The sequence below is a fragment of the Petaurus breviceps genome, unplaced genomic scaffold (assembly GCF_028583685.1).
Source record: "Petaurus breviceps papuanus isolate PSGF00001 unplaced genomic scaffold, PetGlider_PUasm1.0 174, whole genome shotgun sequence".
Taxonomy (NCBI): Eukaryota; Metazoa; Chordata; class Mammalia; order Diprotodontia; family Petauridae; genus Petaurus; species Petaurus breviceps.
The window spans coordinates 32,186,931-32,316,457 of NW_027185761.1; the positions used below are offsets into that span (position 1 = coordinate 32,186,931).

Consider the following 129,527-nt stretch of genomic DNA (forward strand, 5'->3'; position numbering starts at 1 on the left):
CAGAGACTTAGGGACACACATGCTCCTGGTAGCCAAACATTACTTCTACTCTATATTTATGGTGTTCATACTTCGTTCCTGGACTTTCTATTCTCACCATGAACTAATTCTTAAAAAAAAAAAATGCAAAATAGCATGTTGGATAAGCTCTCTAGCGTAGGGAGATGATGTGAAATCCTGAGAATATAACGGCTAAAAGAAAAGCAAAAGCCCTTTTCTCCAGAAAACTACATGTAAAAAGTTATTTTAGCAGATTAGTTTGTTATTGGACTATTACAGAAATTAGAAAAAGAAATGTTTCTCTCAAAGTCTTGCCTTTCTGTATCAGGTGAGTTTCTCTGAGCTATTATACACTGTGGTATAAGCAGATGCACTGGCATCATGAGTGTAGGGCTGCACTGTTAACCCTTGAATGAGATGTAATCTAAGAGTCAGTCTAAGGCACTAAGCTGAGACACCGCCCCCACTTTCTTGGTAATCATAGTCCCTCAAACAGACCCAATGGATGATAACATTTATTGCTGAACTTTTTTTTTTTAACTATGCAGAGACGTTTTTATAGTTAATCCCACCCAGACAAACAGTTCTTTAGAGAAGGAATTGAAGAGAAAAGAAAGGAGGGATGCTCATTTTGCTCTTTGGCATTCTCTCCTATGCACTTCTCTCCGGGCAGTACAAAGGACACTTGCTGGCAAACTTTCCTTACTGACTTCTCTGATGGAGTGAGGTTGGCAGCAGTGTCCATACAGCTCCTCTAGAAGATGCTTCCCTAAAATCACAGGCATCCTTCGACCGTGGGCTCCCCAACTACCCTCTCTAGGTTGAGCTATTAACTAAAGAGAAAAATGCACTCCGACAGACTCAAAATGTTTCCAGGTGTGCCCGTTCCGATCTTGTCTGTTTCGTGGCTCAGAACCTCTCCCCTCCTCATCTCGGCACCTTCTTCCCCCATATCAACCACAGCGGTAATCACGACCTCCCCCTTTTCAAACGCCGGTCTTTCCTCCCCTCAACCTTCCGTCTCTTTCCTTTTCTCATTTCATATTTTTTTTAGTAGTTCTTCCCTCTTCAACTCACTCCCCTCCTCTCCAGCTTTTCCTTTCTTCTACATCCTTTGCTGCCTTCCCCTTCACATCCCATCATCCCCCTTTTCTCCTTATCCCCTGATACTTCCCTCCCCCATTCCTGAAACCCAGTCTTCCTCTTTCCTATTCTCTGCCTCTTTCTTTTCTTCTCTCAGGTTCCGCTCTCGCCCTTTCTCTTCTTTAACTCGCAACGCTCTGCTATTCTTTGCTGGGATCTTTTCTCCTCTCTTCTCACTCCCCCCACCCCATACATTTTCCTTTTCTCTAATCTTATGGGTATTTTCTATCCAGAACCCCTTCTCACCCCTCCCCCGTTCGTTGCCCCATCCCCCCGCCACCCCCGGCGTACCACACTTCTTTTCACCTTCTCTGCTCCCTGTCTAGCCTCCTCTGCAGCCCTTAGCAGGACCCACGTCCTCGAGGCCACAGGACTTCTGCGGTACATCTAGCCAAGTTTACCGTGACTTCCCTCCCCGGGTCCCCAGCCCCAAGGGGACGTCGCACTTACCCAGAGAGGCCCGGCGCGGAGGAGCCTGGCCCGACCCGGCGCCGGGTGTGCGTGGAGAGATGAAGGGGTGGAAGAGTGGTGGGGGAGGACTGGCGGAGGCTGGACTGAGCCGAGCCACCCAGTCCGCAGCAACAGCGCGCACCCGACCCCGGCGCTAGAGGCAGGGAGCCCGGGGGATGCAGGGCTCCGGGGAAGCAGTGACACATTCAACAGCTGCTGCACCGGGACTCCTGGAGTGGAGGGGACAGGGGCTGGGGAGCCAGGACTGGCTGTCTTTGGAGGAGGGGTGCAGGGCTGGAGGGGGTGGGGCTCCGCGGCCACAGCTGCTTCCTTCCCCCAGTTAGGTGACGGCCAAGTCTAGCCGCAGGCTCCTTGGATGGGGCGCCCGCGGTGGCGGGGATATGACTGTCGTATGCTGCTGGTGCTGCTGGCCCCGGGGCGCCCGCCGCTGCCGGCCCCGGGTCCTTATGCCCAGGCTGGCGCTGGTGGTGACGGGGCCGCGGCTGCCGCCTCGGTCTGCCTGCCCACCAGTGCGCTCGCCCGTTCGCTCTCTCCCTCGGCTTTGTGCTGCCCGCAGCCAGCGTGCACCTGGTGTAAGCAAAACAGGTCAGCTGATGGGCTGCGGGCTGATTGGCTGCTCTGCCGCTCCCCCTCCCTCTCTATCCTTGTGCCCCCAATCCCCCGCCCCTTGCCTCCCCCCGTTCCTAGCCTCAGCGCCCCCCTCTTCCCCTTCCCATTCGCTCACATCAGAGACCCGGGCAGGGCACCATCTGTACCGAGGGGCTGGTAACAAAGGGAGCGCGCCGGGTTGGCCCTGCCTGTGCAGGGCTGGCCAAGCTCGGTCGCCTATGGGGTGAGAGCAGTGGGCTACTCTTTTTGTCCCGGGGACTGGCTGCTGGGGAAGGGGCGGCGGGGGGGGGGGGGGGGGGGGGGTGAGCGGGAGGCACTTGGCTCTTTCTTAGCCAGAGATGAGCCAGAAAAGCGAGTGCAAGGAGAGAGGGGGAGAGGGAGAGAGAGCACAGTGGGGCCATATCTGCTGTTCCTAGGGAAGACCTCCTTTTGGCTCAGCGGTCAAGATGCATTGTTTAAACACACACACACACACACACATACACACACACACTCACTTTGAAAAATATAGGATAACATATACATGTATCCAGGAAGAACAAATTGGCAGCAAGGGGCTTGGCAAGTTGGCTTTCAAAACAAACCAACAGACACTTCTCCTATAAACCCTATGTAAACATACTCACACTTATAGGTATATAGATACATAAGTATTAGAGAAGGGGGCACACATAATGTATACATTCTGTGCATTTGTTTTTTGCCTTCTTAGTGATGATTTGAACCCAGATCTCTTGACCTCAAAGCCAATACTGATTTCACCATGCCAAACTACCAGCACTTACTAGGGGACTTTCCAATAGTTATTTTACTGATTTGAAAACTGGACAAGTTGTTTTCAATATACAGAACAGAGTGGCAGATGCTGCTTGCTGAAGTTCGAGATTAAATAAAAGGCTTGGAAGTAGTGATGATGAGGGTGATGATATAAATGCTTTTGGGAAGCTCAGTCTTTGCCCCCCAAACAATCTGAAAGTTAAAACCTTCTGAGGGCAGAGGAAGAGAGGTGGATTTAGAGCTAGAAGATGTGGATCCAAATCCCCATTCTGCCACTTGACTGTGTGTGTGTCCTTGGGAAACTTATTTAACTTCTTTGGGCCTCAGTTTCCTCATCTGCAAAATGAAGAGATTGGGATCTGTGACTGTAGAGATCCCTTTAAGCTCTAAAGCTATGATCCTGTGATCTTAAGTTACTTAATCTTGCCAAAACTCAATTTTCTTATCTACAAAATGGGGCTCCTAAAATCTATAGTGCCTACATGTCTCAGTGGAAGGCAGTTTATGTGGTGGTAGAGAACTGACCTTGAAGTCAGGACAACTGAAATCAAGGTTTTATCTTTGATACATACTAGCTATATGGCCCTGGCCACCTCATTTAATCTTTCAGTGTTCCAAGTTATTCTCTAGGACTATAGTTCTAGAACAAGTGCTGGTCTGTATTGGTAGAGGGAGTTTTATTTTTTGGGAGTTCTGTATACAAATTAAGTTCCAAGTCTGGTTCAAAGTAATAACCAAAGCTAGCATTTATATGGCACTTTAAAGTTTGCAAAGCACTTGATGTGAATTATTTAATCCTCACAAAGATCCTATGAGGTAGAGGTTAATGTTATCCCCATTTTATAGATGAGGAAACTGAGATTGAGGTGAAGCCTAACCAGAGTTAGCAAGGGTCAGAGGTAGGATTCAAGCTCTGGTCTTTCTATGAGTCCAGTGCATTATTTGCTACCTTAAGAAAAAGAGAAGTGTCTACCTCACAGGATGGTTGTGAAGATCAAATGTGATTGTGTATGCAGAATGCTATATGAATGCCTGTAATTATTATTAATAAAGAGTTGTAGACAAGCTGGCAGAAAAGGTGGGGGGTATTAAAGGATTCCATCAATGTAAAGGAACCCACCTGACATCTGGTATGATGGTGGCTAGAAAAGAATAAACAGAGTTAAATTCAATTCTGTTGAGTGAGATGGTTTCAGAACATGTCTTAATCTCCTCCTTTTCCTTTAAGGAATAGAGACAGAAATGTCTAAGAATAAGGATAAGCTCACTGTGAAAGGAGAGGGAAGGCAAATAAGTAAGAGAAAGGAGCTTGGCAGGTTTCTTAGGAGCCTTCCAATTTATGTTCCTGTTATATAAAAGAAAACGGGAGACCTAATTTCTTTAACTCGCCATTCATTAATTTTCCCACTGAGCTGTGCTATGAAGGAAGCTAAAGATTATCAAAGTGAAAGGCAAGAAGGGAGGGCATTCTAGGCATGAGAAAATACAAAGGCTCAGAGGTGGAAGATTCGATGTCCTTTATGTAGAACAGCTGGCAGGCCACTTTGACTGGAATAGAGAATGCATGAAGAGGAAATAACTCTGACAAGGTAGAAATCCTTAAGTGCGAGGCACAGGATTTCCTCTTTTTCTTTAGAAGGATAGTATCATAAGATCCTAGAATTAGAAAAAAAAAACAACAACCCCTCAGACATTATCTAGTTCAAAATCCTCATATTCCAAAATGAGATATAGAGTGTTTAAGGTTGACCAAGATCACCCAGATAATGTTACAGAGCTGGGATTTTAACCCAATTCCTCTGAATCAAGGTGTTCTTTTTACTGTATGACTCTGCTTCCCACCATTCTTTATTATTATTTTTAAATGTTTTAATCTGTATCACTGCTAGGGAGAGGGAAAGGTACCTAAAGGTGAAGATGGGGGTCTGACTTTCTATGTAGATGTATTCTTCAGTTCTTAGGATTATATTATACAACAGCATTATCTGTAGGAATTTCTGTTTTGGGTAGGCTCCTTGGAATTTTCTGTTAAAACTTATAAGGCATCTGAACTGTCGTCTGAGAAATGTTATAATTGTTGGCACTCGATGGCCTTTAAGGGAGTGAGGATGTTGGGAAAATAGTTTGAAACTAATCAGTATTTTGAGGATGTAAATTTATCGTTCCATGAAAAACCATAATCAAAGAAACTGGAAACCTAGTTATTCCTAATTGAAATCTGGATATCAGTATTCTCAAGATACATTGAATGAGCCTTATTACAGATATACACATTTATTTTTTAAAAATCCACAGTAACTCTTAATCGCTTAGCTTGTGATGACTTTATAATTGAAAATCATGTTACAGTTGTGACCGTTGGTAACTTTCACACTAAGCATTTTCTTACCTTGAAAATCCCTCCTAATTTGTGGTGTATTTGACTTTTTAAATGGACACTACCACTGTAATTGAAATACTGTCATCTTGATACCACAAATTAATTTATTATGTGACCTTGCTTGAGGTTTCTGGAATGAGAAATATTGTCCTTTCTATAGAAATCTAAGAATTAGACAAGCAGACAATGTATGGACATATAAATGGGTTAATCTAAAACTTACACCAAATAGATGCCAGGGAAAATGAGTTGAGATGAACAGGAGCCATAGCATTTAGTCCTAGAATGTTAGAGCTAGAAGATATCTTAGTGGTCATTGAGCCCAGTTCTTAACATGGTATCCAACATTTAAAAAAATGATTAATAACTATTTCAATATGGTTTCCTTTGTAATCCTATTTATGAATTATATAATTAAAAGTAGGGGTCCATAGTCTTCCCCAGACGGCCAAAGGGGTCTATGGCACAAAAAGCTTAAGAACCTCTTATTTAGGCCAATCTTTTCATAGTCTGATGAAAGAGGAGGAGGATTAAGAGAAGGAGGGAAAGGAGGAAGAGGAAGAGAAGAAGAAGAAGAAGAAGAAGAAGAAGAAGAAGAAGAAGAAGAAGAAGAAGAAGAAGAAGAAACTACAGCCCTAGTGATCATGCTTTCAGTTAGCTTACCTTATACTCTAATATTTTTATTCAACTATGAAAGTATTTTCATTTTGTTCATTCCTCAGTAGTCTGTAGAACATCACATATAGAACATTAATAGTCGAATAATGATACTCTCAGGACCATTTCTATCTGTAATCCATAAAAATATGAGAATGATGACATAATGATGACAATAATTGATGATGATGATTGTCACCTAAGAGCACATGATAAACAGGACACAGACATACAGAAATACTTTTGGAATGGACATCACTGAGAAATGGGAAAGACTGACATAGGTAGATATCATTAGATTTTAAGAATGTAATAAAAGTGCTTTATATCAGACAGATCCTCTGAAATGGCAAAAAAAATCAAAAGGCCCTTCATGGGAAACATTGACATCCATAAATTCAGATAACTCTGTGTTAACAAAGAAGATTGAACAAATGGTTGAGTCATGCAGATTCATTTGTGCAAATGGAATGGGTTATGATGGAAAGCCAGTGATAAGACTGGGTCATTGGACATTATATGAGTTATTTTCAAGGGGCTGAACTTAGTGTTTGATGAAAGTTTTGCAAGGAAACTCTAGAAATGGTGTGACATATCACTGTAGGCTGTTGTCTAGCAAGACCTGACCTCATGGATGGAATCCTACATCAGAAGTACATTCTATGTCATGAACTGACAGATGACAAATCTTCATACTACAGATGTAGAATTCAAAATATCCTAGTGAGCTCAAACAATAACTATGTCATGGACCAAACTTTTGTCTACAGTATCCTGAACATGACATTGTTTTGCAAAAACTTAATAATAACATTTTTAGTAGATGGTTATTGTTGCTATTCTGTACTCTCACAATATCCAATCTACAAGGAATAAAATGATTTCAAAATATAAAGAGTCAACAAAGGAAGTCAAAATCACATGGGAGCTGGATGTGTCACATATTCTCCATGTTCTCTTTACTGCTCCTGGAGTTGTGTCAAGCATACTTTCACCGAGTTGACAGAGGATCAACTTACATTTTAATGTTATGTATGTGTGTCTGTGTTTTCATTTCAGTTGTGTCTGACTCTGTGCCACCATTTGTGGTTTTCTTGGCAAAGACACTAGAGTGGTTTGCCATGTCATTTTCCAGCTCATTTTATAGATGAGGAAACTGAGGCAAACAGGGTTAAATGACTTGCCCAGTTTCACACAGCTAGTATCTCTCTGAGGTTAGATTTGAACTCACAAAGTTGAGTCTTCCTGACTCCAGTCCTAACACTCTACCTACTCTGCCACCTAGCTGTAATTCGACTACTAAAAGCAGTCATTGTATCAGCCTGGGAAATAATCTGTAGAACATTAAATGCAAAAGAATAGTAGCAGTAGAGTGATTTGTTTCAGGACCATTTCTATCTGAACACTATTAAAAAAGACTGAGATAACAGCAACAACACTAATAACTGGTATATGTGTGTGTAGCTTTAAGGTTATCAATACTTTATATATATATATATACATATATATATATATACATATATAATGGCCTTTGACCTTTAAAATGTATGTAGGTACCATACACATGAATGTTTCCATTTTGCAGGTGTGAAACTTGAGGCACTCAGAGGCTAATTCAGAGCAATATCATGGATGGGGTGATCGGGGTTTTGTTCCATGGTGCCAAACATCTAGGGAGATTGTTTTTTCCTCTCATCTTCCCCATTCCATTATTCACTTACAACTAGTAGCCTTCTGCCAGGGCCATGCCATGACCAAGAATCCCATGGTAACTTTGCTCTATCATCTTGACTTGGGTATCCATCTTGTTGTGTTCCATTTCTTAGGGCCAACTGGCCAGCTGATTGAACCACACATTTCTTCTCAATACAAAAATCTCAAGGTCAAGTGAGCAACTGCCACTGTGCCCACTTTTTGCTTTTTCTCACCTCCTGGGCTTCTACTTGTGCAAGGATCATAGGATGTACCATGGTAATAAAGGCATTTTTGGAGGGAGGCTACACTGTCTTTCCTCCAGCAAGACTTCATCGGACCATGACAAAGACTGACTCAAATGAAAGCTTTATTTTTTTTTGCTTTTTGGAGGGCAATTGGGGTTAAGTCACTTGCCCAAAGTCACATGGCTAGTAAATATGTCAAGTGTCTGAGGCTGGATTTGAACTCAGGTCCTCTTGACTCCGGGGCCAGTGCTTTATTGACTGCACCACCTAGCCACCCCAAAAGAAAGCTTTCAATGGTCCAGTGTGTGATGATAAAGTTTGGAATACCATGTCTTATACTGCATGTAAGCCTCTCTCTATCTGGTCATCAACCTGCTTTCTGTTCAGTAGCAGCCTCTCAGCATAAGGGTGCTCCGGGGGCTCTCCCTCCCCACTTTTTGTGTCCCAAAGCCCATGGTACTTTCTTTAGGTCCCTCCCCCACTCCCCTCCATTTCCAATGATGTTTACCCCAGGTACTAGAATAATTACTAAGTATATAAATCAAGGTGAGGTGAATTGTTCAAGGTAATATAGTAAATTAGATCAACATCATAATGAGAAGCTGGCTTTCTTAATTCCCAATCCAATGCTCCTTCTATGACATTGTGCTTGTACTCAACAATGTTCTTACTTTTTTACCAAGATTTTTTTTTAAAGCAATCGGTGTTAAGTAACTTGCTCAAGGTTACACGGCCAGGTGTTTCTGGGTGGGCACTAAGTGTTGGAGCCCAGATTTGATCCCCAGGTCATCCTGACACTGGAGCCGGTGCTCTTACTCTCTGTGCTACCTGGCCGCCCCCCAAGATTATTTTTAAATGAACATTTATTTTGTTTTTGTTGTTATAGAATGTTACCTTGTCCAACTTGTCCTGTTGTCTGAAGGCTAATCCAAAAAGGATAGTCAAATGACAAATAAAAATGTGGGAAAGGATGGCTTTATTTTCTCTATTGAATGACCATGTTTCATAAGAATTATTCTTGAATGAGAACAAAAAAATCTATTTTCTTGCTATTCCCACTCCACTTCAGCCTGTATGCTATTAAGTATCATTTGTCATAAGGTAAGCTATTCGAATTCTGTTATAGATTCACCCTTGTTATGAACAATGTGTCTATATATGTGGAGGTATACACATACATTACCTCTGGCTTATGGAGAGAGAAAATATTAGTTGATCCCAAAGCATTCATATTTACTGTCTCTATTCTAATGGATTAGTGGTAAACTCTTTTTTTCAGGTTGTTTACAAGTTCCTGGGTAGTGACGATGCAGATACAATGAACAGAACTCCTGAATGGAGTTTGCTTGCAGAAATGCTTTGCCTTCCCCCTCACATTTCATCCAGCCTCTTTTTCTGTCAACTCTGTCTCCATTTTACCTGTACTTCATTTTATTTTGTAATAGAAACCTTCATATTTTTCATCTCTGAGCATCTTAATGGTCCCTTATGGGTAAAACATTACCCATCTTCCATTTCTATGGACAACTAAGTGCTCACCTACCAGTTCCTACCAGACTATATATACATCTCTGGGAATCTATTATCTCTTTTTTTCCTCCACCCGCAGCCCTTCACCCTTCATCTAAAATTAGATGTGTTGAGTACACCAGAAGGAGGATCCCTGATGAGATTGCCCAGGGGCCATGGTTTCAAAAGGGGATTTACCTTAGAATTTTTTTTCCCTATTGGTGTTGCCAAAATTCAAATTGTATAAATAATATATAAATTGGAGATGCATCTGAATGCATGGGCTGGTGCCTAGAAATAAGGACAGGATTTAGTTCCATTCAACAACTATTGAAAGAGCCATTTTCCACCTAGAAAAGGGAATTTCAGAACTGCAAGGTACCCGAGAGATCATCTTATAACCCAACCTAGTCCTTTTAAAGATAAGGAAAGTACCTTGAGATGAGATAATATATGTTAAGTGCTTTGAAAATGCTAAGACTTTATATAAATGCTAGCTACATATCATTATCACCACCACCACCACCATCATCATCATGTAATATAGCTAATTAGGGTAGAGTTAGAGCTAGAATTCAGGTCTCCTAGCTTCCCATCCAGAATTCTTTTCACTATACTGGCTGATTCTCACCAAAGCTAGATAGGGAGGGGCATACAAGAGAAGCGTGCTATCTCAGATGAGAAAATGATAATAATAGATACCATCTCTCTCCATTTATATGTCTCTGTCCATATCTATACACATATTTGTACACATACATGTATAGTTTACAAAATGCTTTACAAATATTATATGCTATTATTATCTTCACAGATTAGGAAATAGGCAGAGGTTGAGAGACTTGCCTAGGGTCACATAACTATGAAGCATCTGAGATTTGAACTCAGGTCTTCCTGAATTTAGATCTGGTACTATGTCTACTGTGCCACCTATAATGTAAATAAAGGTCTTTGCAAACCTTGTTTTTGTTAAGTCATTTCAATCATGTCTAACTCTTTGTGACCCCATTTGGGATTTTCTTGGCCAAGGTGCTGGAGTGACTTGTTATTTCCTTCTCTAGCTGACAGATGAGGACTTGAAGCAAACAGGGTTAAGTGACTTGTCCAGGATTAACTAGCTAGTAAGTGTCTGAGACCAGATTTGAACTCAGGAAGATGAGTCTTTCTGACACCAAACCTGACACTCTCTCCATTGCAAACCTTAAGAAGCACTAAACAAATGTAAACAATGATGATGATGATGTCACTGATGTGTTCTCTGCCCTTGAGGAATTTATAGTTTTATAATCTTTCTTATTTATTATTTACAGTATAAATACCAAGACTGTAGATATTTTGAGAGTCTCTTTTTTTCTTTCTGTGCCCTATCTTTTTTAAATTTAATAATAACATGAAGTATTACAAACATGGAATAAAGAGTTGGAATGGGCATCCCATATGTCTCACTTTAGTCTGTATTGGATAAAGGAAGATTGAACACTTAGAGAGCATGATATAGAAAGACATTAAACTTAATGTAGAAATGAGCAGTGACAGGGATAGGGGAGAGAAAGTTTTAAGGTTTAAAAGGTAGGTTCAAGAGAGGGCAGAATAGGTAAGGTAATAGTCATAAGCAAAATGAGTTCTAATTTTGGAGAAGACAATGTGAAGGGAGGCTTAAAAGGAAAGAGAGAAACTGTAGAAAGCTGAGGTCAGGAGTACAGCATGGAGGAGAGAGGAGGTAAAATGGAACAGAAACATATCTTGCCATTTCACAGACCACAAACATTAGGGAAAACTTCACCACATTTCTTTGTAAAGAAAGGAGAAAGGAGGAGTAGAGGAAAATTCATAATTAACAATCACAGCTGTGATTATAAATGGGGTGAACTTGCTTATAAACAGAAAAGGATAGCAGAATAGATTAGGAAGTAGAACCTTACAACATGTTTATAAAAAATAACACTGAGGCATAAAAATTCATATAGAGCTAAAATGAGAGGTTGGAGAAGAACCTATTATGCTTTAGGTGAATTTTTAAAAAGTAGAAGTAATACACATAATTTCAGACAAAAATGTAGTAAAAGTACACATCATAGAAAGGAGATAAGCAGGAAGATTGCATTGTGCTTAAAGCCATCAAAGATGATGAATCAATGTCAATGACATATATATATATATATTCACTTAATTGAATAACATCTAAGTAATTAAAAGGAAAGTCAATTGAATTGCAGAGAGAGTAAAACTATAATAATGAGAGACTTCATTGTGCCTTTTTCAGACCTGGGGAATATGACAAAAAAGATAAAGAAAAACAAGTTAAGGAACTTAGTAGAATTTTGGAAAAATTAGAGATTATAGATCTCTAGTAATTACAAATAGGAAAAAGAAAGGAAATTACATACTTCTCAGCCATACATAGTACCTTTACAAAGACTGCCCATACAATGGGGTATTACAACATCACAAGCAAATCCAGCAAAGCAGAAGAACTAAAAGCATCCTTTAGGACCTCAATTTAATAAAGATAAGATTCAATAAAGGGTTTTTAAGGGAAAAAAAACTTAGTTGGAAATCAAATAATTTAATCATAAAGAACCTGTAAGTCAAAGAACAAACCTCAGAAACAAAAGAAAATTCCATCAAATAAGTGACAGCAATTAGACAATCTGCAAAGCTTTATGGGATACCATTAAAATAGTCCATGGGAGAAAATTTATGTCTCTAAATACTTCTATTGACAAAAGAGAAAAAAGAGCAAGTCAATGAATTGGGTAAAAAACTAAAAAAACTAGAAAAGTGATAAATCAAAAATCTTCAAACACCAAAGTAGAAATTCTAAAAATCAAAGAAGAGATTCATAAATTTGAAAGCAAAGACAAAAACAAAGACATCATATTTATAAAATTAGGAGATTAAAACATTTACACAATATTATCTATTCTGATAAAAAATAGTGGGAAACCAAGTCATTCATATAAAAATGAAAAGTATTCAAAACAAATGAAGAGAAAACAAAGGAAATTATAAAAAAAATTATTTTGCCCAATTATGTGTCAACAAAACTGATAATTTAGATGAAATGGATGACCACTTACCAAAATGTAAACTGTTCACATTAATAGAATAAGAATGTTATTTTAAAAAACCCAATTTTAGAAAAAAAGAAATTGAAAATTCCACAAATAAATCCCCAAAAGACAAAAAAAAAAGCTTGCAGAAAGACCACATGGATTTTTATTTGAATGTCTATTGAGAATTAAGGACCAATTAGTTCTAGTATTTAAATGTTTAAAAAATAAGAAAAGAGTAGGTCCTTCCAAGTTATTATTATCATGTAAATTTAGTCTTCATACATAAACCCAGAAGAGATGAAGCAAAGAAATAATGCTAAACACCAATATTTCTAATGAACAATAATGCAATATTTTAAATAAAATGTGAGCAAGTAGACTACAGCAATGTAATATAAAGATTATAAACTATAATCATGCTGAACTTTTATTAGTGATGCAAGGTTGGTTCCGTATAAAGAAAACTATTACTATAATAGACAATGTTAATAATAAAATAATAAAAACACACAATTATGTCAATAGATTCTGAAAAGGCTTTCAATGAAATGTAACTTTTTTTTTCTTTTAAAAATAGAAAATCCTGGGGTGGCTAGGTGGTGCAGTGAATAGGACACTGGTCCTGGAGTCAGGAGGTCCTGAATTCAAATCCAGCCTCAGACACAACACTTACTAGCCATGTGACTTTGGGCAAGTCACTTACCCCCAATTGCCTTGCCCTCTCCCCTCAAAAAAAAAAGCAAATAGATAAATAAAAATAGAAAATACAAGAATAAATAGACCTTTCCTTAATAGGGTAATTTGTATCTATCTAAAAAAACAGGAGCAAAAATTATATGTAATGGAGAAAAGTTAGAAGCCTTTCCAATGAGATCAAGATATATAAGGATACTCATTATCAGTGATCACTACTACTTTACACAGTAAAGAAAGAGGAAACAAAACTTCTATTTACTAGATGGAGAACCCTAAAAATTTCAACTAAAATTAATTGCAGCAGTGAATTAATTCACAAGTTTCCAAGGTATAAAATCCCCATTCATTTTGTAGGACTTTTGTATGTTACTGACAAAACCCAGTAGTAAGAGAAATTTATTTCAAAATAACTACAAAATATGTAAAATATTTCTTAGCCTATCCACTGAGGCTCACTCAGGAGCTATACAGATGCATCTGCAAAACACTTTGCTGTAATGAAAATAGCCCTTTATAAATTAGAGAAATATTAATTTCTTGTGGATTGACTGTGCCAATAAAATAAAAATGTCAATACTGCCTAAACAAATGGACTTACTTGATATTAAACCAATCAAACTAACAAAGTACTGTTCTGCAGAGCTAGAAAAATGACAATGAATTGCATCTGTAAGAATAAAGGTAAAAAATCTCAAGTGAAATAATGTTTATGAGTGGGAGAGCAGTAGGCCTGGCAATACCAGATCTCATATCAGGCTAAGAAGCATAAAGTTAAGAAGCAAAAAGTTAACCCAACAATTTTGTGTTGCTTAAAATATAAAGTGGCTGATCAGTGGTACAGATTAGGTATAAAACATTCAGAAACAACAAACACAGTAGCATAGTGTTCTCCAGACCCAATGGATCCAGGTTACCACAGCATAAGGACTCATTATTTGATATAAAGTGCTGGGAAAATTGAAAAACTTTCTGATAGATATTAAGTATAGAGCAATATCTTATACTGTGTACCAAGCTAATCTCCAAATATATACATGATTTAGAGATGTTTAAAAATGACATCACAAACATATTGGAAGAGCAGGGGAGAAATTCTCCCTCATAGCTATGGAAAGGAGAAAAGTTTATAACCAAACAAGAGATAGAGAGGATCACAGAATATATTAATTACATAAAATTAAAGAGTTTTTGTATAACTAAAACCAGTGGGATTCAATTTTAATTCAAGAATTATCTGAATTTAAATGATAAACAGTTGATAGGGGAAAAAATAATCTTTGCAGCAAACTTCTTTGATAAAGTTCTCTTATTCACAATGTAAAAGGAACTGATTCATTCAGAAGACCAAGTTCCCAAAAGGTAAATAGCCAAAGGATGTTAAGAGAAGGTTTTCAAAGAAGACATCTGAGCTATCAAAAACAAAATAGGAAAAAAATTATTCCAAATCACTACACTACTACTGCTGCTGCTGCTAGCTGGCATTATATAGTTCTTTAAGATTTAGAAAGTGCTTTACATGTTAGCTCATTTGAAAAGTAGTGCAATGCAAATGAAAGCAACTGTTTGTTTTTTTGTTTGTTCTGTTTTTTTTTTTAGGGGGGAGAGGGAAGGCAGGGCAATTGGGGTTAAGCGACTTGCCCAAGGTCACACTGCTAGTACATGTTAAGTGTCTGAGGTTAGATTTGAACTCAGATCCTTCTGACTCTAGGACCGGCGCTCTATTCACTGTGCCACCTAGCTGCCCCACAACTATTTGGTTTTGCCTCGCATCCATCAGATTATCAGCCAATCCCCTATAGCTCGACTCACCATCCCTACAACATTCCAGACCAAAAGGCCCCTCCTTTATAAAGGCTTCCCTCATATGTGTATTACATTTCCCTATTAAAATGTAAGTCCTGTGATGGAAGGGATGGTCTTTGTTTTTCAATTTGTATCTCTAGTGCCAAGCACAGTGTTTGGCCTATAGTAAATGCCTAGTAAGTGCATTTTTATTTATTCATTTATTAATTCAAGGGGACAGGGTCCTATTCTGAGTTACCTTTGGGTTTGGGATGTGCCAAGTGCTGGGGATTACTGAGGACAAAACATCTTTGTCATGTAACATTTTTGTGCTCGGAAACCTTTTTACTCTCCTTTGCCTATAAGAAAAAATCTCATCTCCTTACCTTGGTTTTCAAGGTCCTCTACCTTCTGACCCCTGCCTTACTTTGTCATCCTTCCATTGCTAGTGCCTTCTTTCCATGGTAATCTCTGGTTCATCCTCTATATCTTATTTCTATATAGTAGTTGTCACATTGTCTTCTCCATTAGATTTTGAGCGTCTTACAGTGAAGGCGACTTCTTGTTTTCCCTTTCTTTGTATTCCTTGGACATAGCACAGTTTCTGGCACATAATAAATTCTTATGGACTTGACTTGGCAGTCTTCAATTGTTATTCATCCTTTATGTTGCTTTAAATATCCAAGTTGATGTTTTATTTTCCTAACTAGACTATAAACTCCCTGAAGGCAGCAATTGTGTCTTGTACATTTTTGTACACGCTAAATTACTTGGTATAGTATTATGCAAATATTTGACACTTCATTGATAATTATGTTTGAATTCAAGTTGAATAGTAGCTAGTGCTAGATTTCCACAGGTGACTTTCACATCTGAGTCATTAGGTACAGAATGAGATTCCAGCTTAATGGCAGTGTATATATATTATAGAATAAACTCGTAGAGGCAGGGATAGTGAGGTGAGTTTTCCAGGGACTAGTGATGTCCTGTCATCCAGGGTTGGGGAACCTGCAACCTTGAAGCCACACGTGGTCCTCTAGATCCTCAAATGTGGCCCTTTGACTGAATCCAAACTTCCTAGAACAAGTCCCATTAAAAAAAAAGACTTATATGGTATTGTATAAGATCTATGCAATATTGCTGGGGGTTATATCTAAGTTTTGCACCTGACTGTTTCTGCCATCTGCCTTTTCCATTATTATAGAAATATTTCCCTCAGCTGGCTGCATGGAAGAGGTCCATTTGTATTCTGGTATGGTCCTACCTGGACTTTGACCAGACTTTTAGATAGGGGAACGAAAAGCTATTTGCTAGGGCATTCTCCCCCATATTATTCAGTCTTTTGTTCGACAAGTAAAATATGAAACACTCTTCTGTCTGTATTCTAACACATACCACATAGGAAAATAAATTAATCTACTGTTTGAATTTCCATCTACAATGCTGTCCTTTATCCTCTTAGAGTAAAACTGTGATCAAGAAGGAGACTAACATGGAGAAGACTTTGATTATAGTCCTAGCTAAGTTACTAACTTGTTGTGTGACCTTGGCTAAGTCTCCTACCCTCTCCTGTAAAATGAAAGCATTTAACTCAGTGATCCCTTGGGTCTTTCCAATTGTACAAGTCTATGACTAGGTGTAGCTATTATCAGAATTTCACTCAATCACCATTAGGGGCAGTTAAATGATGTGGTGTATAGAGTGCCAGGCTCAGAGTTAGAAAGACTTGAATTCAGATTAGGCTTCAGACTCACTGATATGTGACCCTGGGTAAGCCACTTAACTTGTTTCCTCAGTTTTGTCATCTATGAAATGGGGACCATAATAAGAGCACCTATCTCCTAGGACCAAATAAGATAATAATTGTTAAGGTCTTAGTATGGTACCTGGCATATAGCAAGCTCTATATAAATATTAGCTATTATTATTATTGGACAGCTAAGTGTCACAGTAGAGTGCCAGGCCTGGAGTCAGGAAGACCATGGACAAGTCATTTAACCCTATTTACCTCAGTTTTCTCATCTATAAAATGAGCTGGAGAAGGAAATGGAAAACCACTCCAGCATCTTTGACAAGAAAATGGGATCATGGAGAATTGGACATGATTGAAATGACTGAGTGTTATGATGATTATTATTAATTTAGTCTGTTAATAATGATAGGATTTCACAGACTTTCAGGGTTGGAAAGGACTTCTGAGACAATCTAGTCCAACCCATACCTGAACAAAAATTCTCTCTATATCACGTGGTCATCCAGGCTCCAACTGAAAATGTCCAGTGAGGAGGAACCCACTATCATTATTATCAAGTTTTCTTTGCATGAAGCCAGAATCTACTTTTTTTTTGCAATTCTTACTCTTTCCTCTTATTTCTATCCTCTGGGGATAAAAAAGTAGAATAAGTCTTATCCTTCATGGCAGCCCTTCATTGGGAGACAGGGTTGTATAGTGGAAAGAACTTGAAACTGTGGCATCTGAATTTGAATCCCACCTTAGCTGATTACTATATGTGTGACCATGGACAGGTCCCTTGATTTCCCTGGGCCTCCATTTCTTCCTCTTGTCGAAAGGGAAAAAAAAAGAGAAAAGGTTTGCTTTAGATGATCTCCCTATGGTCCTTTCCAGCTCCAAATCTATGACCTTACATTCTTAATGATGTGTCCTCCCTTTGTCTTTTTCAAATTAAACATCCCCAGTTCCTTCATGTTCTGTACCCAGAACTACCAGAAATTTGGGAATATACCAGGCAGTATCATTTGGATTTAAAGATTAGTGAGCTGCTGAACCTATGTGAGCAGACAGAAGGCCACTCGCCTGCTTCCCAAGTGCTAATAGTGATTTATGCCATGGCAATAAGAAAGTATTTTGAGTTTGTTTATTTTGTTCCCTGATTGTCTAAAGATGAGTAAGAGTGGTCACAATTATTTGTACCAAAAGAGCTCATGTGTTGTAGCAGGTTAAAAATACATGATTAGGAGTCAGGGACCTGGGCTCAAGTCCTGATTTTCTCACTGACTACTAATGTGACCTTGGGAAAGTAAGTCCCTACCCCTTTCTGGGCATCTGTTTCCATCTAGGTAGCATGAAGTCGTTGAACTCAATGTTTTCTCTGTCCCCTTTCAGCTCTTAAACATCTCGAAATCTGTTTATCTTGAAGTTTGGCTAAAAGCAAAAGGATTAAAATATTACTTTTTCCACCTACCTTTCTGTTTATTTGTGATGTTATCAATAACTAACTACAATTCTGAATTTCACACCTGCAGAACATACAATTATATTTCAGTTGAATTCTTTGATGTAGGTATATCAGCCCAAGACCATACAATTCATTTGAAAAGAAAGGAAGAAGAAAAAAAGAAGCAGCATTCAACTAAGCTGATGTATGGAGTTTATTTTCTTTTCAGGAGCATGCATTTTGGGCCCTTCAAGGGAAGGATCTTTAAGTTGAGACTACTTGCAGATGCAGTTAAAGGCAAAATGCTGACTGTATTTGGCAGAGCTTCAGATCTGGAAAACTTGAGCACAAAACTGCAAAACTCCAGCCTTACATCATTAAGAGGTCCATTTACAGTCTTTCTGTTCCCTACTAGAAATAACAATTTCTGCTTTTTGTCAGAGTATCCAATGATATGTGGAGCTAAAGGGGTACCTTATGCTTAGTTGAAAAATATCTACATTGAGAGCTGCCCCGTGGGTACAGCAAATTAGAGCAACCATTCTGGACCCTGCGTTTGGAATCTCTGTCCTCTCGCTCCCCGCTGGTAGGCCATGATTTGTGGAAGCAACCATGCCGGGGTGGGATGAATGAGCTAGCAAAAGCCAACAGATGCTAGGAAGGGCCTGATTCACAGACATAGAGTCAACTCCTCTGCCGTTACCAAGACAATATAAAGAGTGTGCATGATTTCTTTTCCTCTTTTGAGGCTGGATTCCTTTTTCTTTTGATGGCCTCTCAACTTCCTTACTGTTCTAAATCTATAATCCTGCGATCCCATGGATGAAGATATCTATGCCCAGTAAATAAGGAAGGATATAGGGAGGGGCAACAGACTAGATGGACTTTGATTTCTAGCAAAATTATAACACGTGTTATTAAAAGGATGGTCATCTAGAAGAGGAAGCAGTGATCACATAGTCAACGTGAATTGACCTGGACTGTCTGTTGGTAATTCATTGCTTTCATCATGTGACCAGCCCATCTTTTTTTTCTTTTAACAGTCATTCATTTCCTTGACATTGTCGTTTGCTCTGGTTCCTCATAGCTTCTTATTTACTATGTATGGCAGCCTGTTCACACCCGCCATTTTCTTCTCCATTGCTCTCTAGGTGATACTCATGTTAAATTCTGCAGATACTGTGTAAAAGTGCTAAAAATGTTCATTTATATGCTTATCTGCATTTTAAATGACCAGTCTTTCTCCAGTAGTGTTATACCCATATAGATGAATCAAGTAATCTCAGATCATAGCCAACATCCTTCTAAAGCCTCCCAGAAAATCATTGCTTTTTAATCCCTTTATCCCTGTTCTCCTTCCACTGTGTAAATCCAGGGGCAGAAAAAGCTGGCACTGAAGGGGACAGATGTGTAATGTGTAATGCTAAGTAGGCAGAAATGCTTCTGTTTGCATGATCCGGAAAACACATCTGAAATGTCAAACCTAGCTGGATGAGGCCTACAGTGCAGAAACAAAAACAAATCAACCACACAAAACTGGAAATTACTCACATGCATATCAGCCTCTTTACAATTGCTAATTTTGGTTTCCTTAGAAGTAAACACAGGTTAGCCAGTCTGCTCATTCAGGAGATTATAGCATACTTTACAGATATGTATCAGGATAGGAAATGAAAGGATGCATTTCCAACTTGAGTCTTTCCTGTTAATATGTTTACTAATTCCTCCACTTAGGAGGAAGCCCATGTAATTTCAGTAATAGTAATAAAAACAATAACTAGTATTTATGGAATGCTTTAAGGTTTACAAAGCACTTTACAAATATGTCACTTTATCTTTACAATACTTGTTGGCAGGTGCCATTATTATCCCCATTTTACAGATGAAGAAACTGAAGCAGACAGAGGTTAAATTATCTGCCTTACACCACACAGCTGGTAACACTGTCTGAGGCTGGATTTGAACTTGTCTTCTTGACTTCAGGCCCAGCACTCTATCCACTGTGCTACCTAGGTAACTAATTGATGGTAAAAATGCCCCGTAAGCATCTGGAATATGCAGGTGTGTGATGGCTTCCTGGATTCAAGTTTTTCTCCCAATGTTTGAATCAACTAAACGATAGACCCTCATAAATGTACAAATTATCTGAACGATAATTATTGCTCTTTCCTTTGAGTTCGCTCTGCTTGGATATTTGCCTGTATAATTTTGCTAAAATTTACTCACATAGAACTTATTTTGTTGCTAGCTTTAAAAAGAAAACAATCTTTGATTCGATGTTAGATTACTTTAGGATGTTGCATCTTTGGATTATAAACACCTATTCCAAATGTATTTTGTATGTGATTATATCATGACAAAAATCTGAACATAGGCAAAAATCCCAAGCCAAGGAAAAAAAGTAAAAAAAAAGGACCTGGATTGAAGTTTTGTTTTTATTTCATATTGTGGCCTTCTGGCCTACTTCCCCAACTAGGATAACTACCTCAAGTTCAAGGAACATCATTAGATATTCCTCAAACTCCATATGAGCCCCCACCAATTTCTTTATATTGCCACAGACTATCATATGATATAATTAACTTAGAGTAAAGGCATTTATAAGAGCAGCATGATAAGAGGATTTGCATGATAACATCGACCTCCATACAAGGGCACATTATCCTATCAGTGTATATATATATATTATCAGTATAGAGACTGAGCAAATATTTCACTCATGGGGAATCTTCAGTTGATAATACAAGAGGAGAGACAGTGTACATAGGTATACATACACACATATGTATGTGTATATATACACAATCACATATATATAATACATATATATGTGTACATACACACATACATATATATTTTTTTCTTGTGAAATCCTCATGCCGCCCCTAGATGTAATATTTCTGCTAGTCTAGAATCATGGCTCCATTGGCCAGTTACAGTATTTGCTGCTTCCAGTTTTTGGCTCGGATGAAATCCTTGGCCAGGAAACTGACAGGCTCTATCAAGGAGAACCAGAAACCTTATCCCAAGACCAATGAGATACTTCCCTTGAAGTCTTGGTGCTAAGCCCTGTTTCATTCTAGGTAGGCAGATGTTAGCGTTAGGTACCAAGCTCTCACATCTTGGTAAAGCCAACCCTCTCTACATAAAAGGCTGGGAGTCAGGAAATGATGTCCTTGAATTCTTGTCTCAGGCTGTGTGACAACCCATATATCCTCCAGTCATGTACTCCTGCTACAGAGCTCCTAGACCTATCCTCTGGACCAAACAGAATAAATCTAATGCCTCTTTCATATGACAAGGGTCACACAATGTTCAAAGTCAGATATGTCCCCATAAGCCTCATTCCTATAGACTCAACTTTCCTAGTTCCTTCAGCTGAATCTCAAAATAATTTCACAGCACAGTTCCTGGTACATAGTAAGCACTTATATAAATATTAACTATCTTCATCAGCACTACCACCATCATTACCATCATCAAAAGGCATGAACTCAAAGCACAACCATCTTGGTTGTCATCTGGACAGTATCTTACTGATCAACGTCCTTCTTAAAATGTGGAACCTAGAACTGAAGATAATATTCCAGATACAAGGACAGTATTTTGGGACTGTTGCTTACAGCCTTTCTCTCCTAGAAACTCTGTTATAACCCAATATTATATTGATTATTTCTGGCTGTCCAATAACATTTAAACTCATAATAAACTTTCAGTTGAAAAACCCCAGATCTTTTAAAGACGAACTGCTCTCTGGACATGGGTTTCCCTCATTTTGTACTTGTGAAATCAAGTTCTTGAGCCCAAGGAGAAGACTTTCCATCTAATTCAACTTCATGTCATCTTTGATTCAGTCCAGCATTCTGTATTTTCAAGATCTTCTTGGATTCCAACTGTATCATGTTAGATTTTTGTCTAAGCTTTCTATCATCTCCTGACATTCTATACTCCATATGGTCTATATCATATTGGGAAGGAAGAAGGAACAAACATTTATTAAGCACCTGTGTTCCAGACACTCTAAGTACTTTACAATTATTATTTCACTTGATACAATAACTCTGGGAGGTGGGTGCTGTTGTTATCCCCATTTTAGAGTTGAAAGTGAGACAAACAGAGGTTAAATGATTTGCTATATTTATAGTTACTAAGTGTGTGGGGCAGGATTTGAACTCAGGTCTTCCTGACTCCAAGCTCAGTACTCTATTCACTGAGCCAGCCAGCCCTTTCATTCCACAATCAGAGATGAGGTTGAGATGGCCACCATCCCTGGGAGAAGTTTCCCTGGGCCACCTAAGCTATTCTACATCAGGCATCTTCCTGGATCTCATGGTAGATTTCACCAGTTGGATCTCAACTTCTGCCATTTCCCAAGGCCCAGGTTCTGAGGACATAGCTTAATGCAATGATGGTCTCTCTCATTTCTTATATCTTAAAAATAAGGAATGGGAAATTAATGGAAATTTGAATCATTATTACTGAAACATTCAGGCTTCACTATTCAGTAAGGTTTGCTTCTATTTATTTAAGGGAGAAGAGAAATATTTTGGTGGGGGACAGACAGTAAAGCCTAATTCCTTCATCCCAGCAGAGTAGTTTTTGACTTAAGGTTGGAATGAAGCAAATTTGTCAAATGTCTTCATCTGTGTTTCTTAAGTATACTTGTTTGTCCCTCCTTCTTTAAAAGGACCAATGACCTGTGTGGGGTGGGGTGGGAGGGTGGGGATAATGTCTCCACTTGCAAGTGAATTGGATTTAGCAGGGCTGTACAAAGTCACTAGGTTCACTGTCTCCTCTGGAGCCATCGGGGTCCAGGGGAAAGACATATATCAGGATGACTAGAGATGGCCCCATGCAGTGGGAGATCTTTGTCTTTTTAAGCTAAAGTCTCTCTCAGGTCTCAGTTTCTCTGAGGCTATATCCATTTAGTGATTAAGGGTAGGTAAGAAATGTGGTAAAGAATAGCCTAAACTTTAACCTGGTCAAAATAATAAATCAATCCTGAAGGGGAAGACCCTTAGGGTTTCTGGCCAGAGTAGAAACAATTGCTATTTGCACTCATTCTAAGCCATGAGGACCCAAACAATGACCAAATGAAGCTTAGGCTGCAAGATAAGCATTTATATAGTGCTTACTCTGTTCCAGGCCCTGTGTTAAGTGTTTTTTTTTTCATAGTATTGTCTCATTTGATCTTCATAATAACCCTGGGAGATAGGTGCTATTATTACCCCCATTTTACAGATGAGAAAATTGAGACAAGCAGAGGTTAGGTGACTTGACCAGGGTAACACAACTAGGAAGTATTTAAGACTGAATTAGAGCTCAGGTCTCGGTTCTAGAACAGATGGCCTATATCTACACCTCTGTGCCCTAACCTCTGGTCAGCTCTGCTAGTCACCATCAGTTTGCTAAGCGTCTCATTCGATGGGGATCTAATGAAAAGTTCCCGTGAGGTGAAATCATGCTTAGCTCATCTACCATGGTTCTCAGAAGGCGTAAACGAACATGTGAACAAATAGGAAATGCGAGTTGTGGCTACTTTTTATTTTTAAAAAGGGCATTTTGTTGTGCGATGGTGGGTAGGGGGGAGGGTGCTGACTTGTGATTTCATTGGTGTTGGACACTGAGATGTTCAATGACTCATCCACCATCCTACAACTAGTGTGGAGCAGAGGAGGTATTTGAACACAGGGCTTCTTGATTCAAAGGCTGCTCTCTCTACCTACTGAGCCAAGCTTTTTCTGTCTAGCCTTGGCTAAGTGCTTTAGAAAATGGAGTCATTCTGGGATTGCAAAGCCTGTTTTGGAAATGAAATAAGAGATGACATTTCTAGAGGGTTTTTAGGTTTACAAAGTGCTTCCCTCACACATACCCTGTGGAGTATTATCATCTCCAGATAACAGATGAGGAAACTGAGGTCTCATAAAGGTCTGAGTGAGCTGCCCAAGGCCACAGAGCTACATTTGCCAGATGGGAACTCAAAGCCAGGTCTTCTGACACCAACCTCCCCCCTGCCCATGTTTGTAGCAGGGAAATGACCTAGCAATAAAACAAAGGGGAAAATGGACCCTCATCAAGCAGTTCAAAGGAGAAAGAACTAGAGCCAGAAGCCATCTGTTCTAGAGCATTGTTTTATAGGTAAGGAAATTGAAGTCCAGGTTAAGAGGCATTCCAAATGTCACACAGGTAAAAATAGCAAGGTCCTACCTAGGTCCTTTGACTCCAGATCAATGTACTTGAGTTCTGTCTTGAGGTTCTTCCACCTCCTTCCCCCTGCTCTTTGACCCACACAGTGACTGACAATCAGCACTGGATGACCCAAACACTCGCCTCCTTCCTTGCAAAGGTTCTACGAGGCTAGCTGGGGACCAACAAGGAGATCCACAGCTTAAAGGAAGAAATATTATCTCCATGTCCTTGCTAGAGGGAACCAGAAAGCCTACAGGTTCCCCATTCCCCCATGACTCTTCCCCCAACCAGCTTTCCTCTATGGTTTGTACCCAGAAGAGCAGTGAACATCCCCTTTGCCTTACCCTATATACTGGCTTGGGGACTCTTGAGAGCTTCTGTCAAGTTGATCTCTGGGTCTTCTATATCTCTGCCTCCTCCCCATGCCCCTTCCCTGAATGATTTTTCCCCCCAGCTGCTATAACTCCTCATTTTAGCTTAGATGGAATCAGTGTTAGGACTGATCTTATCTGACATATTTATAAATTATCTGAGAGTAGGCATTCCTAGGGAAATTGTCCAGGTTTACAATTCACAATCTCATAGAGCTGGAGGGGACATGATGACAGGTCATCTGATGTAACCCTCTTATAAAAAAGAAGAGGCTCAGGAAAAGAAAATAAAAGAGTGAAGGTCATCTGGCTAGTTCATGTTAAAGCTCGGACTAGCACCCAGATCACTTGCTTGTCAGACCAGTGTGTATCTATACCTGTCTGCTCCTTAATGACATCTGAGCTTTCTTAGGGGGTAAAATGAATAAGTTGAGAATGAATCGAGGGATGATCTCATGAGTCTGGGTGAGTGGGCAGAAAAGTCAGAGAAGAGCTTGAAATATGGGCATGTATCAGGCAGTATGTCTAGTGGAAAATAGTCCACCAGATACTTACAGGAGAGAAGCAGGAATAGGTCTGTTTCCTAAAGACAGTCATCAAAAAGGCTAACCAGACTCTAGATACCAGGTCGGAAGGCCTGGGCTAAAATCCAAGCACTGTCATTTACTGCCTATGAGACACAATGAATTATAAACTGTCAGAATGTTAGTTTTCTCATCTGCAAAATGAGAACAATCATATTTGAACTTCCCAACTCACATTGGTGTTAGGAGGAAAAGTACTTTATAAACCATCATAGAAATGTGTTCTAAGAATCACATGCTGGTGTGAAGCATTATCAATGATTTATTGTGTTATGGCATCATAATAGAATATAGAGTTATTGTAAGAAGCAGTATAGCATAATTGATAGCAAGTCCTCCATATATTCAGAATGTTGTTTTTGGTCATGTCTGACTCTTCATGACCTCATTTGGGGTTTTCTTGGCAGCGATACTGGAGTGGTTTGCCATTTCCTTCTCTAGATCATTTTACAAATGAGGAAACAGAGGCAAACAGGGTTAAATGACTTGCCCAGGGTCACACAACTAGTAAGTGTTTCAGGTCAGATTTGAACTCAGGAAAATGAGTCTTCCTGATTCCAGCCTTGACACTCTATCCACTGAATGATCCAAGTTCAAATCCAGGTGCTACCACATATTGAATGTGTGATGCTGGACAATCAATCAGCCAGCAAGCATTTATTAAGGGCCTACCATGTGTTATGCACTGTGCAAGTCACTTAAACTTCCCAGGCCACTTTCCAGGATTATAAATTGTCAAGCAGGTACTACTCTTCATTGGTAGAGGGGGTTTATTCATTGAGAGTTCCCTATGCCCACGGAATGCCAGATCTTGCATAAAAATGCTTATAACCTTGCCATTATCTAATATTACTTTACGATAATATAACATGATGTCTCATTATAATAACCCTCTGCTATTTAATATTTTTAATCAATGACATTGACATAGCATGGATAGCTGTGATTGTCCAATTTGTGGGTCATAGAGGTGGGAGGGATAGCTGACATAGTAAAGCCTGGATCACAAATATTTCAGCAGAATAGAAAGATGGGTCAAATCTAAGAAGATGAAATTAAATTGATAAAATGGAAGGCAGCATGGTGCAATGGAAAGAACATTGAAAGTGGAACCGCTGGGCTGGCGTGTCAAGCCTGGCTCTGCCATTTACTACCTGTGTGACCCTCAGCTAGTTTTGGTTTCTTTGGGCCTTAGTTTTTGTTTTGTTTTGTTTTGCTTTGCTTTTTTGGAGGGGGAAGGCAGGACAGTTGGGGTTAAGTGACTTGCCTAAGGTCACATGGCTGGCAAGTGTTAAGTGACTGAAATTGGATTTGAACTCAGGTCCTCCTGACTCCAGGGCCAGTGGGCCTTAGTTTTTTTGACGTATAAAATAAGGAAGTTGAAATAGATGACTTCTAAGGCCCCTTCCTATTCTAGATTTGTGATTTTATCAATGAATAAGCATTTGTTAAATGCCTACTGTGTATCAGGCACTGTGATAGATATTCAGTATACTGAACAAACAAAACAAAACAAAAAACAGTGCTTGCCTTCAGGGAGCTTATAGTCTATGAATCCTTAGGCTCAAAAAACCAATTGTACAAATATAAGAAAGTCTGGCTCATAATAGTTCCTATGAAAAATATATGAGTGGACAACAAGCTAAAGATGAGTCAATATGACACAGGAGTCAAAAAATATTTTTACGCTTGGCTGTATTAAAGCAGGAACAAAGTCCGCAGTGAGGGTAGTGATCATCTCTTCCTCTGTAAAATCAGGGGGGTCATCTTAGAAGACCTCCATTCCAGACTTCCATTTTGGAAGAGTTTTGCGCTCTGTGTCCTGTCATTTTAAGGCTGCTCTGGTATACTCTTTCCTGGTGAGATCACGCATCTGGAGTATTGTATTAAATTCTGGGTCTTTTAGATTGTACATAGACAGGTTAGCATATGTGCAGGAGGTGGGTGACCAGGTTGTTGAGAGCATCAGACCCCAGAATGATCATTAGAGCTAGAATTTCTATAATGCTTTAAAGCTTGCAAAGCTCTTTATAGATGCTATGTCATTTGATCCTTATAACAATCCTGTGGGGTAGGTATTATCTATAACACCATTTTACAGATGGAGAAACTGAGATAAAAAGAAGTTAAGATGTTTGTTTCCTAGACCAAACTAGATGTTTCTTCTGGACAAAGATCCCATTTTATACTTTGTTAAACACACAACCTGCTATGATACTTTGCCTAAAGTAAGCATTCCAAAAACATGGAACAAATTGTTTCTGGACAGTTCTCTATCCTTTCTTATTCACTGCTAACATGTTAAAGTCTGAATCTCCAAATCACTTAACAAACTAGAAGGATGGGTCAAATCTGTATAAGTACCATGTTCAGTTTAACTGCTGTGATTTTGCAAAGTTAGTTTGGGGGGGAAATGTAGTATTTATGCTACTTATCTAATAAAAATGACAGATTTGGAAAGAAAGGAGGAATTGATATAGACCCTGGTATTTTCCATTCCAAAGGCAATTGTAGCTGTAGAGCAATTGATTGATGGGAAGGGTGGGTGTCGGGTGGGGAGAAACAAACAACTTAAGTGTATGTTTTACTTGCCACATTCCCCAAATGTGTTTATGCTGCTTAAATTTTCTGAACTTCTGAAAGGAACCATTTTCTTGAGAAATATGGCTCCCTGGAGGACTAGACAGCTTTCAGTCTGACTTCTATAGGAAGGTAAGAAAATCCTGTTTGCATTGACTATTTATGAGATGGGCCTTCACACTGTCAAGTGACCAAAGGCGTCTTTGCTTTTAAGATCCTGCAAATGAGAAAAGGATCATTATTTTTTAATGTAAAGAGGATGATTGTGAGTTCTGCAGTACAATATACAACCTCTGCTGTCATGTTTGCCGTGGAATGGGTATTAATGCTATTCACTTAAGAAAGTAGTAAATTTGATGCTATATTTACAAGCATAATGTTTGACATGAAAGCAATATTTATTGGAAATAAGTCAACTGCTTTGTTGAAGAACGTGATTCAGTGAAAAATGCTTTCCTGTTTTAGTGAATCCTTTGGTTCTAGGTTTGGAGGTGCATGTTCCCCCTCCAAGTAAAGTGGGCCTCTAAGGAAATCCACTTGCCTTGTTCTCATTTTTCTCCCCAATCAAGAGAGCAGCTTTCCTGTCTGTGGCCAAGGTTCACTTCATCTGCAGTGTAAGGAGAATAAAATCAAGACTTCCCAATGATCTTTGGTCAAAATCGGGCAGTTAATCTCATGCTAACTGGTATATTCAATAACCATTCACACCAGTTTAGTGTGAAGATGAAAAGTGTGGGGAAATAGGCTTTTCTGTGGCTTATCTGAAATAACCCAGCTACAACTGGGACATGCTGTGGAGAAAACCATCTTCCTATAAGATGTATGAAAATTCATTCTTTATGATCCACTCTGAGCTCAGGCTCAACGAGAGTCTGGAATTGTGTTGTCTTTGCATGGTAACAGTTCCATGTTCTCCAGAGGTGATTTCTACACCAGATAAAAAGCTTCCAGGATTGGACTTATCATAGGATGCACTTGTTTATTCGTTTGTGAGTCACAAGGTTATCATCACATTCCCTTTTCCGTTCTTACTGATTTTCATCATGTAGGAGTCCTGCTGTGGCCAAACTTTCAAACCTTTATTCCCTTTGCCCTCCAGCAACGAATCATTTTTTTGTTTGTTTCATTCACTTATTACAAAGGCTATTTTATGGAGAACTCACACATGGCAGGTGGTCAGAAGAAGTGATAGTCTGAAGGTCTCTCTGACGAGCTTTGGTATCACTTGTAAGACATGGGAGAGCATGCCCATATCAAAGAAGGTGCTATTTTCTGAGTGAAGTAGAATTGTGGTAGCTCAAAAGAAACATGAGGTGCACAGATTTAGGGACATTCCCTCCTAAAGGTCATATGAGCTTTGTCCCCAACATGTGGAAGAGTCTTCTGAGCTCATGTTGGTATGATCAGGCACAGCCCTAGACACACTGTACTCCGACCGTGACATTATGGTATCATTTTGGTCCCCTTCAAGCACAAAAGACAAACAACAATAACATTCATTCAACAAGTATGCCATAGTGGGAAAAGCCCAAATTTGAGAATGAGATCTCACTTCTAGAATTAGCACCACCACTAAATACAACTAAGTCCCAATTAGTATGAATAATGAATCCCCTGATATTGTTGCATCTATTCTATTTGTACTATTCAAAGTTATAATTTGTAAAATAAGATAATTGGTTGCAGCCCAATGGAAATATGCAGTTGAACTTGAATAATGTTACCACTTCATGGGATTCATTATTTATGCTATTTGGGACCTGTTTTTTTTTTTTAACTATGGTGACCTTGGAAAAGCTCCTTATTGTCTCTGGGCCTCATTTTCTTTCTATGTAAAATGAATAAGTTGGTTAAAATTGAAGTACATTTAAGCTTGATGCAGGGAAAGACTTCCCAAGAACAAAAATTCTAATAGGCCACCTGAACAGTAAGTAGCGTCTCTCACTAGAGTTCTTCAGGCAAAGGCTGGTTTAAGCTCTCTTTTGTAAAGGGGATTCTCCTTGTTGAGATAGATTAAATGGCTCAAGGTCCCTTCTAACTTCTAAGGGTCTGCAATTCTGTGATTCTCACCCCATTGTAGTAGGAAGGAGTGCTAGGTTTGGAATCAGGAGACCAGGGTGCATTAGTGCTTGGTGACTGACTTCCATTAGATTAATCGCTTAATCTACCTGATTTAGATTCTTTGTATCTAAAGTGAAGGTATTAGACTAGATTATCTTTAAGATATCTTCTAGCTTTAAATGTATAAGAACAGCAATAAGGAGTAGCTAACATGTATATTGTGCTTACCATGTGACAGGCATGTGCTAAATGCTCTGCAATGAACTCATTTGAACCTCTCAACAGAAATGGGAGATAGGTGCTATTGTTATCCCTGCTTGAGAGGAAACTGAGGCAGATAAGAGTTATGAGGCTTTCCCATTATCACATAGCTTGTAAGTATTTGGGGTCAGTTTTGAACTTAGATCTTCCCAACTCCAGGACTAACATTCTATCTACTGTACCACCTAGCATCTTTTAAAAAAAATTCATTTTTAATTTATGGAATAAAACAAGTATTTCTATAACAATATAATAAAAAAGATGATTATACATGAAACTGAGAATCTATTATATATAACTTGCTATTCTTTTTAAATATATAATAAAGTTACCATATAAATTTCTTTTTCCACCTTTTTCCCTTTCCCTTCCTCTGCTAGTGATGGCTACCATCTCTCTCTCTCTCTCTCTCTCTCTCTCTCTCTCTCTCTCTCTCTCTCCGTCTCTCTCCCTCTTTCTCTCTGTCTCTCTCTCTCTCTGTGTCTCTCTGTCTCTGTCTCTCTCACACACACACACACGTGTGTGTGTAAAATCATCCTATACATATTTCTATTTATTGGTTCTTTTTCTGGATGCAGACAACATCTTCCTTTGCATGTCCTTTGTAGTCAATCTGGGTGTTTATAATAGTCAAAATGACTTATTCACTCAACATTGTTCTTAAAACAATATTGCTGTACTGTATATGTGCCTTGTTCTATGTCAAGCGCTAAGGGCAAAAGAATCAAGGACATGATATGATCCCTGCTTTCTAGGGTCGAATAATCTGATGAATGAGGTAAGATACATATAAGAGGTAGAGAAATAACAATGCTCAATGCAAGGCCATCTGCAATTAAATGCCAACACCAGTGGTAAAGAGGAATAGTTATTAGGAATTTGGAGAAAGAACATGTCTGTGTGACCTGGAAAGGCCGGGGAGGATTTTCATGAAGGACATTTCTGCCTTTTAGAAAGTACTCACATTTAGAAGAACTCACATTAGTGAGTTCAGAGTCTCAAAGAATCATCTCAGTATAATATATTCCAGGCATTACTCAATTTTCCAATCTGTAAAATGAGAATACTTACAGCATTTACCTTATAGGATTGTTATGAGAATAAAATGATATAATGTGTGAATATGTGTGTATACATATATAATACTTTGTAAACCTTAAAGTGCTATATAAATGTTATAATAGCATTTACCTTACAAGGTTGTTATGAGGATAAAATGATGTATGTGTATACAGACATAACACTTCGTATACCTTAAAGCACTATGGAAATATAATAATACTAGTAACAGCATTTATTTTACAGGGATGTCATGAGGATCATATGAAATGATGTGTATATATGTGTGTGTATTTGTGTATACATACCACTTTGTAAAACATAAACACCATATAAATGTAAATTATTTTAATTCCTTTTATTGCTCTTACTTTGCCACACTATTTGCAGTTTGGGAAATATTCTTATAAAGTAACATGGCTGGTATTAAGAACACTGAAGTTGGTATTAGGAACGCCTGGTTTCTCTGATCATTGGGGGATACAGCGTGCTTGATGCCAGGTACCCTGGCTCTGTAGGCAAATCCTTGGCTTCAAATCCTGCCACTGACAATTTCTGCCCAAGTGACCTTTAGCAAATCATTTAGCTTTCCTGGGCCTTTGTTTCCTGTGCTTCAAAGGGATGCTCTGGATTTGATGGTATCTGAGGCCCTTTCCAGACCTAAATCTATGATCTTACTAGGTGTGTGACCATAGTCAAATCAATTAACCTCTTAGAGCCTTGGGTTTCTTAGCTTTAGGGTATCTATAGTTAGTTACCCAGGGCTGTCCGGAGCCTGTAAAGTACTCTGGGAAATTTATAACTCCCTATAAACAAAACTATTATTTCCCATTGCCATGCTAACTTTATCTTGATTTCGGAATCAAGGATTTGTTGAACAAACGATTCTCTAAGTCAATTATTTTGGAATATCTCATTTTAAGTGACATTTATTATTTATTGTAGTGAACAAATATTTAATGTACCAATGCTTATAAGAGAAGGCAGAGCAATTTAATTTCTGGCCTTGATGGTAGAATCTGATCCAATAGGGTATGAACACAATAAATATCGTCAAACAGCTTAGAGACATTGGCATTAACTTCTGGGAGTGTATTTGTTGTCTTTCCCCATTAGATTATAAGAGAGCAGGGACTCTCTTTTTTCTTATTTGTATCCATAGCACCTAATATAGTTACTGATCCCTAGTATACACTTGATAAATGTTTATTATATTATGTTGTAATATATATATACATACACTCTCTCTATATAACATATATGTATATATATATGTGTGTGTGTGTATGCACACTCACCTACACATACCCTCAGATTCCTTATCTACAAATTATATGAGAGGGGAGAAATGGACTCATATGTATATAATAATAATAGAAGGAAGACAAACTTGAAGTAACTTATATAACAATAGTAATTTCAGAGAATAGATAATGAAACAAATACCACTTCTTGCTAGAGTGGTAGTAAACTACAAGATCAGGATGTTGCATCCATTGCCAGAAGTGACTACAGTAATGGTAAGTACACATGTGTGTATAATGAAGATCTCTCTTGAGTCCAAAATCAAAGAATATCAGAGGTTTTAAGGACCTTAGAAATCACTAAGCCAAGTTTCCTTATCTAAATGAGGAAACAGACACAGAGAGGTGAAGTACTTTTGCCCAGCACAACTTTTCCATAGTAGGGCATAGGTAAGAATCCTGACTTCCTGTCTCTAAAATTTGATTATTTATTGCAAAACACTTTAAAAACTAATTTTATTGATACCCCTATCATTTTTGGCAGTACCTACCCCACCCCAACCCTGCACAAGAATCGAATCTTTCCTTATAAGAAAACAAAATGAAATCGAGTTAAACAAAAAGAATCAATATTGCACACAAAGTTCCCTGAATTTCTGCCCTGAGGGTGATGTTTGTTTCATTCTTTGTTCTTCAGGATCACCATTGGTTTTTAAATTGCTCCAGTTTGGTTTCTTCTTCTTCATCTTTTCCTTCATATTTTCATAGTCATTGTGCAAATTGCTCTTCTGATTCTCTGTATAAGTTCACTTAAATCTCTCCAAGTCTCTCAAAATTCTTCACCTTCCTCATTTCTTCCTGCACAGTGATGTATTCCATCACCTTTGTAAGACACTAGGCTTTATCCAGCCCAGACCTTCCTTAATTAAGGAGTAGCCATTGTATTTCCACTTCCTTGCTATCACAAAAAGTGCCACTGGGAATATTTTTTCTTTGCAATAGAATTTAATTCTTGGATCTCTTTGAGGCAAAATGCTATAGTGGGATTGATGAACCAATTTTTTCCAATACAATTCCATATTCTAGAATACTTTTCTTGTCTGATTTGTTTTATTGGTTTAAATCAAGAGTTGAGAAGTTATGATCCATGGAGTATAAAAAAACCCCAAACAATCAGTGGGCTGGATTTGGCCCATGGGAGGTAGTTTGCTGATGCCTGGTTTAAAGTATTGCAAAGCAGAACATTTCAGTCTGTGATTCCTGACCTTAACAAGTATCATCCTCCTAAACTCCAGTGTAGCTATGACCTCATTGGTGTGTAAATTCGCTTAGTGATATAGACCTTAACCCTTGTTCATATCTTCCCGCAGATCCACCCATGGAGTTTATCCAGTGCTAGGGGCCTTAAAGAGTTTTTACTTCAGCTTTTCAAGAGTGCATAACCAATTACACTTTGCCAGTACCAAAAATTAGGGCAGTTTTAAAGTTCTATTTAAAAGGCCATTAAATCATGTCAGTTATTACATAAAATGACAATAGTCTTATAAAATTAATTGCACGAATAAATAATAAGGAACCATCAAAGTGTTTTTCTGTCATCAATCTTTAGACAAAGAACAGAATTGTCTTGGAGAGACTGGACAGAGTATCATTTTGGGATGTCAGACTCAATGACCTCATTTGTCTAAATGGGTACATTATTGATTAGCTTTACAAGAAGAATATTACATGTTTTCTTTTCTCAGCCCTTCTCTGTCTCCTTCCTCTTTTTTCCCCATTCCTCCCTAGAAGCTCCTTGAGGGCAGGGATGGCTTCACTATTGTCATTGTATCTTCAGCACTATTTTCAATGACTGACATATAGTAGTCAAGCAAATGCAGTGTTGAAGTGAATGAGAGCACTGGATCTAGAATTCCAAATCTTGTCTCAGGTGCCTACTAGTTATGTGACCTTGGGTAAGTCATTTACATCTCTGAGCCTCAGTTTCCTCACCTATAAAATAGAGATGATAATAATTTATTTCAGAGGGCTGTTGTTGAGACCATTTGAAATAATATATATAAAGCACTTTGCAATTAAAATACTCTATAAATATTAGCCATTAGCAATAATAATGCTTATTGAAATTGATTAGTTGACTTGATTAAGAATAAGCATGAGAGGAATTTCCCAGCTTGTCCATTCCTAAAAAACCAAAACCAATTCCCTGGTATTAGAATTAATGTATGATGCCATAGGGGGTGAAAAGGGGAGTATATCAAAGGGCAGGGAGGAAGCAAAATTATAAAAGGGGGCAATAGGCTGGGAGATTTATCTGCTACCCATGTCCATTAACCACCGAGTGATTATGAAACACTCATAAGTGCTAAGCACTGGAATCCTATCCAGGGTTATGCCAACTCATACTACAAGAAGGTCTAAGTCTGTTTTATTATAATGCCATCTGTCAATCAATACCAACTGTCCCCCCTCTTATGTGCAATTTGGGGTGGTGTGAAGGGGGGATAATGAAAAATAATGGGATGGAATTAGCCAAATGTACATTTAAAGTGTATGAAGGCAAAGCCTTTGAATGGCGAGGAGCTATTAGGCAGTGAAAGGCTCATTGCTTGATTCATTTACAATGAGATTAAGCAGAGCAGTAGAAACGCAGGCGTAAGGAACAATTGAGCTTTGGCAGGAAGATGGATGGGATGACTGAGCATATCTTTTCCATCTCTAACTTTTCTATTTCTATGGCACAGGATGTTAGTTCATCACATACAGTCCTTGGAATATTGTTTGCTTAAGGAAAATGACTGAATGGCTAAGCAATTAGAAAACAGCATCCTCCGATGTGCAAGGAGGGCTTGTGTTTCCAACTGATCTCTACTGTTGGCTGGCTCTGCTGAGTCCCTGACTCCAGAGGGATTTGGTAGAATGAGTTAAAGGAAAGTTTTCAATCCAGGTTTTACTTATTTTACACATTTGAGGTTGCCTATGACCTCTTTGGAAAGTTAACCTCCCTAATTGCCCTCAAATCAAAGCATTTGGCTTTGGTTGGGGGCAGGGGAGAGAGCTCAGACAACATTTTTTTTCACTTGGCCCTTTGCCAGACATTTGATGCCATTATTTTCTACTTCTGGTCATTAACTATCATTCTTCACTTCTCTGTAAAACCACTGAGTTATCCATCTGGAAGGTTACTGGCAACTGAACTGATATAATACCAGCTATTTGAGAGGTGGGAAAGAAAAACAGATTTCAAAGTCATTAAACATCAATGAAAACTAATTTTTTCCTGTATTTTCCCTATATATTTGGCTTGTAATATCATTAAATGTCATCTTGTGTTCTTCTCTGGCCCCATTATTTATGGTCAGCTGAGGTGAAGGTTTACCTTTCTGTGATTGACTATGTGGGAAGAATTGCACCTATTTCATGGAATTATTATTTAACGGTTGGCTTTTCTTTATATTACCTTACAGGAATATTTCCCTCTTCAGGAAATAAAATGGCATACTGAATGTTGCTGTCTGAGTTGGGCTCTGTATGTCACTCTTAGTCATGGTCCCCACAGCCCCCACTGAGTGAGGGAATGACATTTCATTGTGAAAGATGGCTATATGTAATTTATTACCTCAAGGTGGCTTTGGTCTTTTGGAAACATTTATCTAGAATTGGGAATCGGAGCTAGATTTTAGGGGCTCCTCTTATCTGTGTGGAGGTCCCAGAATATATGACTAAGGTCCCTTAGCCCCTGGCAGAGGCCAGCATCTTCGTTAGATGCTGACATGTGGCAGCAACTGGAACTTGGGGTTTGTTTCTGCCCTTTTCCTCACTTGCAATTTTCTCTCTTAGCTCAACTGAAATTCAATCCCTGTGAGTTTCCCAAACAAAGACGAGCAATTATGGGTTCTGATTAAAAAGCCTTTCCAGCCGTGATGTGTGCACATGAAGATAAACATTTATCTGCAACTGTTCTCCTTGTACCCACGGGGGCTTAAGCTCCTCTTTGGTTCGGGCTGCACCAATATTTGCCCTGAATATGCTTTCTTAGGGCTGGGTGATTTCAGGGTCTGTAAAGGAAGATAAGGGCTGACGGAAAGGCTGGGTTTTGAGGTGGGGGAGCTGGTCAGCAGTCATCAGCAGATAAGCTCTGTGTGATTCCCCTGCTTTGGTTAAGGAGAACTGTCCTAGGAAATGATTTTTTTTTTAGTCCTTTGTTCTCATTTTGACAGGGGATATGGTTTACTAAGCTAGAGCCAACCTCAGTATCATGTTTCCAGGAACACCTGTTGGATCATGGATCAAATGACAAAAAGTGACAACATGGGATCATTCTGGGGATGTCCCAAGAGCACCATTAGTGGGTCTGTATGAGCCAGTCAGATGGTCTTAGTCTATCAACATTCCAGTCATAAACCCTTGCTACCCAAAGGCCTTGGAGTATCCAAGTGGTTAATCTTTATTTAAGCTTAAAGTTTCTTGCAAAGCTAAAAAAAAGTGGCCCTTTTTTTTTCTCTCAGCATCCAACACAATAATAGTAGTATAGTCAATTCTGGAATATCTCTGCCATTTAGTGGAAAAGAGTTGTGGGTAACTCTAAACCATGAGTAGTTCACAAATTACTCAGCTTGCCTATGACCCCCTTTTAGTCTTGACTTTTCTATTAGTCTTCTAGATTCTAGAACATAGCTGAAGGTCAATAGAGGAAGCTTCTTGTATCTGTGAATAATTTACTCTCTAATCATTGGTTTTATATACATGCATAAACATGTATGTTTATGCATGTATATATGTATATATGTGTATGTGTGTACATGCACACACACATACTTTTTTTCTTATTTCTAGTAGATTTCATGTCCCTTAAAGGCAGGGTCAGTCTCCATTCAGTACAATCTATGCTAAATAAATCCTTGCTGAACTGAATTGTCACAGTCCTTCTTCTCACTCCCCCACAAGCATCTCCACAATCCCTGTTGCCAGTGTTATAGAGAATTTCAAAATTAAACCCAAATTCAAATCCTGGCTGCATAACTTGCTGCCAGTATGGCCTTAGGCAAGTCACCTCACTTCTCTGCATCTCAGTGTCTTCATTTGTAAAATGGAAGAGTTGGATAAGATGGCATTTAAGGTCCCTTCCAGTTCTAGACCTATGATCCATAGAAATGATAATCAGAGTTCATATTCACATAAGCTTTGGGAAAGTTTATCCTCACAGCAACCCTGTGAGGTAGGTAGAGCAAACATTATTATCCCATTTTTGAGGTAAGGAAAGCAAGATTCTAAGAGGTTCTGATTTGTCCATAACCACATAAATAGTAAATAGCTCATGTGGGATTTGAGAGCAGAACGCTTGCTTGATCCATATTTTTTGAAATCAACCAGCTCATCATTTCTTACCAGTATAGTAGTATCTCATCACAGGGATAGACTGCAACTTGTTCAGTCATTCCTCACTTGGTAGGCATACCCTCAATTTTCAGTTCTTTGTTACCACAGAGCTGCTATAAATATTTTAAAACATAAAGGTTCTTCTCCTTTTTCCCTTATCAGCTTGGAAAACAGATCTAATACTGATAATGCTGGGTAAAGGGCTATACACAGTTTTATAATTCTTTGGGCATAATTCCAGATTGTTCTCCATATAATATTTTTTAATGGATCAGTAAGGATAGTTAGATAGCTGACCTCAGTGTCAAGGAGACCTGGGTTCAACTCCCAGCTTTTTCACATTCCCTATCCATGTGACCCTGGGAAAGTCACATCGCAGTGCCTCCAGAGAGTCTCTAAGAATATTAGTGGCAGAAAATTGGCCAGTCTCCTTTGGGAGTTCTTGATTTTTCTTTGGTCATGGACTTTTTTTGGCAGTTTGTTGAATCCCTTCTAGGAATAATGTTTTCATAAGCATAAAATACAATCTATAGAATTAGAAAGGAAAACCTATTATCTTTAAATATAGTCTGTTTATCCATCCATCCATCCATCCATCCATCCATCCATCCATCCATCCATCCATCCATCCATCATCTATCTAAGCCCAAGTTCATGGGCCTCAGGTTAGGAAGCCCTTGCTATAGGTAGTTCCCCATGCTAATGGAATTATAGGTCAGGATCAAAAATAGATTAGGAAACTGAGGCTCAGAAGGGCAAGTGATTTGCCCAGGTCTCATGACTATGAAGTGGTAGAGTGAGGGACTTAAAATCTGGTCTCTTTACTTAAAATCCCATGATCTTTTCATAGCAGATAGCTGCAGTGAGGACAAATGAGTAGCATTTATTAGCCTTAAAAGAAATAATTCATAGCAACATGTTATTTCATCTGAAACAAAAGAGGGATTCTCAAATAATATTGGCTGCCCTTGTTTTGCAGGAATTTTAGAAAGTTTGGATTTTAAAGATCCCTGCCTCCCTACTCATGCTGGTTTGTCTGAAGTTCTAAACATCAAAGGGTTTTGAAGAGTTGTGGGAAGGGGCGTGCAAGCCCTTTGTGTAAGGGCTTGAGGAAAGCAATAACTGGGCTCATTCCCAGCTTCACCCCAGCTTTGTTATATAAGTGTATTATGGTCTTTTCACCTTTCTTGGACCTCAGTAGCTCTGCAGCTGTAGGGGTGTTGTGGAAATGAATTTTCAACTGCTTTTGAAACGCAGAGATGAAAGATGTGCAAAGGAATGATCACAGGCATATGTGATGTTAGAATTGGATGCAGCCGTGCTTTGTGCTCAGAGATTCACAGCATCTCAGAGTGGGAAGAGATCTCACAGGCCATCCAGACAGTCTGTACCAGAACAAAAATCCCCTCTATAATATACCTGGAAAATGCTAATTCAGTCTTGGTTTGAAGACCTGGAATGAGGGGGAATCCACTGCCTTTCAACCCATTCCATCTTTGGATAGCTTTAATTGATAGCAAGGTTTTTTCCCCCCTGACGTCAAAACTAAATTTGTCTCTGTCCAACTTTCACTCATTTTCCTTAGTTCTGCCCTCTGTGGCCCAGGAGAACAAATGTTATGCACATGACAGCTTTTTAAGTACTGGAAGACACCTATCAGGTTACCCATCAGCCCCCCTGGCCCCAGCAGGTTAGACATTCCCAATTCCTTTAGTTTATCCTACTGTGGGATGATAGTAGGTCTTCTACCATCTTGGTTATTCTTCTATGGATGCTGTACTATTTATTAGGCATTTAACCTCTCTGGACCTCAGTTTCTCTATTTATAAAATGAGGGAGTTACACAGGATGAACTCTTAAGGTCACTTACAGTTCCTAGATTTATGATCCTGTGAAGAATTAGAATAGCTCACACTGATACCATCTCTTAAGATTTGTATAGTTTTGTCTTCACAGAAATCTTGTGAGGCAGATAATGCAAATTTTATCCTGTTTTTCAGATGAAGACCCTAAAACTTTTAAGGATTGTCCTGACCATTAGTCCTGAGACTGCCTTTGTTTCCCTCTTTTCTTTTTGCTTTCTAGGTCAAATTCCCCCCCCCTTTTTTCCTCTCTTGATCACTTTCTCTCAATGTATATAGCCCAGGAAACCAAGTACATTTCTCTTTGAGGGCATCTCTATTTTCCTGTTTGTCTGCCCTCCCATCTTTTCTGCTAGTTCTTTGCTTTCCCTTTATCTTCTTCATGTGACCAGGTAGGAAGATGGGTAATTGTAATAAGAATGTAAATTTTAAAGATCTTCCCTTCCCCTAGGCTAATGTGCACCTGAAGCCTGGGGTGGGAGGCTTGTTTTTCAGTAGATACTTTTTGATTGGCCAGTGGGTCAAAAAGGTTGTTACATTCTCTGAGCCAGGAGAAGGCTATATAAGCACTGATGTGTAGCTTTGTTTTGGGACTCAGTTTGAGAAGTGTTCTGTGATTTGATCTGCATTCTGGGAAGCCGTTGTTGAGAGTCCCCCGGCTTTGAAAAACCCAGATGTGGAAACCCAGATGTTGACTGGGTATGGATGTAATGGTTGGACAGTTTGGAAAGCTGTCTACTTGATCTGTTAATGTCTTGATAATTCTGTCTGTATATTTTGAAGTTTGGGGTGCTGACCTTTTTCTCCTGAACAAGGTAAACGATATATGTCTGACTGATTAAAGTAAGCTTGTTAACCCATTTTGAGTTGCTTTCCTTTAACAAAGCAGATCCAAGAACCTGTGGTGGCGGCAAACCCTGAGGACGCTTGGGGTGCTTGCTGCTACAGTAATCAACAAGAAGTGATTGGCAGGCTAATAATAATGGTGGTGATGATAATATTAATAATATCATTAATACTAATAATTTAGTGCTTTAAAATTTGTAAAACACCTCACACTTATTTTCACAGCAACCCTGGAAGAAGATGCTATTTTTGTTCCTATTTTATAGATGAGGAAAATGAGACAGACAGTAGTTAAGTGACTTGTTCAGGGCCACATGGCTAGTAAATGTCTGAAGCAGAATTGGAACTTAGGCTCACTGCCAGAAACTTTGTGAGCCTTATTTGTTGGGGGAATTTAAGTGGGAAAGGAAAGATTTTCCTTAGCCTAGAATCCCATTCTTTGAGGTTTGTCATTCTTCTATCCACAGTCATGTGTGTGTGTTTGTATGTGTTTTATCTGCCTGAGGATGTTTTACACAATATAGAGAATCATGAAATTTTAAAGCTGGAATCTTTATTAGAGATTACCTAACTCAGGCACCTCTCCTCTCCCTACCCTATTTCCAGGTGAGACAGCTGAGGCCCAGAGTAGTAAAGTGAGTAGCTGCAGGTTGCACAGCTCATTAGAGGCAGAATCAGGTATAGGATTTGGTACCAAAGCCTTTTCTCTGCATTACACTCCACTGTTCTACTAAATAATGATGACCTGCTCTGGGAGCACAATGTAAAACATAAGGGAAGGATGTCCACAAGAAACAGACCTTTGCAAGGTTCAGTTTCATGATGAAATACCCACTCTATTCAGCTCAGCAGGGTCTGAAATTTACTAAGCGCCTATCTCTTCCCTGTGGAATACAACTCGAGAGGTCTGAAACAATCCATTTTTATATATACTCTAAAGCAGTAGGTTTTTTTTTTATAAAAATGATTTAAGACACCATTAATATGATAATGTTTCATATTCAGGACACATCCATCTACAAGGCCTGTCCTTTTGAAAGCTTAAGCCAGTTTGTAATTAAACATACTTCAGAACTATTGCTTTAATTTATCATGGAACATCATAGGATTTGAAACTTTGACGTGTGTCCTCCTTCCCTTCCTACCCCCTTTCTCTCAGCCCGACTAAAGAAATATTTCCTAGAGTCTTGTTCTTGCTTTAAAAAGTCTTTAAAATAATGTTCCCCAAATTACTGAATATGTGTGTCCCATCTCATGTTGATTGTTTTAGATTTTAGAGATTCAAAGATTTAAAATTGAAGGGACCTTTGAAGTTATCTGATCTAATCCATTCATTTATTTTTTCAGATGAGAATATTGAGGCTTTAAAGAGGTTATTTCTTTCTGATTGGTCTGAATAGAGTCCCAAATTGCATTTTCCCTTGTTATTTCTTCTAGAGTGAGAAAAACAAAATGATCATTGAGGCAAGGTAAGAGTTTAGCTGCCTTGTTTTTGTTGGCAGAGAGAGCTTCAGATGATATTTATTTAGGTGAAGTCCCCTATCATTATAGGATGGGCTAGATCAGAGGTGTCAAACTCACCTCCAGTAAAATTCCAAGTGCAGCTCTAACTAGATTAAAATGTAGTGGGGAAATGTTTAGCAAAATACATAAAATTATAATGCAACAGAGATAATGTTAATTTGTGGTTTTCTCAGTCAATATGCAGCTCATAGGGATGAGTTTTTAATTTAGTTTGACACCAGTGGACTGGATGGTCCCTTCCACTCCAAATCTATGATTCTATTAATGACTAGTTCCTGCCTTTGTGCCAAGTTTGTGCCTTAATTCCCCAGTTCTTCCTCTATTTCTCCCTACTGTATAAACAGTGTGTTATAGGCCACTTTTCCTCCTTCTGTTGACCCTCATCCAAATACTCACCACCATGCTTTTTTCTTGCTCTGCTTCTTTTTGCAGGAGGCCATTTTTGCATATAGAATGCGATTCCCTCCCCTCTCCCCAACCCCATCCCCCTCCATGCCTCTATGAATTTGTGCTCTTGAGGAAGAATGAAAGGAGTAAAACATTCTCCCTTCTCTAACAAAAATAGGTACCTAATTTTACGTCTTAAAAAGTAGTAACTTAGAGGTATGCCAGTCATGACAAACCTTTCCAGTGGGTACAACAACAAGCTGACTAGGAGAAGAATATAACTCTTTGGCTATATTAACTAAAAAGTCATTGATTTCTTCAGTATAATTAATGGATCTTGGGGATTTGTATTCAAGATTATTGAATCTATGTCTATCACACTCATATGAACCCTGTATTACTTTTGTCTTTCCATGCACAAAATTCATAGTGACTATACATAAATTCAGTCAATCAGTAAACATTTATTAAGTGCCTACTGTGTATCGGGCACTGCGATAAGTGCTAGGGATATGAAAAGAGGAAAAGACAGTCCCTGCCCTCAAGGAGCTTAAAATCAAATAGGGGAGACAATAAGAAAATAAATACATGAAAAGCAATTTCGCTCACATCCTTAGTTCTGGATGGGATTCTAGGTAAGCATCTTTTTCTTTTTCGCTGGGTGCTTTAGGTGTGTTACTGTCGTCTGTCTCCATTGTGGCTACACAACTTGACTTAACACAGAATAAATGTCAATAGGCCATGGGACCAAGGAAAGCCCAACCCTTAGAGCATGCATAATTTTCCCTTCCTGGTAGTTCATAAAGATCTCATACACGACCCCCTCCTGGTTTTACTACAACATGTGAAGATTTGCTGTGACTATTTCTGGCCATGACGGTTTGAGGGGCTGGTCCTATGGTGGTGAAGAGTCTTCTGAATAAGTTGAGTAGCTGGAACATACAAAATATTTAAGACAACAATCTCTTGCTTTTTTCCCTGGCTATTTTTAATCGAGGGGACTTTTGTTTTAAAATTCTGGCAGAGCGAGAGGCAGTAACAAAGGCTGCCTTATTTCCTCTCCTCTCTAACATGTGTCCCAGAGCATGTGATGCTTTTGTCTTCTATCTTGATTCATTTCTAGACTCAGGTGAATAAGTATCTGTAGAAGGAAAGGATTAGGTTGTGATGTGACTTTCCAAATGTCAGAGGAGCCATCAGAGATTACCTCAGCAATCAGAGTTGTTAGTAGAGACCCCCAGGACTGGCAGCAGCTCTAACTCAGTTTAGTGAATGGACCCTTAGAATTGATCTGCTTGACCCACCCTAGCAATGGATTGAAACATTAGAGGAGACACTGTACCCTGTAAGAAGCCAGCCCAGTTGAACAGGAGAGTAACTCAGAAGAGGTGCTATATGTAAAGCCATGCATGAGTAGCTTTCCAGAAGACTGCTGTGAATAGCTTTCAAGATTCTGATTACATAGTGTAGTGAGCTCTCTATTTATTCAATAACAAATCAGAGCAAAACATTAATAGAAAATCAAAATGTAGCATTCACCATGTCACAACTCAATACTTATCACTAAAATTGCCACACGGTTTTCACCAAAGTGATCACATAGTTTTAAACAAAGTACATTCATTTAGTCAATCACAAAATCCTTAATTCAATCACAAAAGTCAAAGTTCTCCACCCCTCGGTCACAGTAAATCATAATCTTTTCAGTCAGTACACACTATCCAAGCAAAGTCTTCTTTCAGCTTGACTTGAGGCTGGCTCTCAGGTTCCATACTTTCTCTTCCATGGTCCTAGCTCCAACTCTCACCTGGGTTCAAAGGCAGGCATCTCCCAGTTCCTTGTGCAGCTCCTTGTCCAGTTCTTAATCCAGTTCCCATTCCATATTGATGTTCACTGTGTCCAGTCCACCTCAAGTCCTTCACAGTTCCTGTTTCTGGGAAGACAAAGCTTGATAGAGCCACAATAATATTCATAAACATTGCCGGCACCATCATCAATTCACTATCTGCCTGTGAAATCAACTCAGACTCACCAACAAGGTCTGAGAACTCAACACAAATCATCAACATAGAAATCAACACAGACACACAAACAAGGTCCAAGAGGTCAGCACGAATCATTAGTAAAGTCCCGGGACCTCCAAAACCCTCCTCCAGGACTTCTGTAAACATACAACCAGAAAATCCTCTTTCAGGGCTTCCAGTAAGGTCCCAGGGCTTCTGTACAAAGTGTCACAAACAAACATCAACACAGACAGAGCAGACAAACAGAGTGCCAGGATACCACAAGTTTTCTCCTTCTTTACTCTGCCACCACAAGAATCCTCTTCTCAGTTCTGCTATCTCTAGCCTGGGCCTCTCCTTCTATATGGTCATTAGCTCCTCCCTTTCCTGTTGCAGGAGTCCGTGAGTTCTAGGGTTCACAAGCTGTGGGGTTCACACATTCTGTTTCTTAACAGACTTGATACAATGCTCAAAAGAAACTTGAACTGAAACAAGGTGTTAATTCATTAGCTGAAACAAGGTGTGAACTATTTCTGTGCTTGCCATTATACTATAGAATAAAAAAATAAAATTTAAAAGCATTTCTCATTGTGTACCTTCTCCCCATCCTTTTCCCCTCCCCATCCCCACTGTGTTACTTGCTAGGGGCTTATTTGCTTTTCCCACTCCTAGAACCAATGACGATTATAGAACCATCTTCCATAGCCATGTATAAGAAGCATAACAGAAAAAAAATGTTTCCAATCTGATCCAATAAATATTTATCAAAATGTGATAGGTAATGGGGATCTAAAAACAAAGTGAATGGTAGTCTCTGCCTGTAGGATATTTACATTGTTTTTTCAGTTAGCTGGGTTTGGGAAAGCATACTGGCTTTGACAATTTTCCAATCACAGGAATAGCAAGGATTGGGACTGATGGTTAAGCTTAGGAGCCTTCCAGCTGATAGAACTGACCAAAGGTCAGTATCCTGCAGAAGTTAGGGACTGATGGCAGAAAGGATGTCCTGCTCTTCCTCTCATATCAGCCTAGGACTGAGACCCTCTTGACCTTCAATGATGGAAGATGTATTCTTCTGTGTATTCACTAAACAAACATTTTAAAATCATGCTGTGCAATAATGCACTCCAAGATATGGAGAATGCAAAGATAAAAATGAAACAGTCTCTGTCCTCAAGGAATTTATATTTTCTTGGGAGGAAAACAAATACATAGAATTGATAAATACAGATTACAAAATTAATATAAAGTAGTTTAAGGGAATGGAGTATGGAGCATTGATAATTGGGTGAATCAAGAAAGGCCTCTTGATGGAAGTGATGCTTGGGTTGAAAGCTAGGAACTCTAATACATGGAAAGGAGGAAGGAGAGCATTAGGTCTGGGTGGGAGATATAGGTGGGAGATATAGGGTGGGAGAAGAGCCTGTCTCCTATGGGGAACAACAGATAGCCCACTTTGAATAGATTGTAGAATGGACGAAGGGGAGTAATGTTAAATCAATCTGGAAAGACAAGTTGGATCCAAATTGTGAAGGACTTGAAATGCCAAAGCAAGGAGTTTTTCTTTTAGTTTAGCCTCACTAGGGAGCCACAGATAGTAGACACAGTGAACTCCCTTGCAAATGAAAATGAATGAGTATATGAAAGACTCATAGGCAAGGACCTACCATTTAACTTTCTGACTCACTGGCTCAAACTTACGATCCAGGCTCTTCTCTCATTTCTCATTTCATCACCCATGGTGTGGGCTGTGCAATTTCTATTTTAAAAAAATGTGAATTTCCCCTGGCTCCTTTTACTTTTACAAGGTATTTACCTAACAGAGAATGGTCGATGCTGAATTAAGTACAGAAAAGAAATCATCTGTAGGATTACATTTCCATCTCTTGACACATTTTCATCTGTTTTAAATGCTAACGTGGCAAATTCTAGTGGCTCAGCTTTCCAGGGTGCAACCTTTGTGTTGCATTCATGATTTTCCTTCATGGAGTAATGGCATAGATAGCTGATTCAGAAATTACAGGGCAATCATTCCTTGTAAATTGCTTTCTGAGATAGGATACCACATTCTATGTCTCCTGACTTGTAGCTGTCATTAATAAAATTACATTCCATTATAAACAGTGCTGTCCTTAGTTGGGGTTAAGGGGGGGTACTGTAAAGCAGGGAAAGGAAGAATAAGGAAGTAAGTAGAAAGAGGATATGATACTGTTCATTTTTAGAGGAAGATATGGATTATTGTGCTGTCAAAAATAGTCAATAAATATTTATCGAGTGCCTACTATGTTCCAGGCACTGTGTTGAGCACAAAGAAAGACAGTTCCAGTCCTCAGCATAGGAAAAGCATTTATATGCAAAGGAGCAGGATTCTGGAAGGGGGAGAAGTGAAAAGTATGTTGTATTTGAGATCAGTAGACCTGGGTTCAACCTAGCAGTGATGCTGTTACTTACTATCCATGTGATCTTGTGTAACTTAATTAATTCTCCTGTTCCTCAGTTTACTCAACTGTAAAATGAGGGGATCAGACTAGGTGACCTCTGAATCTATGACCTTTTTACTTTTGAGGCAGCCAAGTGGTACAATGGAGGAAATGTGAGGCCTCAAGGAAGGAAGCACTAAATTCTAATCCTGCCTCAGACATTTACTAGTTGTGTGGACCTGGGCAAGTCACTTAACGTTATTTGGTGATAGTATTAGCCTCAACCTCCCAGAGTTGTTGCAAAGATAAAATGAGATAGTATCTGTAAAATGCTTTGCAGACCTTAAAGCACTATATAAGTGCTATTATTGTTATTCTGAAGTTTAGCTCAACTTGGAGCAAGCGAAAGGTGGGAATTATCTTACTCTAATACTGTACCTCTGCAGGATTATTGCACCAATAATTGCACCAATGCAATATTTACGGTGCCCACAATCATGATAAAGACTGTGACTATGAGCATCACATGACGTTTGCTGGCAAAATATGCAAAACTCTCCAGATAGAGGATAGAACTGAAGGATTTATTTAGACACCAGAAAACAGAATCCCAAAACCAGTAAGTGGATTCCATCATAGTACCAAAGATATTAAGAAGCCATAATAACGCTGAGAGCCACAGCATCCTTCAGCCTTCCCACAAACCAGTACAAGATCAATATTGACTCATAAAACTCTCTATCTCCTTGCTTGAGCTCCTCTGTCCCCCCTCGACTGGCTAGCTCTGAACCAGCTTCCTTTCAGCTCTGCTTCCCTTCAGCAAAACTCCTCCCACCATGGGCTCCATGTGATTACATTCAGTATATCAGGGGACAGAGTTTACTTTCAAAGCAGGGGAGGTCTTCAAACTCCCCCTACATCTATTAAGGGGCAGTGAAGATCTTCAAATTCCCATTCCCATTACAGTGACCTGGACAAATCACAGAGTCTCCTTCCTCAGTTTCCTCATCTGCAAATTTTTGATAATAATAACATGTTGTTGAAGGTCAAATGAGGTAACCTATATGAAGTCCTTAGCAAGCCTTAAGGAGCTAAACACATTCTATCTAGTAATATTATTGACCACACAGACCTTGATTTACCAGAACCTGCAGCTTAGGACAAGGCAGCTGTTTATGAAGGCAAGCATGGAGAAACCTTTGTAGACAATTGATGGTTCCATCTAGGAATTTCCTCCCTGCTGTTCCCATTCCCTACCTGCCCACCTCATCTTGCCCAAGGGGAGGAGAGAGGATGCACATAAAAAGGAGAAATAGTATATGTACAAATAAGGGGATAGAAAATCCTTGCTGTAAAATGACATGGTGGTAAAAATATCTTAGAACATATAGGTTCTTTTCCTTTTCCCCCAATCATCTTTGGAAACAGACCTACTAGTGTTATTGCTGGGTCATGTAATATGTGATCATGATGGAATATTACTGTGCTGTAAGAAATGATGAGCTCAATGATCTTAGAAAAACATGGGTAGATTTGCACGAATTAATGAAGAGTGAAATGAGCAGAACCAAGAGAACCATGTATACAGTAACAGTTTTAAGAACAACTTTGAGTGATTATGTCATTTTGACTATTGTAAATACTCACATTCAAACTTTAAAGGACCTATGAAGGAAGATGTTATCTGCATCCAGAGAAGGAACTGATAAATAGATGTATGCATAAAATGATTTTACATATAAGCATATGTGTGTATGTGTATACATCTCTGGGGGGGGAAGAAAAAAGATTTAAAAAAGAAAGTTACATGATGACTTTAAGAGATATTTAAAATGAATAGCAAATTGTTATGTAAGAGATTTGCACTTTCATGTACGATTCTTTTTTTTTCCTATTCTACTGTTATGGAAATTCTTGTTTTATTTCTTAAGCTCAGAATAAGATACATTTAAAAAAATAAATGGAAACAAATAAAATGGTATGGTCGAATGCAGGCAGGTCAACACCTTTGGGGCTGAATCTTCATTCTCCATTTTCAGAGTCACTGAATGGGTGAGCACAAGCACATCACTGAGTCTTTCTGGGCTGCAGTTTCCTCATCTATAAATGAAACGTGCATTCATTTCATTTCAAGAGGTTGTTATTAGAAAAATCCTTTGCATATTTTAAAGTACTTTGGAAATATAAGTTATCATCATTATTATTTTCCTCCCATTCTGACCCACCCCTGGAAAAGTGACATCCTTTGTGCAGTGAATAGAGTGCTGGATCTGGAGGCAGGAAGAACTAATTAAAAATCTGACCTCAGATATTTACTAGCTGTGAGATCTTGGACATGGCACTTAAACTCTATTTGCCTCAGTTTCTTTATCTGCAAAATGGGGCTGATAATAGCACTTATTTCTGAGGGTTGTTATGACAAAATGAGATAACTGTGAAGTACTTTGTGAATCACAAAGTAATATGTAAATGCTACCTATTATTATTATTAGTCATACTACTACTACTACCACTACCACCACCATTACTACTACTACTGTTACTACTACTATTCCTATTGACTATTACCACCAATGTCTTGGTTATCCTAGTCTTTTTTTTTTTTTTACCAAATATTTTCCCTACAATTGGCCGCAAAGGTTCTTTTATTTCTTTAGCATTTTCTTTTAACTTCATGTGAAAAGAAATTGAATCATGAATGCAAAAAAGAAAAAAAAAGAAAAACCAGCCACTAATGCACAAAAATGTCAATAATAGACGCATAAATAACATTCAGACGCATCAACTTAGATATGATGCAAACTACCTCTAGCTTAGAAATGGGAATTAATTTGTACTTTCTAGAAACTCTACTTAAAATGTAGAACTGATATACAGGAAAAATTACTTTTCCAAAAATAAACTCCATCTATCTTCTTTATGTTGCTAATCCTCTCTGTGGCACTTGGTCGCTCTTTTAAAATATTTTTGTATTAACATTAAAATTATCCATCTGGGTGGCTTTGGCATCTGCTTGAGTATGAGAGTCTGCTCTGATCTGTCTTCATTAACTGAGGGACTGTTGTATCAAGAAGGACTGGGTTCTTTCTTTGCTTGGAAAATAATGAGAGATCACACCCAAAAGTTATGGAAATCTTGTAAATTTGCTGAATGTGCTACCCTAATCACATGCAAATAGTTATGTCTTTTTGGAGTGAAGTGGTAAAGAATATGGCCATGCCTGGCATGGTGTAAGAATGGGTGTGCATCAGAGCTAACATCTTGGGGGAAATGCTTTCTCCCTGCGATATCCAAAAATTCTTCTTTCTTGTATCCTTTAATCAACCTGTACTGCAGCTAGGTGACACAGTTGATAGAGCACTGGACTTGAAATTGGGAAGACATCTTCATGAGATCAAATCCAATCTCAGATACTATCTGTGTGACCCTGATCAAGTCACTTAACCCTATTTGCCCCAGTTCCTCTTCTATAAAATGAGTTGGAGAAAGAAATGGCAAACCACTTGAATATAGTTGAAAACCCTACCCCCCCCCAAAAAAAAAAACAAACCAAAATGGGGTTACAAAGAGTCAGACATGACTGAAATGATTGTTCAACAACAACAAAACTCAGTTTACCTTTTGGAGTACCTATGTGGCACAGTAGATAGTGTGCTGGTTCTGAAGTCAGAAGGACCTGAGTTCAAATCAGACCTCAGATACTTATTAACTATGTGACCCTGGGCAAGTCACTTAATCCTGTTTGCATCAGTTTCCTCATCTGTAAAAGAGCTGGAGAAGGAAATGGCAAACCGCTCCAGTATCTTTTATAAGAAAACCCCAAATGGGGTAAACAGCAAGTCAGACATGACTGAAAAGCAACTCACCAAACAATATCAACAACACTGCTTATTAACTTAGTCACTAATGTCAGAGACCTGTTTCCATGGCACTCCTCTCCCTGCTGTTCTGAACATGATAGAATAGAAGGCATACTGTACATTAACACTAAATCTAACACTTATTGCTTATATGACCTTGGACATGTTACTTAACCTCTATGTGCCTCATTTTTCTTATCTTAGAAATCAACAAATTAGACTAGATGGCATCTGAGAGACTTCCTAGCTTTACAATCACTGTTGTCACTTGCCAGTTGTGTGATCTTGCATGAGTTCTATAAACTCTCTAGGCTTCTACTTTCTCCTCTGGAAAGTGAAGGGGCTAGACATTATGACCTCCAGACTACTTTCCAGCTCTAAATTGGTGATCGTGTGATCCCCACCCCCAACCCTAATATTGTGAGGGTCAAATTGTCTACTCTCCAACTGGTACCACTGTCCCTGAAGTTGGATTATTCTCTGAACTTCTCCTTCCCCTATTTTAAAAATAATTGATCACGCCAGATGAAAAAGAAAATTCTGGTTCCAACTCAAAAGATGACCACATTTCTATTCTTGTCAATGACAAACTCTGCTTTTGAGAGAACTCATTTCAAAATAGAATTTCACTATGAATTAGGATTGGGTTTGACTGCAGCTACTAACTAGCTGAATAACCTCAGCTAAGCCATTTATACTCCCTTATCAATGTCAATTACATTGGCAATATGAAGGGATTAGACAATATGACTACTAGGGGTTCTTCTGTCTCTAACATCTGGTTAGTTTTTGGATTAGATAACCTAGACACTGTCTCAGTCCTTAATATGTGCAAGGCATTTTTCTGGGTGATGTGGTATAGAGAGAACTGAATCACACATAACTCCTACCTTCAAGGAGTTGACAACCTAGTTGTAATTCAGTTTGAGAAACATTTATTACCATCTAATATGAACCAGGCACCAAGAATCCAAAAATGAAAACTTTATAGTCACTACCCTCAAGAAGCTTAAACAATAATCAGGGAAGATAACATGTAATCAGAAAATGATGATAGAAGGTAGAATTTAATGAGGGCAAAAAAAATCCCGAGGAAGTTCCATACGAACTTATAATCAACAGTTAATAAGCATTTATTATGCTCCTATTATGTACCAGCCAAGGGGTCCTCAAACTTCACAGAATAGTTTGGATTCAAAGGGCCACACTTGAGGACCTATAGGACCACATGTGACCTTGAGGCTGTAGGTTCCCCACCCCTGTGACCAGACACTGTGCTAAGCACTAAGGATATGAAGAAGAAAAAGGAAAGAACTTATGAGGGAGAGAGATCACTTTAGCCACTCACACAAAAAAAGATAACTAAAAATGCAAAGTAGCTAAGGAGAAGGGTCAAATGAATGGTACACACATGATTTAAGTACCACGGAGAGGTCTAGTGTAACTAGTACTGGAATGAGAGTCTAGAGAACTGAGCTGGGTTTCTGACTCTGTCATTAAATAGATATGTGACTTTGGGTAAGTCACTTCATCTCTGAATCTCAGTTTCCTCATTTAGAAAATGAGTTGGGGGTGGCGGCCCTGGAGTCAGGAGAACCTGAGCTCAAATCTTGGCCTCAGACACTTAACACAAAAACTAGCCATGTGACCTTGGGCAAGTCACTTAACCCCAAATGCAACCCAAAAAAAGCAAAAAAAAAAAAGAAAAGAAAATGAGTTTAGGAACTGGAAACCTTATAAAGGAAAAGAAATGTTTTGTAATATTTTTAGACTATAAATGTTTACAGTTTTCCTTATATCATAGGTATATAACATGTCTGTCTGTCTATCTCAATGGTATATTTTGCAAACACTCCATCTGTATTAGTTCACACAGTACGTATTATTTTGTTATATTTGCACAAGAAGAAGTAATAGGATAAAAAAATCCAATAATAATAACTGATCCCTAGAATACTCTTGTTAAAATGCACAGATCTCACCTAGAAACTGGAGAGAGGAATCTGAAGAACGCCTGTAGCTTCTTTCTATGACCACAATAAATTCATCACACTAGCTAATTGGATATCATGAGGAGTCTTGAGGAGTAAAGCATGATGACCTCCCACTCTGGGAAGTAGGGAAACCATGGGATTATCAATATAGTGCATGGAGCGACCTAAGGGTTAGCTACTCCAACACGCTCATTTACTATATAGGGAAGCTGAAGACCAGGGTGCTTAAAGGATGTGCTCATGGTGAGATATCTATCAAGTGAGGGTTGTGTGTGCCAGAAGAGGGGCGTGAACCCCAGTTTTCTAGATTCAGAGCCAGTGCTTATTCCGCCCCACTGTGCTATCTTTTCTGGGTTGTTGAATGGGAGCAGTGGCTGAAGAGAAGAGGTCCAAATGAGGGCGCTTCAGAGAGGGTTATGCACTCTAGGTCTGGGCTCTACTGGCTTCCCAGAATCTCTTAAAAACATGGGGGTGGGGCATCAGAATGATACTATGGAATGGGAACTGGATTTGGAGACAGTGGTCTGAATTTCAAATCCCAGCTCTGCCCCTTCCTGTGTTACTTTTTAGACAAGTCACATAAACTCTCTGGTCTTTGATTTTGTCTTCTATAAACTGAGTTAGTTGAACTAGATGACTTTTGAGGTTCCTTCCAGCCCCAAATCTTTGATCCCATGAGGTTCTCAAGGGCCTGGTAGCTGACTTTTAGTACTCCATCCAAGCTAGCCTACCAGCTGTAAGTCAGTCTACCTTACATATCAATCCATCTCCTAATTCAATGGGCCTACAAGTTCAGCTTTCCATCTCCTCTACCACAAAGGAGACCTTGAGCTAAGGTGTGTCAATTAAGTTATTAGACAAAAATTTCATATGGAGGAAGACCAAAAGTAAGTTAATACTTGTGAATTGTCTAAAAATAGCATCTTTCCTAGCAGCCTCTGGCCCCTTTTCTATCATTTTCATTGTGAAAGCAGAAGCATATAACACAGGACTTAGGATAATTTTGAATTTTTTTTTTGTTTCATGGGTTTCTGTGGCCAAGTGATCAGTCTCCATGATGCAGAATAAAATGTATGACTATTCATAAGTCAGTTGAAAGACCTCCAGTGGAATAAAATAGGAGTAGTCATATTATCCAAGTGACTTATGTAACAGAGGTGGAATAGGGAAGTGAGCAGCTTTGCTCACTATTCCCTTTACTTTCCCCCCTCAACTATGGACCCTAGATGAATTTCTCAGAACATATTTTTCTTTTTTCTAGGGAATTGTATGAAAGGACCTGAAATTCTACAGATATACACATACATACCTTTATATATATATACATATCTATACACACATTTATATGTGTATATATACACATTGTGTATACACATGTGTATATATGTTTTTTCCCCTAGAAGAGCCCACAGCCAGAGGTAGTGCTCTTACAAATTAACCTAGTGTTAAATCTCTCTCTCTCTTCTTTGGGGTTTCTCTCCCCTCAATTATCTCTTTTTAATATCATTTCTAAAAAGCAGACCCAGATTAACAAATGAGGTTAACTCTGTTTATAAAGACAGAGTAAACATTTAAAACAAAGAAAAATAAGCACACTTTTCCTATAATCGGAGGGGAAAGACTCAGACTTCCAGAGGGTTTCTCAAGGGGAGAAAGGCCATATAGAATTATTTCCCAGGGATCTGTAATCCATGGGGTTTCAGCCCTACTTTCTGTCCTAAGACTCCTTGTGTTGGATCAATGTGGGAGCTTTGCTAAGAGAATCTTGGCACCACTCCTTGTGAAGGCTACCTCCGCCCCCACTTCAGCCTTCCTAGCTACAAGGTGTTTCTTAGTCTCCCCTCTCTAGCTCTGTGCTTTTTCAAAATTTATCACATTTTACCCTCTGAGTGAAATTCTTGTCCAGTTTCCTATCCTTTCCTCTCCTGCCTTGTCCTGTCCTATCCCATCCTGTCCTGTCCTCTCCTGTCCTCTCCTTGTCCTGTCCTATTCCATCCCGTCCTTTCCTCTCCTGCCTTGTCCTGTCCTATCCCATCCTGTCCTGTCCTTTCCTGCCTTATCCTGTCCTGTCCCATCCTGTCCTGTCCTCTCCTTGTCCTGTCCTGTCCCATCCTGTCCTGTCCTCTCCTCTCCTGCCTTGTCCTATCTTGTCCTATCCCATCCTGTCCTGTCCTTTCCTGCCTTATCCTGTCCTGTTCTTTCCTGCCCTGTCCTTTCTTGTCCTCTCCTTGTCCTGTCCTGTCCTCTCCTCCTCTCCTCTTCTGCCTTATCCTGTCCTGTTCCTTCCTTCCCTGTCCTTTCTTGTCCTCTCCTTGTCCTGTCCTGTCCCATCCTGTCCTGTCCTTTCCTGCCTTGTCCTGTCCTATCCCATCCTGTCCTGTCCTCTCTGCCTTGTCCTATCTTGTCCTCTCCTTGTCCTGTCCTGTCCTGTCCTATCCTTGACCTGTCCTATCCCATCCTGCTCTGTCCTCTCCTTTCTTGATAATATTTTAAGCTTTATCCAAGAACTCTGCAGTTTCTGGTCCTACCAATATTCTTTAAGTAACGCCACTTCTCTCACTTTTTTGGAATCATTGCATCTGGTGATGGAATTTCTAAAGATGAGTGTGTATCTGCCTGTACATGAAGCATCTTTTGACTATATTAAATTGGAGCCCTATGTCCTGGACTTTTGCTGAGCTGAGCTCCTCATGATTGGATATTAGGGGGGAAATCAATAAGAAAGATTTATCTTGCAAAAACCAGAATGCTTTGAAAAATGCTTTGCAACTAGAGACCAGCGGGGAATATCTAATGGAACACATGGTACAACCCACTTTTTTTTTCTTCATCGACTTGATATGAAGTCATTTATAAGGGTTTAGCAAGTTAAAATGGAATTTAAAGAGTTTTAAAATAAATTATTTTGAAATAGATTAATTTAAAAAAAATCAATGAGTAGGGTGGTAGTTGTTTTAAGCATATATACTTTATGGTATGTAACACATATATCTGACTAGAGACTTGTGTAATTATTTTGTTGTCTATGCCTTACATTAAAGTAATTTTCCCTTCTATTCACATGGAAGGTTCTAAATCTAAAAATGTGAAGGTACTTTTTACATGAGAGGAAAATGGGTAGACAGAGATATAATAAATAATGGTAATTTGCTATTTAGAGACATTTTAAGTGCATACATAGTTTTGAATGGAGGAAAATTTGACAGAAAACAGCATTAGGAGAAAATAAATATGAACCATACTGCCAAGTCAAGGCTACCTTTGAGATGTTTGACAGTTTTGTTTCTTTCCTGAGGCATCATTCTCAGATTAGAAAAGGGTCTTGCCATCTCAGAAAGGAAAATCACCATACAATTCGAAGCCCTTTAGCATAGCTTCACCCAAACCATCGGGGCTTCCTTATGGGTCCAGTAGATAGAAAGTCAGCTTTCTTCTCCCTTTTAGTTCTTATTTTCCACCTTGAGACTAATGGGAAGATCTTTCTCTTGTCATGGTGAGAGAGCTGAGGGTGCCTTTGATAGAGAATTGTTCATTTCTACTAATGACTTCTAATTATTAGCCCCCTGGTATGTGTAGGAATGGGAAATAATGAGTGTGGTTACTTACACTGACTAATAAAATCCCTTCAGATATTTCAAAGAAAAAAAGAGGGGTCTCTCTAGTTCACTTCCCTTGTGGTATTATAGCCTGTGACTAGTGGAAATCAGAAAATTCATTAATTTATTCAACTTAATAAACATTTATTAATCCCCTACGATGAAAAAGGGTCTCTGCTGAGCAAAGCTGTAACTTGGAATACTGGTACTCAGGGGAAAATTTAGTATGCTGTAGCTAAGAAAAGTTGTGACCTGCTCTCAAAGCATATGACTCTAGCTGTCATACTCCTGACCAAACCTCCCAACTCCTAATTCCCAGGACACTTGGTGGGGCATGGTGATGTGGGAAGGCAGATGTCAGGAGAGAGGTGGGACACTTAGGGATCCAGCCACAAGATATGGACCAAAAGAAGACCCCTTAAGAGTGGGGGCAACAGATATGGTCCCAGCAGAAGACAATGAGGTGTGGGGTTATCAGGATAGAGGATCACAGAAATAAAGAAACATGTTTCAAGATCATAAGATGATATTCTTAGAGGTGGAAGTGACTTTAGAGGCCTTTCAAGTCCAACCCCCTAATTCTACAGATGGGAAAATTGAGACAGAGAGACAGTGCCTTCTCCAGGGTCAAACAACTGTCAGTGCTCTGGGACAAAATCCTACTTAACCCACATCACTTATAGCACTGATGTTAACTCCTGGGGGCGTAGAGGAAGGGGGTAGAGGATGCTAACTAGCATTCCAATGGAGTTTATTGAATAACTACTGTACGCTTGGCTGAAATCGAATTTCAAGAAAAAAGATCTAGGCCTTAGTTATTCCATCTGATAGCATTGATTGAAGGCCTATTTATTGTCTGCATCCACCTATAACTAGGGTCATTTATAAATGGATGTGAAAGCATAGTCCTCTTCCTCAAGGAGCTTCCAAGATGGAGGGAAGTCAGAAGTATGCAGCAAGGATTATTTATAAGAATCTGGGATAATCCAGGCAAAGTGATAAATCAGTGATCTGAGTTATGAAGTCCTGGAGGCCTGCAGAGACGGGGAAAGGTTTCATTGAAGATGCTGAGCTGGGTCCTGAAGGAAGAACAAAATTTATACATGAAGAGAAGAGAAGGAAGGAAATTTCAGAGAGGGAGGGACCTTGTGAGAAAAGGCCCAATAATATTAATTCAGGAACGACTGGCACAGTGGAGAGATCACTGGGCCTGGAGTCAGGAAGATCTGAGTTCTAATGTGGCCTCAGACACTTACCATCTGTGTGGCCCCAAGCCTGCATCCACAGGAGAAGGAAACTGCTCTGATATCTTTGCCAAGAAAACCCCATGGACAGTGTGGTCCACGGGGACACGAAGAGGCAGACGTGACTTAACAACAATGGTTACATTTACATAATGTTTTTAGATTCTAAAGGGATACACATGCACACACATACACACACACACTCATTTAAGCATTCACAGGACTATTTAGGCAGTTGGTGTGAAGTTGGTGTGATGGTAAGATTCTTCTCATTTTATAGGTAAGGTTTTGAGATTTGCCAATGGCCACACAGTTAAGCAAGTGTTAGAGTCAGGATTTGAATTCAGGTCCCTCTGACTTCAAGTTCACCATTCTATCTACTTTCTACTATCTACCTTATCTTATGCAAGTGGGGATGTATATACTACATAAGTTACTCATTGTGCTTGACATTTATATAACATTTCAAGGTGTGCAAAACCATTTCAACCCATTAAGCAAATAGTTAGCCACCTTGTCCAGAGCAGATAGAGAGATCCTGTAGGTTACCAAGTGGGAGGTAAAATTATGGGGCTTGAGCTTAGATTTTTTCCATGTAAGAACTGGGAAGCCAGTGAAAGCAATTTCTTTAAGCAAAATGGACAGACAGTCTGCTCCAGAGCCAATCACTTCAAACAATCTGGGATTCAGTTTTATGTGACTCTTAGTGTTAGCAGTGATTGTCAGGTGACTGAATCATTTGTAACCTTTTAACAAGAGGACTTCATGATGAATAGACTGGTTTAATCAAAGGAGAATGGAAATTATCTCCTTTTGTTTTTTTTTATCTCACAACTGAGAACTTTTCTCTTATGAAATTTACACATGTCTATGCCCTGGACAGCTCCTGAAGGGGTTTATGGTTTGCCCCAAAAGATAGAATCAATTTTATTGACTATTAGTCCCCTATTCATTATAGCCTCATTTTGGGTTTTAGATCTGACTATATTGGTGTAAGAATCTCAACTTGGTCTCCAGGACTGTTTCAGAGTGACAGCATTGTCTGTATATAACCTTGAGCAAAATCGTGCCTTGCTATTAAGGGGAACACAAAAGAAAGAAGCAGCTAGAACCTAAGATGCTTAACATTTTTTCCTCCCTATTTTATAATGGGATCTGAAGGGCTGATTCATTCCGAGGAGACAGGCAGCACTTTGGGCCACAATTGCTGAAGGTTTTGTGGGAAAGAGGGCTTTATACAGGCTGGTAGACAATTTAGAAAGGGTTCCAAGGCATTGATTTTCAAACGTCAAAAGGTTATTTGTTTATGGTTTTCGATTCTTTCTGAAATCCATGTTCTCTGGGTAATGTAGCTTTTCGTGACTTCTATACGTGGGCCAGAGACAAGTTGTCTCAGGCAGAAGTTTCTCATTATAGAACATTAAAAGGAAAAAAAAACCCTCAGAACTGAAAAGGAAAATTCTAGCTGTGGATAACTGGCCTAATACCACTGCTGTAGTTTTATGGGATGCAAAGTTGAAATTTAAAACAATTCAAACTACAAAAAAAAGCATATACAAATAAATGAGCTTAGCAAAAACTAGGTGAAATTACTTAGAGCTTTACAATTGGTATGTATATGTATGTACTCATGCCATATCATCAACTATTTTCTTATATTTAATAACCCTCACCAACAAAGCATTCAAGTAAGTTAAAAAAATCACACAAAAATAAATTCCAAATTGTTTTTTATTTTACTAGAGAAAAACAAAGAATAAATATATTAACTTTGTTAAAGTAATAGTAATAGCATCTTATTTGGTTCTGTTTTCACTGATCTTTTTTATTCTGAGTACGTCTTCAGATTTTATTGCTAATATTGTATTTTTTAGATTCAAATAATCCTTACTTCACGATTGCCTCCAACCAGCCAACTTGAGAGTCAATATCAGTGCTGATTTTCCTCGTTGTTACCTTCTTCCCCTTGGTTTTCAGGACATCACTCTTTCCTTATTTTCCTCTTACCTATCTGTCCCCTTTGCTGGCTCCTCTTACAGGCCCCACCCTCTATCAGTAGCTTCTATCTCCAGGGTTCTCTCCTTCCTCTTCTCTTCTACCATTTCACATGGTGATCTCATGAGCTCCCATGGATTTAATTATCATCCTTATGTTGATGATTCTCAAATCTTCTTTTACTGCCCCAATCTCTCTCCTGACTTACAATCTTGCTTCTCCAACTGCCTTTCAGACATCTGGAACTAGATGTCCAATAGACATCTTAAACTCGGTTTGTCCCAAACAGAACTCATTGTCTTTCTTCCTCAACTCTCGCTCACTTTTACCTTTCTTATCACTGTAGAGGGCAACACCATGCTCCCAAGCCCTCAGGCTAGCAACTCAGGAGTCCTCCTGTATCACCCCCTCATGCAGTCTGTTGCCAAGCCTGCAGATTTTACCTTTTCAACATCCATTGAATACTCTCACTTCCTTCCTTTGGCACTGCCACCACTTTATTAGATTGTCAGCTCCATGAGGGCAGGGACTGGTTTTTGTTTCTTTTTGTATCCTGGCACACCATATGTGCTTATTAGATGCTTATTGAATTGAATAGTATTGAATAGTGCAGGCCCTCATGACTTCACATCTGGGTTATTGCAATAGCCTGCTAATTGGTCTGTGTATCTAAGTCTTTCTCCACTCCAATCCATTCTGCATTCAGCTTCTAAAGTGATTTTCCTAAAATGGCAGATCTGATCAAGTCACTTACTTCCCCACTTAGTAAACTACAGTGGTTTCCTATTGCTTTCAGGAGCAAATATGAAATACTCTGTTTGACATTCAATTTCCTTCATAATTTCTCTCCCTCCTACCTTTCCAGTCTTCTTACAACTTATTCCCTGAAAGGTACTTTCAATCCAGTGACGCTGGCCTCCTGACTATGCCATGGAAAAGATACTCCATTTCTCTGCTCTGGGCAGTTTCTCTGGCTCTCCCCATGCCTTGAAGTGCTCTCTCTCCTCTGCTCCAACTTGTATAGGTTGCTTTGTGTGTATTTGTTTTTATTTTGTCCTCTTTGTTAGACTGTAAGCTCCTTCATGATGCGGACTGTCTTTTGTCTCTTTTTGTTTTCCCAGAGCTTAGCATAGTGTTTGACACAGTCTTCATTTAACGTTTATTGAACTGAAATAGGTGAAGCATGATGGTGATGTAAATAAGGCAGTTCCATTGGAGTTGGAGTTGAGAAGACCTGGGTTCAAATCTTGCATCAGATATTTATTAACTGTGTGACTTTGCATACAATACTAACACTAGAGGGCGTCTAGGTGGCACAATGGATAGAGCACTGGCTTTGGAATCAAGAAAACTCATGTTCATCAGTCAAATCCAGCTTCAGACACTTACTAACTATGTGACCCTAGGTAAGTCACAATCCTGTTTGCCTCAGTTTCCTCATCTGTAAAATGAACTGGAGAAGGAAATGACAAATCATTCCAGTAACTTTACCAAGAAAACCCTGAATGGGATCATGAAGAGTCAGACACGACTGAAACTACTAAATAGACAAGATACTGACCTCTCTGTGCCTAATTTTCTTCATCTGTGAAACAAGGGAGATAGACTCAGTGGTCTCTAATGTTCCTTCTACCTCCATGTTTTTGGTGATCTTCCTTTCCAAATTCGCCAAGGGTAGTCACTAGCTCCATTTCCAAACACACATGCTTACAAAGCCAAGATTATGAATAATTTACAAGTTCATAGAATCATAGGTCTAGAATTATAAGCAATCTCGGAGGTCATTTAGTTTAACCCCTCATTTGACAGATGAAAAATGAAATTAATGGATGGTTAATGACATGCCTTCAAATGCAAAGAAAGTAAGAATACCTTGAGAGGATCAAGAGTTTTCCATAGATTATGTAGTCTCTATCGTAATACAATTCTGGGTATTTCACTAGAGGAGGCTGCTTTGAGATCCCTACTGCCACCCTTCTTCCCAGTGTTGCTGATTTCCTGAAGGTTTCCTCTCCCACTGCTCTCCGATAGTAAGCATCACTAGTCAATGTTCCCCACCCTTGCTCACTATCTCCCACAAGTGCCCTTCCTGACATTCTGCAGCTTGCAACTGGAGATCCTTCCATTATTCTGCCATTTGCAGCCCTACTTCCTACAGCTGTTCTTGATGAAGGTCTTCTTGGTTCATTCCCTTTCCATCAACTCTCCTCAGCTCTTAGGAGACTCTGGTTATCCCTCCAGGTCAGACTACTCTAAGTTATGCTGTTCTCAGACTCCGGCAAGTAGCACTCATTACCTGTCCAATGGACCAGCTTTTGATCTTTGCTTATGGGGAAGAAATCTCCTGTATGTTTACAACTTGACAAGATTGCTGAAGTCTATCTACCAGTCTATCTATCTATCGACCTGTCTATCTATCTATATCGATATGGATATAGATATAGCATATATAAGTATATTTATATATAGTGTATACATATATTGAAGTATAAATATATGGGATATGCATATCACATATGTATTACTACATGTATATATATAAACATATAGCTATTTGAAATGTTGAATTACACATATGTGCATAGCATTATAGATTTGGAGATGGGAGGGACCTTAAAGAACAGTGAGCACAACCTATCCATTTGCAGATGAGTACTAAGGCACAGAAAGAAGTGATTTTGCCAGGGTCATGTATCTAGTAAAAGAAGAACACAAGCCTTTTTGGTTGCCAGTCTAGTTTTTTTTTCTGTTATGCCATACTCTTTCTTTAGCACATGGGCCCCACAGCCTCAGGCATATCACATAACTTTTTTTCCCCCGACGGTTTAAGAGGATACTCTGTCCTTTCATCTCACAAACCAGTCTTGCTCTACAACCATATAGAGACTCATGGTGACTCATTGCCATTTATTTCTACTCTCTTCTAGCATCCAGAAAGTATGTTCCTTACTCATTCAAGCACTTTCTGTGATGTCTAAGGCAATGACCTTCTTTCTCTGTGTTCTTCTGTCCCACTTCTTTCCCCTTGGCAACTGGCCTGTATTACTCAAATTATCCATATCTCCTTCTGTAAATATCTCTAAAATGGAAGATGGTGCTGCCATTGGCTCCTGCTGGCACAGAAAGCCTCCTATTTGGGAGAGGAAGAATTTGTAGTCTCTCCCCGCCCCAAACAAAGCCACACTCAATGTATATATCCAGGTTAGCACATTTAAATTCAAATGTCATATGATATTTATTGAAATAATTGATGGATTGGATTGGTGCCATTGGATCCCTTCCTTCTGATTAGCACACATGGTCTTAAACTAAAATCAGTGTTCTAAGCATTTTGAGTCTTCCATTGGTTACTTTGAGGATGAACACACTTCCTGCCTTCCTCTGTTGATCATCTCTCCTCTTCCTCATTTATTTTCTTCATATTTAATTTCTTTAAAACTTTTCTCCCAAAGCTCCAAGCTGGAGGTTAGTTCTGATGACCTCGAAGGTCCCTTCCAAGTGTAAGATTTCATGAAAGGAGAATGTGGTGTGCAGGGGTGGGAACTATGTAATTTTAGGCTGATAGAATGAAGGCTCTTTATGGTTTCCTTTCTCCCTCCCCGCCTCCACAGCATCACATTCTCATCACCTCAAGTCTTCCTGAAAATAATATTGTAGAGCTGCTTAACTTGTTATCTCTTCTAAACAACCAATTTCATAAAATCATATAATTTTAGAGTTAGACGGAACTTGGTGCTCATCAAGTCAAAGCCATATCTTCAAAGGAATCTCCACTATAACATACTCAACAAAGGCTTTTCCAGCCTTTACTTGAAGACCTCCAGGGAGGGGTGGCTTGTTACCTCCTGTGATAACCCATTCTTTTTTTCCCCATAATTCTAATTGCTAAAAAGTTTTTTTTCCATCTAATGTTGGCTTCTATGCAACTTCCAACAAGGACTTTTACCTTGTAGGACTAAATAAGAGAAATCTAATTATTGAAGATAACTGTCATGTTCCTCTGCTCACTTCCCCCCAGTCATCTCTTTTCCAGGCTAAGTATCCTCAGTTTTCCCCTCAAAGTGTTGCTGTGATAGTAGGGAGGGGAGAAAGAAGGACTAAAGAAGCATGGAGGGTAGGTTGAGGAAGTATCTGTAGAGAAATGTTCTAGTTGGCAAAGGGGATCACAGTTATAGCTGAACCCTAGATCTCTCCCAGGTGTCATTCCTTATTTCCTCAAAAGACCTAGATCTTGGATTACTGGGATTCCAGCCCTCTATCTTTTGTGTCAATTAGTCTTAGGGCCTCTCTAGGGCCCTAAGATCCTCTAGTTTTGCTGATCTGGTAAAAAAATAGAAACCTTTCTTCCTTAATCTTTTTTTTTTTTTTAAGCAATCGGGGTTAAGTAACTTGCTCAAGGTTACATGGCCAGTTATTATTTCTGGGTGTGGTGCTAAGTATCTGAGCCTGGATTTGATCCCCAGGTCATCCCAACACTGGAGCCGGTGCTCTTACTCACTGAGCCACCTGGCCGCCCCTTTCTTCCTTAATCTTAATGAAACATCAGCTGAGTTAAAAATAAAATAATTCAAGAGAAAAATGACACGAGACAAAAGGTAAAACAATACTTATGTGGTTATGTTTGTATTTAAACCTCTGCTATTAGGCCCAGGGAAGCCCCACTTTTCACCCCTCAAGCCTTCCCTACCCAAATTCTCAACCATTCTTCCAAAACTGGGACGGGAGAGAGGAAAAAAATTTACAATCTTATTTCTGGCCTCCATTAATTTGACCATTGAGTTACTAAATTCCTAATGGCTAATACTAGTCCAGGAAAGTCTAGGTCTTACATTCTCTAAGAGTGCATTAGGAGTCTAGAACAAAAACTTTTATAAGATCTTGAATGCAAAGAGACAGAGATCATTAGCTCACTCCCTTCATTTTACAGACATGAAAATGGAGGTTAGTGAGAAGTGACTTGTCTCAAGCCGTTCCATTCATGAATAGTGGAATTGGACCCTGCATTCAGATATTATTGCCAGCTCAATTTATTTTCCACTTTACCATGTTGTCCTTCATTAAACATCAAATATCCTGGCAGACAGCCAGGTACCCTGCTGGTGGCCCGAGGTGCATGAGGAACACAAGGGAAAAAGGAAAATACAGGAAGAGGAAAGCTATGCTTTCATAATTTCTATTGCTTCCATTCTGGGCTGTACCTTTCTTTGGGAGTTGATGAGGGGGCCAAGTTTATTATCACAACTCAGTTCTCCCTTTATATATTTCATCTCCAAAGTGCCTTTGTGTAAAACAGATAAAAACATCTTCTTGATGATTCATATTATATCATTTATAAGATGTTGTGGGATAGACCATAGTACTTAGTAGACTGCAATACAGTTGTAACTCTATTGATTAATGTTTAATTAAATGCACAATTACAAGGAATTTGTGTCTTATTACATGCATTTGGGAAACTAGAAACTCTTCCCTGCTGTCAGAGCACCAGGAGAATATATGAATCACCTCTTCCCTTCGATATTTCCAGAAGCAACCTCCAATAACTTGAACAGGCCTAGTCAGATACTCTAGAGGAAACTGCCATGGACCAAGAGACAATTAGGGTCAGAATGGACAGCTCTCCTGAGTCACCAGAGCTTGGGAAAATGCTGATGCAGGTAGAAGAAGCACTGCTTAGATGTCGGGCATGATAGTGTAAGATGGTAATGTTACCATGGGTCAACATGGAATTAAGCAGAGAGATCCACTTATGAGATACAAGGGGAAATAGTTCCACTAGCATGGTGATAGGACTTATGGTATTATAAAAAGATCATTGGGATTATAAAAGAAAGCTTTAAAGATAGAGAAGAATCATGCTGTTAGCTGAACATGAAGTCCAGATACAGCTGTCCAATATGCAGGTGAAAATGTAGAAATGGAACTTGGGAAAGAAAAGATGGCTTACTATGTAGATCCAGTAGTAATCTGCATAGAGATGGTAGTTTAACCCATATAAATTGAAGATATCACCTAGGGAGGCTGTAGAGAGAGAAGAAAGCTCAGGGAAGAGGGCTGGGGTACCCCATAATGGATTATGGTCATCCAAAGAATTCTGAGGTTTGTATAGAGAGGTAGGAGAGCCAGAAAAGAGAAACATTGTGAAAATCTAGAGAAAAGAAAGTTCCCACTGTGCTATCTTTGCTGCAGACAAAGTCCTTGAGGACGCACCAGGAATATAATGGGTGAGGGGTATGTGTGAATTATGTTTAAACTCTATTGTATATTGAACCGAAATTCATATATTGTCTTGACTGCAAAAATGGTTATATATTGTGTTAGGATGACCATGACTACTCATAACTCTTATGCCATCCTTTAAGAGAAAAATTTCTAATGCGTATATTTGTAAGTTGACCCAATCTTTACTGAATAAATCTTATATTTTCTTGAAAAAAAAGTTCCCAAGAGGAGGGGATGAACAACAGTTTATGGCAGTTCAGAGAGGTCAAGAAAGAGGAGAAGTGAGAAGAGGTCACTGGATTTAGCCACAAATAGATCTTTATTTACCTTGTAGAGAAATTTTGATTTGGTGTTGGGAATAGAACATAGTTTGCAAGGAACTGAGAAATGAGTGGGAACGAAGAAAGCGAATTTAAGTTTAGGCAGGTTTTTTTTTTCCCTAGGAGTTTGTACATGAAAGAGGAAGAAAGATATAATGTGATAATTTGAAGGCATGGTAAAGTCAAATAAAGACTTGTAAGGATAGGGGAGATCAAGATATATTCAAAGTCAGAGATAAGAGTAGATGACTGAAAAGGTAAGCTCCCAGAAGAGATGAGAGGGAACGTGACAAGGGCATAAGAAGAAGAGAAATTGTCATTTACAAGGGGAAGGGATGCTTCTTTCTCTAAGACAGAGGAAAGGAGGAGAGAATAGGGCATAGTGTTGAATTATAGAACTTGGGAAGATATGAAGCCCAAGTCTGTAACAGATTTTGTGGAGAGTGCAATAGAGATTATTTTAATTTTTGGAGGGGGGAAGACAACAATTGGGGTCACTTGCCCAAGGTCACACAGCTGGTAAATGTCAAGTGTCTGAGGCCACATTTGACCTCAGGTCCTCCTGCCTACAGGGCCAGGGCTCTATTCACTGTGCCATCAAGATTTAACAATAAAGGAAGAAGGGAGAAGATCTGCTTTCAGCAGTGTGAGTAGTTGAGATTCAACAACACATTTGTAGTGGACTCAGGGTGACTGTGCAACTTCATATGTTTTCAGTAGTATGTGAGTAGGAGAAGAAAAGGTTAATGGTTAGGGTAATCTAGAACTGAGGCTTTAAAAGTGATCAGTAGTGATAGGATAAAGGAGAAAGGAACTCAAGGATGGAGTATAGTATGACATTAATTAATGTTGTTACTATGAGGTCAAGATTCTGTTGGAAGGAAAATGAGGCCAGGGTAGAGGTAATGACTTGGAAAAGCAAAGAAAGGGTGGAGTGATTGGATTGTTATGGTGAGGATGGAGCGTAGGTTTAGTGTGGAAAAAGGACAAGAAGAAATGGAAAGCTATGAAGCAGATAGAGGAATTTCAGAGTTATGGATTATAGAGGCAGAACACTGGAAGGTAATAGAGATATCTGGAATATGACCATACCTATGAGTGGTTTTAATGGTGTAAATGTGGAGATCATGAGAATTGATGAACTAGGAAGCAAATTGAGGTCCCCAAGTATACTAGCAGGAGCTAGGATATAGAGAAAGACTCATGTATGGAAGTCCTAAAGAAAGACACTTAAGTCAAGTGATGAACCCTTTAAGAAAAGTAAGAGAATGTCTAGTAGATGCCACCAGAGTCTGGAATTGGTTAATTTATCTGGATGGAATGAATTTCAAAGAGGAAGAAGTTGATAATTATGGGCTTTTATACACACATATACATACATACATATATACACATACATATGTACACATACATATACAAACCTATATACATATACATACGTAAACACACATCAATCTATCTATCTATGGACTAAGTTTATAATAAATAGTATTACTTTTGAAGGAGGAGGAAAAGAAATGCCAAGTTAGGTGAATTTGGATGGAGGTGAGAACATGATGAAGAGGGTCATCATAAAATGGTGAAGTTTAGGCTAGGGGTGCTCGGGACTCCTAAATACCAACACACTGGGTCCTGCAGAATGAATTCGACTCAAGTCTTCTCTCAGCCAAAGAGAAGCAAAGTTTATTAAAAGTTCACCATATTGGGTAGACTCCCAAGGAGCCTCAGTATCTGTAAGGCTTGTATTGGATAATTCTATGGCGCTCTCACACACGGAGGCAAGATAGGGTCTTATATACAGAAAGAAGAATGTGAGAAGAATCTAGGGGTGGTCTAGAGGAGGAGCTTGGGGAGGGTCTTCAGAAGGAGTCAGATGAAGTCAGACTCCAGTAATGAGTTTGGGGAGGGTCTTCAGGAGGAGTCAATGAGGTCAGACTCCAGTAATGAGTTATTAAGGGTGGGAAGTTGCTGGACAAAGGAGGGATAGAGATTTGGGCAGAGCCACAATGAAGGGCCTAAGGCCTCAGGTAAATGACTCATCAAATGGGAAGAGTCCATCAGAGTTCAAGGCGCTTGCCAGGGCCTGTACCCCATCAATTATACTTGTTCACTCAGTCCTAATTTGTTAAATCCAAAGCATTTTGTTCATTGGGAGGTGTGTGTGTGTGGGGGGGGGGTGGGGGTGCAACGGTTTACTCTGCAAATTCATATTTATTAAGCACCTACTATGTGCCAGGTAATGCGCTAAGTTCTGGGGGTACAAAGAAAGGCAAAACAGTCTCTGTTCTCAAGGAACTCACAGTCTAATGGGAGTTATACATGAACAATTATAAATGAACGAGATATAGTCGGGACAAATTCCAATTTTTTATTATTATTTTAATTAGCAGATAATTAGCAGAGGGAAAGCAAGTCCATTAAGGAAGTCCAGAAAAAAAGGGGTTCATCATTCCATGTTTCTTGATAGACAAGAAGATGTAGATTCCTTCCCAAAATGTTAAAAGTCGAGATCCTGAGGGCCTTTCTTGACTTTTATTCATAAAATCATAGAATTTTAAGACTGAGAAAGAACATGGAGAAGAACTAATCCAACTTCATAGTTAGGGAACTGAGACCCATTAAAGTCAGGGGACTTTATCAAGGTGATACAGATGTCTCCTAATCAGAGCTGTAACTAGGGTGGGAGCACTGGGACTTTGTATCAATGTGCCAACATTAGCAAATATACTTTGTTTATATTGAGGTTCTTTGTCCTGACATAACTTATATTCCATGGTGACTGTTCTGATGAGCCACTCTTTCCTGAGGACTCACTATACTTCACTGCTGTATCTGCTTTTAGGAGGAACATGCCCCTTTCTGTTCCCCTTGGCTCCTCTAAGGGCATTTGGGATCATTGACTATGCCCTGAAGACTAGGACTAGTCTTGCCAAGGGCCTACACCAGGAGTGGCTAGGTGGCACCTTGAATAGAGCACCTGCCCTGGAGTTAGGAGCACCTGAGTTCAAATTCAACCTCAGACATTTAACACTTACTAGCCCTGTGACCTTAGGCAAGTCACTTAACCCCAATTGCCCTGCTTTCCCCTCTCTAAAAAGCAAAAACAAAACAAAACAAAACAAAAACAAGGGCCTAAACCATTTCCCTCTTTGAAAACACTGCAGTTGATTGGATTGTCATCTGTGCCTCCATCCTAGTTTTAGTACTTAACTGAATTTTTCCTGGATACCTACTCCATTGTCCCCACCCTAGTTACAGCTCTTATTTTGATTCCCACTCCAGCTTCCTTTCCTGTATACCATGGGTCTATTTCCCTATTAGTGCTTCAGAATTTAGGAGCTAAGGAATACTTGCAGCCCCTTAGTAATTCACTTCTATGAGTGTGGCTATGTATGGGGTTGGGGCGAAGAGAAGAAGCTACATGGTAATTAAAAGTCTCTTTTTCTATGTCAAAGATGCATCGGGAACCTTGGCAGCATACTTTAACCCTGTTTAAATTAATTAGGTGCACAATGTTTAAAGTTGATTCCTTTACTTTAGGGGACTTACTAAAAGTGATTTTTACCTTTGATAGGAATGTGTTCCTGTGTTCATATTAAAAGCAAGCTATTTTTTCCACATATATACTGTGCCTTGGCAAAAACAAAATTGTTGTAGAAAATCCTTTATCTCCTAATGGTTGAGGGAAAATTCCTTCCTTGGACTTATGCTTCTTATTCTGCCTACTTTTTTGAAAAATCGTTTTGATGGATGACTTTATTCCTGACTCTGACCTTGTGACTCAGCCTTGATTCAAGGGGAAAACCACAGGATGTTAGTGACTCGTATAGTTCAAGAGAGCCATCACCACAGTTCAGTTCTAGCATATTTTTTGGTTTGTTTTATTGATGACATTGGATGACATAACACCATGATCATTCCTAGATATTACCTTACTTCATTTTCCATTATTATACTCTCCATTTCCCCATCATAACACCTTTATTTGATACAGAAAAAAAATTAAGCTAAGCTGACCCACAAAATTGCCATGTCTGACAATGTACATGCAACCTTCCCAACCCATAAAAGTAGCTCCAACCCCAACCTCTCTACAGAGGAGGACATTGTATTTCATCATCTATCCTCTGGGACCAAGATGATTGTTACATTTAACCTGAGTTCAACTGCCTTTTAGCATTATTTTAATGTAAATCATTGTAATAAATTTGTAGAAATATTAATTAAACACCTGCTATGTGTAAGGCATTGTGCTAAGGGAAATAGACCAAAGGAAAAATAGCCAAAGAACTTACTTATTATATAGGGTGGGGGTGGGGAGAGAGGCTGCAGCCTGTGCACAACCACACAACCCAGCATGCAAGCCAAAACAAAGCAATTTCAAGGGAAAGAGTAAGCAACTGGAAAGGTAAGGAAATGTCCCATGGAAGAGGAGAAGCCTCAATTATGTTTCAGAGAAAACTAGGAAAGTAGTCATATGGATAATAATCCATTCATCTGCCTTCTTTGGTCTGAATCTGTTGACATGAATCTTCTTGGACTTGTATCTTGGCACTACACTATTCACCCTGGAGAGCTCCAGTTCTGCTTCCCTGGAGGCCAGTTGGGCATGGACTCCAATTCCAAGTATGCCCCAGAGAACTGATGCCACCTGGTTACTAGTTTATAGGGCATTGCTTTGGCTTCTCAGAAAGGAGACGTTAGTAGAAAACAGCACATTTAGCATGAGGATAAGCTGTTTTCCCTCACTTAGTCTAGACTGACTTCTAGCAGACATGACCTTTCATTTCTTCTTTAGTCAGATGAACAAACTCTCTTTCTGAACTTCCATAGCGAATCTGTTTAGTGACTAGGGAAATATGCAATTCAATTTTATGTAACAGATGGCTATTTGCTAGCTATTTTAAGCTATATAATGAATATCTACTTTAGCTTTTAATAGCTATTTTAAATGATTAAAGCTTACAGCTGCAGTAAGACTTTTGGAATACCCTGTATATACATTCATACATACACCCACATATATGCCTACATAGATACATACACATATATACAAATACATGAACATACATACAAATATGCATAAATTCACATGTGCATACTAAATATTGAGAATGGTATCCTAGGAGGGCTGTTTTCATTTGGAAAGTTGGTAAATAGAGGGATAGGAAAATTGATCGACATATCCTTTCCAGGAGCAATGACAGAGTTGATTTGATTCCAATCAGATACAGGTGTGGGTGGCAAGGGTTCTGGTAAGAAGGTATAAAGGGAGTAAAATGAAGGATGGTTAATGGCAGGCATGGTTGTAGCGACTGATTATTGTCATTGTTTTTCTGTCATGCCTTACTTCATGAACCTATGGACCATAACATGCCAGACCCTTCTATCCTCCACTATTTCTTGGAATCTATCCAAGTTCATGTTCATTGTTTCCATGGCATTTTCTATCCATCTCATCCTCTGCCATCCCCCTTTCCTTAAGCCTTTGATCTTACCCATCAGTGTCTTTTCCAGTGAGTCCTATCTTTTCATTGTGTTCAAAATATTTAAGTTTCAGCTTCAGCATTTGACCTTCCAGTGACCTTCCATTTCTTTAAGTATTTACTAATTTGAGCTCCTTGCTGACCAAGGGACTTTCAAAAGTCTTCTCCAGCACCACAGTTCAATAGTGTTGATTCTGTGGTACTCAGCTTTCCTTATAGTCCAAGTTCTCACAGCTGGACTACTGGAAAAACCATAGTAGTAACTAAGGCAACCCACAATCATGACAGTGGGACTCCAAGGCAGGAGTTGGAAATGAAACTGGGTTGGTTCTGCAGGGTGTGTTTCCTGGTCCAGGCTGCAAGGCTTGCAATGGAGAAGATGTTCAGCAAGTGAAATAAGTCATTGTTCGAGGACTGAAGCTACTTGGTAAGAAGACAGTCCCTAGTGTCAAGGAATTTACATTTTACCAGGAGATATATACATCTAGATAAGTATGTTGCAAGGAACATAAGGAGGGAGAGAACACTGACTGGGAGATCAGAGAATGCTTTATGAGGGAGATGAAATCCAATGTGTACAGAGAAGGACAAAGATTCTGAGAAATAGAGAGGAATGGGGAGTGCATACCACATGTGCGATGGGGATGCCCAGGAACAGATGATAGACTTTCAAGTTGAAGGAACAGTCAATAACCCAGGTAGAGTAGAATATAGTATTCATGAAAGGAAATAAGAAGAAATAAGGCAAGAAAAGTATGTGGGAGCTAGATTGTGGAGGGCCTTGGACAACAGTCTGTGGGTATTTGTGTTGTTTTCTATATGGAACAGGGACATTAAAGTTGTCTTGCCAAAAGATTTTGGCGGTTAGGAACTGATGGAAGAAATTTCAACTGAAGCAGACAAAGTAGGATTCCCTATTCAAATGGTCCTACCACACCATCTGGCAAAGCATCATGTTCTGCTGTTTGGGGGCTGGTAAACTTAGCAATGGTGGTTACACATTCTCATAGCATTGTTTTGATTAAAATAGCTTTCGAAAAGTATTACCCTCAGCAATGAATTGTGTTTCGGGTTTCTATAGGAAGTTGAGAAAACAGTCCTAGGATGGGGAGGCAAGACAATGAAGTAAAAAAGAATGCTATATTTAGCTTCAGATGATCCAAATTCAAATTCTGGCCCTCCCACTTACCGCCTGGCATTTTGAACAAATGCGTAAACCATTCTGGGCTTTACTTTTCTCATGTGAAAAATAAAGTGGTTAGACCAAATGCCCTTAGGCCACCTTCTAGTTCTAAACCTATAATCATACCTTAAAAAAAGTAATAAGAAAGTCTCATGCTTATGTATCATAGTGCATCCTGAGAGTCAACCATGATGCTTCTAATACATTTTATTTTTTTTATTTAAGAACAGCTCAGTTGGGAGAGCTTCTAATCACAGGAGTGTTATACAGTACCCTTAAAAATAGCATTTGCTAGCTGTGTGACCTTGGATAAGTTATTTCTTGGTGCAACATGAAGCTTCAAACCCATGGAAATACAGAATTCTCCTTCATGTCTTGAGGGAAGGAAGGTCATAGCGACACTGGTTTTTATAAGTGACATGTCTATGGAAGATTGGTATTCCTCAGTTATTATGTGGTATAGTGGAAAGAGATTGAAATTTAGAATCATGAAACCTGGATTCAGATCCCAGCTCTGCCATTTTTACTCCTTTGTAATCTTTGGGGATACATATCTTATCTCTGTGCCTCAGTTTCCTCATCTGCAAAATGAGGCAGTTGGACAAGATCACCTTGAAATTTTCTTCAAGGTCTCAGTCTACTAGGAAAAGAATTGCATAGCAGTCTAGAATCCAGCATTCAAACTTGCATCCATGGCAACATAATTCAACTTTTTAATTTTCTAGGACTGAAGATAATTGGTTCCTTAGAGACTGAAATGCTTATACTCTCAACACAGAAGTCAGAGACAATATCTACTAGTTATCAACAGATCATGTTGGGGAAAAATAAAAAAAAACAACAACAGAAAAAAATTGTTTGCATTAGCATTTTGCAAGAGGGACCCATTAGGAATCTGAAATGCTTTCCAGACCAGACCCAACTCTTATCTTTGCCTGTCAGGTGAATCAGGTGAAGGTTTATATGGCATGTAGGATCAGACAATGAAACCCATTGAAATGAAGTGGAAAACAATCTAGGCTGTTTGCCTAGAATCACAATGTGTTTCATACCCATTGCTTCCATTGACATCAGGAAGCATTTAAGTGAAGACAGTGTTGGCTTTGTCGTGAAATGTGGCTTCTAATCTGGACTCCCTGGTTGACTTGCTTTGGACTTCTGATAAATCGTTTGGGTTCCCTGACCCCAAAAGTCAAGTAAAATACCTGCTAGAATAACTCCCAGACTTGTGATGAGGTCTTGTTATAAGGTTAGCTTTATAAGGATCAAGGAGTTGGTGAAAAGATTAGCATGGAAACTACATGGAACAGAAATGTAGGAAGTGATCTACATATGTTTGCCTTGTAAAAGGAGATAATGTTAGAAAACACAAGAGCAGAGGTTAAAATGGGAGGAAACATGGCATAGAGAATGATGGATTTACAATAAGATCTGGGTTCAAATCTAGCCTGTGACACTTGAGAGTTGTGTGACCTTTGTCAACCTTCATTTCCTCATATTTAAAATGGAGAGGTCAGGCTCGATCAGGGCTTCTTAAACTTTTTCCACTTGTGACCCCTTCAGCTCTTCTTAAAATGTGAGCGAGTGTCACAACCCACGGTATGAGAAGTGCTGGGATGGATGACCTTGAATGTTCCCTTTGGCTCTAAAATGACGATTTTGTGACTTCCGAGCTGCTTTTCAAGACTAAATATATGATTTTATGATGCTAAATCTGCAAGGAAAAAGCAGTGAGAAACCCTTTCCAACATAAATAACCTCGACTTGCAGGTCTCTCCCCATGATCACCCATTGCATTTTGAGGTGACTCTAATTGGTAGGACATTTCTTCATGTCATTAAACCTAAACCTCTCTCTCTGTAATTTCCACCCCTTGCTTCTGTGCTGCCCTCTGGGGCCACGCTGAGCAAGTCACATCCCTACTCCATTGCAATAGCCCTTCAGATATCTAAAGACAACAATCATGTGCTAGTTTTTAGTTTTTTAAAGACTTTTCAAATGTTATACAATCATTTTCACTATTATTATGGAGAGATTCAAAGAGAGCAACTGGGAGTCAGTAAGCCTTGAGTTTCCTTTAGACCCTTTTTAAAAGCTGTGTAACACTGAGCGAGTCACTTGGCCTGTTTCCTTATCTGTGAAAAATAAAGGATTCAAGAGCTGATGGTTTCTGAGGTTCCCTTCAGTCCTAAGTGTATAAGCAGTGGGCCTGAAATGAGCAGGCCTGTGTTCTAGCCTAGACTTTGTGGGTAACTTGTATGGATAGTATTTTTTTCTCCTCAGTTTATCTGTCAAATGAGGTGTGGTTGGGCTACATTTTCTTTAAGGTCCCTTCCAAAGAACCCTATTCAGCTTCAAAGCCTGTCAGCTTTCAAGATTTAGTAGCATTTGTGTTGTAGTCAATACAAGACTGGGCTTGGGGATAGGAGGTGCTGGGGTCAACTCTACCTCTGCTACTTATTCTAGGTGCTGACTGTTGTATTTGTCTCTCAGTTTCCCCAATCTGTTGTCCCAGAGTGGTTGTGAGGTTTGAATGAGATCGCATACCAGAAGCACTTTGTAGAGTTTAGGTGCTGAGTGAATATCAGTTAATTCTAGAATTGACTTGAAGATAAGCACCTCTTTCTGGAGTTGGGTAAACTGGGTAAAACACAATCTTACCTGGAAGAGCCAACTTTTGAGTTTCAAGTGGACACTCAAAGTTGGCTCTTCCAGGTAAGATTGTGTTTTAAACTAAAATTTTATTTTTTCTACATAATAATAATAAACACTAATTTTATGTCTCTCTCACCTGAAAAAAAGAAAGAAAAGAACCAAACATTTGGAACAAAAATGCCATCTGAGAGTCTCAGCCCTCTTAAGTGAGGCCATATTAATTCATTTGCCCCATCTATATTGTTTGTGAGCTCCTTCATTCATTGGTGAGATTTGAATTGTGAAATCTTAAGATGCCTAAAAAGGGCCAAGTGGCAGATGGTGCCCTTCACACTCCTCACTTTCTTGGACTTTCTCTGCAATTCTCAGAACCTCTTCATCCCCGGACATTACACATTGGGCCTACCCTTTCCCACCTCTCCCCCTCTTTGGTTGCTTCTTCCCCAAACTTCCATGCTAAGGAGGGTACCCAGGCCAGTTATGTCTTTGTTCCTCTCTAGGCTGCACTCCTGACACTCTTGGACTTTCTATTTCCCCCTTTCAGAGTAACTTCATTTCCCTCCCTCCCATCTTCCATTCACTGCCTTTTGGTGTTTTTTTTTTTTTCCCTGTGTTGTATTCCCCCAATAGTATGGAAGCTCTTTGAGGGCAGGAGTTATCTTCCTCCTTGCCTTGGTATTTCTAGCACTTAGCACCATGCCTGGCACACAGTAAGCAAGTAATAAAGTTTATTGACTTGCCTTGCCTTGGATAAAGGGCTGGACTCAGCTGGATGTGTGCTGCATACTACTGGGGAAGCTGAAGCTGATGGATTGTTTGAGGTTTGTGATTCTGAGCTTAAGTTGATCAGGTATTCCCACTGAGTCAAGGGCCAATGTGATGAGTCCCCAGGAGTGGTGAACCTGCCTACAGCAAAAAAACAGAGCAGGTCAACGCTGCAGGGTTTTGTGAGGCCAGGTCCATGAGGAACCCCTGAGTAATATAAGGAGACACAGTGTCTCCCTCCCCCCCCCCCCAAATACTGGCCTCAGAGTCAGGAATTTCAAGTCTTGACTCAGATAGGCCTTGTTTGTGTAACTGGGTAAGTTATTTCAAATTTCATTACTCTAGACAACTCCCTAAGACTTTAAATTGTAGAGGCCTCACCTATTTGCAGTGGTGGATGGGAATTTCCTCACTGAGAGTTCCTTAAAGCAATGCAATCACAAATCTGGTTGTAAAAAGTACAAATACATAGAAATGTAAATAGGACTGGACCTCGAGCCACACGCTGTAGGCTGGGCAAGAGTCCAAGCTGGTTAACTCGGGTCAAAACTTCCTTGATGTACAGGGATGCGAAATATGACCTCTCCTCTCTAAATATTAAACCAGCTGCTTGTTTCTTCCTCAAGCCCCCTGCCTAAGTACCAGCTCTAGATGGCAGAAGCATGTGGGCAGCTTTTTTTTAGCAAAGCACCGTGACTTCCCCCACCGACTGTGGGGAATCCTCTGGCTTCAAGAACAGCAACTGCCAGTATTATGTCCCAAGTGGCAGAGAGGTTTTTTTTTTCCTCTTTTTTCGCTCTCTCTCTTCCAGCTCCCCTCGATCCCCCTGTCCTCGCCTTCTCCCCTTTACAACCAGGTCATTGCTGACAGCAGCCAGCTCCCAGGCTGCCCAATACTGGCTTCTCCAAGTGACCCTTTTGTTTGCTTCAGGTCACTGGGGCAACCTTTCCCACGGGAAGCCAGGGAGATTGCTCATTACCATGAGTTGGCCTTTCGGGGAAAGGGAGCTGAGAGGCTGCTGGGGAGAAGGCTGTGAACAATATTAATGGACCTTTAAAGCCACCAGCACCAGGACAGCTCTTTCAGCATTCAGGCTACAAAAGCCAAGTCCTCGCTTCTCCTAATTGCCACTTCTTTTAAATCTTAAAATTTTAGCCATTAAATAATCCAGTTTTATGGTGATAACCTTTCATTACAGGCTGCCAAGGGAAGACCTCATGTTTCCCTCTGCCCTAGCTTTGCTTCACCCTTTGCCTCCTCCATCCAAACTTCCTTGTGAGGGCATTGCCATATTTTTGTCACATGGGCTTAAAACCTAGAGTCTCTGGCCACTTCCTCATTCCCCACTGCCAATCACTTGCCATGCTTTATTTATTCTACTTCCATAATATCTCTTTCTTTCCACTTCCACAGTCACTGCTTTAGGTCAGGTCCAAATCGCATCTCACCAGAACTATTCTAATAACTTCCTAATTGCTTTTCCTGCCACCAGATTCAAACTCATTCTTAAAGTTCCAAAACAATCAATCAACAAGCATTATTTAAACATCTATTATGTACCATACATTGTACTAGGAGCTGGTGATAGGGAGATTAAAAAAAAAAAAGAAACAGCTCATGTCCTTAGGGTATTTACAATCTATCTGTTCAGTTCATGCATATATGTGCATGTATTTAGAACATATACACAGTAAACACAAGGTAATTTGGGGAGGGAAGGCAGTAAGAGCTGGGAGTGGGGCTGAGGGGCATCAGCAAAGGCTTCATGGAAAAGATGGCCCCTGAACTGAATCTTGAAGGCTGCACATGATTCTAGGATGTGGAGGTGAAGTGGGAATGTATTCTAGACACCAGTGATGCAAAAGCCTGGGGATAAGACAGGGAGTGTCATATGTGAGAAACAGTAAGAAAGCTACCAAATCTGTCTGGATTATAGAGTAATGTATCTCAAGACTGGTAAATTGGGATCAGGTTATGAAAGAATTTAAATTCCAAGCAGAAGAATTTTTATTTGATTCTAGAGGCAATCTGGAGCCACTGGAGTTATTGAGTAGATGAGGAACATCGTCAGATATATGCTTTAGGAAATTCAGCACAGAGAATGAATCAGAGCAGGCAGAGCCTTGTATTAAAACCATTTAGGTCTATGACAACCATCCACGCGGGAGTTGGAAGCAATATCAGAGGCCACACAGACCAGGAGCAAATGGTACTGTGACTGGCATAAGTTAAATTTTGAAGTGGATTTGGTTTATATTCATGGCCCTGAACCTCCCCATTCAGGTACCAGGAATTCTGCTTAAGATGTAGAATATTGGAGGTGGAAGCAACCTTTGATATCATGTAGTTCAACTCTACCAATGAGCAGGTAAGAAAACTGACCACCAAAAAGTGAAAAAAATGACCTGCACAAATTCATATACTCAAATGATAGAACCTGGATGAGGACCCAAGCTCCCTGATTCCTATTTCATGGCCCTTTCTCTTATACCATCTTACTTCCTCTTCTTTCCCTGTGTCATAAATTGTTCTCAGAAAGGCTCTGGGGACAATTATTTGCATATTGGTCTATATGCTAATTCATGGGTTTCCTCTTGTAGAAGCGGTTGTTGTCTCAATCTCACCTCTGATTATGGAATGAAGGGGCTAGGTTGTGCAATGGAGAGAGTGCTGTACTCTGTGTCAAAAAGATCTGAGTGCAAATCTAGACACTTACTAGCTGTGTGATGCTGGGCAAGTCACTTAACCTCTGTTTGTATCAGTTTCCCCAGTATAAAATGGGGATCCTAATAGCACCTATGTCAGAATCAAATGAGGTAATATCTGTAAAGTGCTTAGCACAGTGCTGAGGAGACCATAACTCTTCCAGGATCACAAAGATGAGGTGCAGGGTCTGGGAACATAGTAGGTGTTTCATAAGTCTCCTTTCCTTTCTTATTTACTAAAAAGAAACTCTAGGCATTACCTGGTAGGCCTGTGAGGTATTTGTAAGCATCAGGCCATCTTCACACATCTAAAATCACCTCCTTTGAACTGATACCTATACAAACTCTTATCAAGTTGCTGTCCAAGAAAAACAAACAAACAAACAAACAAACAAACAATGCTGAAAGTCTGAGGTTTCTAGGCTGCCTTTAAGGAATTTTAAATTGAAGGTATAAGTATGAGAATTGTTGAATAAATTGTCTGAGTTTCCTGAATGCTTACTTATTGGAATTTGAAAACGACCAAGTAAAGCTTTGTTTTTATTTGTTATTTATGTTTTTGTTCATATTTAAATCTGACACTAATCTGAGACTAGTACCACAGAATCTCAGAATGTCAGAATTAGAAAGATGCTCAGTCATCATCTATCCCCAAAAGAAACCTGACCTGAGTCATGCAGCTTTTGCTCAAAGACCTCCAGTGAGGAGGAACTTTCCAAGGCATGCTATTCCACTTTGGTACAGTCCTAATCGTTAGCAAATTTTACTTTACATCCAATTTAATTTGCCTTTTTGTGGCTTTTTCATCCATTCCTCATGGTTTTGCCCTCTGGGGCCAAACACAAGGCTAATGCCTTTTTCACATGCAAGATGCTCAGGTAATTGAAGACATCTGTGATTTCAAATGAGTCTTCTCTTATCAAACTAAATATTCCTACTTCCAATAATGGATATTCATGTGTCATGGACTTGAGGCCCTTCATTATTCTGGTTGCCTTTTTCTGAATACTATGATTTTATCAATGACTTTCCTCACGTGTGTTATCTAGAGCTGAACACAACAGTGTGGATGAGTGCTTCTTTATTTCTAGGAGTTATTCTGCTTTTAATCAGACCTAAGATGGAGGATCCAAGATGGCAGATTAGAGGCAGCAATGTAGCTGAACTCTTTCAATGTTACCCTCCAGACAACTTTAAAATAATGCCTTGAATCATTTTGGAAGAGCAGAGACAACAGAATGACACATTTTTTCTGGCCTAAGAAAACTTAGGAGGTCAGCAGGAGACACTTGGGTGGACGCCTGTCCAGACTACACATGGGGGATAGTAACAGTTGCCATAGCAGCAATAGTGTCTTTGGACCTCTCAGAACAGAGATGGCAAGGGGGTTGATAACTGGTCAGAAAGAGATTACAGGGGACCATTTGCTGACACTGGATACAGCTGGCATGGATTTTCAACTTTATTGCCATGAACAGTTCTGGGTCACGGTTTCAGGGTATAGATGAGCAGTAGCATTTAGGGCTGTCAAGGACCAGGGGACCTTCCTGGATAAAAGCCAGAGTGCAGACCAGGAGAGCAGTGACCATAACTCTTCCAGGATCACAATGATGAGGTGCAGGGTCTGGAAACCCCTTTTGAACTCTGATTGAATAGTCCCATTTTGATGAAGCATTTGCATGAAGCCATAAGCCTTGCATTGTGGCTGGGCCCAAACCTCTGTTACTAGACTTCCCACCCTTGAACCTATCAAAATATCAATCCATCCTTGAAATGGTCTAGCCCACCATTGTCTCTCAGCTCCAGGTAGCCTCCAGCAACTTCCCACCCTTAATCACTCATTGACCTAACCTGACTTCTCCTTAAGACCCTCCCCAAACTCCTCCTCTAGACTACCCCAGACTTCTCCCACAACTTTCTGTATATGAGATCCCATCTTCCCTCCATATGGGTGACAGCAACACAGAATGACCTTGCACAGACTCACTCTGTGTCTAATACAAGCAAACTTTTAATCAACTTTACTTTTCTTTGGCTGTGAAGACTTGAGTCGAATTCATTTGGCAGGACCCGGTGTGTTGGTATTTTGGGGTCTCCAGAGCAACCCTAACCTTCTTTATGGGGAACCTCTTCAGCACCACTTTGGAAGCACCAAAAACTTGTTGACACCTAGAACTAGCTCTGAAAACAGTAGTATATAAAAGCCTGAAACTTGGGCCAGTGCCTCCCCACCTCCAGGTAAGCAGCGCCTAACTTTAATATAAAGTTCAGAGTCAAGAAATAGGCTGAAAAATGGGCAAACAACAACAGAGAATTTGACCATAACAAGCTACTATAGTGGCAGGAAAGATGGAAGACATAAACTCAGAAGAAGACAACAATGTGAAAACAGCTACAAACAGAGCATCAAAGAAAAATGCTAATTGAACCCAAACTCTACAAGAATTCTGAAAAAAGTTAAAGAAAGAGATAAGAAGAGTGGAGGAGAAACTGGCAAAATAAAGAAGAATGGTGTAATAAAATTATGAAAAGTGAATTAACTTCCAGTATCAAGATGGCAGGGTGAGGAAGGAACCCTCTAAATACCTCCCAAATTCCCCTCCAAACAATTAGAAAACTATCTCAGAATTTATCTAGGAGCAAGGAGAATTTATCTAGGAGCTTATCAACAGAATAGACATCTTTCTTACTGGGTGGGAGGTTTGTAAAGTCCAAGAGCAGCAACAGCAGCCAGCCTAACAGCAGGGAGGCCTGCAGCAGGTTTCCAAATCTGGGACAATCCACCAGTGAGGCCCTACCCTCCTGCAAACCATCAGCCCCCAGGGCAAGTGAGCAGTCTGTGCAGCTCAGCAGGGGACCACCCCAGCAACCCCACCTCCAGTATTAGCCAACAACAAAGCCTTGACCCCATTGCTGACTTGTAGTGAAGTCCTACCTTGGGGCTGACCAACAGTGAGACCCTATCACTGGGGCCTGACAACAAAGAGACCTTGTTTCCATATAGCAACCCAGAAGCAGGGTCCCACCCCTGGGGAAGACCAGCAACAAGATTACTCCTCCAGAGCCAATCACCAGAAAGACCCTGTTACCATAACAACCCAATAGTAAGACTCTGCCCCTGGGGCAGGCCAGTAGTTCACCACTACACCCAGGGGAAGCCAAAAGGGAGCCCCCACTCCCCAGTACAAGCCAGAATAGAAGCCTACATTCCAGTGAAAGCCATCAGTAAGACCCTGATGCCCAGCACACAAAGCTTGGGACAAGGGCAAGCCCAGAGCCCAACTCTCACATAAAACCTCCAAATCACAAAAGTGGCAGAACAAATGAGCACAAATAAAAAGAACTTGGCTATAGAAAGTTACTATGTTGACAAGGAGGATCAAGGCATAAACTTAGAAGGTGACAATGGTGTCTAAATGGCTACATGTGGAACCACAAAGAAAAAGGTAATTTGGCCTTACACCCAAAAAGAATTCCTGAAAGAGCTTTAAAAGGCTTTAAAAAAGCAAATTAGAAAAGTAGAAGAAAAATTGGGAAATGAAGTGAGAGTAATGCAGGAGAATCATGAAAAAAGAGTCAATGCATGGGAAAGGATATACAAAAATTTACTGAGGAAAGTAACTCTCTAAAATATAGAATTGGCCAAAAGGAAAAAGAAGTACAAAAGGTCACTGAAGGAAATAATTCCTTAAAATTTAGAACTGACCATGTGGAAGCTAATGACACTATGACACATCAAGATATGATAAAACAGGGGCGGCCAGGTAGCACAGCGAGTAAGAGCACCGGCTCCAGTGTTGAGAACACCTGGAGATCGAATCCCGGGCTCAGACACTTAGCACCCACCCAGAAACACCTGGCCGTGTAACCTTGAGCAAGTTACTTAACCCCAATTGCTTAGGGGCAGCCAGGTGGCTCAGCGAGTAAGAGCATCGGCTCCAGTGTCGGGATGACCTGGATCGAATCCGGGCTCAGATACTTAGCACCACACCCAGAAATAATAACTGGCTGTGTAACCTTGAGCAAGTTACTTAACCCCAATTGCTTTAAAAAAAAAGATATGATAAAACAAATTTAAAAAAGTTTAAAAATAGAATAAAATGTGAAATTTCTCACTGTAAAAACAATTGACCTAAAAAGTAGATCAAGGAGAGGAAACAAGAATTATTGGAGTACTTGAAAGACATGATTAAAAAAAAGTATCTTTTAAGAAATTATCAAAGAAAACTACCCTGATATATTATAACCACAGGACAAAAGAAATATTGAAAGAATTTACTGATCACTACGTGACTGAGGTCCTAAAATAAAAATCCCCAGAAAAATCACAGCCAAATTCCAGAGCTCACAGAGCAAGGAAAATTACTTCAAGCAACCGAAAGGAAACAATTTGAATATCATGGAACTACAATCAGGATTACACAGGATATGGCAGCTTCCTTATTAAACAAGAGAAAAGAGAAATTCCATTTAAAATACTTTAGACAATATAAAATTCTTGAAAGTCTCCCAAGATAAACCCAGGAACTATAGGAACACAATGATAAAACACTTTTCACACAAGTAGAATTAGCTCTAAACAATTGGAAAATATTAATTACTCATGGGTGGATTGAGCCAATATTATAAAAATGACAATTCTACCTAAATTAATCTATTTATTCAGTGCCAATCCAAATTATAAAAAAAAATATTTTATAGAGCTAGAAGAATAATAACAAAATTCATCTGGAAGAACAGAAACTCAAGAATATTCAAGGGAATAAATGAAAAAGAAATGCTAAAGAAGGTGGTCGAGCCATATCAGAGCTCAAACTGTATTATAAAATGGTAATTATCAAAATGATCTGGTACTGCCTAAGGAATAGAGTGGTGGATCAGTGGAATGTGTTTGGTACTAATTACATTATAGTAGATAACCATAGTAATCTGGTATATAATAATTTAGGGCTCTAATTGTCTCAGAGTGAATGTAAATAGCAATTGCTTCTGTTTTGTTCAGAAACCCTGAGGATCTTCCCCCTCCAGATTGTTTTTTTTTTTTTTTGACTAGGTAAAGACCTCATTATCTTTTATTTCTTACCTAGTCTTAATTGCTGAATGGGTGTTACCTTGGGCAAACTGAGATCTGTTAAAGACTTTAGCTTAAAAAGGCCAAGGTTTCCCACTGCATCCACAGCCATCTCCAATCATTCTGTTCTATATCTCACCACTGCACCCAGATAGCTCTGGAGGAGAAAGTGAAACTGACTTTGCACAGCTCTCCCTCACTTAAATCCAATTCACTCACATGTCATGGCATCATCTCCCAGGTATAATGATCCTTTCTGAGAGTGAAGGACACACAGAAACAACCCAAAGACTCTTGAAACAAAAACTCAGGGGTGGCTACGTGGCACAGTGAATAGAGCACCGGCCTTGGAGTCAGGAGGACCTGAGTTCAAATCTGGCCTCAGACACTTAACACAAAAACTAGCCTCGTGACCTTGGGCAAGTCACTTAACCCCAACTGCCCTCTAAAAAGCAAAAAGAAGAAGAAGAAGAAGAAAAAGAAACAAAAACTCATTATTTGACAAAAAACTTCTGGGAAAAATGAAAAACAATATGGCAGAAATTCAATATAGACCAACATCTCACACCATATACCAAGATAAAGTAAAAATGAGTTCATGACTTACATATAAAGGGTGATATCATAAGTAAATTAAGAGAGTATGTAAAACTATTACATGCTCTCTTAATTTACTTATGACTATTATATGACTAAAAGACAGATGATTTTGATTATATAAAATTAAAAAGTTTTGCACAAACAAAATCAATGCAACCAAAATTGTAAGGAAAGCAGAAAACTGGGGAAATTTTTTTTTTTTTGCAACAAGTATCTCTGATAAAGACCTCAAATATATGGACAACTTAGTCACATTTATAAAACTACAAGTCATTCCCCAAATGATAAATGATCAAAGGAAATGAACAGTCATTTTCAAAGAATTTAAAACTATCTATAGGCATATGTAAAAATGCTCTAAATCACCATTTGCTAGAAAAATGTAAATTAAAACAACTCTGAAGTACCACTTCATACCTATGAGAGTGGCTAATATGACAAAAAAAGGAAAATGGTGGATGTTGGAAAGGATGTGGGAAAACTGGGACACTAATGCACTGTTGGTGGAGTTGTGAACTGATTCAAACATTCTGGAGAGCGATTTGGAACTATGTCCTAAGATCTATAAAACAATGCCTGCTCTTTGATCCAGCAATACCACGGCTAGGTGGGGTGGCTAGGTGGTGCAGTGAACAGAGCATCAGCCCCAGAATCAGGAGGACCTGAGTTCAAATATGGTCTCAGACACTTAACACTTACTAGCTGTGTGACATTGGGAAAGTTACTTAACCCCAATTGCCCTGCATTCTTCCCTCCAAAAAGAAAAACAAAACAAACAAAATACCACTGCTAGATCTATATCCTGAAGACATATAAAAAGGGAAAAGGAACTATTTGTACAAAAAAAAAAACATTTATAGCAGCTCTTTTTGTGGTGGCTAGTAATTGGAAATCAAAGGGATGACCATCAATGGGGAATGGTTAAATAAGATGTGGTATATGATTGTAATGGAATATTATTGTGCTATAAAATGACAAGCAGGATGTTTTCAGAAAAAAACTTGGAGAGACTTACATGAACTTATGCATAGTAAAGTGAAAAGAACCAGGAGAACATTATACACTGCAACAGCAATATTGTTTAATGAAGAATTGTGAATGATTTAGCTATTCTCATCAATACAATGATCTAAGAAAAATACCAAATGCTAATGATGAAGCATACTGTCTGCCTCCAGAGAAAGAGCTGAAATTTTTTGAATACAAACTGAAACATGCTATTTCTCACTTTTTTATTCTTTCTTTTATTTGAGTTTTCTTGTACAAAATGATTAATATGGAAATATAACATAACTGCACATGTATAACCTATATCTGATTGATTACTATCTCAGAGAGGAGGAAGGGGAAGAAGAGATAGAATTTGTAACTCAAAACTTTAAATACAAATGTTAATATGAGAAAGAAAAGAGAATTTACAGCTTGGCAAAAGAAGCACAAAAAATAATAAAGAAAATAACACCTTAAAAAAAAGATTTGACCTATGTTAAAACAGTCTCAAAACCTCACTGGAAAAAAGGACTCCTTAATAGCAAATGTGGCCAAATGGAAAAAGAAGAATAGGGTCTCAGTGAAGAAAATAATTCCTTATGAATTAGAACTGGGTTAGTGGAATATAATGCCTTCAGGAGACATAAAGAAACAAAAACAAAAAAAATCAAACAAAAATAATTTTTAAAAATAGAAGAAAATGTGAAAGATCACATTGGAAAAACAACAGAACTGGAAAACAAATCAAGGAGAAATAACATAAGAATTTGTGGACTAACTTAAAACTATGGTCAGAGAAAGAGCTTAGACATCATATTTCAAGTAATCATGAAGAAAAACTACTCTGATATCTTGGATCCAGAGGGTAAAACAGAAATTACCTTCTGAAAGAGATCCCAAAATGAACACCCCAGGAATATTATAGTCAAATTCCAGAGCTCCCAGGTCAAAGGGAATATACTTCAAGCAAAAGAATAAGTAAACCAAAGCAATCAAAGAAAATATTTTTAAAGAAAGAAATAATGCAAATATTGTGGAGCCACAGTCAACATCACAGAAGATTTAGCAGTTTCCACATTAAAGGAGTAGAGGCCTTGGAATATGATATTCTGGAAGGTTAATGAGGTAGAATTACAATTAAGAATAGCTTACCCAGCAAAACCGAGTATAATCTTTCAAGGGGAAAAAATGGACACAATGAAAAAGAACTTCCAAGCATTCCTGATGAAAACAACAGGGCTGAATAGAAAATCTGGCATTCAAACACAAGACTCAAGAAAAGCATGAAAAGGTAAACATGAAAGACAAATCATAAGGGACCCAAAAAGGTTAAACTGTTTACATTTCTATATGGGAAGATGATCCATCTAATTCCCAAGAACTTTATCATTAGTAGGTCTGTTAAAAAGAATTTATAAAGTCAGAAGTCATGGGCATAAGTTGGTTATGTTGAAATGATCTCCAAAAATTGAACAAGTGAGAAAGAGGGATGCAGTGGGAGAAGGGAGAGGTAGAATGTGGAAACATTTTCCTACATAAAAGAACCATGCAAGGAAGTGCTCTTAAAGTAAAGGGGAAAATGAGGGTAGCAGGGAAAGCTGAAACTTCACTCTCATCAGAACTGGTTGAAAGAGGGAACAGTACAGACAGATACATTTGTTTATATATATATATATATGTATGTATGTATATGCATAAATACACACACATATATATATATGTATGTATGTATATGCATATATACACACACATATGTATACACACACATACACACACTTAAGGGAGGCAGTGGCTAGAAGCAAAATAGACTTTTGAGAAGAGACAGGATAAAAAGAGAGAGAAGAAAAAACAGAAGAAAATGGGAAGGAAGGAAAAACACAGTAATCATAAACATGAATGCAAACAGGATGCACTCTCTCATAAGACAGAAGAGAATTGTGGAATGGATTAGAAATCAAAATCCAATAATGTTTAAAAAGATACACTTGAAACAGAAATCACACACAGAGTTAAAGGGCTAAAGGAGAATTTCATATACTTTAACTGAAGTAAGAAGGCAGAGCTAGCAATCATGATCTCAGAAAAAAACAGAAGTAAAAATGGATCTAATTAAAAAAGCAAACTACATCTTGCTAAAAGGTATCATACACAATGAAGTTATATAATTTTTTTTACATTAAGTTTCTCTGATAAAGGCCTTGTTTCTCAAATATATACTGAGTATAGAACTGAGTCAAATTTATAAAAATAAGTCATTTTCCAATTGATATTTGAGCAAAGGATATAAACAGTTCTATCTCTTGTTTGTCCTTTATATTCAAAGAGGACAAACGACATGATGTTGGGGTCAAGATACAGTGTCTTAGATTGTCACTGACCAGTCTAATATAATCTCAGAAAGTTCTTTTTTTGGTGGCAAAGAATTGGAAATCAAGGGGAATGGATAAGCAAGTTGTGGCATATGATTTTGATGGAGCACTATAGTACTACAAGAAATGATAAGGGTGGTGGTGTCAGAAAAAAACATGGCAAAACCTATATGAACTGATGCAGAGTGAAATGAGAAGAAGCAGATCATCATGAACATTAACAGCAATGTTGTAATGATAATCAGATGTTAAAGATTTAGCTACTCTGATCAGTACAATGATCCAAGACAAATCCAAAGGACACATGATAAAAAAAAATACTGTTTAAAGACTCTTGGGGGGGGGGCAAGATGGCAGAGTAAAAGAACAAACTTGGTGTGGGGCCAAGCTCCAAACACTTCCAATACCTGTAAAAAAACGATTCTAAACAAATTTTAAAGCTACAGAACCCACAAAGTGACAGAGAGAAAAAAATCTCCTGCTGAAGGCAGCCTGGCAGACTGACAGGAAGGGTCTATTTCACCAAGCTGGAAGCCAAGCACAGTCCCTTGTGAGAAGTGATTCTGGCCCCAGGGTGGCCCAGACCTGCCATAGCAGACTTTAGGAGAGTGAATCACCAACAGCTGTGGTGGTTTCCAGACTTCTCAACCCATAAAGACCAAAGAAAACATAAAAGGTCATTGGGGAACTCTTTTGGAAGGGTGAAGGAAGAGTGTGGTCTGGCCCCTGCCCCCAGTGTGAGAAGTGGTGGTGGTGTGGTGGCTGCAGGTGGCTGCTTCCAGAGCTTCTGGCCTGCAGATTTTAGGGTGACCAAGAGACCATTCAGAGAGCAATTGTTCTTGCTTTGACCTGCTTGGATCTGGATTGTGGTCTTGGATGGTGGTCCTGGGGTGTGTGGCCAGCATGCCAGAGCTTGTGGGGGATGCAGAGAGGGCACCCAACTAAAAGCTCCAGCAGATGCAAAAACCCCAGCAATTTGGGACAAAGTTCTCTCCATTCTGTAAGCAGAGTTATACCGTGGTGAAGAGCTCAAAAGTCAAGTAATTGGCAAGATGAGCAAGCAGAGGAAGCACAATCAGACTATACAATCCTTTTCTGAGGACAAAAAGGATCAAAGCATGGAACTGGAAGAGGACAATGATGTCAGAACTCCTGCATCAAAAGCTTCTAAGAAAAATATGTGTTGGTTAAAGGACATGGAGGAGCTCAAAAAGGATTTTGAAAATCAAGTAAGAGAAGTGGAGGAAAAATTGGGAAGGGGAATGAGAATGATGCAAGAAAATCATGAAAAGCAAGTCAACAGCCTGCTAAAGGAGACCCCCCAAAATATTGAAGAAAATAACACCTTAAAAGTGGACTAATGCAAATGGCAAAAAAAGGCCCAAAAAGCCAATGAGGAGAAGAATGCCTTAAAAACCTTAATTTGCCAGATGGAAAAGGAATTTCAAAAACTCACTGAAGAGAATAATTCCTTCAGAATTAGACTGGAGCAACTGGAAGCTAATGACTCTGTGAGAAATCAAGATACTATAAAACAGATGCAAACAAATGAAAGAATAGAAGGCAATGTGAAATATCTCATTGGAAAAACCCACTGACCTGGAAAATAGATCCAGGAGAGATAATTTAAAAATTATTGAACTACCTGAAAGCCATGACCAAAAAAAGAGCCTACACACTATATTTCAAGAAATTATCAAGCAAAATTGCCCTGATATTCTAGAACCAGAGGGCAAAATAGAAATTGAAAGAATTCACCCATCGCTTCTTGAAAAAGATCCCCAGGGCGGCCAGGTAGCACAGCGAGTAAGAGCACCGGCTCCAGTGTTGAGAACACCTGGAGATTGAATCCCAGGCTCAGACACTTAGCAATCACCCAGAAACACCTGGCTGTGTAACCTTGAGCAAGTTACTTAACCCCAATTGCTTAGGGGCAGCCAGGTGGCTCAGTGAGTAAGAGCACCGGCTCCAGTGTTGGGATGACCTGGGGATCAAATCTGGGCTCAGATACTTAGCACCACACCCAGAAATAACTGGCCATGTAACCTTGAACAAGTTACTTAACCCTGATTGCTTTAAAAAAAAAAGAAAGAAAAAGATCCCCAAAAGAAGGCTCCTAGGAATATTATAGCCAAGTTCCAAAATACTGGAAGCAGTCAGGAAGAAACAATTTGTGTATTGGGGAAATACAATCAGGATAACACAAGACATAGCAGCTTCTACATTTAGGGATCAAAGGGCTTGGAATATGATATTCCAGAGGTCAAAGGAGCTAGGACTAGAACCAAGACTCACCTACCTAGCAAAACTGAGTATAAGGTTTCAGGGGAAAATGTGGTCATTTAATGAAATAGAGGATTTTCAAGCATTCTTGATGAAAAAACCAGAGCTGAACAGAAAATTTGACTTTCAAATACAAGAAGCAAGAGAAACAAGAGAAGGTAAACAGGAAAAAGAAATCATAAGGAACTTATTGAAGTTGAAATATTTACATTCCTACATATAAAAATGATAATTGTAACTCATGAGACTTTTCTCAATAGGAGCATAGTTGAAGGGAATATATATGTGTGTATACACACATATGTATGTATAAGAGGGTGTATATGTGTATAAATATATATGTGAGTGTGTGAATATGTGTATACATGCATACATAGAAGGCACAGGGTGAGTTGAATATGAAGGGATGATATCCAAAAAATAAAATTAAGAGGTGAGAGAGGAATATATTGGGAGAAGGAGAAAGGGAGAGATAGATTAGGGTAAATTATCTCATATAAAAGAGGCAAGAGCAAACTGTTAAAACAGAGGGGAAGAGCAGGAAGGTGAAAGGGAATGGAACAATCTGATTCTCATTGAATTTGGCTTAAGGAGAGAATAACGTACACATTCAATTGGATATCTTACCCTACAGGAAAGCAGGGGGGAAGGGGACAAAAAGGGTGATGATAGTAGGGAGTGCAGATTGGGGGAGAGGGTAGTTAGAAGCAGACACTTTAGAAAAGGGACAGGGTCAAAGGAGAAAACAGAATAAGTGTCTGTGGGATAGGATGGAAGGAAATGTAGTTAGTCTTTCACAATATAACTATTATGGAAATGTTTTGTTTAACTACATATGTACAACCTATGTTGTATTGCTTATCTTCCCAGTGGGGGTGGGTGAGGAGGGAAGAAGGGAAAGATTCTGGAACTCAAAGTTTCAAAAACAAATGTTAAAAAAATTGGTTTTTATATGCAACTGGGAAAAACAATATACAAGTACTGGGGTATAGAAATCCATCTTGCCCTACTAGAAAGTTGGGGGGGGGAACAGGAGAGAATATAAGAGAGAACGGATTGGGGGAAGGTGTGGTCAGTAGGCTCACTATTTTGGGGTGGGGATAGGGGAAAGATGGGGAGAAAAATTTGTAACTCAAAATTTTGTGGAAATGCATGTTGAAAACTAATAATAAATAAATTGGAAAAAAAAGAAAAAATAGTCTACTTCCAGAGAGACAACACTGATGAACTCTGAGTACAAATTGAGTTATAATTTTCTTACTTTATTTTTCCTGCATTTTGTTGAAATATGGCTAATATGGATTTATGTTTTGTATGATTTCACATATATAATTTATATCACATAGCTTGCCTTCTTACCGGGTGTGGGAGGGAATAGGGAGAGAATTTGAACTCAATATTTAAGGAGAAAGTTTAAAATAAGTTAAAAAATAAAAAACAAAGCATGAGATGGTGTTAATTTTTTTTTTGGTCTTATTGCAGTTTTGACTTATTTTGAGCTTGCAGTTCCTTAAAAGAACTCTATATTTAGACAATTTCTTCTCCACCTTTGACTTGTGAAATTAATTTCTTGAACCTGAATGCAAGATTTTATATTTAGCTTCATTCAATATCATTGTATCAGATGTATTTCAATGCTGTTATCTGACCAGATCTTTCTGGATTCTGCCATTTTCATTTTTTCATATTAATTATGTCTTCTCTCCTTCTCATCCCCTGGTGTTCCTCCTTTGTCCCCCACCCCAGTCCTCAGTCTCTTTCTATTCTGTCTGTGCCCAAGGGCACATAGTCAACATGTGTCAGAAACGGGACTTGAGCACTGTTCTTCCTGGATTTGAGGCCATATCTCTATCTCCAGCATCAATCTACTTCTTCCAAGAAATTGAAGTACAACAAAACAGCTGTCTGATCTTTCAAATATCACCCACAGCATTCACCAATAACATCTAGTTTTTCATACCTGACTATGTAGTTCATGTCAAAAGATGATGTGAAATCACCCAGTGCAGCCAAGGACTCTCTTACTCTGTTCTGTTCTCTGTCTATCAACTGACCACCAACTATTTTTAGGCTGTCCTTTTCCAGTTCAAAGGCTATTTTTCTTGGCAGAGAAAAGAGAAGTGAGTTAAGAGTTGAACAGCTGTACCTTCTCTTATCTCAGTTGTCAGTTATCACCCTCCCATCCAAACTGGGCATCAGGCTATCCCTTCTTTGATCCTCCTCTTAAAGCTTAAGAAAAGCCCCTTAATTGTCCTTAGATTTCCTGGAAGAGACAGATTGATGTGGGAGATAGAGAGATCTGGCCTCAGATGCAGGAAGCCCTGGGTTCAATTCCCAATTCTGATACACATTGACTATGTGTCGCTGGTAAGTCACTCAACTTTTTAGTGTTCTGGGAAAGTCTAAGACTCTAAATTTTATAGAAAGAGCTGATTTCCTGTGGTAGAATGAGTTTTGTCTTTTGTCATTCAATAATTTTATATAACAATGAAATAATAGGGTTCAGTCCCTATTTTGGCCTTCCTTACCAGTCTAGTTCACTCTGGGTTTTAGCCCTGTGGATATTATTTTCATAGCATGGTGCCACATTTTGGGATCATACTCTGTTACTTGCTCCTGCTTCCATACTCTGTATAGATCTTTTTAAAAATCTAAGTTGATTGCTGAGCTCTCTCGTTTGTTCCTTCTCATCAACATTGTTTTCCTTTTTGAAACAAATGGAAAAATTTCTCCTTTATGAAATATGCATACATTGGCCCAAAGCCCTACAGAAGAATTTCATAGTAATAGGGCCTGGAAAAGGGTTTGTTTGTTTGTTTTTATCAAGGCCTGTGATTTCATCAGGGTGGGGAGCTCATGGAACTGCCATAAAAACAGAAAATTTCTCTGTATCTTAAAGCCTTAGCAATTTCCCTAGGGGCACTGAGCAACTCAATAAGTTTAACGTAGTCATAGTATTTGTAATATTGGAACCTGAATGCAGGTCTTGTCTCCAAAATTAGTTAACTATCCATTAAACTGCACTGTTCTAGAAAGTTATGGAGGTCAAACAAAAGTAGAGAGGGTAGCATTTTTCATCCAGTCACTGAAAGGCTGAGCTGTATTTGCCCAGTTAGTGATAATTTTAACTAGTTGTGCTAATGCTGCCTACCTGATGCTGATGTAAGCGTAACTAGCCATTAATAGTGGATAAAGGAATGCTGGAGGACACTTGATGCTGGTAAAATATAAGAGGTCCCAGGCAGCAGTTTGAAGATACATAGTATTGTCTGTTGCTTTTCATCCTTGTGCTGTATTTCCCTCACTACCTACAAAGGAGGAAGAGCTTGGTTGGTGGAAAATAAAGTGAAGGCACAAGTGGGGCCTGGTCTCCACAGAAATGCCCTTGTGTTGCTATGCAATCGAAACTAATAAACATTAATTATTATCATGCTAAGTGCCAGGGATATAAGAAGAAAAAGAAAATAATTGCTGTCTTCAAGAAGCTCCTGCTGTGCTTGAATGTATGTTACAGATGCTGTCAGTCAAAAGTGAACATATTTGTGTGAGTAGAATTTAACTATAGGACATCCACCTCATCTGAGTCTTCAGATTTTCATTCCTAAAGAAACAAACTACCAAGGATATGGACCAGGTGGGACCATGGCATCACAGAAGGGAGTTTGTAAGTGCAAAGGACCCCAAAATCAACGTTTCTGGTGGGATCCAAATTGGATCATCATTAACTTGTTCCAGTGGCCCGATGTTTGGAATTTGGTTTGGGGTCTTTACTTGTTCTTTATGAACAACAACTTGGCAAAGTTCAGAATAGGGAACACAGAGATCACTAGGCCAAATGAAAGCCCTTAGACACTACAGTTCCATGGAGAGTGCTGGTTCTCAAAGCTCAGTCCACTTGGCATGATTTGAGGATTACCAAGGCCTTTCCTTTTCTAGAATATAATATTCATGAGCCTACCCCAGATTTCCACTCTGAGCCATTCCTTGGGTTAGAGCACTGATTCTGGAAGACCCCTGTTAACACTTAGGAAGGGTAGCCCTAGAACTTAATAACATGTATTGATACAGTAGCAGTGTATCTTAGGAACATGAACCATGTTTTAAAAAGTGAGAAGGAAAAGTCTGGAGCATGGCTCAATGACCAAGATTTGGCTCTATACTGACAGGTCCTTCAGAGCCAAGGGACAGCACACCTGGAGAGGGTGCCAAAAGGGAAGTGAGAGAGGTCATAAAGGAAAAAGGAAAAAGGGGTCACAGAAAGTGAACTCCCTACTTCTCAGTTTTTCCTGTGGTTGGCAGGGCAGAAAGGGATTCTTAGCTAATCTTTTTCCCTTTGAAAGTAACCTCAGGAAACTTGAATTGCCTCTTTGATTTTTTTTGGGAGGGGCAAATGGAGTTAAGTGACTTGCCCAAGGTTACACAGCTAGTTTTTTTGTGTGTGTTAAGTGTCTGAGTCCAGATTTGAACTCAGGTCCTCCTGACTCCAGGGCTGGTGCTCTATTCACTGCTCCACCTAGCCTTGAGTTGCCTCTTAAAGAGAGTGCTTCCTGTGACTGAGATTCATCATCCGTGGCCACAGCCGTTACCATGATGTAGAGAAGACAATTCTGGCTCGCTATGACTGACTGCTCATTAAAATCAATAGTTCTTTAGTAAGAACTCAAAAGAATTGCTCTAAATAGAAAACAGAATTGACAAATGCAATTGTAGCAGGTGTGTCTTAGCTGGGGTATGGTCAAATTCCTTTCCTCTGAGTAATGTCTCAGTCTAAAATCTATCCCAGGGAATTCTAGACACAGCTAACAGATGTATGATACCAGGGCTTTGAGACATTTGTGTGTGTGTGTGGGGGGGGGGGGGCAGTGGGGGTACTAGAAGGAATGGTTTATCATCAATCTTATTGGCCATGTCTGCTCAATCCTACCACCTGCCTCCATCAATCTGCCACTTGGGGGAGGCAGTGAGGTGGGGAATGCAGGATGTGTAAGAAAGGAAAAACAAAGTTGAGGGGGGATCAGAAAGAGAAGGTAGAAAGACCACAGTGACGCAATTTGTACCCATTCAGAAGTAAAGTTTGCTTAGTTAAAATGTGGGGAAAAGAAAAATCATACTTTCCAGGTTTTAAATTTTTTTAGAAAAATCTTCCTGCTTTGATCCATGCTATATATTACCACCAGTTTAGCAACCAATATTAATGCTTTATGGTTGCAAAGTGAAGTCCCTACATTATGTCCTTTGAACTTCACCATAACCCTGTAAGATCTGTCCAGCAGGTGTCATTCATTATCTCCATTTTCCAGATGAGGAAGGTGAGGCTCAGAGAGGGTGAACAATTTGCCTATGATTGCACATCTATTAAGTGTCAGAGGCAGAAGTGTGACTGCCAAAATTGTGAATGCAGGTTTTCTTGATGCTAAGTCCAGCATTTAATTACTTCATAGAGTCATTTGGGGAAGCACAGTGGAAGAGACCTTTGTGAGGTGGTGTGGAGAAATTCTTTCACCCATCCCCAACTCTGTAAACACTCTTCATTATCTTTAGAGAAAGAGCTTATCTTGACCTTATACAATCTAGTTGCAACTTCCCTTTAAAAACTCATGACCTGCTAACCGAACCTTCCTCTCCATCCCAACCGGTTTGTCATGTCACCCCCTTTCTTAGGTTTATATTCATACTATTTACCCCTTGAATCAGTCGATAAGTCCTAAATGCCTCCAAATACTCTTGCTCTTAGGTGAAAGTCTTTCTGTCATCCTGATTTATCAGGGATGCTACATAGATCTTTGCATTGGATAAGAGGATGGGAGTGATGATCTGTAAGATTCTGTCTTACTCTAGGATTCTACAATTCTAGGATTAGTTCATACAGATTTATGTGCAGAATGGTTTAGTAGATAAATCCTAGTATGTTTGAGTAGTGACTAGATTATTGAACTTGAAATCATGAAGACCTGCATTCAAATCCCTTTCCTGCATGAGCTGGGCAAGTCACTTAATATCAATGTGACTCAGTCAACTGAGATAAATAAATGACAGATCAATAGATGGTAATAGATAGTATATGATAAATGTGTAGATAGATGATAGATAGATATAGACGAAAGATGAAAGACATGAAACAGTTTGAACTCTGATCATACATAAGGATTTATCTGTGGAATATGGAATGAGTCATAAAATTGTAAAATCCTAGAATTGGAAGGAACCTTTGAGGATGTTCATCTCAACCTCTCATCTAAAATAGTAATCCATAATGTAGAATGTAATGTCTCTGAAAGATGGCCACTTGGACTTTAACTGAATATTTCTATTACTGGAGGTCACATTATCTCAGATGCAGGATATTCTATATCTAATTCTTAGAATGTTCTTTGTAATGCTGAACCAAAATCTGTCTTCTGGAAACTTCTACACATTGATCCTAATTCTTTGGAACAACACAAAAGGAGCTTCTTCAAATAAAGGGATGAGGAAAGGAAAGAAAATAGGAAAAAAGGAATAAAGAAAGATGTAATTAGTCATAGAAATAACAACTTTGCTTTGGAGTGAGTTGAATGAATGGTATTATTGGCTTTATTTACTTATTTTAAAATTTAATTATTTCAGTCAATGAAAATCTGCATTCTATTCCTCCCATTTTGCTTTTTCTCTCCACTGAGAAAGAAAAACAAAGCCCAATTTTTTACAAACATGCATATTAAAAAAATTCTCATGTTAGCCAAGTCCAAAAACTGTGTTTCAGTTTGCATTTTGAGTCTGTCATCTTTATTAGTGAGAGGTGGACCTCGTGTTTCATAATGGGTGCCTGGCATTTGACCAGTGATTGTATTAGTGGAGTTCCAAGTTTTTCAGAATTGTTTGTCTTTACAACATTGTTGTTATCATATAAATTGTTTTTCTTGGTTTTACTAACTTCACTGCGCATCAGTTCATGTCTTCCTAGGTTTCTCTGAAAGTATTACCTCTATAATTTCTTACAATATAATAGTATGTCATCACATTAACACATCTATTTGTCTAGACTTTCTCCAAATGATGGATACCCACCCCTCCTCTCCCAAACAGTTTACAATTCTTTTCCACAGCAAAAAGAGATGATGAAAATAGTTTTGTACTTCTTTAGTCAAAGCTTGTTTTGCTTTGGACCAATAACTTTATGAATTTACTCTTCTCTCTTTTTCTTTTTCATTCCTGTTTTCCTCTTGATTGACATATATTCCAATTTTGTGTTCTTCCCTTCTCTAACCAGTTTAGATAAGAATGAGGTTCAAGAATCATCTGTTTCCTCACCCCATCCTCTTTGTTTATATAGACTTCTACTTGTACATCTTCATTATGTGATACAATTTCCCCCACCCCTCCCCTCCCTTCTGTTCCTATTCTCCATTTTCCATTATTCTTTTAAAATCAATAAAACATAACAAAACTATTCTCAGATCCTCTATATAGACTCCCTCTTTGACCCTTGATGATGATAGGGTTCTGAAAGGACACACATGTTTGTTTGAGTATGATTTGTGTTTGTTTAGTTCTTTGGATATTCATTCATTTTCAGTTCTTGGTGATTGTTCATTCATGTTTACCTTTTTATATTTCTTTCAAGTCTTGTGATTGGACTTCAGAGTTTCTATCCAGCCCCTGATTTTATGTTCATCATGAATGCTTGGAAAAGAGAGATAGCTTTATCCCCTATCCCTATTCTTATTCCTTCAATTTATTTTTCTTTTCTTATTGCTATTGCTAGGATTTGCATGAAATGATGAAGAGTGAAATGAGCAGAACCAAGAGAACATTGTATTCAGTAACAATAATGTTTTAAGAATGACTTTGAGCAAATAAGTTATTTTGTCGATTATAAATGCCCAAATTAACTATAAAGGACATATGAAGAAAGATCCCATCTCCATCCAGAGAAAGAAGTGATAAATAGAAGTATGAATAGAATAATTTTACATATATGTGTGTATAGACATACACACATACATATATATATATATATGTACATATGTGCCTATTTGTGTCTAATGGTAAGGGGAAGGAAGGAAAAAGAAATTTACAAGATAATTTTGTTGTATGCTTGAAAGAAATAGCAAGTTCTACATAGGAGACTGCAGTTTTATGTACAATAATCTTTTTATATAAATGCTTGTTTTATTGTATAAATTAAAAATAAAATGATGAATGCTTATAAAGCCTCTGTTTCATTAAAGGCCCATTTTCCCTTGCAGGATTATACTCAATTTTGCCAAGTAATTTCTTCTTGGTTGTAAACCTCTATTTTTTGTCTTCTTGAATATTGTATCCCAAACTCTTTCATTCTTTATGATAGTGGCTGCTAAATCTTATGTAATTCTCCTATGACTCTTTATTATTTAATTTTTTTCTTTCTGTAGCATTTATTTTAAAACTTAGAAGCTCTAGATTTTGCTTATAATGTTTGTAGGAATGTTTGTTTTGGGATATCTTTTAGGTGGTTACTGACGGATTTTTTTTCTATTTTCACTTTGACCTCTGCTTCTAAGAGATGTTGACAGTTTTCTTTGATGATTTGTTGAATGTGACGCTTAATTTTTTTTTGTCATGGCTTTCATGTAGTTTAGTCATTCTTAAATTATCCTTCCATCATCTGAATTCAGATTGAAGTATATTTTTTTAAACTTTTTTTTTTTTTGGGGGGGGAGTCTGTGTTTTCTTTCACAACATGGCTAATATGGAAACATATTTTGCATGACTGCACATGTGTAATCTATATGAAATGGCATGCATTCTCAAGCAGGGTGAGGTGAAGGAAGGAGGGCATAAATTGGAACTCAAAAATTTTAAAAATGAATGTTAAAATTGTATTTACAGGGGCGGCCAGGTAGCACAGCGAGTAAGAGCACCGGCTCCAGTGTTGAGAAGACCTGGAGATCGAATCCCGGGCTCAGACACTTAGCACCCACCCAGAAACACCTGGCCGTGTAACTTTGAGCAAGTTACTTAACCCCAATTGTTTAGGGGTGGCCAGGTGGCTCAGCGAGTAAGAGCACTGGCTCCAGTGTCGGGATGACCTGGATCGAGTTCGGGCTTGGATACTCAGCACCACACCCAGAAATAACTGGCCGTGTAACCTTGAGCAAGTTACTTAACCCCGATTGCTTTAAAAAAAATTGTATTTACACATAATATAAAAATAAAAGCATCCCTTTCATATAAAAAAAATCCCAGGGGGCAGCTAGGTGGCACAGTGAATAGAGGACTGACCCTGGAGTCAGGAGGACCTGAGTTCAAATCTGGTCTCAAACACTTGACACACTTACTAGCTGTTTGACTTTGGGCAAATCACTTAACCCCAATTGCCCTCCAAAAAGCAAAAAGCAAAAAAAAAAATCCCTCCATGATCTGTTTTGCAGGTCTTTTTTTACTATGAGATACCTTACATTTTCTTCAATTAATTTTTTTCTTACTTTCTGTTAATATTTCTTATTGTCTCAATCTTCTACTTGGTCTTAATTTTAGGAAAGTTTGTACTTGATTTTTTACCTCCTATGGCAAGCTGTTAATTCCTTTTGAAATTCTTTCTTCCATAGCTCTTGTTTCTTTAGTTTTTTTTTTCCTTTAGAACTCTTATTTCATTTATTAAAAAAATTAAAACCGTTACCTTATCTTTTTCAGAAATCCTAGTTGAACTTGTGCCCTAGTTATTTTTCTGGGCCTTAGTAGTCTCCCCTTTGACTAAGAAAAGTTTATAGTAATGGAATCATGGGAAAAAGAATACAGAATTGAAAGGAACCCCAATGGTTATCTATCTAGTCCAGCTCCTAATCAAAGTATTTACCACATCCCTGACAAATGGCCATCTTGGTCATACTCATAAAAGAAACCCACTTCTCTCCTGGGTAATAGTGAATGGGTTTATTCATCTCAGAGTGGAAAAGGAGCGCACTCCCATTCAGACTTTGAACCACATTGAAATTTAGGGCCAGCTCTGAGGCTAACTCCCCTTTCCTGTGTCTGCCTCCTACTATGAATGATAGTTTCTCAGGTCTCAGATTTATGTACATGGCACAGTGATTTATCTAGGAATTAGGATCCTGAGATCACCCTTTGGAGTAGGCAAAAGGGAAGAGAGAAGAGTTGGACAAGTAGACTTCTTACACAAGCCATGGGGATTGAGAGAAAAACAACAGTTATCTTCTATCTTCCTATCATTGATCATATGTCTCATAAGGGAGATATTCTCTCCATGGGCCAATGGCAGCCTGCTTTCAACTGGGATTGAATGATTGTACTCACCCTCTAAATCTCAGCTTCCAGCAAGGTTCTAGTTATACTGGGCTCCTTGAGATTTACTGATCTTTCAGTGCTTTGAAGGTTGAATTTCTTTGACCTGACTTCCTCCCACCTCTCCCCCCACCCCATCTGTAATTAAATGCTCACATAAAAATTGCTCAATTGGTTGATTACCTTGGCTGGTGATTGTTTTGTGGGCCTGACACTGTTAAAGTGGCTAACCATACCCTAGTATTGCTTCCACAGTAGCTAGTGGTAGTGTCTTTTCTTTCATAGATGTCCCCAAAGTCTTAGTGCAGGTTTAAGCTATCAGACAGCTTAGAATTGTTCAGGGAGAGAATCACTGAATTTGTAGACTGAAAATCTGGGTTCAAATTTCGCCTCTGCCATTTATTACCTTTGTGACCTTGGTCAAATTACTTAACCTCTTGGAAGTTTCATCTGTAAAATCTGAGGAGAGTTAGACTAGATTAGATCCAATATCCCAGCCAATGCTAAATCTAAGCACTTGATGATGTAGGTTATTATTCTTATTTTAAAGATGAGGAAACGGGGCTCAGAGAGGGTTTGCCTGATGTCATGCAGGTAGTTAGTAGCAGTACTGAAACTGGAGTCCAAGTCCTCTGACTCCAGATCTTCAATTCTTTTCATTATATGATGATTTGGTTGACTCCAGAAAAAAAAATCACCAGATTTGAAGATAGGTGGTAGGCAATATGTGAGATTAATCAGATCAACATGTAAAAGGATTAATTTAGAGTTTACAAAGTGCCAGCTTTCATACAGAAAGGTCAGTTTGATTCACCAAGCATTTATTAAACAACTATCATATACCAGGAAGAGAGCTAGGTACTGGGGATAGAAAGACAAAAATGTTATGGCCTCTGCCCTCAGTGAGCGGTGTTCTATTAGAAATAAGCAGCATGTGCACAGAGAAGCAGATGCAGAATATAAACAAAGTCATTTGGGCAGGGTAGGGGGAGAACACTAACAAGGGGCCATCACAAAGTCCTGATGAAAGAGGTGGCCCTGAGGATGAGCTGTGGAAGGAACCAGGGATTCTAAGAGATGGAAATAAGGAGAGAAAGCATTCCAGGGATGAGAGACAGAACCAGAAGACACAGTCAGGGAGGGGAAATGCAATATTGTGGATGGGCACGTGGGGGTTGGTAGCCTGTATTTGATGTAATTGAGCTTTTGTTCAGCAGTCTCAGTCGTGTTTGACTTTTCATGACCCAGTTTGGTGTTTTCTTGGTAAAAAGATACTGGAAGGGTCTTGCTATTTCCTTCTCCAGCTCTTTTTATAGTTAAGGAGACTGGGGCAATCAAGGTTAAGTGACTTGCCCAGGGTCATACTCCTAGTGTCTAAGGCCAGATTTGAATTTAGGACGATGAGTCTTCTTGACTTCAGGCCAGCAATCTCTCTACTGTGCCACCTAGCTTCCCCATAATTGATCACTCAGAGGTTTTAAACAATCCTTGTACTAAATTTTTTTCCAGTATCCCTAGGTAGAAACAATTCTCAAGGTGGTTTGGAAGCATCTAGAGGATTAAAAGAATTTTTTTGGAAATATCTGGTAAGAAGGCTAAAAACAATTAGAAAGGAAATTTCTTGGGTCTCTGGAATTCTTTCCAAAGTATGAAAAATGACTTATACTCCTCTTCCCCAAAGGGCCCATAACTCTATCTTAGATCAGTCTACCTGAGGGTAACCAGGGCTATACCACAGCTATCTTGCTTAAAATGGTCTCAGCTGTCATTCAGGGAGAAGGTATATGTGTAGGGGAAGGGGTTAACTCTCTTCTCCTCAATTCTACTGGTTTCTTGGTCCACCAAAGGAAAACAGTTAATTTGACCAATTTGGATGAAGGTAGATTCCATGGAGGGATGGACGGGAGGATACAATATAAAATTCTTCTTGAAGTTAGATTGAAGCCAGATTGTAAAAAAATTTAACTATGTAGAGAATGAATTGGAAAGAGGATAGAGCAGAGTTAAGGAGGCCTATTAGGAAGCTGTTGGAATAATCTATGTGAGAGATGCTGAGGCTCTGAACAATAACTATGTGAAAAGAGGGGAGGGGACACACATAAGAGATGTGGCAGGATAATAAACTATGAAAAATGACTGCAAATACAAGGGGATTTGAAAGCATTTGAATGAGTCTTGAAGGTTAGGAGGGAAAAAAGATTCAAATTGATCTAGGTGTTGTAAAGAGAGAAGTTCAGGGGAACAGATAATACAGAGGCCCAGGAAAATGTAAACTGGCTCCTAAGTCCCATGGAAAAAATGCAAATGAACAGTAGCCATGAGAAGACTGAACAAATGGTACAAACTATATCAAAGGATGATAGCCGGAAGGACAAATGACTTATCCAAAATTGGGCTGTAGGTTTCCTGAGAATAGAAGAAGTGACAGATCAAGAAAAGAGAACCTCAGTTTACCCCAGAACAACATTGAAAATCATCTCCCTTAAACAAGTTAAACAGCACAAACTTTTAAAAAAATTTAAGGAAAACCACTTTCTACATAAAATGTTGACCTTAAAATGACTCAGTTTCAGTCTGTACAACTAGGAAGTAAGGGCCAATTTCCAGAAAGTTGTGTAACCAACAGAATATAGTTGACAGTTTCTCCATTTATTTGACCTCCACAAAAAAATGAAAGTCTTTTCTGTTTTTAGTTGAATCTTCAATATTTTCCTTTCCCATTTTAACCTTATAGGAACTTCTATTAATGAAAAAGTGTACAATATTTTAAAAAATCCCTTCATTTTCAGGTAAGTGCCAGAAGAACCATTACCAGGAGAGGCTGCCTGGGATTTTTCTCTGGGATGTTGAGTTTATAGGGTGTTGACACTGCTTTGGTGAGTCAACAATGGAGAATCAATCAACAAGCATTTGCTAATCACCTATTATATGTCATGAATTATCCTAGGTACTGAAGATTCAAATACAGTAAATGAAATCATCCCTACTCCAAGGAGGTTATATCCTCCTTTTAAATTAATCACCAAGAATAGGAAGGGAGAAGGAACCTGTGATTTCATTAAAATGAGGAAATTAATTTCATCTAATAGCACCTTTTCTTCAACTTTTGTCTTAGAGAATTGCCCATAAAGTGAGTCACCAATGACCACACAGCCAATGTGTGTCAATGACATAGCTTGAGCCCAGATTTTCCTGATTCTAGGGTCTATTGTCTACCCACTACACCATGCTACCTGAATAATTGGTCAAAATAGACAGACACAGATGGGTCAGTGGGGATGAGCTCCTCACCCATTTTATCCTGTATTCCTACTGCCAGCTCTCTATATAGTCTTCTGTCTTCAACATTCTGTCCTCATGGTTGGTGCCCACTCAAGCATTAGCCTTGAGACAGAGTCCTGAGATCTCTGTCTCATCTCCATAAGATGTTATTTTTCTCCTTCCTTCCCTAAGAGTTTATTTTATTCCATTTAGCCCAGGTATAGTTTGTGGTGGTACAAAAATCACACTGTAGTTAGTGTAGGACTGATATTTTGGTTCTGTGTTTCTAATTAGTCTGCAGGAGTTCTATCTTTGGGGAGTAGAAATGTGAACCATTTGGACAATATCACTCTGAGCCTGCTGTATAAGAAAGATAATGTACCTTTTTGTCTTGAGGGAATTAAGCCACTACAGCATATATAATTATGCAAATATTTAAGCCACTTAAATGGTATTGTCAGTAAGGGAAAGGGAAATAGGAGTTTTCCAAAAAAATTCACTTTTATTACAATACTGTTGCAAGGTTCCTTCCCCATGTGTCTTGGCTGTGAAATAATCTATAGGACTTGCTCAAACCATAGTTCTTAGAATAAACTAACATAGAACTCCAAATAATAATATTTCATATTAGATACAGCTCTATACTGTCTAATGTAAAATTTTCACTCATGTTGAGCCAGAATAACTGGATGAAGGTAATATCAGGCTGTAAGGCCTTTCAAGTCAGAGATTTTGTTATACTGAAATTTCGCACTTCCCCAAGGGTCTTGCTGGTGCTCTGTGCACCCAAGGTAATAACAACAACAGTAATGATGATGATGATGATGACAGTAGCAATTGTATTATGGTATATTATGCTATAGAACCAAAAGAATATCGGTGACAAAAAAGGGGGTAGGGGTTCCTGTCAGGGAAAAACAGGATGTCATAGAAAGAATCAGGCAGTTTACCAAAGAAATCCAACCTGTTCTTCTGAAATTTAATTCTGGGCCTAGCTCATTTCCCTTTTACAATGATTGTCCAAGATAGATGTACTGATAGATGAATTCTATAGGTCACCTATCCAAATTCATATATAATATGCACAAAAACTATTCTTCATTAATTTTTTAAAAATTCATGCATTCATTTGCACATGCTTTTATTTATTTATTTGTTAATTCATTTATTCATCCAAGGGACTTTTTTTCTTATGTGGATAGTTATGTCACTCTCTTTGGGATGATTATGGATCTCATTTAGGATTCTTTGTTATGTTTGGGGGCCTGAGAAGGGAATTGGTTAGATCAACACAATGTCCTCCATAACTGGAGGACCTCAGCAGCTGAAGAGAATTGACATTCAATTTGAACTTTGCACTGGATATCTCCTAAGACAGGATAGACAGTTTGATCACGTATGTTATCATCCTATTTTATTTCCTTCTTGATATGAAAGCATAAAAGACTCAAGTTACTTCTTTTGAGCCATCTTATATGATTTTGATATTCCAATAGCAATGTTTTATTGGAGGAGAGCTTGAAACTGGCATTTGGTTCTGCCAAATCCACTGCCACCAGAGAGTAAGCACAGAGAGAATTTACATGTTAATCAATAAAATGGTCAATAAACATTTATTAAGCACCTACTATGCACCAGGCACCCTGCTGGGTACTGAGTATATTTTCTACAACTTTCCATCAATTATATGATGCTAAAAATGTTGTGTGATTATACAATATTGCTTCTGAAAGTCTGCTTATTTCCTTCTCATAAATTCATTACTGATGTCCTGATATGTATATCAATTGTTCTCATATTTTTGGTGGAGTGATGGAAAATAAGGCTATAGGTCAGTGGTTATTGATATTCTTTTGGTTGTCTTTCTATTAAATAATAGTCATATTTTTCAGTGCCTTTGTATGTTTCATGCTTTCAGAAACCCTTGAAAATTCATCTCCACTTTGAAATTGCTGCTTTCAGCATAGATCTCCTGTATGCCTATTTGGTCTAGTCTCATTTGTTTTCTTCAGTATTTTGCCACTTCTTAATAGAGCACATATGGGACTATGATGACTGTGGTGACTCAATTGACCTAGATGGAGAACAACATTATAACAAATCTTTATAGTTTCCATTTTCATCTATTTCTTTCCTCCTTCCAGTTTTATCCTTAAATGCCCTTTGAATGACTTGAGTTAGTTGGGTTTTTTTCCCAAGCTCTTTCTAAACATGTTTTTGCTTCCATTGCTTTTCACTGTTTATGAGGTGATATAGCTCATGATCGTTCATCATTCTTCTCTGAAAGATTTTATAGATGACTTTACATTCTAAATGAGTAATACCCTAGCTTGCCAGCTCACTCCATTTGGCAAAGATATTGACTGTTTGCTGAATGAAATTGTTCCTAGGCTAGGTATATTAGATTCCTTGTTATGACAATTTATGCATATCCTTTACACTTACTTCAAAAATAGTTATAATCAATGTCAACATCTGTTCTTCCTTCCACTGACAGCTTGTTTTAATAGGTCATAGAGTTGTTTTAATTTAATTTTTTCTCAGTCTTAGTCTTTTATTTTTATTTTTTTGCTTTTTTTGGAAGGCAATTGGGGTTAAATGACTTGCCCTAGGTCACATGGCTAGTTTGTGTGTGTGTGTGTGTGTGTGTGTGTGTGTGTGTGTGTGTGTGTGTTAAGTGTCTGAGGCTGGATTTGAACTCAGGACATCCTGACTCCAGGGCCCATGCTCTATTCACTGCACCACCTAGCTACCCCTAGTCTTTTGATTTTTAATTAATTTTGATCTTTGCTTTAAGTGAGTTGGGGGAGAGGATTCTGGGAAGATGGGAGTAGGTCAGAAAATTTCAAGATCTCAAGATTTTCCTCCACAAAAGAGATAAAATAGCACCTCTGGGAGAACATAGAGCCATGAAAATAAATAATAGTAGGGGCAATCTGAGAAGACCTGAAGAAAAACCCCAGGACTATATTTCCCCTCCTTGTGAAGAGTAAACACCTCCAGTCTAGGGTCCACTGTAACAATTAACTGTAAGCTGCTTAAACAACAAGTGTCTAGTCCTGGGGGTAGCTGGTTTGGGAGGCTATCTCGAGCCCCCCCAGTCACAGGAAATCTTATCCCTGGGACAGTGAGGGGAGTTGGGCTTCTGAGCTGGGGAAGATCTAGGGAACTTCTACTGACACGGAACTCCAGACCCAGCTGTGAAACCAGCACATGCCTGATGGGTGCAGAAGCAGTGGGGCTGGGACTCATCTAACTGTGGGCACTCACAGGGGGCTGGAGGTCTTGTTTTGAGTTCAAGATCAGAGGGGAGAACTGAAAAGGGTCAGAGGCTGGAGGCAACATCCTCCATGACCTAGGACTAGAGGTGATTGTAAAAACGAAATTATTATCCCCCTCCCCCAAATGTACAAGAAAAGGAAAAAGAATCCAATCATAGAGAGTTATTATGAGAATAGAGAAGACTCAGGTTCATCTTCAGAGGAGGATACTGAAGCAAAGAAAACCTGTTCTACCCCAAAGAGTAATGTAAAATGGTCACCTGTCCAAAAAGAATTCATTGAAGAACTAAAGACTTTAAAAATCAAATGACAGAGATGGAAGAAAAATTACAAAGGAAAATAAGAATAATACAAGATAAACAAGAAGATCTGTTAGTTCTGGAAACCAACTTTCATTGGGAATGGCTTTAAGAGGGGAATATATATATATATATATATAATATATATAATATACATATATACATCTAGAAGAGTATAAAAGTTGTCTAAATTAAAAGAAAGATAAAATTCTAAAGGGATAAAGAGGGGGGAGCATATTATGGAGGGAGCTTTAGAGAGAAGAGGGATGGAATAGGTTAAAGGGATGTAGAAAATGGTGTTTAGGTTTAGGGGAATGGGAGAATAAAGGAGGGATTGCTGGAGGGGGAATAGATTAAATAATAGGAGGGCAAGGTAGTGTGTGGAACTAAAGTAGAGGAGTTAGGAAAAATAGAGATGCCCAAACATAAAAACAAGATTAGGAATAGAATCTCTTAGGGAAAGTATATGTTTATATATGTATGTACATATGTATATGTATATAACAATACCTATATAGAAATATATCCATGCTCAATTGTAGCCTTGTGGTGATGGGTAGGAAAGAGGAAGGGGTAAAAGAACAAGGTAAACATTTATAGCAGAGGGGAGGCCAGGTGGCACAGTGAGTAAGAGAGCTGACCCAAGAGTCTGGAGACCTGGGATCTGTTCTGGCCTCAGATTCTTAACACCCACACAAAATAACTGGAGGTATAACCTTGAGCAAGTTACTTAACCCCAATTGCTTAGGGGTGGCCAGGTGGCGTAGTGAGTAAGAGTGTTGGCCCCAGTGTGGGGAGACCCGGGATCGGTTCCAGCCTTAGATACTCGGCACCCACACAAAAATAATTGGCTGTGTAACCTTGAGCAAGTTACTTAATCCCAATTGCTTTTAAAAAAAATTATAGCAGAGAATAAAAGAAAACCTACAAGGAAGCAAAGAAAAGATGTACAGTTTTCAACTTAACACACAGTATTTAATATATGGGCTTTGTTGAAATAATAAGTTATCGCTATATATATTGAATCCTCTCCTATGTTTTGCTGTGAACATGGACCACAAAATTAAAAAAAGAAGTCAGTGGTGTTGAGAGCACACAGATAGTTTAAGAATGAATGCTCTCTGCCTGCTAAAGTATAATCCATTTTTTAAACAAAAAGTGTTATTACTTGGTACTTTCCACGTACAAGGCCTCCCAAGTCTCAAGAATATATTCCTGATTTATAAGTATGTGGTTTCTGTGAAAAGACAAATCTGAAAAAAAGAAGGAAGCATCATGGAAAATAAAGGGTCACAGATTTAGATCTAGAAAGAACATCAGATGTCTTCTAGTAGATCCCCTCCCCCAACTAATTTTATGGTTGAGGAAACTGAGATATAAAGACATTGAACAGCTGTCCGAGGTCATGAATGATGTGATTGTCATAAGTAGGATCCAAAACTAGGTTTCCTGACTCTAGACCTACTGATGTTTCCAATGTATCTATGCCACTCTAGCTATAGAAAAGAAAAGGGGAAATCAGTAGACTGTTCTATGAAGCAATCACAAAGATCTATGTTTTTAAAGTAGATATTGATAACCTGGAGCATGACTACATTAAAAAGATATCTAAGAGATAATATCTAATAGGAGAATTATTATAAAGTAGAGATATTGGTAGCATGGTATAAGAGAAAGAATGCAGGACTAGATGCCAGAAGATCTGGGTTCTAGACCCAGTTCTGAAATTTAGTATCCATGTGACCTCAGGCAAGTTATTACATGCTTCTGGGAACTGTTTCATCAGCTATGAAATGAGGGTATTGGATTGGATGATCCTTAAAGTTCCTTCCCAATATGACCTTCTATAATTCTATTTAAAGCAGAAGCCTTCGAATGAGCTGTCTATAGCTATATCATTGTAATGCTAAGCAAAGGCAACTTCTAAGGTTCAGAATACCAGCATAGTAGCTCTCCATTTTATTCAGTGACAAATTAAGGCAAAACATTCACAGAACAGAGAAAATCAAAATACAGCATTCACTAAGTGTGATTCAATAATTTCCAAGTACTATTCCACCCCTGGGAAGTACATTCATTTAGTCAATCACAAAGTCTCTCTTCTTAAATGGAGATTAAGATTAGTTTCCAATCATAAACAAAGTATATTCATTTGGTCAGTCCAGTCACAGAGCACAAAAAAGTCAAAAGTTTCCCACCCCTGGATCACAACTGAATTACAATTATCATCAGTGAATGCCAACCACCTTCTCAAAAGGGGCAGTGGAGAGTACAAGGCCATCTACCCCTGAGCTACAGCAAGGTTAAGATATCCTCACAGCATTCAATATCCAAGGAGAGGTGTTTTCTTCATCTTGACCCAAGGCGAGCTCTCAGAAATCTCTGTTCCTGGGGAGACAAAGCTTAACAAAGCAACAAGATACATTGCCAGCATCCTCATCAATTCACTCTCTGTCTGCAGAACAGTCTCAGGATCCCTGAAAATATCAGCAAGACCCTCTTTTAGGATTTCAGCATCACAGCCATGTTTCCTCAGTCCTTGGCAGCTCTGGGTAGCAGCTCTCAAAAGTCCTGGGCGGCTTTAACTGGCCCTCGGCAATCCTCCACAATTCTGCTCCCAAAAGTTCTTCTGCCTCTCTCTTTGCTCTGGCCTTCTCTCTGTTTGTGTCTCTCTAAATCCACGACACCAGCTCCTCCCAGTTCAGCCCTCTCTTTTCAGGTCAACAAGTCCATCCCACAAGTGGGATTCACAAGCTCTGGGTTTCAACACTCAACCCAAAAAACAAGGCAATACAGGGGGATATTTAATTTCCATTACTATTACAATCATTATGTAATGTTCTCATTCCATGAAATCTTGGAAATTCAATGTGGCTGGGTCTGGTAAGTGCTTAGATGGAGACCTGCAGAAATACCTACTGCTGCTATAACTTTGAATGCAAAACACTATGTCATAGTGGACAGAGGAAGACCTGTCCTGGTTCTGCTTCTGACGTGTTCTGGCAAATATGTCCATTTTGCAAAATCTGGCTCTTTCTACATTCTGATCAAGTAATTTTCCCTCTCAAGATTCCAGGGGGAGGATATTAGTATCAGAGAAAGTGCAGATCTGCACATGTGGAGCATGTTTACCAAACCAGGGAGTTCTTAAGATGGTTGAAATCATGGGTTTCTATTTTAATCTCCTTGAAATAGGCAAACAAATAGATAAATAGATGATTGATTGATTGAATGACTGAATGTATGAATTACAGAGTTATGATAAGAACTGGTCCAAAGGGTAAACCATGCTCTGAGAAAGGGCCTGAATATAAGTGAAGGGAAAATAGTGACAATAATAATAGTTAGCTTTTATATAGTGCCTATTATATGTTAGCAGTGTACAAAGAGGTTGACAAAGATGTCATTTGATCTTCACAACAACTATAGAGGGTAGGTGCTATTATCCCTATTTTACAATTGAGTAAACTGAGGCATATAGAAGTTAAGTGACTTGCCCAGGGTCATACAGCTAGTGAATATCTGAAGTTAGAGTTGTATTCAGACCTTCTTAATGCCAGACTCAGCACCCTATATACTGAGCCACCTAGCTGCCTGCTATAACCAATAACAAAATACTAATCAGATTTCCAAGACATTGACCTACCATGAAGATATAATTTTTGTTGGTATTGTGTGATGGTGGGAAAAAAATGATATAAGCATGGTAAATCAGTGTAATATGTAAATATCTTTTTATCATGAAAAACCTCTGAGAATCAAACAAGTGATTACCAGGAAAGCCTTGAAAAAATATGAACTGCTTTTCAGACACCTCTAAGGATTTGGCATTTGTGTGACTTTATACACCCTTCAGGAGGAAAGTTTAAATCTGCACTGAAACTTTATGATTCCCTTCCCCTCCCCTGCCTGTTTGGTGGACAGGATTTATGCCTTCCTGATCCCATTCAGAGCAGAATTCTCTGAGTTTCTGGCTTTAGTTCAAATCAGGTTTTATTGGTATCCGTTACTTGGTGATAAGCATTTGGATATTGTTTAAATGATGGAAAATAAACCTTTAATGAGTTCACATAAATTTTACTTTGTCTCAAGGAACTCAGCTTTCTTTTTTTTTTGTATTCATAAGCCTTCAGTAAAAATGCAGCAGCATTGTGGTACAGATGGTCCTATCTTACAATTCTTGAGTCTGCTCAGCTGCTAGTCCCATTCTCCTCTTCCCCTGCCTCAAAGTATCTTTATTTTCATTTTTCTAGATTTTAGGTTTACTTATATGTGTGTATTGATCCCCCTGATAGAATTTAAGTTCCCTGAGGGCAGGGCCCTAGAGAGTGCTTGACCCATGGGAGATGTTTAATAAATGCTTGTTAATCCATTGATTTTGAGTGACACAGAGCAAGATAACTTGAGAAGTGTCAAACAGATCAGATTTCTGCTTTATAGAATCATAGAGTGGGAGAAACACATGATTTCAGTGCTGGAAGGGATCTCAGTAGTCATCTGTGATCTTAGTACATCCTGTGGTTGAAAAAAAAATCCTGCCCTATGTATCATTGCTCCTGTTGAGTTCCTTATGGGCAAGGATGTTTTTTGGCCTTTCTTTATATCCCCAGAAATTGTAGTGGGGCATCATCTTACTAGGATCTGACTTTGAGTCCTTTTTCCCACTTTACAAGTGATAAGTTCAACTAAAGTAAAAAGTGTTGGAGGTCTATGTCAACGATAGAACTCCAAATGGAAAATTGCTAGGCTTGAGATCTGGAAAGCCCCAGGAGATTCTCCTATAGCCTAGACTAAAACTCCAGAGGAATCAATGACTGAGTCCAGACCATGTGGAACGCATAAAGCCCCCTTTTATCTGGACCCCTAGTTAGCTACTTGAGAGACTAGATATCTTGTGAGTTAGAATCCTCTACAGGCAGCTGGTGGTACAGTTAATAAGGCAGTGGGTTTGGATTCAGGAAGATCTGAGTTCAAATTGAGCCTTAAATGCTTACTAGTTATGTGACCCTGGGCAAGTCACTTAACCCCTGTTTGCCTCAATTTTTTTTTAAACGGGAATAATAACATCATCTGCCTCATGGGGGTGTTTTGCATACTTAGCACAGGGCCTGGCACATAGTAAATATATATGAATACTTATTCCCTTCCCCATCTGAAAAATAGCCCAAGAGCCCCCATCAATGTGTTTTACTCTTACCAGTCAGCCTTGGCAGTCAATACATATTTATTTCATAAGTGCTTACTGTGTGCCAGACACTGTGCTAAGTTCTAGAGATATAAAAAAGGGTAAAACCAGTTTCTGCCTGTCCTCAAGGATCATACATTTTAATGGGAATACACTTGCTTCATAACTTACTTATATGTAAATAAATTAATAATATAACATTCCCCCACAGTGTTAGTTCACATTCCCATGAGTACATATATACTTAGAAGGAAGAATAGACTTTCACAGGAATTATGTATGGGATACCAACATATGGGAACACATGGGATTTGATATATGATAGGAAGGCAAATAAAGGGAATATGTGTGACCAGAGAACCAGGGCACCATCTTCCCTCTGATCTGTTCTCTGCCAATCTTGCTTTCTATTGCTCTCCACTAAGCATATCTTTCCTACTGTTCCTTGCTTGATATTTTGCTCACTGACGTATGCCTACCAGGCACTACTCTTTACTCTTGCTGGTTGATCAGGAACTCTCATTATTTTTAGTGTTAACTAATACCCTGAAACAGTATCCAATACGTGTGTTGTGGTTACAGTTCTCTCATCCTCTCTTTTAGTTATCTTTATGATCCATTGAGTACTTTGGTTAAAAAATTTCTTCCCTGAAGAGGACAGGCTATCCACTTGCTTTGTTCCCCAGATATAGTCCTTGGTTGATGCGTTATTTTCAGACTCACCTCTGTGTACTGGAGGTGCTATGATTAGTAAACCTTTCCCCTACAGGGAAGTCTAAAGCTACCATTAATCAGAATCCTCAGTCAGTCTCTATGAATATTGCTTCAACCATCTCAACCAGAGTTCTTTGTCAATAATTGGAAGCCCTGTTCTCTTTAGCCAGTTTACACACACTGATGTGTAGACTTGCTTTTTTCCCTAGACTTCTTTTGTTAACTGCTTCTCTTATAAACTCTTCTATGAAATGATTGTATATGTTTTTCTCCCCTGGGCCTCTCAGTTCAACTGTCACTGAGGGGCAGATAGGTGGAACAGTAGAGAAAGCACTGCACCTAGAGTCAGGAAGGCTTGAGTTAGAATTCTGCCTCAGGCCAACTGTATGACCCTAGCCAACTTTCTTAAGCTCTCTAAGCCTCAGTTTCCTCATCTGCAGCATGAGGATAATAATAGCACCTGCCTCTCAAGGTTATTGTGAAGGTGAAAGGATGCAATATATGTAAAGCATTTTGTAAGTCAAAGTATCATTTAAATGCCAACTATTATTGTTATTAATAGTACTGCTATGATAGAAATTGATTTTCACTTTTTCATGTTTTATTAATTTGTCCTCAATTGAGGTAAATCTCTTTGGGCTGTTGTTCCTTCTCAGATAGAAAGGGGATTGATAGATATTGTAGTGAGAAAAAATTTTAGCTTCACTCCAGCATCTCCTCTTTTTGTGTGAATAGCAATGACTGAATTAACTAGATACCTCTGAAAGACTGTTGACTTTTGTCCCATTTTCCCCAGCTATGCATTTCTGAACCTTCTGGCTACACTTATTGTGGGAATTTTATTAATACCCACACTGGGGACAGTTACCACTCCAGAATGGCTGGTAGACTAAGCACTATGAAATTTGTATTAATATCCTTAGGTTTTGAGGAGAACTATAAATTAATTGTGAAGGGGGTACCTGGGACTTAGGAGAAGCTGTGGGTTCATGGCTATATGACATATGTTCTATTACATATTATATTGATTATAAGCAAAAATTCAAAACATTTGATGTAGTTGAGCATGCCTACCTGTCTGGATGGGTAACTGTCAATTATGCTATGGTCATATCATGATGATAGTGAAATATAACAATTTAGGGTAGAGGCAGGGTTTTCTAGGAGTTGGCTCAGAGCTATTATGATTGGGTAAATGCAGACTAATCACAGTTTTTAGCCTAAGAAGATGAATATAGCTACCTAGAGAGAAGACAAATTACCCACTCCTTTCTGAGAATTAGAGAGAGCTTTTCATAACACTGACATCCTAACTTGTCAGGGTGAATGTGGGATACCCTCAAACCTATTCTTTTTGGTGAATAGGATCATGTTAGTGAATAATAATGCCATCCAGAGGTTAAATACCTCTTTGTAATTTCTACTTATTGCTGCTCCAAATATTGCCTTCTGGGATCAGAAAGCACAAGCCTAATCCCTCATCCATGTGACAGACCTTCACACAACTGAAGTCAGCTGTGACATTTCTGTATTCCCTTCTCTAGTCTTGACCATCCCCTATTCTCTTATTTGATTCCTGAATGGTGTGAAATCAAGGTACCCTGTTGCCCTTATCTTGACACCTTCCCCAGGTGAGTTCTTTTTAGACTATTGGACCCCAAACTGAGCCGGAAAATCCTGATGTCATTTGACCAGAGCAGAATATAGCAGGGATATAACCTTTTTGTTCCCAGAAACTATATCTATCTTAATGCATCCCAGGATCTTCAGTGGGGACTGTGGCTGTATTTGTTATGGAAAAGAAGTACCCTCAAGAGAGCTGCATCTAGGCTCTTTTGCTGCTTCTATATGAAATGCACACTTGGCTAATACTTGATCCTGATATTCTGAAAATAATGCGCAATATTTAATTATTGAGATGAACATTAGAATAGTATACTGCTGTTTTTTGAGATCATGCAGCAAACTGAAATCTTTAGAAAACATGGGGAGGGATTAAAGGAAAGAATTTATCTTTGAGAAACAAGCACATTCTTACTACACTTGGATTTGGACAGTTGCACATAGAATTGAGCTAATTATAACCAAGCTGATTGGCTTACATATGCCAGTGGTAAGTCTGGTTTGGACTTTGTGTTCTATTTGTGTTCTAGACCATGTGTGTGCTTGAAACCAACAAAAATAGCTGTTCATTTGCTTCCATGGGAAACTGATTATTCCAAGTTTAATTTTCACAAGCCAAAGATCTCTCTTTTAACCTGAATATGCCTTATTGTAGCTGTTAAAACAAAAGTTGGCAATGTCTTGTAAATCCCAGTTCCTACAGTGCCCTCTCCTCATTTTTGGCTCTAACTCTTAGCAAAGCAAAGTGATATTACATCCCAACCTCACTCTGAGATCAGAAGATTCCTGTAGAGTGTTTATTTCTCTCCTAATCATAAGATGTATTGTTAATGTACACTGGGGATGGTGCAAACAAACAGACCATTTCCGAATGCTTTTTACAGCGAAAATATCTAAAATGGCTTAAAAGCAAGACTAGTAAAAATGGAACAAAGCTACAATTATTTTAAAAAATAAGAAAAAATATTTTCTTAAAGGAAAAGAAATTCTAAAATAGAAATTTCTGATAACAGAGGGTGTCTTCCCAGCTCCATGAACAAAGAAACAATGGTTACTTTACCTAAGAGTGCCTATTCAAAGTCTTATGAGTTCTTTTCTTCCCAGCCATTCAGTTTTGTTTATGAAATAGAAGGGGAAAAACAAAAAGAAAAAAAAATCATGTGATTGGGTTAGCACAATACATAGTCTGTATTATTGAAGAAATCATTGATTTCCCCCAAATTCCTGGAAATGTTTAGAGCTCAGATCTTTATTCTTATCTCTATATTAGGTGACACACTGACTTGAGTGCAGAGCCTGGAGTCAGGAAGAGCTGAGTTCAAATATTTCAGATGCTATCTGTGTTACCCTGGGCAAGTCACTTAACCTTTATTTTCTCATCTATAAAATAAGGCTAAAAATAGGACCTATCTCCCACAGTTGTGAGGATCAAGTGAAATAATTATAGTAAAGTCCTTAGCATAGTGTCTGGCACAGTATAAGCTCTATATAAATATTATTATTTTAAAAATTCATTATATCGCATTTAGTCTCAATGTGCTCTAGCACAATTTAAAAATGTAAGTGATTTCCATATGAAGTCCTTGTGTGGGACTTCCCTGCACTAGTTTAGATCTCAACCTGCCTATACCTTAATAGATAAGCCCTTGGGAGTTGCTAGAAATACACAGAGATTCAATGACTTGCACAGGGTCTCTCTGATTATAATTGTTAGAGATAGTTGTTAATAGTCATTTTGAAATCCTTGAGAAACTGGAAATCATAACGTAACCAAGGTTTCTGGCCAAGACTGGAGCACTTTAGCATGAGGTTCTCCTAATTGATGGAGAGAATACTGATATGATGCTGTGTGAAGGGCAAGGTTGATATGAGACCTTTGAAGAAGAGAGATATTCTTTCTTTCCTCAAGAGTGATACTTGTGCTTCCAGACTCTCCTTGGGACCAAATCTAGAGAGAAGAAAGAAAAAACTATCTTTTACCTTTATAGGGGAGGCATATTCCTCAATTTGTCCAAGCCTTGCAGCATGCCTCCCAATAGATCCTCTGACCTTTCACTAAGTGAATGCACCATTTTGAAGCTCAAATGAACTTCTTTTATAGCATATGAATTCCTGCCTTGTTAGAACATTATAGTTGGTCTAGCTGACATTTGCCTTAGAGGCTTAGACACTTACTAGCTACGTGACCTTGGGCAAGTCACTTAACCCTGTTTGCCTCAGTTTCCTCATCTGTGAAATGAGCTGGAGAAGGAAATAACAAACTACTCCAATATCTTTGCCAAGAAAACCCCAAATTGGGTTGTGAAGAGTCAGACACGATTGAAACAACTTAACAACATCAGGCATTGTGCTAAGCACTTTACAAATATGATTTCATTTAGTACTAGCAACAGAGATATAGATGCTCTTATTTTCCTCATTTTAAAGTTGAGAAAACTGAGACAAACCGAAGATAAATGCTTTTTGTGAGGTCAGATCTGACTAGATTTTCTTGACTCCAAGCCCAGCACTCTACCCACTGCCCCACCTAGATGCCTCCTGAGAACTTGCTCAGTCAATATTCAGAACTGTTCCTATGTCTTCATATAATCTCCTCATCCCGTTTTCCTAAAATTTCTCTTATCTTTGAATCTTGCAACTGGTTCAGATTAGATTAGAAACTCTTTGAACCTGAAAACAAGGACTGTCCTTAGCCTCTTTTGGTGTTCCCAGAATTTAGCAGAGTGCTTAGCACATAGTAGGTGCTCAATTGGTACTGATCGATTGAAATAAGTCACTCGTTCCAAGACAGATGGCACTTTCCCAGTGTCAAATATTATTGGCTATAAATCTATAACCTGAATGGCTTATAAACCTGTCCTTTGACTGAAGGTAACTTGTTGAATAATGGTTCGAGATCTTGACTGGAGTCAAGAACAAGTCATTTTGAAGTCTGCTTTAGACACATTAGCCATATGAGCCTTGACAAGTCAACTTTTCTTTGCTTCAATTTCTTCCTTTGTATGATGAGAACAATAATAGCACACACTTCATTGGGTTAGTCATAGATTAGCTTAGATTTAGAGCTGGAAAGGGTTTTAGAAATCATCTCCTCAAACCTAATTTTACAGATGAATCATAGAGTGGGTCAGTGACTTGCCCAAGGAAATACAAATAATAAAGCTGAGATTTAAAACCAGGTCCTCTGACCCCAAATACAATAACACACCTTCCATTTTAGCACACAGCCTCCTCCTTTGTGAGGATCAAATGAAATTGCATTTCTAAAACTACCCACAAACTTTAAAATGCAGTATAGATATTAGCTATTATATTTTTGTAGTTACACTTTGTGTTCTGAATAATTTGTCCTTAGTACACTTGCAAGAACACATCCTCATTTGAGAGAACTCATTGGAAACTTCTGTGATGCTTGCCTATGATTGGATTAATCTGTCATATGAAAGCTGACTGGTTCAAGCCTAGGACTTTTAATGACTCATGCTCATAAAAGGCTACATCCAATGTCGACTTCTTAAGTCATTGTGGTCTATAAGGGAGATCTGGGGCAGTGCCAGATATCTTATTCCCAGACCAGATTTATTACAACATCGAGATGCTGCCAACACACTATTGGTAGAGTCTTTCTGTAAACTGGATAGCGGCAGAGATATGCAATAATATTTGGTCGGGAAGGGTGAAGGCTGAGCATGCCTATAAGTTGAAGAATTGTATGTTCTTGCTGAGTACACTTCCCAATGAAAAGCCTGGTGCAAACATCAGTGATTTTGCTTTTTAATGGAAACCCAAACCTTAATTGAATATCAGTGGCCTCCACTAGGTCTGAAATCTGAGTCTACATGGACCATCACATTCCTCTTAGAATGACTTGAATGCATATCTTATCTCTGCTGCAACATTTGAACATCTTGAGAGCATAATGTATAGTAAGAAAGAATACAAACTTAAAGTAAAAAGATCTGGGTTTGATTCCCAACTATACCACTTATAAGTTGTCTGACTTTAAGCACATTCCACAGTCTTTCTGGGTTTCCCAATTTATCGTCTGTGGAATGGGGATATTGGTGTTGCATTGTCTTTTGTGAAAATCAAATGAGATAATTATTTAACAGTAAATCTTCAAGTTTACTTTAAGAGTTATTATCTCAGCTATTATTTTCTTTTGTATTCTCTATGGAACCTAGTGTATTGAATGCATTAATTCAATAAATACTTGTTGGTTGATTGATTCTTTTTGTTCTGCCTTAAATGAAAAGAAGAATTTGTCTTTGGGGAATGAAAACAACTTATTTATTTTGGAAGCATTTGGACATCATCATTGCATGTAAAATATTTAGTTAATTATAACCAAGTTGATTAGTTTACATATGCCAATGGCATTGAGGAGCTGTCGATCACCTTTTGATAGGAACTGTGGCAAAATGAGATGATGTCTTGACTTGTTCCCAGATGGATCTTCGGGTCCAGTTTCATTGGCACCACCCAAGACCAAAAATTGGGATGACTTCTGTCAAAGAAACTGCCTTTTGAACTTTCTGCACTAATGCTTCTCCAATCTTCACCAAGCTTTTCCACTGGAAGGAAACACATGGGCAATTCAGGTAAACATCTGTATATTATAATAATAGCAATAGCTAGCTTTGAAGTTTTGTTTTAAGGTTGGCAAAGAGTTTTATGTATGTTATTTAATTTGATCTTACTATAATGTAGATAATTTTAGCATATGAACCAGTAGGTTATGTAGTTGGATTCATAGTCCACACCATTTAACTAGTGCACTAATATAATACCTAGGATTGACAGTGAGGATGGAGAATAAAGCAGGCCCAGAATTGAATAGAAGGAAGAGAGCAGGATGGTTGCATTTGAGTAATTATATGGTGCTTGCAACAATCCTAGGTAGTTCCCTGAAACAAACAAGCAAATGAATTTTAAAAAAATTGCACTCTTGTTCTTGTGGTGATGTTATATTGTTGTGAATTATAGGACATCATGGTCATTGAAGAATAAAAATTGTGGGTGAATCAAAAGATAATGGAGAGACATATTCTAGGTATAAAGAGGCTATCGTGTATTGTAATAGTAATGGAATTTAAAGATCCCCTTGTATTGGCTTGGTTTTCAGGTTAAGTGTTAAAAACCAGAGCTTGTGAATACCACTTGTGGGATGGACTTGTTGACGTTAAGAGAGGGGGGTGAACTGGGAGTAGCTGGTGCCATGGATTTAGAAAGAGACCCAAGCAGAGAGAGGCCAGAAGAACTTTTGGGAGCAGCATCATGGAGGCAGAAAGAAAGAGAGAGAGAGAATTGCTGGGAGCCAGAGCTGCTGAGAGAGAGAGAACTGCCACCCAAAGCCACCTGGACTGCTGAGGGCCAGTTGGAGCTTCCCAGGACTTTTGAGAACTGCCACTCGGAGCTGCTGAGAAATGAGGAGGTAAGACTGTGGTTCCAGTATTTTTTTCTGTCTGTTTTGATGTTGTTTTGTCAGATTTGTCTGCTGGTAAAGGACAGTGCTGTTGTTGCAGAAGTTCTGGAACCTTGCTGTTGGTTCAGAAGCCCTGAAGGAGGATTTTCTTGTTGTATGTTTACAGAAATCCAGGAGGAGGGTCTTGCTGATGTTTTCAGGGGTCCTGAGACTGTTCTGCAGGCAGAGAGTGAATTGATGAGGATGGTGACAATGTATATTGTGGCTTTGTTAAGCTTTGTCTTCCTAGGAACAGAGATTGCTGAGAACTTGCCTCAGGTCAAGATGAAGAAAAGACCCCTCCTTGGGTATAGAATGCTGTGATGATATTATAACCTTGTTGTAGTTTAGGGGTAGATGGCCTTTGTGCTCTATACTACCCCTTAGACAGGGTTCTTGGTGGTAATGGATGGTACTGTAATTCAATTATGATTCAGGGGTGGAAAACTTTTGACTTTTATGCTTTGTGACTGACCAAAGGAATGTACTTTGTTTATGATTGGAAACTAATCTCCAGTTGAATAGAGAGAGGACTTTGTGATTGACTAAATGAATGTATTGCCTAGGGGTTGAGTACTTGGACCTTAGTACTTTGTGATTGAATTGAGAATTGCTAGATAACTGAGTTACCCTGTATTTTGATTTTGATTTTCTGTGAATGTTTTGTCTTAATCTGTCACTGAATAAATGGAGTTTTCTATGCTTGTAATCTGAGCCTGGAAGTTACTTGTGCTTGGTATCACATATATTATCAGTGATGATTTACATCTAGTGGCAGGGCAGGTTGTGATAGGAAAAGGAGATGAGCCAATTGAATAACAAAAGTGGGAAATAACAGATGAGCAGTCCAGGTGTTGTACTTATAGCCACATAAAGTTAAATGGCCAAGAGAAAGGTCCCTGGCTCTTTGGATGGATGCCCTTTGGAGTATTTATAGGAGGACACAGAAAGAAGTCTTACAGGAGGGGGAGGCATAAAAGAGCTTGCAGTCTGCACTACTAAAGGGAGTGCTCACCTCAGTGAGATCTCACATCCAGTATATATGAAGTATATTTGGGTATATTACCAGTATAGTCATATTATTCCATCACCTTGGCTCATGGTTGGAGCCTTTAGAAGTTCTGTTCTGCTACACTGTGCTCATCTGTAGACTCTTCTAGCAGGGTTGGAATTCTCCTGTCTAGTCCCCTTCACTCTTTCAGTCTGTCCTAGCCTACAGTCATTTGTATAATTCCCTAAGCTGCTAAGTGGCATAGTGGATAGGGTGCAGGACTTAAGCCTGATGACTTAAGTTCAGCCATAGACATATCCTAGCTGGTAACTTTGATCAAGTTACTTAACTCCTCTATGCCTCAGTTTCCTCATCTGTAAAATGGGGGTAATAACAGCACCTACCTCAAAGGGTGGTTATGAGGGTCAAATAAAATAGCACGTGTAAAGTGCTTTGAAATCTTCATGTTGACCTATAACTGCTAATTGTTGTTATTATTATCATCAAGGGCAGAGATTATTTCCACTTTTGTCTTTGTTTAGAGTTTGGCACAATGCCCGGCTCATAGTAGGTGCACCATAAATGTTTGTTGATTGATTTCTGGAGAAGCAATTGTCTTTCTTGTTCCAATTATACCTAATTTTAGCCACTGGCTTAAAGTGCCAGCTCCCTCACCAACTCTTGTACCCTCTCCTCCTGTCCCAGTGCTCACCTTAGGAATCCTGTCTTCAAGCTGCTGTCTCTATCCAACTTTTGATACAGAAAATAGAAATATGAAGGTTGAGATGGAAGTATCCCAGTGGCCATCTTGGGAATCTGAAGCCTATGGAGGCTAAGTGATCTATCCAAATCACAGAAGTGGGAAGGGTTATCTAGAAGGTTTCCTGAGCTCTGGCAATTTCAATCAATCAACCATAATTAAATTCCCATTATGTGCCAGGCATTATTCTAAGTGCTGAGGATATAGATACAAGAAAGATAGTCCTTGCCCTCAAGGAGATTACAATTTAATGAAGGAAGACAATAAACAAAAGGAAGCTGAAAAATAGGAGTGGGGTGGCCAGTAAAGGTACCCAGTGCTGGGGGCATAGTGGAGAAGTCCCAAGGGAGTACAGCCAATTGAGAAATGAGATGTCTGAGCTGGGCTCTCTCCATATATGGAGGTTTAGAGTTTATGGGTCCACCTGTCAGTAAGAAAAGTAGAGGCTAACGAGGGGGTGGGGATAACAGGACTACTGAGATCTTATAGGATGATGATGATGATGATGATGATGATATTATAATGAACTTCCTGGGGCATTGTGTAAAAGCCAGAGAAGTCCCAAGGTAGTGCAATCAAATTGTATCATCCTTCCTGGAATATTCTGTCCTCTGTGTTTGCTGCTCCCTCCCCCCCCCACCCCCCGCCCGGGCCAAGGTTTATTGAAGAGATTTTTTTTAGTTCTTTCCAGATCCCCCTTAAATGCTATTATCTATTTTTTGGAGACTGAGTCTCCCTAACTCACTTGGGCTAGGATGCAGTTGCTACTCATGAGCCAGTCCCATTGCTAATCCTCATGCAATCTTTGACCTGCTCCATTGCTGACCTCTATTGCGTTGATACTTCTTAGACAGCCTGGTGTTCCCCTGATTTTTGTGGCTTACTAAGTTGGGGTCAGACTAAATTCAGATAGCCAGTCAACTTTACACCTGCTGCAGCTTAGAACTCCCACACTCAAGAGATCCATTAACCTCTGCCTCCCCCAGTAACTGGGATTACAGATGTGTGCCGCCACTGCTGTCCACCTCCTTAACTTTTCAACTACATGGCTCGCTGCTAGTGATTCGTTCCTTGAACACTTTCTCTCTTAGGTTTTCATGATTGATTTTCTTCCAATTTCTGTTAGCTCATAATTGTTTCCTTTAATGAATATTTTTCCTTATCCTCTCTAAAGAAGGATTATCTCTCAAGACTCAGTCCTAAGCCTTCTCCTCTTCACTCTAATCATTCAGTCCCTTCAAGAACTTATCCATCATCATGACTCCATGTGACTTTTATGCTTATGACTCCCAAATCAATATCTCAAGACCTGATAGCTCCAAATTTTTAGCAGGCTATATAGCATTTCTGCTTAGTAGCCTGAGGACTGGGAGCCATATCATTTATATCCCACCTCTGACCCTGCTTATCATGGGGATCATAGCACTTAGAGTTGGACTAAGAAAACTTAAGAGATCCTCCAGTCCCACCTCCTTTTTTTTTAAACAAATGAGGAAACTTGGACCAGAGAGAGTGACAGATTTTCTCGAAATTACCCAGATAGCAAGGAACAGATCCTGGTTCTGAAACTAGCACCTTTGTATTCCAAATCCGGTGATCTTTTTTTTTTCTTGTACCACTATGTGGGGAGGTGTAGGGATCTCTTTGTTCTTAATATTCTATTTTAATTCAATTGAACACACGTCATGTAAATACTATGTGGCAAGCAATGTGCTAGGTACTGGGGATAAAAAAGAAACAATAAAAGCAAATAAACGAAATAACCAGTATTCCATGTCCTCAAAAAATCTACGTTTTGTTGGAGTAGTTTATCTTCTACTGGCTGCCAGATATATTGGAATTTCTGTACAAACTTCTGTAGTTTCCTCTTCTGAAACAGGGTTGGACAGTGGCTGAAGATTTGCTCAAGGAAAGAGGGACGTTGTTTCTAAAAGTGAAATATTAGGAAATAGCCCAAAGGAAACCTTGCACAACTCATACAACAGATGGCCCTGTAGTATATTTAAATGAAAGAGAATCAAAGGGGCATTCTATGGGAGCCAGGCCTTGTTCACCAGGAATATCTATTTGGCTTTCCTGCTGACCTTAATATTGGACTGTTTCTCCTAGATTGTAACTGCTTTTGTTCGTTTTTCCTATACAAAAGTTACAGGCTTACGAGTACTGTTTGTGGGTTTGATTCTCTTCAGTTATCCTCAACTGGTACCTTTTGGTTATTAACCACACATATCTAGGAGGAAGCTGTCTGAATGGTAAGAGTGCAACCTGTACCTGGAGGTGGGAAAGACATTAACTTGTAAACCTGGGCTTCATATGGATGCTCTAGGCAATTTTGGTGTCAATCTCTTTGTGTTCTACCCAAAGGAGGTAACCTGTTTCAGGCATGATAACGAAAGGCTAGCTAACATTTATGTAGGACAGCTGGGTGTCACAGTGGGCAGAGCAGTGGACCTGAAGTCAGGAAGGCTTTTCTTCTTGAGTCCAAATTTGACCTCAGACACTCACTTGATGTGTGACCCTGGGCAAATCACTTAACCCTGTTTGCGTCCATTTCCTTATAAGGAGCTGGAGAAGGAAATGGTAAACCACTCCATTATCTTTGCCAAGAAAACCCGAATGGGGTCATGGAGAGTTGGATGTGACTGAAACGACTGAACAACAACAATAATGACATTTATTTTAAAAATTTGTTTATTGGAGGGGGAAAGGTAGGAAATTGGGGTTAAGTGACTTGCCCAAGGTCACACAGCTAGTTTTTGTGTGTGTGTGTGTGTTAAGTGTCTGAGGCCAGATTTGAACTGAGGTCCTCCTGACTCCAGGGCCAGCACTCTATTCACTGCCGCACCTAGCCACCCTATAATGACATTTCTATGACACAAAGGTCTACATATCACTTTCCTCACGTAACTTGATAAAGTAGGTATTAGAGGTAGTACCATTTTACAGAGGGAGAAACTGAGGCTCATGATCACATAGGTAATGTTAGAGGTAGGGTTTGAATAAAGGTATGCTGACTCCATGGCCAGAAATGTTTCCACTTGACCCTGCTGATATTTGTTCTATACCTGTCCAAGAGCATTGATCAAACTCCTTGTGTTACATGTGATACAAATACATACACATTTGAATGCATACATATAGGCATCCATACAAAATGAATGTTATATATGATTCTGGTGGCTTAGTAGGGGTAGGTAGATGGTTCAGTGGTTACAGTGCCAGACCTGGAATCAGGAAGACTTGAGCTGATAACTGGCCTTAGACATTGATTTAACTGTGTGACCTTGGACAAATCATTTAACTGCTGTCTACCTCAGTTTCCTCACCTGTAAAATGGAGCCAACAATAGCATCTACCTTCCTGGTGGTTGTGAGGGTCAAATGAGATAATAATTACAAGGCACTTACCACAGTGCCTGGCACATAGTAAGCCCTCTATAAATGTTAGTTGTTATTTATTATTATATATCATATATATATGTACAGATGTATATCCATCCATCCATATCTGTGTATAGACAGGATTTGAATATGTTGTATTTTGGTATCTCTGGAATATGTTTATAGTTGGAGTAAAAACACTTAACATGTGTGATGCAGCCCAGGGGAGAGGGACCCAAGTGGGTCAGGGATTCTTAGTTGGGGCTGAATCTCTCTTCTCTCTTGGCCCTCTGCCATGCCTTTCAGCTTAGCTCTGCAAAGTGAAGACTCTGACTGGGCTCACCTGGAAGCTGGGCCTCGGTCTCAGGAGCTGAGTCAGGAAGAAATTATTGGGCTCAGGGGCCTGATGAGGCCATAGGGGATCGGTATCACTGAAAGCAGGAGTTAAAACAAGGCCACAGCAGGTGCAGCAGAAGGGAAGAACACTCCTTATGGAAAGTAGTGCAAGCAGTGGTCGGAGATGTTAAAAGCTGGGTTTTCCACAGCACTGAAAGGAGTAGCAGGTCATGGGGGGGCATGCTTGGAGCTGCTGGCCACTGTCTTTCATTCTGCAGAAATAATGGAAGGCTCCTGATGCAGACCCAATGGAGAAGGTGGGTTGGCCTGCCCCTTAGGCTGGTGTTAGCCCACTGAAGACTGGAACCCAGGGTGCAGGAAGAATTATATGTTTCCAGCCAACTGGCAGAGAGACTTCAAATCTCTCACTAGTGCTGCTTGTCGAGAGTATAGCTATAGAGGATGATCCTTTTTCTCTTTCTTCTGATACCTTCTCTCTGTTGATCATTTTCTGTCTATCCTGTGTATAGCTTGTTTGTATATAGTTGTGCACATGTTGTGTCTGCCATTAAACCATGAGCTCCTTGAGGGAAGGGACTGTTTTTTGCCTTTCTCTGAAGTCTCAATGCGTGGCACATAGTAGGCTCTATTTAAATGTTAGCAATGATGATGTGTCTATATATCCTTCACACTTTACAAACATTATCTTATTTTGTCCTCACATTATTATTCACCCCATTTTATAGTTGGGGAAAACTGAGGCAAACAGGTTAAATGACTTGCCTAGGGTTACACAGCTAGTAATTGTCTGAAGTTGCATCTGAAATCAGTCTTCCTGACTCCAGGCTCAGCACTTTATCTGCTATGTTACCTAGCTGCCCCAACAATAATCATTTAGGTTCAAAGACCTACGGGGTTAGTAGGCCATTATCTGAGTGACAGCACAGTACTAAGAAAAGTGTATTGGATTTGGGGCCAAAAAGATGTGGGTTTGAATCTCACCTTTTCCATTTATGAGGCGTTTAATCACATAGATTCTATGCTTTAGTTTCCTCATTTGGAAAATGAAGCGATTGGACTAGAAGGTTCCTAGAGTCACTTCTAGCTCTAAATCTAATTTAGGGAACAAGAGAATGAAATAGGGAGAGAGGAAAATCTTATGGCCTTCCCCTCCCCCAGCCAGGAGATCTGGGATTCAGAGAACCCTAATGTGGCAGGAGTTGTGGTTGGTAAAAATCTGAAGGTACTAGCAAGCTACAATCTGGGTTTGTCAGTAGAAAAAAAATGAAAAAAAAATGCAAGGGTCTCAGCATTCACTTGTCATTTAGTTGTGTTTGACTTTTTGTGACTCCATTTGGGGTTTTCTTGGCAAAGATACTGGAGTGGTTTTGCCATTTCCTTCTCCACCTCCTTTTAAAAATGAGCAGGGTTAAGTGACCTGCTCAGGGTCACACAGCTAGTTTCCATACCCAGTGGTCTATCCACTAGTTCACTAGACTCTTAATCCATAGACCATGCAGTCGGACCTGTAATTTTAGTGACCTGCAATTTTGGGCAGCTGCCTAGAGCAGTGACATCCATCTCAAATAGAAACTAGGAACTAATCAATACATAAAGATTCCTGCAGGTCACATATTGATTTAATTGGAAAATGAGATCTTGTCTGTTTTATTGCATTTTGATTTCTTTTGTTAACTGTTTCCCAATTCCATTTTAATCAGGCTCCAGGGGGCACTTGGGAGAATTGTGGGCCTCATGCAACTATACTATATGACCTCTGAGGTCCCTCCCAACTCGTCTGTGGCCCTTTTTTGCTAGACTAACCAGCTCTTTCCTTTGACTTTTCCTGCAGTGGCCGGTAGCAGATGTTTGATAAGTAGGTGATACACAAAAAATTCCCTCGTCTTGGTTCTGCACAAAATCATACCAGGCATGTTTTTGGCAACATACACCATTCACATTGTAGCAGCACCTGCTAGTTCTGGTACCCGATTAAGGCCTGTCAGTATTTCCATTCTTGATGCTTTTTCCATGGGATATAATTTGGCTGAATCTGGTCCCTCTGGTTGGTAATTTAGGACATGGAATGTCCACTCAAATATCATGGCCTTGTGATTTAAATTGGTTCTGATTATTTCCAGTTAAAAATGAACCCAATGCACATGCCATCCTTTGTTTCTAATTTTGCTGGAGAAAGTTGGAGGGGGAAAAAGCATGACCTTTTGGAACAAAATAAGCAGAGAAAGCAGCCACAGCATCCAAAAGTGGGATAACAGTAGGAACAAATGCCTGACGGAGGAATGAGGGGAATGAGAGCAATGGGACACTGAGAATTTTAGCATATTTATTCGGGAGAAAGAAGAGGCCTGGCAAGTCCCAAAGGAAGTTAGGATTTACCCCTAAATTATAGGCATAACCATTATTTTTATTTAACTTGATCATTCTTCCAAACCCAGACGTATTATACACCTCTTATTTTCATAGTTGCATTCTTGTGAAACCCTCTTAAAATTTCCACTCATAAGATCATATTTCACAGGATAATACAGGCAGCTAGGTGGTAGAGTGCGTAGAGCACTGGACTTGGAATGAGGAAGACTTGTCTTCATGAGTTCAAATCTGGCCTCAGACATTTGCCCAAGGTCACATAGCTAGTAGGTAGCAAAGGCTGGAATTTCCCTATTCTAGTCACAGCCCTCTACCTACTAAACCAACCAACTTTCTAAAAACATAGATCTATCTAGAATTGTGAGGTATCTGATAGGCCAGAGAATTCAATCAATTCATTCTATAGATAATGAAGCTGAGGGGCAAGAAGTGAAATGATTTACTCAAGGTCATAGACATATCTGCTATGATAGGCATCAGAGGCAGGATTTGAACCCAGGCCCTTTTATTCCTGTACTGTCCTCCCTCCTACCTAAAGCATTTTTCAACTAACACCATTAAATGATGGCTTCTTCCATGTTGTCATCCAATCCATCCTGAAAGGAAGGATTGGGCATAGCCATGGTGGGAGGAGACATTGTTATAACAATTCTCCATTATGGGGGGGCAGAGCCAAGATGGCAGAGTATAATCAAGACCTTCCCACGGCTCTGGCTTCTACATTCCCCAATCCATGTTAAAAGGGGACTCTAAACACACTTTGGAGCTGCAGAACCCACAAAACGACACAGAGAAGCTAACCTCCCGCAGGGGACAGCCCTGCAGGCTGGCAGAAATTGGCCAGCACAGCACTCTGGGAGCCAAGCCCAGCCCCAGGCCGAGGCTTTAGTCCCAGGGCAGGCCTGACCAGCCGCCTGCCAGAGGGACTAAAGATCAGCAGCAGCTGTGGCTGTTTCCAGATTTATCAATACATAGATGTGAAGGACAAGGTGAGAGGCCAGTGCAGTCTGGACTTTGGGACCAGTAAGTGGGAGTGCGTGGCTTTTACCCCCCGGGCGAGAAGCCGCTGAGACGCTGGCACAGCCAGCCAGTGCCACGTGGCAGCTTCAGCTCCTGGCCTGCAGAGTGTAGGGGGACCAAGCACCAGTCTGAGTGGTAATCGCTCTTGCTTTAACCTCCTTGGATTTGGATTGCAGTCTAGGGTGGAGGTCCTGGGGTGTGTGTCCAGCTTGCCAGAGCATGTGGAGACCTCAGAGAGGGCACCCATCTAATACCTCC

The 129,527-nt window shown here is 39.2% G+C and overlaps 1 protein-coding gene and 2 long non-coding RNA genes across 3 annotated transcripts in view; 1 reads left to right on the top strand and 2 right to left on the bottom strand.

The window, feature by feature from the left end:
• The window catches only part of LRRN1 (leucine rich repeat neuronal 1), a 49,981-nt gene extending 47,820 nt beyond the window's left edge, over nucleotides 1-2,161 (bottom strand). Inside the window, exon 1 of the mRNA XM_069084064.1 lies at nucleotides 1,594-2,161. The gene's annotated coding sequence lies outside the window, so the exon portion shown is untranslated. The remainder of the gene's footprint in view (nucleotides 1-1,593) is intronic.
• A 41,846-nt stretch (nucleotides 2,162-44,007) lies between these two features.
• LOC138158416 (uncharacterized) lies at nucleotides 44,008-92,366 on the bottom strand. Its single transcript, XR_011167635.1, has 2 exons — nucleotides 92,265-92,366; nucleotides 44,008-44,476 (listed from the first exon to the last, which is right to left on the bottom strand). It is a non-coding gene; the product is annotated as an uncharacterized lncRNA (long non-coding RNA).
• A 191-nt stretch (nucleotides 92,367-92,557) lies between these two features.
• Nucleotides 92,558-120,358, top strand: LOC138158417 (uncharacterized). Its single transcript, XR_011167636.1, has 3 exons — nucleotides 92,558-92,671; nucleotides 119,380-119,531; nucleotides 120,056-120,358. It is a non-coding gene; the product is annotated as an uncharacterized lncRNA (long non-coding RNA).
• The last annotated feature ends 9,169 nt before the right edge of the window (nucleotides 120,359-129,527 follow it).